Here is a 142,645-nt window from a genome sequence, read left to right as displayed (position 1 = left end):
TATCGTCTGAGATTCCCAAAGATTGGAAAGCTGCTGCGGTCATCCCCCTCTTCAAAGGAGGTGACACTCTAGACCCAAAATGTTGCAGACCTATATCCATCCTGCCCTGCCTTTCTAAAATCTTCGAAAGCCAAGTTAACAAACAGATCACTGACCATTTCGAATCCCACCGTACCTTCTCCGCTGTGCAATTCGGTTTCCGAGCTGGTCACGGGTGCACCTCAGCCACGCTCAAGATCCTAAACGATATCATAACCGCCATTGATAAAAGACAGTACTAGGCAGCCGTCTTCATCGACCTGGCCAAGGCTTTCGACCGTATTCTTATCGGCAGACTCAACAGCCTTGGTTTCTCAAATGACTGCCTCGCCTGGTTCACCAACTACTTCTCTGATAGAGTTCAGTGTGTCAAATCGGAGGTCCTGTTGTCCGGACCTCTGGAAGTCTCCATGGGGGTACCACAGGGTTCAATTCCCAGGCCGACTCTTTTCTCTGTATATATCAACGATGTCGCTCTTGCTGCGGGTGATTCCCTGATCCACCTCTACGCAGACAACACCATTCTCTATACATCTGGCCCTTCTTTGGACACTGTTAACAAACCTCTAAACAAGCTTCAATGCCATACAACACTCCTTCCGTGGCCTCTAACTGCTCTTAAGGTCGACTGATCATGATTTTTCAACGCCGATACCAATTATTGGAGGACCAAAATATGCCGATAACGATTAATCGGCCAATTTTTTTTATATTTATTTTGTATTTTTTATAATAATGACAATTACAACAATACTGAATGAACACTTTTATTTTAACTTAATATAATTCATCAATCAAATCCATTTAGCCTCAAATAAATAATGAAACATGTTCAATTTGGTGTAAATAATGCATAAACAGTGTTGGAGAAGAAAGTAAAAGTGCAATATGTGCCATGTAAAAAACTAACGTTTAAGTTCCTTGTTAAGAACATGAGAACATATGAAAGCTGGTGATTCCTTTTAACACGAGTCTTCAATATTCCCAGTTAAGAAGATTTAGGTTGAGGTTATTATAGGAATTATAGGACTATTTCTCTCTATACCATTTGTATTTCATATACCTTTGACTATTGGATGTTCCTATAGGCACTTTATTATTGCCAGTGTAATAGTATAGCTTCCGTCCCTCTCCTCGCCCCTACCTGGGCTCGATCCAGGAACACATCGACAACAGCCATCCTCGAAGCATCGTTACCCATCGCTCCACAAAAGCCGCAGTCTCAGAGCGAGTGATGTTTGAAACGCTATTAGCACGCACCCCGCTAACTAGCTAGCCATTTCACATCGGTTACATCAGCCTAATTTCGGGAGTTGATAGACTTGAAGTCATAAACATTGCATGAAGCATTGCGAAGAGCTGCTGGCAAACGCACGAAAGTGCTGTTTGAATGAATGCTTACGAGCCTGCTGCTACCTACCACCGCTCAGTCAGACTGCTCTATCAAATATAAAATCATAGACTTAATTATAACAAAATAACACACAGAAATATGAGCCTTAGGTCATTAATATGGTCAAATCCGGAAACTATAATTTCAAAAATAAAAACGTTTATTCTTTCAGTGAAATACAGAACCGTTCCGTATTTTATCTAACGGGTGGCATCCATAAATCTAAATATTCCTGTTACATTGCACAACCTTCAATGTTATGTCATAATTACGTAAAATTCTGGCAAATTAGTTTGCAACGAGCCAGGCGGCCCAAACTGTTGCATATACCCTGACAATGAACGCAAGAGAAGTGGCACAATTTCCCTAGTTTAATATTGCCTGCTAACATGAATCTCTTTTAACTAAATATACAGGTAAAAAAATATATACTTCTGTGTATTGATTTTAAGAAAGGCATTGATGTTTATGGTTAGGTACATTCGTGCAACGATTGTGCTTTTTTCGCAAATGCGCTTTGTTAAATCATCCCCCGTTTGGCAAAGTTGGCTGTCTTCGCTAGGAAGAAATAGTCTTCATATTTCGCAAATAACCAGGCTGTCCAAACTGCTGCATATACCCTGACTCTGTTGCACAGAACGCAAGATTAGTGACACAATTTCCCTAGCTAAAAGAAATTCATGCTAGCAGGCAATATTAACTAAATATGCAGGTTTAAAAATATATACTTGTGTATTGATTTTAAGAAAGGCATTGATGTTTATGGGTAGGTAGACATTGGTGCAACGACAGTGTTTTTTTCGTGAATGTGCTTGTTAAATCACCCGTTTGGTGAAGTAGGCTATGAATCAATGATAAATTAACAGGCACCGCATCAATTATATGCAACGCAGGACAAGCTAGATAAACTAATAATATCACCAACCATGTGTAGTTAACTAGTGATTATGTTAAGATTGACTGTTTTTTTATAAGATACGTTTAATGCTAGCTAGCACCTTACTTTGGCTCCTTGCTGCACTTGCATAACAGGTAGTCAGCCTGCCACGCAGTCTCCTCATGGAGTGCATTGTAATCGGCCATGATTGGTGTCCAAAAATGCCAATTACCGACTGTTATGAAAACTTGAAATCAGCCCTAATTAATCGGCCATTCCGATTAATCTGTCGACCCTAATGTGGACAACTACAAATACCTAGGTGTCTGGCTAGACTTTAAACTCTCCTTCCAGACTCATATTAAACATCTCCAATCCAAAATTAAATCTTGTTCTCAACTGGCCTACCTGGGTTAAATAAAGGTGAATACATCAAACTATAAAATAACACATTGAATTACGTAGTAACCAAAAAAGTTTTAAACAAATCAAAATATATTTCAGATTTTAGAATCTTTAAAGTAGCCACCCTTGATCTTGATGACAGCTTTGCACATTGCTTTTCCAACAGTATTGAAGGAGTTCCCACATATGCTGAGCACTTGTTGCTTTTCCTTCACTCTGCGGTCCAACTCATCCCAAATCATCTCAGTTGGGTCTAGGTCGGGGGATTGTGGAGGCCAGGTCATCTGATGCAGCACTCCATTGTAGTGGTTTCTTTGCAGCAATTTGACCATGAAGGGCTGATTCACACAGTCTCCTCTCAACAGTTGATCTTGAGATGTGTCTGTTACTTGAACTCTGTGAAGCATTTACTTGGGCTGCAATTTCGAGGGCTGGTAACTCTAATGAACTTATCCTCTGCAGCAGAGATAACTCAGGGTCTTCCTTTCCTGTGGTGATCCTCATGAGAGCCAGCTTCATCATAGCGCTTGATGGTTTTTGCAACTGCACTTGAAGAAACTTTTAAAGTTCTTGACATTTTCCTGATTCTCTTAAAGTTATGATGGACTGTCGTTTCTTGCTGCTTATTTGAGCTGTCCTTGCCATAATACGGACTTGGTCTTTTACCAAATAGGGCTATCTTCTGTATACCACCCCTACCTTGTCACAAGTTATTGGCTCAAACACATTAGGAAGGAAAGAAATTCCACAAATTAACTTTTAACAAGGCACACCTGTTAATTGAAATGCATTCCAGGTGACTGCCTCATGAAGCTGGTTTAGAGAATGCCAAGAGTGTGCAAAGCTGTCATCAAGACAAAATAACATAAAGAAAAACTCTTGAATGAGTAGGTGTCCAAACTTTTGACTAGTAGTTTCGACGCCTTGTCGACCTAAACTTGCTAGTCCGGTACCACTTGCCATGCGGTAGCAGAGAGAACCGTCTTTGACTAGGGTGGCTGGAGTGTTTAACAATTTTAAGGGAGTCTTTGACCATTTTTAGGGCCTTCCTCTGACACCACCTGGTATAGAGGTCCTGGATGGTAGGAAGCTTGGCCCTGGGGGAGTAGGTTTTGTCGTGCCCTCTTCACGACTGTCTTGGTGTGCTTGGACCATGTTAGTTTGTTGGTGATGTGGACACCAAGGAACTTGAAGCTCTCAACATGCTCCACTACAGCCCTTGATTTAGTATATGGCCTAGGAGGCTCACTGTCTCTGTGATCTTGTCCAGGATGGGTGTATTTGATATATGCTAGTGGATGAGGTTTCGTTTTTGGTCCTGAATGGTACCAAGAGCGAGATAAGAACATAGTTTAGGAGACCAAAGCTGAACGATAATTTATAGCCAATGCTGTCTGGCTATGTGTGTCTTTGCTATAAAAGATCTCAGTTGCAATGTGTAAGCACTCTCAGAGAATTCATTTATAGACACTGAATTGATCTGAGAGTCACAGGGTTGTGATGGAGCTCATATAATTAAAGATGGACTTTATGATAACTCTGACTTGTGTGTGGGTTTTGCTCTCTCGTGATTTGGTAATACAGGACATTTCCACTACAGGCCCCCGTGTTGAGGATCAGCGAGGCGGATGTATTGTTATCTACCCTTACCATCTGGGGTTGGCCCGTCAGGAAGTACAAGATCCAGTTGCAGAGGGAGGTGTTTAGTCTCAGCTTAGTCTTAGCTTAGTGATGAGCTTTGAGGGCACTATGGTAGCATTTTTGTAAAGCAACTTACATGATGAAAAAGTGGAGTGTTACAGTGAGTTAGCATTAACATTTAAATAACATTTAATTCACATGCAGATTATGTATCACTGTCTGAATAAGCATTGGATCAAAAGAAAACTTTTAAGATCCCTATCTTCCACGTCAAATAGGTAAAGAGTTTTAGATGTACAGGTTTATTGTTGCTCCCTCATGTGACCAAATAGCATGTAAAGTAGTTACTTATGGACAGTCAATTTTTCTGAGAGCACAGCTCTTTAGAGGAGAAAAATACCTATGCAAATGCTGTAACGCCTATAAAATAGGTGTACATACATATAAAGTAATTTTCTTCTTATTTTTAAATTACATAAAAAAATATGTACATTGTAAATTATGGAAATGTGAATTGTGTGCATAATATAAACTGTTGACTCTGCTTATTAGACTATACACGTACCCTTCAAGAAACAAATGGAAATGGGTAATGTTTCCAAGGCTTAGTATATGTAGGGAAAATAATAAGGGTTCAGGAACTAAACCTTGCGTAACACCGAAAGTTGAATTTGGTGTTCTGCAATTGTTCAGTGCTTTGAACCTTACTATTCTCTCTGCCATCCCTTGGAAACAATAACCCATAAAAATGGAATGCCATTTCATTGCTATGCAAATGAACACACAAATCTACTTGTCAATAAAATCTGATGATACTTGTAAGACATACTTTTAGCACAAGCTACAGCTAGTGATTGTGTATTGCACTTTTAGGTTTACAGTTTTATATTTTATTGTCAACATATTTTTTAAAACATAATTGAATTGAAGGCAATGGTGCTTGAAGGCAATGGTGCTTGAACGTCTAATGGCTGCTTTTAGGACATTTTGATTTGCACAGATCAACACTGTATAGTATGTCTTATGATATAATATATTATAAAATGAAAGTGATATTTCAAACTGAAGAGGGTGTTTGTAATGAGTAAGACATACTGGTAGATACCGTTTAAAAAATTGTTTTATTGACAATCAGATGATTTAGCACATGTCAGTGATACGCCTCATGCTCATGAACCTCATGCCTTTGACACCCATGCCCATATCCCTAAAGCTCCTGTACTCTCCGGGCCTCATGTACATCATTCTTCCTCTGAAATGGGGCTGCTCAAACATCAGCCAGTGTCCATCCATGACCTGGGCAGACTGGCAATCGGACATGCGGTACCGATCGTGGATGGAGTCACAATCGTCCATCAGCTCGATGTTCTGACCTCCAAAGTTCTCCGTCTCGTAGATTTTCATTCTGTAGGAGCCTCTGTGCTGTTGGTGGAGAATTTAAAACAATTTGTATTCATACCAAGGTCTGACATTTTAAGAAGCCTACTTTGTAATTTAAAGGAAGAAATGCTCTCTTTTCCTTACCATGGGGATCATACGGCTGGATCTGATGCAGTCACTCTGGCTCGTGCCCATTAGGCGCTGGTTGTCAGGGTACTCTCCTCTTCTGACCAGCATCTGGTGTCCCATGAAGTTGGGGCGCTCATAGACCATGAAGCAGCCGCTCTCAACCCTGCAGGAGTTGCACCTGCTCAGGTGGGAAGATATGTCAGGGCAGTCCTGGCTGGTCTCATAGGAACGACCCTGGAAGTTCTTGTCCTCGTAGAAGACAAGGAATTCCACATGAATACTGTCTGAAGGCACTGTGTAATCGTGTATAAATCATGAAAAACAGATTATACATCTACGCTGTTTACTTAGATGAATGTTCAACAAACAATTGATATTTGTCATGTGTTGCCGACTAGGACAGTTGAGGTCAGACACATTTGTGTGGCATTGTTCAAACCCTTTGCAACATCCCACTTCACTCCTACACTACTTTCACAGAGAGTATTTTTATTTAATTTTTTTATTTACCCTTTTTTACCCAGGTAGGCAAGTTGAGAACAAGTTCTCATTTACAATTGCGACCAGGCCAAGATAAAGCAAAGAAGTTTGACACATACAACAACACAGAGTTACACATAGAGTAAAACAAACATACAGTCAATAATACAGTAGAAAAATAAGTATATATACAATGTGAGCAAGTGAAGTGAGATAAGGGAGGTAAAGGCAAAAAAGGCCATGGTGGCGAAGTAAATACAATATAGCAAGTAAAACACTGGAATGGTTGATTTGCAGTGGAAAAATGTGCAAAGTAGAGATATAAATAATGGGGTGCAAAGGAGCTAAATAAATAAATAAATACAGCAGGGAAAGGGGTAGTTGTTTGGGCTAAATTATAGATGGGCTATGTACAGGTGCAGTAATCTGTGAGCTGTTTTCGCAAGGCACTGTAAGTGTTTCCAGTTTCAGAGATTTTTGTAGTTCGTTCCAGTCATTGGAAGCAGAGAACTGGAAGGAGAGGCGGCCAAAGGAAGAATTGGTTTTGAGGGTGACCAGAGAGATATACCTGCTGGAGCGCGTGCTACAGGTGGGTGCTGCTATGGTGACCAGCGAGCTGAGATAAGGGGGGACATTACCTAGCAGGGTCTTGTTGATGACCTGGAGCCAGTGGGTTTGGCGACGAGTATGAAGCGAGGGCCAGCCAACGAGAGCGTACAGGTCGCAGTAGTGGGTTGTATATGTGGCTTTGGCGACAAAACGGATGGCACTGTGATAGACTGCATCCAATTTATTGAGTAGGGTATTGGAGGCTATTTTGTAAATTACCTCGCCGAAGTCGAGGATTGGTAGAATGGTCAGTTTTACAAGGGTATGTTTGGCAGCATGCGTGAAGGATGCTTTGTTGCGAAATAGGAAGCCAATTCTAGATTTAACTTTGGATTGGAGATGTTTGATGTGAGTCTGGAAGGAGAGTTTACAGTCTATCCAGACACCTAGGTATTTGAAGTTGGAGTAGTGATGTTGGACAGGGGGGCAGGTGCAGGCAACGATCGGTTGAAGAGCATACATTTAGTTTTACTTGTATTCAATAGCAATTGGAGGTCACGGAAAGAGAGTTGTATGGCATTGAAGCTCGCCTGGAGGGTTGTCAACACAGTGTCCAAAGAAGGGCCAGAAGTATACAGAATGGTGTCGACTGCGTAGAGGTGGATCAGAGACCCACCAGCAGCAAGAGCGACATCCTTGATGTATACAAAGAGAGTCGGTCCAAGAATTGAACCCTGTGGCACCCCCATAGAGACTGCCAGAGGCCCGGAAAACAGACCCTCCGATTTGACACACTGAACTCTATCAGAGAAGTAGTTGGTGAACCAGGCAAGGCAATCATTTGAGAAACCAAGGCTATCGAGTCTGCCGATGAGGATATGGTGATTGACAGAGTCGAAAGCCCTGGCCAGGTCAATGAATACGGCTGCACAAATCAAATTTATTTATATAGCCCTTCGTACATCAGCTGATATTGCAAGTTCAAATCGCCGAGCTGACAAGGTACAAATCTGTCGTTCTACCCCTGAACACAAATCTGTCGTTCTACCCATTGTTCCTAGGCTGTCATTGAAAATAAGAATTTGTTCTTAACTGACTTGCCTAGTCAAATAAAGGTTAAAAAACAATATATATATATATATATATCTCAAAGTGCTGTACAGAAACCTAGCCTAAAACCCCAAACAGCAAGCAATGCAGGTGTAGAAGCACGGTGGCTAGGAAAAACTCCCTAGAAAGGCCAAAACCTAGGAAGAAACCTAGAGAAGAACCAGGCTATGAGGGGTGGCCAGTCCTCTTCTGGCTGTGCCGGGTGGAGATTATAACAGAACATGGACAAGATGTTCAAATGTTCATAAATGACCAGCAGGGTCAAATAATAATAATCACAGTAGTTGTCGAGGGTGCAGCAAGTCAGTTGGCTTTTCATAGCCGATCATTAAGAGAATCTTTACCACTCCTGTTGTCTCTAAAGAGTTGAAAACAGCAGGTCTGGGACAGGTAGCACGTCCGGTGAATAGGTCAGGATTCCATAGCCGCAGGCAGAACAGTTGAAACTGGAGCAGCAGCATGGCCAGGTGGACTGGGGACAGCAAGGAGTCATCATGCCAGGTAGTCCTGAGGCATGGTCCTAGGGCTCAGGTCCTCTGAGATAGAGAAAGAAAGAGACAAAGAGAGAATTAGAGAGAGCATACTTAAATTCACACAGGACACCAGATAAGACAGGAGAAGTACTCCAGATATAACAAACTGACCCTAGCCCCCCGACACATAAACTACTGCAGCATAAATACTGGAGGCTGAGACAGGAGGGGTCAGGAGACGCTGTGGCCCCATCCGATGATAGCCCCGGACAGGGCCAAACAGGAAGGATATAACCCCACCCACTTTGCCAAAGCACAGCCCCCACACCACTTGAGGGATATCTTCAACCAGAGACAAGGTCGAGTATAGCCCACAAAGATCTCCGCCACGGCACAACCCAAGGGGGGGCGCCAACCCAGACAGGAAGATCACATCAGTGACTCAACCCACTCAAGTGACGCACCCCTCCTAGGGACGGCATGAAAGAGCACCAGTACAGTAAGCCCCTGTAATAGGGTTAGAGGCAGAGAATCCCGATGGAAAGAGGGGAACCGGCCAGGCAGAGACAGCAAGGGCGGTTTCTTGCTCCAGAGCCTTTCCGTTCACCTTCACACTCCTGGGCCAGACTACACTCAATCATATGACCCACTGAAGAGATGAGTCTTCAGTAAAGACTTAAAGGTTGAGACCGAGTCTGCGTCTCTCACATGGGTAGGCAGACCATTCCATAAAAATGGAGCTCTATAGGAGAAAGCCCTACCTCCAGCTGTTTGCTTTGAAATTCTAGGGACAATTAGGAGGCCTGCGTCTTGTGACCGTAGCGTACGTGTAGGTATGTACGGCAGGACCAAATCAGAGAGATAGGTAGGAGCAAGCCCATGTAATGCTTTGTAGGTTAGTAGTAAAGCCCTTGCCTTAACAGGAAGCCAGTGTAGGGAGGCTAGCACTGGAGTAATATGATCAAATATTTTGGTTCTAGTCAGGATTCCAGCGGCCGTATTTAGCACTAACTGGTTTATTTAGTGCTTTATCCGGGTAGCTGGAAAGTAGAGCATTGCAGTAGTCTAACTTAGAAGTAACAAAAGCATGGATTAATTTTTATGCATCATTTTTGGACAGAAAGTTTCAGATTTTTGCAATGTTACGTAGATGGAAAAAAGCTGTCCTTGAAACAGTCTTGATATGTTCGTCAAAAGAGAGATCAGGGTCCAGAGTAACGCCGAGGTCCTTCACAGTTTTATTTGAGACGACTGTACAACCATTAAGATGAATTGTCAGAAGATCTCTTTGTTTATGCACAGTATTGTTTCTTATCGATGGTGGTTAAGATATCGTTTAGGACCTTGAGCGTGGCTGAGGTGCACCCATGACCAGCTCTGAAACCAGATTGCATAGCGGAGAAGGTATGGTGGGATTCGAAATGGTCGGTAATCTGTTTTTTGACTTGGCTTTTGAAGACCTTAGAAAGGCAGGGTAGGATAGATATAGGTCTGTAGCAGTTTGAGTCAAGCGTGTGTCCCCCTTTGAACAGGGGGATAACCGCAGCTGCTTTCCAATCTTTGGGAATCTTAGACGACACGAAAGAGAGGTTAAACAGGCTAGTAATAGGGGTGGAAACAATTTCGGCAGATAATTTTAGAAAGAAAGGGTCCAGATTGTCTAGCCCGGCTGATTTGTAGGGGTCCAGATTTTGCAGCTCTTTCAGAACATCAGCTGACTGGATTTGGGAGAAGGAGAAATGGGGAAGGCTTGGGCGAGTTGCTGTGCTGGGGTAGGGGTAGCTAAGTGGAAAGCATGGCCAGCTGTAGAAAAATGCTTATTGGTATAATTGCAGTGGACATTAGATTCATAATATGTACTTTTATTAAGTACATAATGTACCTACACTGCAGTTAAAGCATAATAGTTTTGGAGGCCAAACCGTTTCGGACCCTAGAGACAATTTTGTCAGAAGACCGATTTCGGGATGTCTGATGGTGTGACAAACCCCACTCTAACTCTCTCAACTTTCACTGCAGAGGAAGTGCGACATCAGTGGATGTGGTGGATTTGAGACACATCCGATGTAAGAACAGATCTCTAGCTTAAACGGACAGATTTGTATCGGGATTGTTTTATTATGATAATTAGATTTCCTCTGGGGCGCGAATATCATCCTTAGGGGGTTATACAGCATGATCATTACCAAGGTGCACCTTGTGCTGGGGACAATACAACGTCACTCTAAAATGTGCAGTTTTGGCACACAACACAACGCCACAGATGTCTCCATTTTTTAGGGAGCATGCAATTGGCATCCTAACTGCAGGAATGTCCACCAGAACTGTTGCCAGAGAATTGAATGTTAATTTCTCTACCATAAGCCGTATGGTAGAGAATTTGGCAGTACGTCCGATCGGTCTCACAACAGCAGACCACGTGTAATCAAGCCAGCCCAGGACCTCCACATCTAGCTTCTTCACCTGTGAGATCGTCTGAGACCAGCCACCTGGACAGCTGATGAAACTGTGGAATTGCTCAACTGAAGAGTTTCTGCACAAATTGTGAGAAACCATCACAGGGAAGCTCATCTGTGCGCTTGACATCCTACCAAGGGTCTTGACCTGACTACAGCTCAGCATCGTAACCTACTTCAGTGGGCAAATGCTCACCTTCGATGGCCACTGGCACGCTGGAGAAGTGTGCTCTTCACGGATGAATCCCGCATTCAACAGTACCGGGCAGATGGCAGACAATGTGAATAATGCCATGTGGGCAAGTGGTTTGCTGATGTCAACGTTGTGAACAGAGTGCCCCATGGTGGTGGTGAGGTTATGGTATGGGCAGGCATAAGCTATGAACAATGAAAACAATTGTATTTTATCGATGGCAATTTGAATGCACAGAGATACCGAGATGAGGTCCTGAGGCCCATTGTTGTGCCATTCATTTGCCGCCATCTCCTCATGTTTCAGCATGACACTGCAAGAACCTATGTTGTAAGTATCTGTACACAATTCCTGGAAGCTGAAAATGGCCCAGTTCTTCCCTGGCCTGCATACCCTCCAGACATGTCACCCATTGAGCATGTTTGGGATGCTCTGGATCAACATGTACCACAGCGTGTTCCAGTTCCTGACAATATCCAGCAACTTCGCACAGCCATTGAGGAGGGGTTGGACAACATTCCACAGGCCACAAACAACAGCCTGATCAACTATATGAGAAGGAGATGTATTGCGCTGCATGAGGCAAATGGTGGTCACACCAGATACTGATTGTTTTTTTTTAATCCACGCACCTACTTTTTTTTAAAGGTATCTGTGATGTGACCAACAGATGCATATCTGTATTCCCAGTCATGTGAAATCTATAGATTAGGGCCTAATTTATCTATTTCAATTGACTGATTTTATTATATGAACTGTAACTCAGTAAAATCTTTGAAGTTGTATTTGTATTTTTGCGTTTGTATTTTTGTATTTTTGTCCAGTGTTTAATAATCTTTAGGAGAGCCAATCCTTTTGCCAGCTATCTTTTTGAGAAAATAAAGTGTTACCTCTTAAACAAAATCTCCTTCTCTGAGCAATTTTATTAGTATAAAATAATAGTATTTTTCCATTTTTGGGAGCATACAATATAGCTCAGTATTTTAATTATTTATTTCATACCTTCTTTTTTGCTCATTCATATCAAGGGTGACAATAATTTTAGACCTGAATGTATGACAATGTGTTTTACATATACAGTGGGGCAAAAAAGTATTTAGTCAGCCACCAATTGTGCAAGTTCTCCCACTTAAAAAGATGAGAGAGGCCTGTAATTTTCATCATAGGTACACTTCAACTATGACAGACAAAATTAAGAAAGAAAAAATCCAGAAAATCACATTGTAGGATTTTTAATCAGTTTATTTGCAAATTATGGTGGAAAATAAGTATTTGGTCACCTACAAACAAGCAAGATTTCTGGTTTGCACAGACCTGTAACTTCTTCTTTAAGAGGCTCCTCTGTCCTCCACTCGTTACCTCTATTAATGGCACCTGTTTGAACTTGTTATCAGTATAAAAGACACCTGTCCACAACCTCAAACAGTCACACTACAAACTCCACTATGGCCAAGACCAAAGAGCTGTCAAAGGACAACAGAAACAAAATTGTAGACCTGCACCAGGCTGGGAAGACTGAATCTGCAATAGGTAAGCAGCTTGGTTTGAAGAAATCAACTGTGGGAGCAATTATTAGGAAATGGAAGACATACAAGACCACTGATAATCTCCCTCGATCTGGGGCTCCACGCAAGATCTCCCCGTGGGGTCAAAATTATCACAAGAACGGTGAGCAAAAATCCCAGAACCACACGGGGGGACCTAGTAAATGACCTGCAGAGAGCTGGGACCAAAGTAACAAAGCCTACCATCAGTAACACACTACGCCGCCAGGGACTCAAATCCTGCAGTGCCAGACGTGTCCCCCTGCTTCAGCCAGTACATGTCCAGGCCCATCTGAAGTTTGCTAGAGAGCATTTGGATGATCCAGAAGAAGATTGGGAGAATGTCATATGGTCAGATGAAACCAAAATGGAACCTTTTGGTAAAAACTCAACTCGTCGTGTTTGGAGGACAAAGAATGCTGAGTTGCATCCAAAGAACACCATACCGACTGTGAAGCATGGGGGTGGAAACATCATGCTTTGGGGCTTTTTTCTGCAAAGGGACCAGGACGACTGATCCGTGTAAAGGAAATAATGAATGGGGCCATGTATCATGAGATTTTGAGTGAAAACCTCATTCCATCAGCAAGGGCATTGAATATGAAACGTGGCTGGGTCTTTCAGCATGACAATGATCCCAAACACACCGCCCGGGCAATGAAGGAGTGGCTTCGTAAGAAGCATTTCAAGATCCTGGAGTGGCCTAGCCAGTCTCCAGATCTCAACCCCATAGAGAATCTTTGGAGGGAGTTGAAAGTCCGTGTTGCCCAGCAACAGCCCCAAAACATCACTGCTCTAGAGGAGATCTGCATGGAGGAATGGGCCAAAATACCAGCAATAGTGTGTGAAAACCTTGTGAAGACTTACAGAAAACATTTGACCTCTGTCATTGCCAACAAAGGGTATATAACAAAGTATTGAGATAAACTTTTGTTATTGACCAAATACTTATTTTCCACCATAATTTGCAAATAAATTCATTAAAAATCCTACAATGTGATTTTCTGGATTTTGTTTTCTCATTTTTTCTGTCATAGTTGAAGTGTACCTATGATGAAAATTACTGGCCTCTCTTGTCTTTTTAAGTGGGAGAACTTGCACAATTGATGGCTGACTAAATACTTTTTTGCCCCACTGTACATGCAGGATGTTCAGAAGCTTCTGTTTTACTCTTTATGTGTAGAACACAATATGGCCACAACATGCATCTGTGACAGAAAAGCATACAGAGACAGAAATTAACCATTTAAAGTCTACATCGAGCAGTAGGCCCATATGCTGTGTTGCTGTGTCAGGACTTTACACAATGAGAGGCCACAGATTCTTTTGGTTTTGGTCAGGTATAAAGGTAACTGTTAAAACAGACAGGAATTCAGTGCAGTCACAGTGCAGTCCTGACGAACAAACATCATCATGATGGGCAAGGTAGGCAAATTAAAATATTTTGCCCTCAGTTTATTTTATCTACATTGCATACCTTATGTGATATACTATTTGACATCTACAACAATTTCATAATGTCAGAAAGAGTTTCAGGTAAAATGTAGTTCAATGCAGATGTAGTTCATTATCATAGCTCAGTTGTGCATTATCAATTGTAGCTCCTCTGCTCTTTATGACAGTATTACTGACAAAATGTTTGTCATTCAAAGTTGTTGACTATTTGGGGCGGCAGGTAGCCTAGTGGTTAGAGCTTTGGGCCAGTAACCGAAAGGTCGGTGGATTGAATCTCTGAGCTGACGAGGTACAAATATGTTGTTCTGCCCCTGAACAAGGCAGTTAACCCACTGTTCCTAGGCAGTCATTGTAAATAAGAATTTGTTCTTAACTGACTTGCCTAGTTAAATTTAAAAACTTTTTTTTAAACATTTAAATCCCCAGATCATATTTTACGAGGACAAGAACTTCCAGGGTGGTTCCTATGAGACCAGCTCCGATTGCCCTGAGCTGACCTCCTACCTGAACAGGTGCCACTCCTGCAGGGTGGAGAGCGGCAACTTCATGGTGTACGATCGCCCCAACTTCATGGGAAACCAGTACTTCATGAGAAGGGGAGAGTACTCCGACTACATGAGCATGATGGGAATGAGTGAGTGCATCAGGTCCTGCCGCATGATCCCTGTGGTAGGTTGATCATTTATATATCTAGTCTTTGAAAATAATGCTTTAATGGTAGTGTTCTCCTACATCATGAGTTTGTTGATTATTTCACTAATCAATTAAGTAACCCTATACTATACTTTCCTCCGGACAGCACTGTGGAAACTTTAGGATGAGGATCTACGAGAGGGAGAACTTCGGAGGTCAGATGCACGAGATGATGGACGACTGTGACTCCATCCAGGAGCGTTACCGCATGTCCGACTGCCAGTCCTGCAACGTGATGGACGGCCACTGGCTGATGTACGAGCAGCCCAACTTCAGAGGCAGGCAGATGTACATGAGGCCTGGAGAGTACAGGAGCTTCAGGGATATGGGCATGGGAATGGGAGGCATGAGTGGTGGCATGAGGTTCATGAGCATGAGACGTATCATGGACAACATGTCTATGTAAATGCTCCAATGTTGTATGAAAAATGTATTTTTGATTAGTCTCTGTGGGACAATTCATGGAAGCGAAAACAATAAAACTCTGAGTTTCAGTGATTTGTTATGAGTGACAGTATATTTATTTTAATTTAAATGCCACCGCACAATGTTTAAACATCAGAGTAATCTACTACAAAATACTACAAAATATATTGTTATACCTAAAAAACTATATAATACATAAAAATAATAAGAAAATAGAATGAAAAAGGAGCATTTTTGTGATATTTTTTTTAAAGGCATACATTTTTCTTATTCAATTACTTATTCAAGTATCTGCAATATGGTTGCTTTTACAGCAAAAATGTCGGTAAATTGTGTTCACATCGACAGAGTTACACCTACAGTAAAACAATTGTTTCTTAATTGTTTTACATAAATTCAACAAATTCATATTTAAAACTAGCTCGATTCATCACCATTCGATAGTTGCTTATGTTGCTTTTACCAAAATAGTTGGATGGTCAAGTACTATAGGAAGGCACAAAGACTATCTTAACATAAACAAGTAGGCTCTATTCAGAAAGCAGGGCTGTCAAAGTTCATGTGCTAATGAATGCAAATAATTAGAAGTTTAAAATATCTTAAAAAGTTTAACACAGTTAATCATGTTTCCTTATTTTGATCGTCACGTATCCCCACCACTCAAATACATGGATTAGACAGCTCTGAGAAACTATGTAACGGAACATTGTACTACTGAAACTGCAGTCGTTTCATATACATGACATGTTCTTAGATGAAAAATAAAAAATATGTACTGTTTTACTGAAATAACCAACAACAATTAAATCGTGGCATGATGGCCGTTCTAGAAGTGATGATGTGTTGATTCTAGAAGGGATGATGACATCAGAACTGTTGAGCAAGTACACTACACAATCTTGTTATTTTTAGTCATATCCATTTGCATGTTCTTTTTAATGTCAGTTAAAAGAACAAGTGGTTAGACTAGCAGGGGTGGAATTTGGAAGGGGACACACGGGAGTGGGAGTTCCGAAAAGTGGGTGATGTGAAGCTGTCAAACAATCTCACTGTAAAATATAAGCCTTTTCAACTTTAAAAGATTTGTTTCCAGATTTACATAAAATGTTGGGTTGTATGAACTTGTATATTATAATGTTACAAATCTTTTGTTACCTTTTTTTCCAACTCAACTTGATTTACTGATTTGATAACTTTTGACAACCTCTTAAGAAAGCAGAGTGTTTTATAAACTCAGCAAAAAAAGAAACGTCCTCTCACTGTTTAGCAAACTTAACATGTGTAAATATTTGTATGAACATAACAAGATTCAACAACTGAGACATAAACTGAACAAGTTCCACAGACATGTCACTAACAGAAATGGAAAAATGTGTCCTTGAACAAATGGGGGTCAAAATCAAAAGTAACAGTCAGTATCTGGTGTGGCCACCAGCTGCATTAATTACTGCAGTGCATCTCCTCCTCATGGACTGCACCAGATTTGCCAGTTCTTGCTGTGAGATGTTACCCCACTCTTCCACCAAGGCACCTGCAAGTTCCCGGGCATTTCTGGGGGGAATGGTCCTAGCCCGCACCCTCCGATCCAACAGGTCCCAGACGTGCTCAATGGGATTGAGATCCGGGCGCTTCGCTGGCCATGGCAAAACACTGACATTCCTGTCTTGCAGGAAATCATGCACAGAATGAGCAGTATGGCTCGTGGTGGCATTGTCATAATGGAGGGTCTTGTCAGGATGAGCCTACAGGAGGGTACCACGTGAGGGAGGAGAATGTCTTCCCTGTAACGCACAGCGTTGAGATTACCTCCAATGACACAAGCTCAATCCGATGATACTGTGACACACCGCCCCAGACAATGACGGACCCGCTCCAGAGTACAGGCGTTGGTGTAACGCTCATTCCTTCAATGATAAACGCGAATCCTACCATTACCCCTGGTGAGACAAAACCGTGACTCGTCAATGAAGAGCACGTTGTTGCCGGTGATGTCTGGTGAGGACTTACTTACAACAGGCTTACAAGCCCTCAGTCCAGCCTCTCTCTAGCCTATTGCGGACAGTCTGAGCACTGATGGAGGGATTGTGCGTTCCTGGTGTAACTCGGGCAGTTGTTGTTGCCATCCTGTACCTGTCCCGCAGGTGTGATGTTCGGATGTACAGATCCTGTGCAAATCAAATCAAATGTATTTATAAAGCCCTTCTTACATCAGCTGATATCTCAAAGTGCTGTCCAGAAACATAGCCTGAAACCCCAAACAGCAAGCAATGCAGGTGTAGAAGCACGGTGGCTAGGAAAAACTAACTAAAAAGGCCAGAACCTAGGAAGAAACCAAGAGAGGAACCAGGCTATGAGGAGTGGCCAGTCCTCTTCTGGCTGTGCCGAGTGGAGATTATAACAGAGTGGAGATTAACTTCAGTCAGGAAGGGGAGGCTTGCAAGCTGAAGAACACCATCCCAACCGTGAAACACGGGGGTGGCAGCATCATGTTGTGGGGGTGCTTTTCTGCAGGAGGGACTTGTCCACTTCACAAAATAGATGGCATCATGAGGATGGAAATTTATGTGGATATATTGAAGCAACATCTCAAGACATCAGTCAGGAAGTTAAATCTTGGTCGCAAATGGGTCTTCCAAATGGACAATGACCCCAAGCATACTTCCAAAGTTGTGGCAAAATGGCTTAAGGACAACAAAGTGAAGGTGCTGGAGTGGCCATCACAAACCCTGACCTCAATCCCATAGAACAATTGGGGGCAGAACTGAAAAAGCGTGTGCGAGCAAGGAGACCTACAAACTTGACTCAGTTACACCTCTGTCAGGAGGAATGGGCCAAAATGTCACGTTCTGACCTTAGTTCTTTTGTTATGTCTTTGTTTTAGTATGGTCAGGGCGTGAGTTGGGTGGGTAGTCAATGTACTTTTTTCTATGTTGGGGTTTTGTGTTTGGCCTGGTATGGTTCTCAATCAGAGGCAGGTGTCGTTCGTTGTCTCTGATTAAGAATCATACCTAGGTAGCCTTTTCCCACCTGTGTTTTGTGGGTGATTATTTTCTGTTCTGTGTTTTGCTTCACCGTTCAGGACTGTTCGTTTTGTCGTTTTATTGTTTTTGTTCAGTGTTCAGTATTCTTATTAAAACAATATGGACACTTACCACGCTGCGCATTGGTCCTCCTCTTCTTACACCCACAATGAGCGTTACACAAAATTCACTCAACTTATTGTGGGAAACTTGTGGAAGGCTACCCAAAATGTTTGACCCAAGTTAAACAATTTAAAGGCAATGCTACCAAATATGAATTCAGTGTATGTAAACTTCTGACCCACTGGGAATGTGATGAAAGAAAGCTGAAATAAATCTCTCTTCTACTATTCTGACATTTCACATTCTTAAAATAAAGTGGTGATCATAACTGACCTAAGACAGGGAATGTTTACTAGAAATAAATGTTAGGAATTGTGAAAAACTGAGTTTAAATGTATTTGGCTAAGGTGTATGCAAACGTCTGACTTCAACTGTATGTACACACAGTACCAGTCAAAAGTTTGGACACACCAACTCATTAAAGGGTTTCTCATCGGGTCATCTGATGCAGCACTCATCTGATGCAGCACTCTTCTTCTTGGTAAAATATCCCTTACACAGCCTGGAGGCGTGTTGGGTCATTGTCCTGTTGAAAAACAAATAATAGTCCCACTAAGCACAAACCAGATGGGATGGCGTATCGTTGCAGAGTGCTGTGGTAGCCATGCTGGTTAAGTGTGCCTTGAATTCTAAATAACTCAACGACAGTGTCACCAGCATAGCAGCCCCACACCATCACACCTCCGCCATGTTTCACGGTGGGAACCACAAATACGGAAACAATCCATTCACCTACTCTACATCTCTCACAAAGACACGGCGGTTGGAACCAAGAAAAATCTAATTTGGATTTCCAGATTCTCTCCAGAGATTTTCAATCGGGTTCAAATCCGGGCTCTGGATGGGCCACTCAATGACATTCAGAGACTCGTCCCGAAGCCCCTCCTTTGTTGTCTTGTATATACAGTGTACATATACACTACCAGTTAAAAGTTTGAGAACAACCAACTCATTCAAGGGTTTTTCTTTAATTTGACTATTTTCTACATTGTAAAAGAATAGTGAAGACATAAAAAGTATGAAATAACACATATTGAATCATGTATGTAAATAACCAAAATAATGTTCAACAAATAAAACTATATTTTACATTTGAGATTCGTCAAATAGCCACCCTTTGCCTTGATGACAGCTTTGCACACTCTTGGCATTCTCTCAACCAGTTTCACCTGGAATGCTTTTCCAACAGTCTTGAAGGAGTTCCCACATATGCTGAGCAATTGCTGGCTGATTTTTCTTCACTCTGCGATCCGACTCATCCCATCCAATCTCAATTTGGTTGAGGTCAGGGGATTGTGGAGGCCAGGTCATCTGATGCAACACGCCATCACTCTGCTTCTTGGTAAAATAGCCCTTACACTGTCTGGAGGTGTGTTGAGTCATTGTCTTGTTGAAAAACAAATGATAGTCCCACTAAACCCAAACCAGATGGGATGGTGTATTGCTGCAGAAGGCTGTGGTAGCCATGCTGGTTAAGTGTGCCTTGAATTCTAAATAAATCACAGACAGTGTAACCAGCAAAGCACCCCCACACCATAACACCTCCTCCTCCATGCTTTACTGAGGGAAATATACATGCAGAGATCATCCGCTCACAAAGACACAGCGGTTGGAACCAAAAATCTCCAATTTGGACAGCACACCAAAGGACAAATTTCCACCGGTCCAAATTTCCATAAGTCCATTGCTCATGTTTATTGGCCCAAGCAAGTCTCTTCTTATTATTGGTGTCCTTTAGTAATGGTTTCTTTGCAGCAATTCGACCATGAAAGCCTTATTGACACAGTCTCCTCTGAACAGTTTATGTTGAGTTGTGTCTGTTACTTGAACAGACACATGATCTGTGAAGCATTTATTTGGGCTGCAATTTCTGAGGCTGGTAACTCTAATGAACTTATCCTCTGCAGCAGAGGTAACTCTGGGTCTTCCATTCCTGTGGCGGTCCTCATGAGAGCCAGTTTCATCATAGCGCTTGATGGATTTTGCGACTGCACATGAAGAAACTTTCAAAATTCTTAAAATGTTCAGCATTGACTGAACTTCATGTCTTAAAGTAATGATGCTGTCGTTTCTCTTTGCTTATTTGAGCTGTTCTTCGCATAATATGGACTTGGTATTTTACCAAATAGGGCTATCTTCTGTAAAACTTCAAACCCAGTTAGAAGGAAATCAATTCCACAAATGAACTTTTAACAAGGCACACCTGTTGAAATGGATTCCAGGTGACTGCCTCATGAAGCTAGTTGAGAGAATGCCAAGAGTGTGCAAAGCTGTCATCAAGGCAAAGGGTGGCTATTTGAAGAATCACAAATATAAAATATATTTTGATTTGTTTAACACTTTTTTGGTTACTACATGATTCCTTGTGTTATTTCATAGTTTTGATGTCTTCACTATTATTCTACAATCTAGAAAATAGTCAAAATAAAGAAAAACCCTTGAATGAGTAGGTGTTCTAAAACTTTTGACCGAGTGTATATATACATTAATCTATGTGATTGTAAAATACTTTCTTAACTATTAAGATAATATATTTTCTTTGCATTTATTGAATGTACCAAATGACTTAAAGCTATTCACAGTCAACAACCAACCCACGAAACCAAAATTCAAGCTGTTTGGAAAGATTTATGGATTATGTCACGGCTATAGCATAAAAACAAACTCAAGCAAAATAACACTTTTATTGAACATGTTTCACTAAAATACCTAGTGTGTTCTGAAATATGTACAACAGACCATTGTATACTATTTCTAAAAGCTCAGTTGTATTTACTTCTCAATGCAAACCCCCATTCTAAAGTCTTCATGGGATCCAGTCACATGGAAATGTAGGGAAAGCACTTCAGCACTCTATAGGCCTCTATACAGTGTTGCTGGGTCAGGGGTTTACACAATGGGGCCACAGATTCTTTGGGTTTGGTCAGGTATAAAAGTAAGGGTTAACACAGACAGGGCATCAGTTTAGCAACAGCACAGCTCAAAGAAACAATCGCAACCATGATGGGCAAGGTAGGCACAGCGTTTTAGCCTACAGTTTTAAGTTTATTGCTTGAATAATGGCTGGTTTAGTCAATTACAATCGCAATATCTTTCCATTTTTACCAATGATTTATTTTTGCATTTTCAGATCATCTTCTACGAGGACAAGAACTTCCAGGGTCGTTCCTATGAGACCAGCCAGGACTGCCCTGACATGTCCTCCCACCTGAGCAGGTGCCACTCCTGCAGGGTTGAGAGTGGCTGCTTCATGGTCTACGACCGCCCCAACTTCATGGGAAACCAGTACTTCATGAGGAGGGGAGAGTACTCAGACTACCAGCGTATGATGGGAATGAACGACTGCATCAGGTCCAGCCGCATGATCCCCATGGTAGGTTGAAAATATTTAATCTTTAAAATCGAATAATCTTGCTCCTGAAAATATAACTCTCATATAACACAAGTTTACATATGATTTATCTGATCAATGAAACCTGTTCTTTCCCACTAACAGCACCGTGGAAACTTCAGGATGAGGATCTACGAGAGGGAGAACTTCGGAGGTCAGATGCACGAGATGATGGACGACTGTGACTCCATCCAGGAGCGTTACCGCATGTCAGACTGCCAGTCCTGCAACGTGATGGACGGCCACTGGCTGATGTACGAGCAGCCCAACTTCAGAGGCAGGCAGATGTACATGAGGCCTGGAGAGTACAGGAGCTTCAGGGATATGGGCATGGGAATGGGAGGCATGAGTGGTGGCATGAAGTTCATGAGCATGAGGCGTATCATGGACAACATGACCATGTAATTTCCTCAATTGTTGTATGAAAATTGTTGATTAAACGTTTACACTGCTAAATTGACTTATTTTTGTGATTATCTTACTGAGAGCACTCCATGTTTAAGCATTTCACTATTTCAATCCCTGCATCTTTAATATTTCAAAGCATGCAATAGATGTACTGTATGCTCGATGTACGATAATATCCAGTGATATCTCAGATCTAAATACATATGTATTACTGTGCACTTGTATTGGAAGAATGCGAATACAAGTGTACATTGTTAAGCTAATTATTTTCACAACTCATTTATTTACTGTTGTAGGTTATCATAATCAGCCATATAGGCAACAATCCACGATATATTTGTATCTATAGATGTAAGAAGTGAAGAATAATAAGATGGCGCGGACACAAATGGTCAACGTCTTACTTGCTCCAAATTGACTTTGCTATTTTGTGACTTTTTTTGCTTATCCGTATTTTTTGTACAGATAGCTCACACCATTATAATTTTGAACTACAACTCGACCTTGACTTCGACCTCGATTTCGGCTCCTACGTCAACTCAGCTGTTCCCTTGTTTACACCGGACTATACTCCATTGTTCGGGCTATTTCAGCGCTGCAAGATGAGATGAAGGAGGAGGGCTGGAGTCCTTGTTAGACTCAGAAGCAGAGAAAATCGTCCGGCACTCCTCTCCATGTTAGACAAATGTCCAGTCACTTGAGGACAAGATGCTCCATTTGATAGTTACCTTCTAACGGGACGTGAAAAGCAATAATATTATATGCTTTTCAGAAACTTGACTGATGGGCGATAAGGACATAAAACTCCATGCTTCATCGCGACCGGACAGCAGACTAAGGCTAAACCAAAGGGGAAGGGTGTGCCTCTTTGTAAACAATAACTGGTGCGCTGCTTTATGTGTGAGGTAAGTCTAGAGCTTTTGCTCACCTGAACTAGAATACCTCATGGTAAGTTGCAGACCTTTTTATCTACATAGTTTTCATCTGTAATCATCACTGCTATCTGTCATGTAAAAATCTTCCCATCGTGAAATAGTTCCAATCATTCCGAATGTGTTCTGATTTGAACATCACGTTGTAAATTTCTCACAGCACATGCCTGTCTTTGTGTGGATGGAGTAGCTCGTGCAGGTGCCTCTCTCTCACACCCTCCGTTGACCTTAAAAAACTGTTCTGTGGGCACGTGCATTTGCTAGATCTGTCAATCCGGACTCGTGTGTCAAAGTGCTGAGGGTTTGATGTGTGGAGATTCTTTACGATTGCAAAGCTCTACTTTTTTAATTGACAATGCATATATATGTTCAAGACGGCTATCTCAAAACAATACCTGGGAACATCTGCTGATGGAGACTATCTACTAGTTAAGTATCTTTCTTATTCACAACTAATCACAAGCTAACATTACTTCTCCTTCGCTAGCTAGCCAATTTAATCTGTATCAAGGAAATTCAGTGTTACAGCGTAACACAATCACATCAAGCAGTTGAAATGACAGCAAACTATGTGCATTTTCATTTGTTTTACTTTAGTTTCAATTGCCAATTCTTTTTAATATATCCATTATAATAATGATCCTGATAAATGAATTTGCCTGGTTAAGAGAAACTGTCAGTCTCGGCATGTTCATATACATGGCACGATGGAGATGACAAACAAAAAAAACTGCAACATGTTGCATAGGTCAGGTAGGCTTATATTAACCCCCGCCGTACCAAGCCAAATGCTAGGCTAGTAGCATGGAGAATAAATATTGTCTAGATGCCTTTTTTTCCAGGGGAGAAGAAGTTTGCAAATTGACTGGCTAGGCTGTGGGACAGTGGAAGCACATTGATAAATCTAATGGAACTGTTAACAGGCATTACCTGCGGAATGAAGGGATTGGGGTGCTTTAACTCCCTGCTATCAACCAATCAGCATCCAGGATACAAAACAACCTATTTTATAACTGTGCATATTGCTGTTATTATAAATAAAGATGAACGAGTGTTTGCCTTTGTTATATCTGATGTACTATGTTTTCTCATTCCATAAGGTTGAGGAGTTCCCAGTGTTAACTCTACAATAACATGAAAATGCAGGACTCTGTAATGCATCCTATCGAAGTTAGACAGGCATGGTCTGTCCTGGACATTGATCTCATATGCCCTTTTTGAGAAGAGAACTGTGGCTGGTAACCAGTATGCACTAACCATGACTGACCTCTTCAGCAAATGGGCGATTGCTGAACTCTTGGAGGGCCAATCGTGAGCAGAGATCGCTTCAATAGTCACCAACAAACTTCTTGATTTTGGGCTTGTGGACAACATCATCACTGACCGGGAAGTGGAGTTTGCAAATTATATACATAGTCCTCGTACACCTGATTCATATTTAGTCATTTATTTGCAAAGGTATTTAAATCTTTATAAACTCAAAACCCAAACAGGATGTTCAGACAAACAGCAAGGTCCTTCTTCCTTTGGGTGTGTGTCCACTTAATGTTATATGTGACACATTGAAGACTAATTTGCATAAGTCATTGGAAATGGCTGGTGCATGACGTCTCATGAGATATGCATGCATTTAATATTTTCGACAGGTCTTCAATGGTGCGTAAAAGTAGATCAGAGTGTATGATTCAAAGGGCTCCCACCAAAGCATCTGGTCACAGGGTCTAGACTTGCTGAGGTGCATCAACCCTCGCAATACTTCAATTCCAAAACACATGGGAAATTGTGGTTGTGGTAAATGAACCCTTTACACTTGTGGGAATTGGCCTATATGAATAGACCTAAATGTGAATGTTTCTTACAGAAGAAATATGAAAAGCATACATTACCGTTCAAAAGTTTGGGGTCATTTAGAAATGTCCTTGTTTTTGAAAGAAGAGCACATTTTTGGCCATTAAAATGACATCAAATTGATCAGAAATACAGTGTTGACATTGTTAATGCTGTAAATGACTATTGCAGCTGGAAACAGCTGATTTTTAATGGAATATCTACATAGGCGTACATAGGCCCATTATCAGCAACCATCACTCCTGTGTTCCAAAGGCACGTTGTGTTAGCTAATCCAAGTTCCTCATTTGAACCTTTTTATGCGTACCAACACATGGGTGTGATCATTCTACAGTGGTCCCTGTAGCGTACGATCAAACTGGTGTGATTAGAACGCTTATTTATAACACTTATTTAGAACGGCCAGTTTCGTATGATTCAACTATCAGCATTTGAGCTGACCACACTGTTTTTTCAGAAACATTTTGCACAAACACAGTCCTTACAAAGTCCAGAATGTGAGCAGTTTATTTTTGGATGCAATGTTCAGACATTCACAGAAAAATGTAGGCTACATTTGTCCTAGCGCTAACTGAGGAAAGATTGAGATAACACAAGCATCATATTTTTATAACTCTTGGCTGACATAAACTACAATATGAATTAGCTAATAGCAATTACTACTTATAATTAATCACATTTTATTTTACCTTGATTGAACTAGGCAAGTCAGTTAAGAATAAAATCTGATTTACAATGACTGCCTAGGAACAATGGGTTAACTCAAACAAATCAAATTTATTTATAAAGCCCTTCTTACATGCAACTTTTCAGGGAAGTTAGGAACAAATATACACAGGCAGTTAGGAAAGGTAAGGCTAGCTTTTTCAAACAGAAATATGCTTCCTGTAGTACTAACTCATGAAGAATAAGAGCACCTCCTCCCAGCTGCCCACTGCTCTGAGGCTAGCAAACAGTGTCACCACTGATAAATCCACTATAATTGAGAATTTCAATAAGCATTTCTCTATGGCTGGCCATGCTTTCCACCTGGCTACCCCAACCCCGGTCAACTGCCAAGGCACCCTCCACAGCAGCCTGCCAAAGCCCACACCATTTCTCCTTTACCCAAATCCAGATAACTGATGTTCTGAAAGAGCTGCAAAATCTGGACCCCTACAAATCAGCCGGGCTAGACAAACTCTCTCTTTCTAAAATTATCTGCCGAAATTGTTGCAACCCCTATTACTAGCCTGTTCAACCTCTCTTTCGTAACGTCTGAGATTCCCAAAGATTGGAAAGCTGCCGCAGTCATCCCCCTCTTCAAAGGGGGTGACACTCTAGACCCAAACTGCTACAGACCTATATCTATCCTACCCTGTCTTTCTAAGGTCTTCAAAAGCCAAGTTAACAAACAGATTACCGACCATTTCGAATCCCACCGTACCTCCTCCGGTATGCAATCTGGTTTCAGAGCTGGTCATGGGTGCACCTCAGCCACGCTCAAGGTCCTAAACGACATCATAACCACCATCGATAAGAGACATCACTGTGCAGCCGTATTCATCGACCTTGCCAAGGCATTCGACTTTGTCAATCACCTTATTCTTATCAGCAGACTCAACAGCCTTGGTTTCTCAAATGATTGCCTCACCTGGTTTACCAACTACTTCTCTGATAGAGTTCAGTGTATCAAATCAGAGGGCCTGTTGTACGGACCTCTGGCAGTCTCCATGGGGGTGCCACAGTTCTCAGGCCGACAATATTCTCTGTGTATATCAATGATGTCGCTCTTGCTGTGGGTGATTCTTTGATCCACCTCTACGCAGATGACACCATTCTGTATACATCTCGCCCTTCTTTGGACACTGTGTTAACAAACCAAACAAGCTTCAATGTCATACAACACTCCTTCCGTGGCCTCCAACTGCTCTTAAATGCTAGTAAAACTAAAATGCATGCTCTTCAACCGATCGCTGCCAGCACCCACTCGCCCGACTAGCATCACTACTCTGGATAGTTCTGACTTAGAATATGTCGACAACTATAAATACCTAGGTGTCTGGCTAGACTGTAAACTCTCCTTCCAGACTCACATTAAGCATCTCCAATCCAAGTTTAAATCTAGAATCGGTTTCCGATTTCACAACAAAGCCTCCTTCACTCATGCTGCCAAACATACCCTCGTAAAAAAATGACTATCCTACCGATCCTCGACTTCGGCGATGTCATTTACAAAATAGCCTCCAACACTCTACTCAGCAAATTGGATGTAGTCTATCACAGTGCCATCCATCACCAAAGCCCCATATACTACCCACAACTGCAACCTGTATGCTCTCGTTGGCTTGTCCTCCCTACATATTTGTTGCCAAACCCACTGGCTCCAGGTCATCTATAAGTTTTTGCGAGGTAAAGCTCCACCTTATCTCAGCTCACTGGTCACCATAGCAACACCCACCAGTAGCACGCGCTCCAACAGGTATATTTCACTGGTCATCCCCAAAGCCAACACCTCTTTGGTTGCCTATCCTTCCAGTTCTCTGCTGCCAATGACTGGAACAAATTGCAAATATCCCTGAAGATGGAGACTTATATATCCCTCACTAACTTTAAGCGTCAGCTTTCAGAGCAGCTTACCGATCACTGCAGCTGTACACAGCCCATCCAACCAACTACCTACCTCATCCCCATAATTGTTTTTGTTTTTCTGCTCTTTTGCACACCAGTATTTCTGCACATCCTCATCTGCACATATATCACTCCAGTGTAAATTGCTAAATTGTAATTACTTCGCCATTATTGGCCTATTTATTGCCTTACCTTCTTACTTCATTTGCACACACTGTATACAGATTTTTCTATTGTGTTATTAACTGTACGTTTGTTTATCCCATGTGTAACTCTGTGTTGTTGTTATTGTTGCACTGCTTTGCTTTATCTTGGCCAGGTCGCATTTGTAAATGAGAACATGTTCTCAACTGGCCTACCTGGTTAAATAAAGGTGAAATATATATCTTTTTTTTAAATGGCCACATAGTTCACCGCCAACTAAAAGGTGAGATGATTACTGAACAAGGTATTTTTGGACGTACAGTTAACATACAAATCACAAACAGTTCCATTATGTAATTACAGTGACAATATCTCACCCACCTACCCACTGCCTCATCATCCTCTCCCTTCCATCGTACTCAACCCTCCCTCATAGGTAAAGTAATGACCGACCAAAAGTACAGAGAGAACCTCATGAGAGAGCTGCTGGAGGAGCACCACACCCCTCGGCGCCCATCCCCTGGGGGTTGTCCTGCTGCGGACAATCCCCTACGCTTTACTGTACGGCATTTTCCCTGCCAAGTCCCTCAAACTGCTGCTCAAGGTAGTCACACATGGAGGCACTGCAAAGTCGTATGAGATCTTCAGTTTCTTGGCAATTTCTCGCATGGAATAGACTGACAAGTTTCAGAAGAAAGGTCTTTGTTTCTGGCCATTTTGAGCCTGTAATTGAACCGACAAATGCTGATGCTCCAGGTACTCAACTAGTCTAAAGAAGGCCAATTTAATTGCTTCTTTAATCAGAACAACAGTTTTCAGCTGTGCTAACATAATTGCAAAAGGGCTTTCTAATGATCAATTAGCCTTTTAAAATGATCAACTTGGATTGGCCAACACAATGTGCCATTGGAACACAGGAGTGATGGTTGCTGATAATGGGCCTCTGTACACCTATGTAGATATTCCATTAAAAAATCAGCCGTTTCCAGCTACAATCGTCATTTACAATATTAACAATGTCAACACTGTATCTCTGATCAATTTGCTGTTATTTTAATGGACAAAAAAATGATTTTGTTTCAAAAACAAGGACATATCTAAGTGACCCCAAACTTTTGATAGGTAGTGCATGCATAACCATGGTGGCAATTAAAAGGGAACAGTTTGGAGATTATGTATTACAGATGGCAGAACATGAGGTTCACGGTCTTGTGATGAGGACACAGGATCTCAGCATTGTGGCTTCTTCATCAATACCATGCCCCGTCTCTGGCCAAGTATGTGTTGATGAAGATGAAGTATGTAATTGGAGTCCACCTCATAGCTGATGCATAATATTTGCAATTGGAAATAAAACTCATATTACAAAGGTTTATATATAATTTCTCTTTCTCGCCAACAGCACATAGGAAACTTCAGGATGAGGATGTACTAGAGGGAAAACTTTGGAGGTCAGATGCACGAAATGATGGAATACTGTGAATCCATCCAGGAGCGTTACCTCATATTCAACTGCCAGTCCTGCAACGTGATTGACGGCCACTGGCTGATGTACGAGCAGCCCCACTATAGAGGCAGGCAGATGTACATGAGGCCCGGAGAGCACAGGAGCTTCAGAGATATAGGCATGGGAATGGGAAGCATGAGCTTCATGAGCATGAGGCATATCATGGACAGCATGTCTATGTAATTTCCTCAAATGTTAGACAAAAATTGATGATGAAATTAATTTTAAATTGTTAACAATGCTCGTCTTTTTTTCTCTTTCTTTTATTCAGGGCACTTCAGCTTTAAGCATTTCACTCCCTACATTTAACATTTAAATGGTTCTGTATTGATATGATTGTGTACAATAGATGCATGCTGGATGTAAATGATATCCAATGATATCTCAGATCTTTAATTTAGAAAAGATTACTCGTTCCTGCAATGTTATTTTGCACAATTAAGTATTTTCAAATAAATGTACTTTACAAAGTAAGATAAGAGTCATCTAAAACAATACTTATATGGTGAAATGAAGGCTAGCAAAAAGTAATTTGCATTTGTGAACAAATATGACATTTTCACAACTCATTTACTTGATTGCACAATCGGAGAGCCCAGCCAACAGCAAGTTGCAGTAACCCAGACGGGAGATGACCTTGTCGTGACTTGACTTTAACATTATCTGAAGACTGTTATTTATCTAATTAACTACCTGTATATTTGCTACCCGATTAAATTAGTCATCTAACAATTAACTCATTAGGATCTAGGGCAGCAAGAGATTGGTTCTTTAAAGAGTAACCATCTTACCTATCACATCAAATAAACAGTCAACTTATTAATCATAACCTTGTATCATATCACCATTCTGAACAGTCGTAACCTCCTTGTGTCACAACTGCTCCTGCTACGCCCTCTGTTTTTCATCCGGTATCATCTTGACCTGCAGTTACTCCCCCTGAACACTCTCTCCCTCTCCCTCTCCCTCTCTGTGTGATTGTGTGGTTGGAGACAGGTGTGCTCGAGTCAGAGCAGATCCCTATCAGCTGCAACTCATTCCATAATCAAGACCTCTACAAATACTCAGTCCTGCTCTGCCAGATTGTAATCTCTGCTCAGTCAGTTCATGATTCTAGCCATTTATGACTATTCAATCTCCTGTTACTCGCTTGTGCCTGTTTATCCTCTCATTACAGTTTACTGCTCTCTCTGGCTCCAGTTCTACATCTCACCACCCAACTACCTTGCTCTGGATTTTACTCACCACCACTACCTTGGATTCTGTTCACCCTGTTCTACTCAGCTAACTCCAACTTCAGTCTCCACATCTGTTTTTCCTGCAACTCATCTGAGCTCCCCGGATCTGCACTCCATATCTCCCTGTGTAACAAATATTTTGGTTCATTCATCTCTGTTTCCTCATCTGAGTCTGCTCTTGGGTTCCCGAGTCGCTCCGCTTAACACCTTGCATCTGCAAAAACGCCAAGCCTTACTTATGATTCAGATCTACACAAATATGTTGAATAATTTTACTAGCTAATTAAATGGAAACACAGGATAAACACACACATACAAGCTTTGTACTGATTGACTGGAAACGCAATACGCTGAAAACAGGTCCTTAGCGCACTGGTTCTGGTCCTGGGGACCCAAAGTGGTGCACATTTTTGATTTTGCCCTAGCACTACACAGCTGATTCAAATGATCAACTGATCAAAAGGATTTGATTTTAATCAGGTGTGTAGTGCTAAGGCAAAAATAAATGTGCACCCCTGTGGGTCCCCAGGATTGAGAACCACTGCCCTAGCGGAATGACGTGAATACTTGTTGATGGAGAGAAGGACAGAGACACTTAACATTGCCTCATTCAGAAACTACTCTCACCTACAATAACCATATACTTTACACACGAAACTCCACCCGCTTTGAGCAAGAAATCATGAATGTATTTACCTGAAATGCCTTGGTTCGCCTGGGATCTCTTAGTGAACGGGACAGCCTTGGAAAGGCAGCACGCTTGTAAGGATCTGATTGCCCGAAATGGTTCCAACAACTCTTCTACTGTTGTCCTTCTTCATAGTTGTCTGGTATCCTGTGACTTGTTGTGTAGGCCTGAACTCCAGCCACTTTAATAATTGATGTAAAAAATGTATCACTAGCCACTTGAAACAATGCCACTTAATATAATGTTTACATACCCTACATTACTCATCACATATGTATATACTGTACTCGATACCATCTACTGCATCTTGCCTATGCCGTTCTGTACTGTCACTCATTCGTATATCTTTATGTACATCTTCTTTATCCCTTTACACTTTTGTGTATAAGGTAGTAGTTGTGGAATTGTTAGGTTAGATTACTCGTTGGTTATTACTGCATTGTCGGAACTAGAAGCACAAGCATTTCGCTACACTCGCATTAACATCTACTAACCATGTGTATGTGACAAATAAAATTGGATTTGATTTGATTTGAACAGAACTACAGAGTTGATTTTCCCTCCATTCGCTCTTGAAGATGCTTCTTTGAAGATGGGCTAGCCAGCAGTATCGATGGTTCCCCAATGGGTTGAGAGTAGCGTAATATGGTTTGAGCAGAGTAACAGGATGGTCCTTCTTCGAAAGCGAATTTAAGATACTTTACTTAGGACAGCTAATCAGACGTACCAGTGATTGTCCAGGAAGTGAGTTTATCGTCTCCACCTCGTATTGAGATTCAAAGGTCAAATGTGTAGTTGCCGCTTCACGCTTTTTATGGTTCAATGTGTTAATTTCTTAACCCATCATTTATACCTTTTGCTTGAAAGGGGTGGGCCCGGCCGGCTGGCACACCTCCTGACCGGTGATTACTCACTGTGCAAAGTTATGGAAAACCTCTCAAATCACATACCTCAACAAAAACACTACATTTTTCATATTACACGCACAACCCATAGTGTAGAAACTTCAGCTATGTAGTGTGTGTACTTTGCACGTTACAGTATTTCCTTTGCAGATGCTGGGAGTTAAGAAGCAGGTGCATGTGGTGAGTGTAATAATATAATGAACATGTAACGATACAAGACAAGAGTAGCATCTAGACAAAACACAGTCAATACTGCCTGGGGAGTGACAGATATAGGGGAGGTAATTAGCGAAGTGATGGAGTCCAGGTGAGTCTCATAATGGTTGTCAGAGCCAGTGATTAGTAAACCGGCAATGTTGAGTGCCATGGAGCGGGAGTAGATGTGACAATACATTTAATGACATCACAAAATAAAACAAAATTAGTGTTCTATAGATCACCTCTGACCATTTACGACATTCTAAATATTATTCCAATATTCCATTTTGAATGTGAAATTTAGAGTGATATGTGGCTTTAGCAATGGATACAGAGGAAGAGAAAGTGAAAGGATGATTGGTCCTCCGGAAGAGTTTCAGCTGGAAAAAGGTATGGTGAGACAAAGTTCATTCCTTTGGTGAATTTTGAGAGCACAGGTCTGGATCTTCTCCCTTGATTTACAACAGGATGTGAGTGTCAAACCCCACTAGTTCTATCCTACCCCCCTATATGGGTGAAAGGGGGTCTGATTGAAGTTAGTCATTGCAAACCTGATCTGACCTATTTGGATTCTCTTGGTCAGTCCTGACAGCCTGGATTAGGATTTGTGACCTGGGTCATACTCTACAGATGTTGTAGAACATAAGCCTGCAGGAGTGAGTCACTGCTTTGATGTCTGCAGAGAACAGGGTGTTGTCCAGTGTCACGGCAAGGTTATTTTCACTCTGGTAGGGTGACACCATGGTAAACCATGGAGAGGTCTTTGGGTGGGAAGGCCTTCCCTGAGAGAAAGAGGAGCGCCATCTTGTCAAGGTTGAGCTTGAGGTATCTTGTCAAGATCAAGCTGAGATATCTGCCACGCACGCAGAGATGCGTGTCGCCATCTGGGTGTCAGAAGGTGGGGTAGGAGAAAAATAGTTGTCATCCGCATAGCAATGATAGGCGAGACCATGTGAGGATATGACAGAGTCGAGTCACTTGGTGTATAGAGAGAAGAGGAGAGCACCTAGAACCAAGCCCTGGGGGACATCAGTAGTGAGAGTATGTGGTGCAAACACAGATTCTCTCCATGTCACCTGGTAGGAGCGGCCTGCCAAGTAGGATGCGATCCAAGAAAGTGCAGAACCTGAGACACCCAGCCCTGAGAGGGTGGAGAGGAGTATCTGATTGTTCCCAGTGTCGAAGGCATTGGATAGATCTAGGAGGATGAGAACAGAGGAGAGAGAGTCAGCTTTGGCAGTGAGGAGACCCTCCGTAACACAGAAAAGAGCCGTCTCATTTGAGTAACCTGCCTTAAAGCCTGACTCGTTAGGGTCAATAAGATCGTTATTAGAGAGATAACCAGAGAATTGATCAGAGACAACATGCTCAAGTGCTTAGGAAAGAAAAGGGATACAGGTCTGTAGTTTAAGTCAGAGGGGACGCAACCAGTGGACAGGGATGAGTTTAGTGAGGAATGGGAGAAGGTCTCCAGAAATGGTCTGGAGAAGGGGAGGGGGTTGAGCGGCAGGTTGCTGGGCAGCCAGACCTCATTAGTCACAGGATTTAATCTGGCGGGGAGAAAGAGGTCAAGGCATAGGGTAGTTATGTGTGAGTGGGACCAGTGGACTCAATAGGCTGAGTGAATGAGGAGCGGATATCAACCTTCTTTTCAGTGGTTGACAAAGTTGTCTGCAGAGAGAAAGGAGGGGGGTGGAGAAGAGAGTCTCCTAGGTTTAGAGGCAGAAGCTTGAAATTTAGAGTGATATGTGGCTTTAGCAATGGATACAGAGGAAGAGAAAGTGAAAGGATGATTGGTCCTCCGGAAGTTTAGTTTTCCTCAATTTTTGCTCAGCTGCCAGCAGCCCTGTTCTGTAAGCTCGCAATGAGTCACTCAGCCACGGAGAAGGGCAGAGCCAGCCGAGTGGAAAGGGGAGAGTGCGAGTCATAGGATGCAGAAAGGGAGGAGTAGGATCGAAGAGGCAAAATCAGGAGAAAGGAGGGAGGAGGATTTAGCCGAAGGGAGAGATGATAGGATAGAAGAGTAGTGGGAGAGAGAGAGTGAAGATTGTGACAGTGCATGACCATCTGGGTAGGGGCTGAGTGGCTAGGGTTGGAGGAAAGGGAGACAGAAAAGGAAACAAAGAAGTGATCAAAGACCTGGAAGGGTGGTTGCACTGAGATTAGTAGGCAAACAGCGTCTAGTAAAGATTACGTCAAGGGCATTGCCTGCTGTCACGAATATTACCGAAGGTGGCTCCCCTTCTTGTTCGGGTGGCGCTCGGCGGTTGTCGTCACCGGTCTACTAGCTGCCACCGATCCTTTGTTCTGTGTTCGTTTGGTTTTGTCTAATTGGTTTCACCTGATCATTGTTTGGTTGTTAGGGTGGGGTTATTTAAGTTCGTTTAGCCCGCTTCTGTTTGTGCGGGCTTGTTCTTCTGTGTTTGTGAGAGTGGTTAGTGTTTTGTTGGGTTTTCTCGCTGTCCTAGTATTTCACATAAGGCTACTATTTTGTTTTATAGTTACACCTGTGTTGGGTATACTATTTTGTTCCTGTGATTTTTTGGACATTAAAGCGTGTTTTTTCCCGCATCCTCTGCTCTCTGTGCCTGACTCCACACCCATTCACTCATTGAACGTTACACCTGCCTTGTGAGTTGGAGGGGATTGGGAAAGAGTGAGGTCAAAAGAGGCAAGGAGGGGTAATAGAGAGTTGGATAGAAATTAAGCGAAGGCTGAGGTCACAAGGTTAAAGTCGCCCAGTACGAGAAGCAGTGAACCGTCGTCAGGAAATTATCTTCTCAAGGTGTCAAGCTCATTGAGAAACTCTCCAAGGGCATGTGGTTATTTCAGACACATCCAATGCAAAAAAAACAGATATCTGTAGCTTAAACTGACAGGCTTGTATTGGGATTTCTTTATTGAGGTAATTAGATTTCGACATTAGGGGGTGTAAACCCTTTACAGACTCTTACCTAAGTGTTACCTAAATTACCTAAATTTTTTGGTGTTACTTCAAGTGATGCCAGAAAGGTATGGTATCATTTCAGCCAGTAGCACACACGAGTCAAAACATATCCCTGAAAATAGGGAACATCATCATCCATTACTTGAATTTGTGGGTGATGCAATATGTATATGTTAACAATTACAAAATTGTAAAATATGTTACAAATATGTAAGTGCTTAAGATCCCATTCAATCTCCTTAAAAGAGGAATTAAAAAATGTAAAGATTATTTATTTATTTGAAGTATATTTTTTAAATACACAATGCTATTTAAAGTTGTAACCATTTCTCTAGTATCATGGTTATGAACCACAAAGGTTAGTTAAGTAACTACTCACAATTGATTATGTATTCACTGGTTAGGAATGTCTGACTACGTTAAGTCAGCACTCTGAACAAAAGATGAGTAATAATACATAGTTTAACCTAAAGATTTTCACTCTTTAATCCATATGTGTGATTTCCTCTACTATAACATTGAATCATTATACCAGCATTTAAAAAATACATCTTTCAAACATTTTCAAAAAAGTATTGCACGATGTATGGAGAACCTGCCATTTCAAGGCTGTTACTAACTGTTGTAAACTCTCAAACGGTTTTGTTACTTTGTTTGAGAAACAGTCGATTTAGAAATAGCCTTTCTAAAGACTGAGGGATCCAGTCCCTGAAAATGTGGACGTAAACTCAGTAGCCTCAGCAGGCCTCTAGAGCATGATGCTGATTCAGCGGTTTGAACAATGGAGCTGGGGATTCTTTAGGTTTGGTCAGGTATAAAAGACAGGGTTAAACCAGGTAGGAAGTCAGTTCAGGAGCAGCAAACAGCAGCACAGTGAGCAAATATGTCCAACACCAGCATGAACATGGGCAGGGTAAGCACTGGCAAGATTTCTTAGAATAATTCTTACTTTAATTTTCATAGATTGTTATACAAAAGGGCTCTTGTGCTCTAGCACCCCAAACTACAACATGATCATTTTACTTATCCCAATAACCTGGTTACCAGTGGGACTAAATAGCGCTGCAAATTCCTCTAAAATGTTTGTTTCATACAATTGTTTAATTCATAGAAGTGATTCCCTTTTATTTTCAGGCCACCTTCTATGAGGACAGGAACTTCCAGGGCCGCTCTTATGAGTGCAGCTCCGACTGCCCTGACATGTCCTCCTACATGAGCAGGTGCCAATCCTGCAGGGTTCAGAGCGGCTGCTTCATGGTGTACGAGCGCCCCAACTATATGGGAAACCAGTACTTCATGAGGAGGGGAGAGTACTCAGACTATCAGAGTATGATGGGAATGAGCGATGGTATCAGGTCCTGCCGCATGATCCCCATGGTAGGTTGAAAATATGTAATCTTAAAATAGACTGATCTTGTCATTGAAAATACAATTCTCATATTACAAATGTTTATATGTAATGTATCTGATCAATGAAACCTGTTCTTTCCCACTAACAGCACCGTGGAAACTTCAGGATGAGGATCTACGAGAGGGAGAACTTCGGAGGTCAGATGCACGAGATGATGGACGACTGTGACTCCATCCAGGAGCGTTACCGCATGTCCGACTGCCAGTCCTGCAACGTGATGGACGGCCACTGGCTGATGTACGAGCAGCCCCACTTCAGAGGAAGGATGATGTACATGAGGCCTGGAGAGTACAGGAGCTTCAGGGATATGGGCATGGGAATGGGAGGCATGAGCGGTGGCATGAGGTTCATGAGCATGAGGCGTATCATGGATAACATGACTATGTAATTTTCTCAAAGGTTGAACGGAAATGGTTGATTAAATTTATTTCAACATTTTAAAACTGCTACATTTTCTTATTTTTGTGATTGTTTTACTCCGAGCTCTCCATGTTTAAACATTTCATTATTTCACTCTCCTACATCTTTAACATTTCACATTTCTGTGTAGATATCTGTTAGTTCACAATAGATGTATGCTGATGTAAAATAATATCCAGTGATATTTAAAATCTTTAATTTAGAAAATATTACTTGATCCTGCCATATTATTTTGCAATGCACAATTTTAATGATTTTCAAATAAACTCACTTAATGTAAAAAGATAACAGAGTTATCTAAAATAATAATTATAGGGTTGGAGGAAGGTTAGCAACAATTAATTTGCATTTGTTACAAATCTCATATCTATAAAACCATGGTCAAGGAGTTATTAGACATGCAGCAAACAAGTATAAAAGTTGTACTAGGTAACAATGTGTACCTGAATAATTACCTAAATACATATGTATTAATGTGCACTTGTATTGGAAGAATGTCAAGGAAAGGGACATGGACGCTTACAAGAAAGCCCGCTACTACCTCCAACAAGCCATCAAACATGAAAAAGGTCAATATAGGACTAAGATAGAATACTACTAGACCTGCAAACTGTGGCAGGGTTTGCAGACTATTATGGATTACAAAGGGAAACCGAGCCAAGAGTTGCCCAGTGACGCAAACCTCTCAGACGAGCTGAATGCCTTCTATGCTTGCTTCAAGGCAAACAACACTGAGGCAGGAATGAGAGCCCCTGCTGTCCCTGATGACTGTGTGATCTCTCTCTCTGTGGCCGATGCGAGTAAGACTTTAGAACAGGTTAACACTCGCAAGGCCGCAGGGCCAGACTGAATACCAGGGCGTGTTCTCAGAGCATACGCAGACCAGCTGGCAAGTTTCTTCACAAACATTTTCAACATCTCCATGTCCCAGTCTGTAATCCCAACATCTTTCATTTGCAACCATGAAATGCTTTGAAAGTCTGGTCATGGCACAGATCACACTATCATCCCAGACACCTTTCCCCTCTTGTCCTCTGTGTTCACCCACAAATATTTGAACATGCACAGCTCCATAATATTATTGTTTTTTTTTTAATGAAGAATTTAAAAAACTACGAACTGTTTCTGATTTTCCAATTGTCCTTGTATTAGTTCTTGCTAAGTAAATAACACCATTTCCACATTCTCCTCTATGTATTTTGAATTACATCTGAAAAATCAGGTGTCAAAACCAGCCTTATAATGTTATCTAGCTAGTTTTAGAGTGAAGACATTGGCCGTGTTAGAGGGGATCAAACCCTTAATGTATCATTGGTAAATTGTGACTGACTGACTGATCTACAAATAATAATGAGCAGTCATTTACGATGCAGGGTTCTTTGTAGATCAGTCAGTTGGCAGTCACCTGCACTGTTGGCTATTATGTCAAACAAGCCTAGTGGCCGGGGACTTCAATGCAGGGAAACTTAAATCCGTTTTACCTCATTTCTATCAGCATGTTAAATGTGCAACCAGAGGGGAAAAAAACTCTAGACCACCTTTACTCCACACACAGAGACACATACAAAGCTCTCCCTCGCCTTCCCTTTGGCAAATCTGACCATAATTCTATCCTCCTGATTCCTGCTTAAAAGCAAAAACTAAATGCACTATTGTAAAGTGGCTGCTCCACTGGATGTCATAAGGTGAATGCACCAATTTGTAAGTCGCTCTGGATAAGAGCGTCTGCTAAATGACTTAAATGTAATGTAAAATGTAAAGCAGGAAGCACCAGAAGCAATGGATTACAGGCAACATTCGCACTGAGCTAAAGGGTAGAGCTGCCACTTTCAAGGAGCCGGACAAATCCCGCCATGTCCTCTGACAAACCATCTAATAGGCAAGTGTCAAAATAGGACTAAGATTGAATCGTACTACACCGGCTCCGACGCACGTTGGATGTGGCAGAGCTTGCAAACCATTACAGACTACAAAGGGAAGCACAGCCACGAGCTGCCCAGTGACACGAGCCTATCAGATGAGCTAAATTACTCTATTCTCGCTTCGAGGCAAGCAACACTGAAACATGCATGAGAGGATCAGCTGCTCCAGACAACTGTGTGATCACGCTCTCCATAGCCAATGTGAGTAAGACCTTTAAACAGGTCAACATTCACAAGTCCGAGGAGCCAGACAGATTACCAGGACGTGTACTCTGAGCATGCGCTGACCAACTGGCAAGTATCTTCACTGACATTTTCAACCTCTCCCTGTCTGAGTCTGTAATACCAACATGTTTCAAGCAGACACCATAGTCCCTACGCCCAAGAACACTAAGGTAACCTGCCTAAATGACTACAGACCCGTAGCACTCACGTCTGTAGCCATGAAGTCCTTTGAAAGGTCATGGCTCACATCAACACCATTATTCCAGAAACCCTAGACCCACTCCAATTTGCATACCGCCAAACAGATCTACAGATCTGCCCTTTCCCACCTGGACAAAAGGAACACCTACGTGAGAATGCTGTTAATTGACTACCGCTCAGCGTTCAACACCATAGTGCCCACAAAGCTCATCACTAAGCTAAGGACTCTGGTACTAAACACCTCCCTCTGCAACTGGAGGTAGGCACTCAGAGAACTGGCCGTGTGGTACCAGGACAACAACATCTCCCTCAATGTGATCAAGACAAAGGTGATGATTGTGGACTACAGGAAAAGGAGGACAGAGCACGTCCCCATTCTCATCGATGGGGATGTAGTGGAACAGGTTGAGAGCTTCAAGTTCCTTGGTGTCCACATCACCAACAAACTATCATGGTCCAAAAACACTAAGACAGTCGTGAAGTGGGCACGACAAAGCCTATTCCCCCTCAGGAGACTGAAAAGATTTGGCATGGCTCCTCAGATCCTCAAAAGGTTCTACAGCTGCACCATCTAGAGCAGGTATTCCCAAACTGGGGTACAATGTTGTCGGGGGTACGCTAAATAAAAATGTAATTCACATTTATATAAAAAATATATACATTAGTAAGGTCCATAGAGACACATACCAGCTCTACTGGTAGTACTGCTACTACCAGCAGTACTACACCTGCACCTGTTGATGACACAAGTCCAATGCCAGCACCAGTTATTCTACATTTGTTGTTAGCCAGCTAACATGGACACTGAAAGTTCTGAATCTGATGCAGCCGAACAGCTACTGCTCACTTACCCGAGAAAGCACAGTACAACAGACAGGGACGTTCGACCATCGAAGAGGCACAAATATGATCAAAACTACATTGATTTGGGGTTCAATTATATTGGGAGTAGTGCCTTTCCTCAGCCACAGGTGGGTGTGTATGTGCAATATACACACAGTATGTGCAACAGTGCAAAAGTACTATCTCACAACTCAATGAAACCTTCACTCTTGCACAGACATTTAGAAACAAAACATGCCAATTTGAAAAATAAGCCACAGGAGTTTTTTTGAGCGAGAATTAAGACAACTGTTAGGAAGATTATGATTAAATGACTGAACAAATAGTCGTATGTTAAATGAAACTGTAACTAAGTAAACTTATACTCTGTTTTTATTATATCTGATTAACAATGAATTCATAAGAAGGGATTGTGTGACACGGACAAGGAGTAATTAAAGTTAATGAACACCATTCCAACTAGGAAGAAAGGAATGGTTTGTGGATTAAGTAAACAGATAAGGTAGTTAACCTATGGTTGAACCGACGAAACTGAGCTCTGGGGTGTTTTAGATAAGGCTGTGAGTGCATTCCTAGGTTTTCTGTTAATTAGAACTGTCAGCTAAGTGGTGATCGATAATGGTGAGGAGTCAAAAGTTAATTCAGCTGTGTTGTGTGTCCTGTGTATGTGCTAGCGGGTCAGAATGAACTCAGAATGAACTTTTAAAGTTCCCTTTGTCTCGGTCGGGAGGAGGTGATTCATTCTAGAAGCAATGAAATGACATCATGTTATTGTATATAAACTGTTGCTCATGGTAACGTGGCAGCGCGCTCCGAGAATAAATTCTGTTACCTATTATTGATAAGACTGGTCTCCGTCTATTTTATGCAAACAAGAATCTTACAAATTCTCATAAAATAGATTAAGGGAATTAAATTAATGAAAACACATTGGTATAATTAAATTACAGTAACAACAACAACTTTCGAGTAGTAAGACATGTATAAAAGCAACAGATACCATTAATAAGAAGGGTCTAGAAGCGTCTTATATGGTGAGCAACCGAGTGACTTGAACAAACAAGCCCCATGCTATTGTGGAGGACTTAATTCTCCCTGTTGGTGAGGATATGGCTGGGACAATACTAGGGGAAAAGGCCCAAAAAGGTATATAGACAATGTCTTCATCCGACAACACTGTTTCACGAAATATCAGTGACATGGCAGGACATGTTTTGAAACAATTACTGCTTTGCAAGCCAGTGAATTATATGAGTTACCCAGCAGCATCCACCGAGAGGCTCTTGCTGCCAAGGGAATGCCTGACAGCTTGAAAAACGTTTTCGCCACTACAGTGAAAATGGTTAACTTAGTTAAAGCATGGCCCCTGAACGCTCGTGTTATTTCTGCACTATGCAATGATATGGGCAGCGACCATGTAATGCTTTTACAATGTACAGAAGTGTGCTGGTTATCAAGGGGAAAAGTATTGACAGGTTTTTTTTTTTTCAATTCGAGCTTAAAGACGAGCTTAAAGTTTTCTTTACTGACCATAATTTTCACTTGTCTGACCACTTGCATGATGACGAGTTTCTCACACGACTGGCCTATCTGGGTGATGTTTTTTCTCACCTGAATGATCTGAATCTAGGATTACTGGAACTCTCCACAACTACATTCAATGTGCGGGACAAAATTGAGGCTATGATTAAGAAGTTGGAGCTCTTCTCTGTCTGCATTAACAAGGACAACACACAGGTCTTTCCATCATTGAATGATTTTTTGTGTGCAAAGGAACTCAAGCTTACGGACAATGTCAAATGTGATATAGCGAAGCACCTGAGTGAGTTGGGTGCGCAATTACGCAGATACTTTCCCGAAAAAATATGACACAAACAACTGGATTCATTATCCCTTTCATGCCCTGCCTCCAGTCCACTTACCAATATCTGAACAAGAGAGCCTCGTCGAAATTGTAACAAGCGGTTCTGTGAAAATGTAATTTAATCAGAAGCCACTGCCATATTTCTGGATTGGGCTGAGCTCAGAGTATCCTGGCTTGGCAAATCGAGCTGTTAAGACACTGATGCCCTTTTCAACCACGTATCTATGTGAGAATATATTCTCGGACCTCAGTAGCATGAAAGTAAATACAGGCACAGACTGTGTGTGGAAAATGATTTAAGACTGAGACTCTCTCCAATACAACCCAACATTGCAGAGTTATGTGCATCCTTTCAAGCACACCCTTTTCATTAACCTGTGGTGAGTTATTTACAAATTTCGATTAACAAGTAAGGTTTTTAATGTCAGATGGTTGAATAAAGAGCAAAGTTATTGATTATTATTTTATTATTATTTGTGTCCTGATCCTATAAGAGCTCTTTGTCATTTCCCATGAGCTGGGTTGTGACAAAAACTTACACTCATTCTTATGTTTAATAAATGTATCGTATAGTGTGTGTGTGGCAGGCTTACAATGATGGCAAAAAAACTACATTTGAGAGTGCGCTGACCCTGATGCTAGAGATGGTATGCAGCTGGAGGTTGAATGTTTGAAGGGGTACAGGACTATAAAAAGTTTGGGAACCACTGATCGAGAGCATCCTGACTGGTTGCATCACTGCTTGGTATGACAGCTCTGGATAAGAGAGTCTGCTAAATGACTTAAATGTCAAATGTAAATGTATGACAACTGCTCGACCTCCGACCGCAAGGCACTACAGAGGGTAGGGCGTACGGCCCAGTACATCACTGGGGCCAGGCTTCCTGCCATCCAGGACCTCTATACCAGGCGGTGTCAGAGGAAGGCCCTAAAAATTGTCAAAGACTCCAGCCACCCTAGTCATAGACTGTTCTCTATGCTACCGCACGGCAAGTGGTACCGGAGTGCCAAGTCTAGGTCCAAAAGGCTTCTTAACAACTTCTACCCAAAGCCATAAGTCTCCTGAACAGCTAATCAAAGGGCTACCCAGACTATTTGCATTGATCTCTCCCCCTTTTACACTGCTGTTACTCCCAGTTTATTATCTATGCATAGTCACTTTAACTCTACCTACATATACATATTACCTCAATTACTTCGACTAACCTGTGCCCCCACACATTGACTCTGTACCGGTACCCCCTGTACATAGCCTCGCTTTTGTCATTTTACTGCTGATGTTTAATTATTTGTTAGTTTTATTTTCTATTTTTTACATATCTATGTTTTACTTAACTCAATTTTTTCTTAAAACTGCATGTAAGGTGTATTCGGCGCAGGTGACAAATAACATTTGATTTGATTTGAGGTGCATCTTGTTTCCATTGATCGTCCTTGAGATGTTTCTACAACTTGATTGGAGTCCACCTGTGGTAAATTCAATTGATTGGACATGATTTGGAAAGGCACACACCTGTCTATATAAGGAATTGTCCGTAGAGCTCCGAGACAGGATTGTGTCAAAGCACAGATCTGGGGAAGGGTATCGAAAAATGTCTGCAGCATTGAAGGTCCCCAAGAACACAGTGGCCTCCATCATTCTAAAATGGAATAAGTTTGGAACCACCAAGACTCTTCCTAGAGCTGGCTGCCCAGCCAAACTAAGCAATCAGGGGAGAAGGGCCTTGGTCAGGGAGGTGACCAAGAACCCGATGATCACTCTGCCAGAGTTCCAGAGTTCCTCTGTGGAGATGGGAGAACCTTCCAGAATAACAACCATCCCTGCAGCACTCCACTATTCAGGCCTTTGTGGTAGAGTGGCGAGAAGGAAGCCACTCCTCAGTAAAATGCGCAAGACAGCCCGCTTGGAGTTGGCCAAAAAGGCACCTAAGGACTCTCAGACCATGAGAAACAAGATTCTCTAGTCTGATGAAATGTATATATAAATTTACATACAAAAAACTGTTTTTGCTTTGTCATTATGGGGTATTGTGTGTAGACTGATGAGGGTAAAAACTATTCAATCCATTTTAGAATAAGGCTGTAACGTAACAAAATGTGGAACAAGTCAAGGGGTCTAAAAACTTTCCGAATACACTGTATGTTTGCAATGGGTGTCACTGCCACAGTCTATTGTTTCTATTAAAGGTTTTGTGGGACCTGTTCCACAATGAAAAAAGGCTTTTCAAGTCTTCTAGGGACCAAGTCACGTGGAAACATGACTATGGTACTTCAGCACTCTATAGGCCTCTATACTATGTTGCTGGGTCAGGGGTTTACACAATGGGGCACACAGATTCTTTGGATTTGGTCAGGTATAAAAGTAAGGGTTAACACAGACAGGACATCAGTTTAGCAACAGCACAGCAACTCAGTGAACAACAATGACCACCACCGGCATGAACATGGGAAGAGTAAGCATTATTAGAAAATTATTTCGAATACATTAATCTCTATATTATCTTCTTTACATTCAAAACTAAAAGCTTCTTATATTTGTTGCATTTATTGAAATATATATTGAGAAATAATAAATAAATACCTTGTGTTTTCAGGCCACCTTCTACGAGGACAGGAACTTCCAGGGCCGCTCTTATGAGTGCGGCTCCGACTGCCCTGACATGTCCTCCTACATGAGCAGGTGCCAATCCTGCAGGGTTCAGAGCGGCTGCTTCATGGTGTACGAGCGCCCCAACTATATGGGAAACCAGTACTTCATGAGGAGGGGAGAGTACTCAGACTACCAGAGTATGATGGGAATGAGCGATGGTATCAGGTCCTGTCGCATGATCCCCATGGTAAGCCGTATGATATTCAGGCTGCTGTGACAGTCCCACTAGAAGTAGTTGTGTGATGTCCATAATCACACATATCATATTGGCCATGTGAGCTTATCAACAGTCTGGTGGAATCAGTCATTATTTCAAATATTTTTATCTACCAAATAACAGCACCGTGGAAACTTCAGGATGAGGATCTACGAGAGGGAGAACTTCGGAGGTCAGATGCACGAGATGATGGACGACTGTGACTCCATCCAGGAGCGTTACCGCATGTCCGACTGCCAGTCCTGCAACGTGATGGACGGCCACTGGCTGATGTACGAGCAGCCCCACTTCAGAGGAAGGATGATGTACATGAGGCCTGGAGAGTACAGGAGCTTCAGGGATATGGGCATGGGAATGGGAGGCATGAGCGGTGGCATGAAGTTCATGAGCATGAGGCGTATCACTGATATGTGCTAGATATTTTGTGTTAACCAAATAAAAGTGATTGGTAATCCGTAGCAATTGAGTGTGCTGCATCATCTCAATAATTTGGTGTTTTGTAATTATATCTAGATATGGCATACCCACTGACGTTAAAGGCACATTCATCATCATCATCATTCAGACATATCTATTTCAAATATTAGTTTTCCTGGCATTGTTACTCGAAAGATTTGAATAACATTTACAGTTGAAGTCAGAAGTTTACATACACATTAGCAAAATACATTTAAACTCCTGTTTTTCACAATTCCTGACATTTATTCCTAGTAAAAAATTCCCTGTCTTAGGTCAGTTAGGATCACCACTTTATTTTAAGAATGTGAAATGTCACAATAATAGTAGAGAGAATGATTTATTTCAGCTTTTTTTCCGTTCATCACATTCCCAGTGGGTCAGAAGTTTACATACACTCAATTAGTATTTGGTAGCATTGCCTTTAAATTGTTTAACTTGGGTCAAACATTTCGGGTAGCCTTCCACAAGCTTCCCAAAATACATTGGGGGAATTTTGTCCCATTCCTCCTGACAGAGCTGGTGTAACTGAGTCAGGTTTGTAGGCCTCCTTGCATCGCACACTCAGTTCTGCCCACAAATGTTCTATAGGATTGAGGTCAGGGCTTTGTGATGGCCACTCCAATACCTTGACTTTGTTGTCCTTAATCGATTTTGCCATAACTTTGGAAGTATGCTTGTGGTCATTGTCCATTTTGAAGACCCATTTGCGACCAAGCTTTAACTTCCTGACTGATGTCTTGAGATGTTGCTTCAATATATCCACATAATTTTTATTCCACATGACGCCATCTACTTTGTGAAGTGCACCAGACCCTTCTGCAGCAAAGCACCCCCACAACATGATGCTGTCACCCCATGCTTCATGTTTGGGATGGTGTTCTTCGACTTGCAAGCCTCCCCTTTCTCCTCCAAACATAACGATGGTCATTATGCCCAAACAGTTCTATTTTTGTTTCATCAGACCAGAGGACATTTCTCCAAAAAGTACAATCTTTGTCCCCATGTACAGTTGCAAACCGTAGTCTGGCTTTCTTATGGCGGTTTTGGAGCAGTGGCTACTTCCTTACTGAGCTGCCTTTCAGGTTGTCGATATCGAGCTCTTTTTACTCTGGATATAGATACTTTTGTACCTGTATCCTCCAGCATCCTCCAGCAAGGTCCTTTGCTGTTGTTCTGGGATTGATTTGCACTTTTCACACCAAAGTACATTAATCTCTAGGAGACAGAACGCGTTTACTTCCTGAGCGGTATGACAGCTGCGAGGTCCCATGGTTTTTATATTTCCGTACTATTGTTTGTACAGGTGAATGTGGTACCTTCCGGCATTTGGAAATTGCACCCAAGGATGAACCAGACTGGTGGAGGTCTTGGCTGATTTCTTTTGATTTTCACATGTCAAGCAAAGAGGCACTAAGTTTGAAGGTTGGCCTTGAAATACATCCACAGGTACACCTCCAATTGACTGAAATTATCAGAAGCTTCTAAAGCCATCAAATCATTTCTGGAATTTTCCAAGCTGTTTAAAGGCACAGTCAACTCAGTGTATGTAAACTTCTGACCCACTGGAATTGTGATACAGTGAATTATAAGTGAAATAATTTGTCTGTAAACAACTGTTGGAAAAATTACTTGTGTCATGCACAAAGTAGATGTCCTAACCGACTTGCCAAAACTATAGTTTGTTAACAAGAAATTTGTGGAGTATGTTGAAAAACAAGTTTTAATGACTCCAACCTAAGTGTATGTAAACTTACAGTTGAAGTCAGAACTTGTACCCTATACCCTAATGCCAACTAAATGCTGTTATTTATGGGTATTTCAATTAGGTGATAAAGAAGGATTTTGATGTTAACTGTTACACATGCCACTTGGAGCGTAGCAACACCCTGCTACACTCAACTCCCCGTGGAGTGAAAGAGGTATGTGACTGCAGGTGCGGGTAAGGTTGACAGAGGGAGAATATATTACCATTAACAGGGAATTTATTTCTTCCTATACACAGTCATTTGGGGAAAGATGCTGGACGGAACCAAAGCAAAGAAAGTTAAAGAGCCCCCTCTCCTACCTACCCACAATTTACCTAACTACCGCGAACTGGTGCACTAACCAAAATACAGGGGATGGTCCACCCAGGTCTTACCTAGTGTGCATAGACATAGTACATACTACTAGTATATGTATACCCGCAGGCCTCTTGCCTAAGCACTCCCAAGGTGCCTTCCCCTTCCCCCCTGGGAACAAATGAAACATAATAATACAAACTTAAAGTGAACAATTTCACTAATCAAAGACAGTCCTATGGCATACACAAACATCAGCAGGACCAGCTACAAAATACTTAATAAATATTCATACAAACCAACAACAAAACATACCGAGAATCTCTCTCTCACTCTCTCTCTCTCGACAACCAACACAGGTCATACCAAGAAGCTCTCTCTCTCTCTCGACAACCAACACAGGACATACAGTGCCTTGCGAAAGTATTCGGCCCCCTTGAACTTTGCGACCTTTTGCCACATTTCAGGCTTCAAACATAAAGATATAAAACTGTATTTTTTGTGAAGAATCAACAACAAGTGGGACACAATCATGAAGTGGAACGACATTTATTGGATATTTCAAACTTTTTTAACAAATCAAAAACTGAAAAATTGGGCGTGCAAAATTATTCAGCCCCCTTAAGTTAATACTGTGTAGCGCCACCTTTTGCTGCGATTACAGCTGTAAGTCGCTTGGGGTATGTCTCTATCAGTTTTGCACATCGAGAGACTGACATTTTTTCCCATTCCTCCTTGCAAAACAGCTCGAGCTCAGTGAGGTTGGATGGAGAGCATTTGTGAACAGCAGTTTTCAGTTCTTTCCACAGATTCTCGATTGGATTCAGGTCTGGACTTTGACTTGGCCATTCTAACACCTGGATATGTTTATTTTTGAACAATTCCATTGTAAATTATGCTTTATGTTTTGGATCATTGTCTTGTTGGAAGACAAATCTCCGTCCCAGTCTCAGGTCTTTTACAGACTCCATCAGGTTTTCTTCCAGAATGGTCCTGTATTTGGCTCCATCCATCTTCCCATCAATTTTAACCATCTTCCCTGTCCCTGCTGAAGAAAAGCAGGCCCAAACCATGATGCTGCCACCACCATGTTTGACAGTGGGGATGGTGTGTTCAGGGTGATGAGCTGTGTTGCTTTTACGCCAAACATAACGTTTTGCATTGTTGCCAAAAAGTTCAATTTTGGTTTCATCTGACCAGAGCACCTTCTTCCACATGTTTGGTGTGTCTCCCAGGTGGCTTGTGGCAAACTTTAAACGACACTTTTTATGGATATCTTTAAGAAATGGCTTTCTTCTTGCCACTCTTCCATAAAGGCCAGATTTGTGCAATATACGACTGATTGTTGTCCTATGGACAGAGTCTCCCACCTCAGCTGTAGATCTCTGCAGTTCATCCAGAGTGATCATGGGCCTCTTGGCTGCATCTCTGATCAGTCTTCTCCTTGTATGAGCTGAAAGTTTAGAGGGACGGCCAGGTCTTGGTAGATTTGCAGTGGTCTGATACTCCTTCCATTTCAATATTATCGCTTGCACAGTGCTCCTTGGGATGTTTACAGCTTGGGAAATCTTTTTGTATCCAAATCTGGCTTTAAACTTCTTCACAACAGTATCTCGGACCTGCCTGGTGTGTTCCTTGTTCTTCGTGATGCTCTCTGCGCTTTTAACGGACCTCTGAGACTATCACAGTGCAGGTGCATTTATACGTAGACTTGATTACACACAGGTGGATTGTATTTATCATCATTAGTCATTTAGGTCAACATTGGATCATTCAGAGATCCTCACTGAACTTCTGGAGAGAGTTTGCTGCACTGAAAGTAAAGGGGCTGAATAATTTTGCACGCCCAATTTTTCAGTTTTTGATTTGTTAAATAAGTTTGAAATATCCAATAAATGTCGTTCCACTTCATGATTGTGTCCCACTTGTTGTTGATTCTTCACAAAAAAATACAGTTTTATATCTTTATGTTTGAAGCCTGAAATGTGGCAACAGGTCGCAAAGTTCAAGGGGGCCGAATACTTTCGCAAGGCACTGTAAAATACATTTTGATTTGTTTAACACTTTTTTGGTTACTCCATGATTTCATATGTGTTATTTCATAGTTTTAATGTCTTCACTATTATTCTACATGTCACAACTTCTACCGAAGTCGTTGCTTCGGGCGGTGCTTGGCGGTCGACGTCACCGGTCCTTTAATTTTCCATTGGTTTTGTCTTGTCTTCCCACACACCTGTTTTCAATCCCATTCATTACCTGTTGTGTATTAAACCCTCTGTTTCCCCTCATGTCTTTGTCAGAGATTGTTTATTGTCAGTGTTGTGTTTATTGTATAGGTGCGCGACAGGTCCTCGTACCCATGTTTGTTTATATTCTATTCTTATTAGTGTTATGGAGCATGTTAGGTGGACATTCATTAAAAGACTCCATTTTACACTCCGTTTGACTCTCCTGCGCCTGACTTCCCTGCCACCTATACACATGACTCTGACACTACAATGTAGAAAATAGTAAAACTTTTGACTGGTACTGTATATACTGTGCACTGGCCAGGGACGCAGCCATGGGTGGGCCTGGGAGGGCATAGGCTCACCCACTTGGGAGCCATGTTCAACCAACCAATTCCCCACAAAAGGGCTTTATTACTGACAGAAATACTCCTCAGCCACCCCCACCAAATTCTCAAACTACGTTGGAGGTGGCTTTTCATTGCATCTCTGGCAACAGCTCTGTTGGACATTCCTGCAGTCAGCATCGCAATTGCATGCTCCTCAAAACACGAGACATCTGTGGCATTGTATTGAGTGACAACACTGCACATTTTAGAGTGGCCTTTTATTGTCCCCAGCACAAGATGAACCTGTGTAATGCTCATGCTGTTTAATCAGTGTCTTGATATGCAACACCTGTCAGGTGAATGGATTGTCTTGGCAAAGGAGAAATGCTAACCAACAGGGATGTGTAACGATCTTCGTCTTCATCGGATGAGGAGTCGGAAGGATCGGACCAAAACGCAGCTTGGTAAGTGTCCATGATTATTTATTAAAACCGAACACTAAAATACCAAATAAAGTGAACATAAGAAATTAAAATCGAAACAGTCCTGAAAGGTGAAAACACAAAACAGGAAACAACTACCCACAAACACCAGGTGGGAAAAGGCTACCTAAGTATGGTTCTCAATCAGAGACAACGATAGACAGCCTCCTCTGATTGGGAACCATACCAGACCAAACACATAGAAAAGAAAACAACAGAATGCCCACCCCAACTCACGCCCTGACCAAACCAAAATAGAGACATAAAAAAGGAACTAAGGTCAGGGCGTGACAGGATGTAAACAAATTTGTGCGCAAAATTTGAGAGAAATGCGTTTCTTGTGCATATGGAACATTTCTGGGATATTTTATTTTAACTCATGAAACATGGGACCAAAACTTAATGTTGGGTTTATATTTTTGTTCAGTAATACTTCCAGGGACACTTTAATCTAAATGACCTTCAACATTGCTTTTAAGGCAGAAAATTCTAATTTTTCCCCCCGTTTGACTGAACATAATAACCCTTTCCCGTCTGTGGTGACAAAGAGTTGGAGCAACCATAGCAAAGCATGCAGCTGACTCATGTGTTTAATACAATGGAACCAGAGATTCTTTGGATGTCACATCAGGTATAAAACAAGCTGCAGACTAGCACAGCTGTAGCATTGCTCAAAATAACCGTAAACATGCATGGAAAGGTGAGTTCACCAGTTATTTTCAGTTTAGAGGTCAAATTATCTGAAGCTGTATATACAGTAAGTTTATTAGCAATATGTACAGTATTTACAGTAATAACACTATACAAAGTGTAATAATGCAGTACAGTGTGCCATTGTATTGTAACCAACAAAAAAGGGAAAGTTCTGAACACATTCTGGTCACGTATTGTTCTGGCTAATTGCAAGAGTATTTGTTGCAGATCATCTTCTTCGAGGACAAGAACTTCCAGGGTCGTTCCTATGAGACCAGTCAGGACTGCCCTGACATGTCCTCCCACCTGAGCAGGTGCCACTCCTGCAGGGTTGAGAGTGGCTTCTTCATGGTCTACGATCGCCCCAACTTCATGGGAAACCAGTACTTCATGAGGAGGGGTGAATACCCTGACTACCAGCATATGATGGGAATGAACGACTGCATCAGGTCCAGCCGTAACGTCCCCATGGTATGAACCACTACGACACATCTCTCACAACAGTTTGTTTTTAATAAACTAATCCCATGTTCAAAATGTATGTTAACAGCACAGAGGAAACTACAAGATGAGGATCTACGAGAAGGAGAACTTCGGAGGTCAGATGCACGAGATGATGGACGACTGTGACTCCATCCAGGAGCGTTACCATATGTCTGACTGCCAGTCCTGCAATGTGATGGACGGCCACTGGCTGATGTACGAGCAGCCCCATTACAAAGGCAGACAGATGTACATGAGGCCTGGAGAGCACATGAATCTCAGGGAGATGCAGGGACACAATGGAATGAAGTTCAGTTCCATCAGAAGGATCACCGACTCCTGTTAAATTCACAGCACCACTTGTTCAATGAAACAGTTGATTTTTAAATAAAAATGTGTTTTTCTTATTTAATATCAAGTATTTTGTCTTGTTCTGCAAAAAATCTAATGTTACCCAATACAACACATTTTCACCAGTCCAGTCCTGCTCTGTCATGATTCAAATATTTAAGTGTAATTTTCCATGAGTTGTTGAAACTCCATTGATCCTATTCTCTTTTTACTTTTGAATAAAAGCACCAAATTAGGCAGGCTACACCAAAGTATCACTCTACTACTGGAGCCCAATTTAGTAGAACTAGAGTCCCATGATTAGATTAAAAGAACAAAGAGTAGGTGAAAGTGTTGGAAGTGGTAATATAACTATCAATGCATAGCTTTTACCTAATTTTATTTTATTTATTTCACCTTTATTTAACCAGGTAGGCCAGTTGAGAATAAGTTCTCATTTACAACTGCGATCTGGCCAAGATAAAGCAAAGCAGTGCGACACAAACAACAGAGTTACACATGGAATAAACAAATGTACAGTCAATAACACAATAGAAAAGTCTATATACAGTGAAATCTAATGAATGTAGCTAAATGTTATTTTATATCTTTTTTTTAAATGTTTGTTGTGTTTTTGGTTGCATTTCCTTCCTTATTCCTATTTAAAAAGGTGAAATGACCAAGTACAGTGTCAGACCCAAAACATGACCCTGTAGGGACAGAACATGACGTGATGTCTGACCCAAACATGACCCTGTAGGGACAGAACACGACGCAGTGTCTGGCCCAAAACATGACATTGTAGGGACAGACCATAACGCAGTGTCTGACCCAAAACATGACCCTGTAGGGACAGAACATTATTTATGTATTTATTTAACCTTTATTTAACCAGGTAGGCTAGTTGAGAACATGTTCTCATTTACAACGGCAACCTGGCCAAGATAAAGCAAAGCAGTGCAACACAAACAACAACACAGAGTTACACATGGAGTAAACAAAAGTACAGTAATTAACACAATAAATAAAAATTAAAATGTCTATATACAGTGTGTGCAAATGGTGTGAGGAGGTAAGGCAATAAATAGGCCATAGTAGCGAAGTAATTACAATTTAGCAAATTAACACTGGAGTGATAGATGTGCAAATTATGATGTGCAATAGAGCAAAAAAGTAAATAAAAACAATATGGGGATGAGGTTTGTAGATTGGATGGGCAATTTACAGATGGGCTGTGTACAGCTGCAGCGATCGGTAAGCTGCTCAGATAGCTGATGTTTAAAGTTAGTGATGGAGATATGAGTCTCCAACTTCAGCGATTTTTGCAATTTGTTCCAGTCATTGGCAGCAGAGAACTGGAAGGAATGGCGGCCAAATGTGGTGTTGGCTTTGGGGATGAACTGTGAGATATACCTTCTGGACCGCGTGCTATGGATGGGTGTTGTTATCGTGTCCAGTGAGCTGAGATAAGGCGGAGCTTTACCAAGGAAAGACTCATAGATGACCTGGAGCCAGTGGGTCTGGTGACGAATATGTAGCGAGGGCCAGCCGAATAGAGCATGCAGGTCGCAGTGGTGGGTGGTATATGGGGCTTTGGTGACAAAAACGGATGGCACTGTGATCGACTGCATCCAGTTTGCTGAGTAGTGTTGGAGGCTATTTTGTAATTGACATTGCCGAAGTCGAGGAACCGTAGGATAGTCAGTTTTATGAGGGTATGTTTGGCAGCATGAGTGAAGGAGGCTTTGTTGCGAAATAGGAAGCTGATTCTAGATTTAATTTTGGATTGGAGATGTTTAATTTGAGTCTGGAAGGAGAGTTTACAGTCTAGCCAGACACCTAGGTATTTGTAGTTGTCCACATATTCTAAGTCAGAACCGTCCAGAGTAGTGGGCGGGTGCAGGCAGCGATCGGTTGAAAAGCATGCATTTAGTTTTACTAGCATTTAAGAGCAGTTGGAGGCCACGGAAGGAGTGTTCTATGACATTGAAGCTCCTTTCGAGGTTTGTTAACACAGTGTCCAAAGAAGGGCCAGATGTATGCAGAATGGTGTCGTCTGTGTAGAGGTGGATCAGGGAATCACCTGCAACAAGAGCGACATCGTTGATATACAGTTGAAGTCGGAAGTTCTACATACACCTTAGCCAAATACATTTAAACTCAGTTTTTCACAATTCCTGACATTTAATCAAAGTAAAAAGCCCCTGTTTTAGGCCAGATAGGATCACCACTTTATTTTAAGAATGTGAAATGTCAGATTAATAATAGAGAGAATGATTTATTTCAGCTTTTCTTTCGTTCATCACATTCCCAGTGGGTCAGAAGTTTACATACAGGTACACTCAATTAGTATTTGGTAGCATTGCCTTTAAATTGTTTAACTTGGATCAAATGTTTTGGGTAGCCTTCCACAAGCTTCCCACAATAAGTTGGGTGAATTTTGGCCCTTTCCTCCTGACAGAGCTGGTGTAACTGAGTCAGGTTTGTAGGCCTCCTTGTGCATACACGCTTTTCAGTTCTGCCCACAAATGTTCTATAGGATTGAGGTCAGGGCTTTGTGATGGCCACTCCAATACCTTGACTTTGTTGTCCTTAAGCCATTTTGCTACAACTTTGGAAGTATGCTTGGGGTCATTGTCCATTAGGAAGACCCATTTGCAACCAAGATTTAACTTCCTGACTGATGTCTTAAATAAATACATTTGTTTTGCTGAAGGCTTTTTATATTTAAAACTCATCTGATTGCATGAACCTGGATTTTTCTAACACTTCACACCTTTTTGTGGGTGTAATTTGTCCTGTTTTCCTGTATCTAACGCACACAGCTGCATGTTTGCGAAACCATTGTGAGACAGTAATTTTCTAAGATACATTGCTGTCACGCCCTGACCTTAGTTATCTTTGTTTTCCTTGTTATTTTGGTTAGGTCAGGGTGTGACGTGTTTTTGACCTGTCTAGGGTTTTTGTATGTTTATGGGTTTTCCAGTCTAGGTGTTTTTATGTCTATGGTTGCCTAGATTGGTTCTCAATCAGAGGCAGCTGTTTATCGTTGTCTCTGATTGGGGACCATATTTAGGTAACCATATGCTTTGGATAGTTTGTGGGTTATTGTCTATGGCTAGTTGCATGTCAGCACTCGTTATATATAGCTTCACGTTCGTTTTGTATAGTTTGTTTAAGTGTTCTTCGTTTTCATTAAAGAAGAATGTATTCATATCACGCTGCTCGTTCATCTCCTCTATACGACGAACGTGACAAGTGCCTTCAGAAAGTATTCAGACCCCTTTACTTTTTTCCACACTTTGTTATGTTACAGCCTTATTCTAAAATTGATTAAATTGTTTTTTCCCCTCATCAATCTACACACAATACCCCATATTGACAATATTTTGTGCATATAAAATGTATGTAAGTATTCAGACCCTTTACTCAGTACTTTGTTGAAGCACGTTCGGCAGCGATTACAGTCTTCTTGGGTATGATGCTACAAGCTTGGCACATCTGTATTTGGAGATTTTCTCTCATTCTTCTCTGCAGATCCTCTCAAGCTCTGTCAGGTTGGATGGGGAGTGTTGCTGCACAGCCATTTTCAGGTCCCTCCAGAGGTGTTCGATCGGGTTCAAGTGGTGGTTGTCCTATTGGAAGGTGAACCTTGAAACAAGCCATCGCTGGAGGATAATGCAACCCAAATGGCATGACTGTGAATTGGGAAAGGACCAAATCCAGTGCATAATGCAACCCAAATGGCATGACTGTGAATTGGGAACGGACCAAATCCAGTGCATAATGCAACCCAAATGGCATGACTGTGAATTGGGAACGGACCAAATCCAGTGCATAATGCAACCCAAATGGCATGACTGTGAATCGGAACAGACCAAATCCAGTGCATAATGCAACCCAAATGGCATGACTGTGAATCGGAACAGACCAAATCCAGTGCATAATGCAACCCAAATTACATGACTGTGAATTGGGAACGGACCAAATCCAGTGCATAATGCAACCCAAATGGCATGACTGTGAATTGGGAACGGACCGAATCCAGTGCATAATGCAACCCAAATGGCATGACTGTGAATTGGGAACGGACCGAATCCAGTGCATAATGCAACCCAAATGGCATGACTGTGAATTGGGAACGGACCGAATCCAGTGCATAATGCAACCCAAATGGCATGACTGTGAATTGGGAACGGACCGAATCCAGTGCATAATGCAACCCAAATGGCATGACTGTGAATTGGGAACGGACCGAATCCAGTGCATAATGCAACCCAAATGGCATGACTGTGAATTGGGAACGGACCGAATCCAGTGCATAATGCAACCCAAATGGCATGACTGTGAATTTGGAACGGACCGAATCCAGTGCATAATGCAACCCAAATGGCATGACGGTGAATTGGGAACGGACCAAATCCAGTGCATAATGCAACCCAAATGGCATGACTGTGAATCGGAACAGACCAAATCCAGTGCATAATGCAACCCAAATGGCATGACTGTGAATTGGGAACGGACCAAATCCAGTGCATAATGCAACCCAAATGGCATGACTGTGAATTGGGAACGGACCAAATCCAGTGCATAATGCAACCCAAATGGCATGACTGTGAATTGGGAACGGACCAAATCCAGTGCATAATGCAACCCAAATGGCATGACTGTGAATTGGGAACGGACCAAATCCAGTGCATAATGCAACCCAAATGGCATGACTGTGAATTGGGAACGGACCAAATCCAGTGCAAAATGCAACCCAAATGGCATGACTGTGAATCGGAACAGACCAAATCCAGTGCATAATGCAACCCAAATGGCATGACGGTGAATTGGGAACGGACCAAATCCAGTGCATAATGCAACCCAAATGGCATGACTGTGAATTGGGAACGGACCAAATCCAGTGCATAATGCAACCCAAATGGCATGACTGTGAATTGGGAACGGACCAAATCCAGTGCATAATGCAACCCAACTGGCATGACTGTGAATTGGGAACGGACCAAATCCAGTGCATAATGCAACCCAAATGGCATGACTGTGAATTGGGAACGGACCAAATCCAGTGCATAATGCAACCCAAATGGCATGACTGTGAATTGGGAACGGACCAAATCCAGTGCATAATGCAACCCAAATGGCATGACTGTGAATTGGGACCGGACCAAATCCAGTGCATAATGCAACCCAAATGGCATGACTGTGAATTGGGAACGGACCAGATCCAGTGCATAATGCAACCCAAATGGCATGACGGTGAATTGGGAACGGACCAAATCCAGTGCATAATGCAACCCAAATGGCATGACTGTGAATTGGGAACGGACCAAATCCAGTGCATAATGCAACCCAAATGGCATGACTGTGAATCGGAACAGACCAAATCCAGTGCATAATGCAACCCAAATGGCATGACGGTGAATTGGGAACGGACCAAATCCAATGCATAATGCAACCCAAATGGCATGACTGTGAATTGGGAACGGACCAAATCCAGTGCATAATGCAACCCAAATGGCATGACTGTGAATTGGGAACGGACCAAATCCAGTGCATAATGCAACCCAAATGGCATGACTGTGAATTGGGAACGGACCAAATCCAGTGCATAATGCAACCCAAATGGCATGACTGTGAATTGGGAACGGACCAAATCCAGTGCATAATGCAACCCAAATGGCATGACTGTGAATTGGGAACGGACCAAATCCAGTGCATAATGCAACCCAAATGGCATGACTGTGAATTGGGAACGGACCAAATCCAGTGCATAATGCAACCCAAATGGCATGACTGTGAATTGGGAACGGACCAAATCCAGTGCATAATGCAACCCAAATGGCATGACTGTGAATTGGGAACGGACCAAATCCAGTGCATAATGCAACCCAAATGGCATGACTGTGAATTGGGAACGGACCAAATCCAGTGCATAATGCAACCCAAATGGCATGACTGTGAATTGGGAACGGACCAAATCCAGTGCATAATGCAACCCAAATGGCATGACTGTGAATTGGGAACGGACCAAATCCAGTGCATAATGCAACCCAAATGGCATGACTGTGAATTGGGAACGGACCAAATCCAGTGCATAATGCAACCCAAATGGCATGACTGTGAATTGGGAACGGACCAAATCCAGTGCATAATGCAACCCAAATGGCATGACTGTGAATTGGGAACGGACCAAATCCAGTGCATAATGCAACCCAAATGGCATGACTGTGAATTGGGAACGGACCAAATCCAGTGCATAATGCAACCCAAATGGCATGACTGTGAATTGGGAACGGACCAAATCCAGTGCATAATGCAACCCAAATGGCATGACTGTGAATTGGAACGACCAAGTCCGGACCAAATCCAGTGCATAATGCAACCCAAATGGCATGACTGTGTGGCATGACTGTGGACGGACCAAATCCAGTGCATAATGCAACCCAAATGGCATGACTGTGAATTGGGAACGGACCAAATCCAGTGCATAATGCAACCCAAATGGCATGACTGTGAATTGGGAACGGACCAAATCCAGTGCATAATGCAACCCAAATGGCATGACTGTGAATTGGGAACGGACCAAATCCAGTGCATAATGCAACCCAAATGGCATGACTGTGAATTGGGAACGGACCAAATCCAGTGCATAATGCAACCCAAATGGCATGACTGTGAATTGGGAACGGACCAAATCCAGTGCATAATGCAACCCAAATGGCATGACTGTGAATTGGGAACGGACCAAATCCAGTGCATAATGCAACCCAAATGGCATGACTGTGAATTGGGAACGGACCAAATCCAGTGCATAATGCAACCCAAATGGCATGATCCAGTGCATAATGCAACCCATTGGGAACGGACCAAATCCAGTGCATAATGCAACCCAAATGGCATGAATGTGAATTGGGAACAGACCAAATCCAGTGCATAATGCAACCCAAATGGCATGACTGTGAATCGGAACGGACCAAATCCAGTGCATAATGCAACCCAAATGGCATGACGGTGAATTGGGAACGGACCAAATCCAGTGCATAATGCAACCCAAATGGCATGACTGTGAATTGGGAACGGACCAAATCCAGTGCATAATGCAACCCAAATGGCATGACTGTGACCAAATCCAGTGCATAATGCAACCCAAATGGAACGGACCAAATCCAGTGCATAATGCAACCCAAATGGCATGACTGTGAATTGGGAACGGACCAAATCCAGTGCATAATGCAACCCAAATGGCATGACTGTGAATTGGGAACGGACCAAATCCAGTGCATAATGCAACCCAAATGGCATGACTGTGAATTGGGAACGGACCAAATCCAGTGCATAATGCAACCCAAATGGCATGACTGTGAATTGGGAACGGACCAAATCCAGTGCATAATGCAACCCAAATGGCATGACTGTGAATTGGGAACGGACCAAATCCAGTGCATAATGCAACCCAAATGGCATGACTGTGAATTGGGAACGGACCAAATCCAGTGCATAATGCAACCCAAATGGCATGACTGTGAATTCAGGAACGGACCAAATCCAGTGCATAATGCAACCCAAATGGCATGACTGTGAATTGGGAACGGACCAAATCCAGTGCATAATGCAACCCAAATGGCATGACTGTGAATTGGGAACGGACCAAATCCAGTGCATAATGCAACCCAAATGGCATGACTGTGAATTGGGAACGGACCAAATCCAGTGCATAATGCAACCCAAATGGCATGACTGTGAATTGGGAACGGACCAAATCCAGTGCATAATGCAACCCAAATGGCATGACTGTGAATTGGGAACGGACCAAATCCAGTGCATAATGCAACCCAAATGGCATGACGGTGAATTGGGAACGGACCAAATCCAGTGCATAATGCAACCCAAATGGCATGACTGTGAATTGGGAACGGACCAAATCCAGTGCATAATGCAACCCAAATGGCATGACTGTGAATCGGAACAGACCAAATCCAGTGCATAATGCAACCCAAATGGCATGACTGTGAATTGGGAACGGACCAAATCCAGTGCATAATGCAACCCAAATGGCATGACTGTGAATTGGGAACGGACCAAATCCAGTGCATAATGCAACCCAAATGGCATGACTGTGAATTGGGAACGGACCAAATCCAGTGCATAATGCAACCCAAATGGCATGACTGTGAATTGGGAACGGACCAAATCCAGTGCATAATGCAACCCAAATGGCATGACTGTGAATTGGGAACGGACCAAATCCAGTGCATAATGCAACCCAAATGGCATGACGGTGAATTGGGAACGGACCAAATCCAATGCATAATGCAACCCAAATGGCATGACTGTGAATTGGGAACGGACCAAATCCAGTGCATAATGCAACCCAAATGGCATGACTGTGAATCGGAACCGGACCAAATCCAGTGCATAATGCAACCCAAATGGCATGACGGTGAATTGGGAACGGACCAAATCCAGTGCATAATGCAACCCAAATGGCATGACTGTGAATTGGGAACGGACCAAATCCAGTGCATAATGCAACCCAAATGGCATGACTGTGAATTGGGAACGGACCAAATCCAGTGCATAATGCAACCCAAATGGCATGACTGTGAATTGGGAACGGACCAAATCCAGTGCATAATGCAACCCAAATGGCATGACTGTGAATCGGAACGGACCAAATCCAGTGCATAATGCAACCCAAATGGCATGACTGTGAATTGGGAACGGACCAAATCCAGTGCATAATGCAACCCAAATGGCATGACTGTGAATTGGGAACGGACCAAATCCAGTGCATAATGCAACCCAAATGGCATGACTGTGAATCGGAACGGACCAAATCCAGTGCATAATGCAACCCAAATGGCATGACTGTGAATCGGAACGGACCAAATCCAGTGCATAATGCAACCCAAATTACATGACTGTGAATTGGGAACGGACCAAATCCAGTGCATAATGCAACCCAAATGGCATGAATGTGAATTGGGAACAGACCAAATCCAGTGCATAATTCAACCCAAATGGCATGACGGTGAATTGGGAACGGACCAAATCCAATGCATAATGCAACCCAAATGGCATGACTGTGAATTGGGAACGGACCAAATCCAGTGCATAATGCAACCCAAATGGCATGACTGAATGACCAAATCCAACCCAAATGGCATGACGGTGAATTGGGAACGGACCAAATCCAGTGCATAATGCAACCCAAATGGCATGACGGTGAATTGGGAACGGACCAAATCCAGTGCATAATGCAACCCAAATGGCATGACTGTGAATGGGAACGGACCAAATCCAGTGCATAATGCAACCCAAATGGCATGACTGTGAATTGGGAACGGACCAAATCCAGTGCATAATGCAACCCAAATGGCATGACTGTGAATTGGGAACGGACCAAATCCAGTGCATAATGCAACCCAAATGGCATGACTGTGAATTGGGAACGGACCAAATCCAGTGCATAATGCAACCCAAATGGCATGACTGTGAATTGGGAACGGACCAAATCCAGTGCATAATGCAACCCAAATGGCATGACTGTGAATTGGGAACGGACCAAATCCAGTGCATAATGCAACCCAAATGGCATGACTGTGAATTGGGAACGGACCAAATCCAGTGCATAATGCAACCCAAATGGCATGACTGTGAATTGGGAACGGACCAAATCCAGTGCATAATGCAACCCAAATGGCATGACTGTGAATTGGGAACGGACCAAATCCAGTGCATAATGCAACCCAAATGGCATGACTGTGAATTGGGAACGGACCAAATCCAGTGCATAATGCAACCCAAATGGCATGACTGTGAATTGGGAACGGACCAAATCCAGTGCATAATGCAACCCAAATGGCATGACTGTGAATTGGGAACGGACCAAATCCAGTGCATAATGCAACCCAAATGGCATGACTGTGAATTGGGAACGGACCAAATCCAGTGCATAATGCAACCCAAATGGCATGACTGTGAATTGGGAACGGACCAAATCCAGTGCATAATGCAACCCAAATGGCATGACTGTGAATTGGGAACGGACCAAATCCAGTGCATAATGCAACCCAAATGGCATGACTGTGAATTGGGAACGGACCAAATCCAGTGCATAATGCAACCCAAATGGCATGACTGTGAATTGGGAACGGACCAAATCCAGTGCATAATGCAACCCAAATGGCATGACTGTGAATTGGGAACGGACCAAATCCAGTGCATAATGCAACCCAAATGGCATGACTGTGAATTGGGAACGGACCAAATCCAGTGCATAATGCAACCCAAATGGCATGACTGTGAATTGGGAACGGACCAAATCCAGTGCATAATGCAACCCAAATGGCATGACTGTGAATTGGGAACGGACCAAATCCAGTGCATAATGCAACCCAAATGGCATGACTGTGAATTGGGAACGGACCAAATCCAGTGCATAATGCAACCCAAATGGCATGACTGTGAATTGGGAACGGACCAAATCCAGTGCATAATGCAACCCAAATGGCATGACTGTGAATTGGGAACGGACCAAATCCAGTGCATAATGCAACCAAATGGCAAATGGCATGACTGTGAATTGGGAACGGACCAAATCCAGTGCATAATGCAACCCAAATGGCATGACTGTGAATTGGGAACGGACCAAATCCAGTGCATAATGCAACCCAAATGGCATGACCAAACAGTGCATTATGCAACCCAAATGGCATGACTGGAACAGACCAAATCCAGTGCATAATGCAACCCAAATGGCATGACTGTGAATTGGGTGCGGACCAAATCCAGTGCATAATGCAACCCAAATGGCATGACTGTGAATTGGGAACGGACCAAATCCAGTGCATAATGCAACCCAAATGGCATGACTGTGAATTGGGAACGGACCAAATCCAGTGCATAATGCAACCCAAATGGCATGACTGTGAATTGGGAACGGACCAAATCCAGTGCATAATGCAACCCAAATGGCATGACTGTGAATTGGGAACGGACCAAATCCAGTGCATAATGCAACCCAAATGGCATGACTGTGAATCGGAACAGACCAAATCCAGTGCATAATGCAACCCAAATGGCATGACTGTGAATTGGGAACGGACCAAATCCAGTGCATAATGCAACCCAAATGGCATGACTGTGAATTGGGAACGGACCAAATCCAGTGCATAATGCAACCCAAATGGCATGACTGTGAATCGGAACAGACCAAATCCAGTGCATAATGCAACCCAAATGGCATGACTGTGAATTGGGAACGGACCAAATCCAGTGCATAATGCAACCCAAATGGCATGACTGTGTATTGGGAACGGACCAAATCCAGTGCATAATGCAACCCAAATGGCATGACTGTGAATCGGAACAGACCAAATCCAGTGCATAATGCAACCCAAATGGCATGACTGTGAATCGGAACAGACCAAATCCAGTGCATAATGCAAACCAAATGGCATGACTGTGAATTGGGAACGGACCAAATCCAGTGCATAATGCAACCCAAATGGCATGACTGTGAATTGGGAACGGACCAAATCCAGTGCATAATGCAACCCAAGCGGCATGACTGTTCCTAGGTCTGTTAATATTGTCGGAACAGGCCAAGGCCTATTAATACGAGCATGGCATTATTAGGTGCTAGACAGTTACCAACTATTGAGTTATTTGAGGTAAGTAGAAGAATGTCTCCATTGGTACTGAATTATTTCCAAATAAATACCAGGTAAATATCAGTGGAAACATACACTCTTAGAAAAAAAGGTCCTACCAAGAACCTAAAATGGTTCTTCAGCTATCCCCATAGGAAAAGCCTTTGAAGAACTCTTTTTGGTTCCATGTAAAACTATTTTGGTTCTAGGTAGAACCCTTATGGGTTCCATGTAGAACCCTTTCCACAGAAAAACATGGGTTCTACCTGGAACCAAAAACTGAGCTTTTATGGGAACAGCCAAACACTTTTGGAAACCTTTTTTCCTTAGAGGGTATTAACCACTATACAAACCTTACTACAATGTTTTGGATTCCAGTTATACAATTTGTCAATTGATACATTTTATGCAGCAGTTTTGTTGGAGGATAGAAAATATCAACAACCATTTTATAACATTAGGATAAAAAAGAAATTCATCCACATGTATTAACACTGGGCAAGACCAGTTAATATGAATTTTAAAAATCAGTAATGTGTTATCTTTTTCTAATAGACTAATGTTTGAGTCATTATGCTACTATTTTTTGGTGCTTTTTTAAATATAAAGATTTAAATCGTAATAACCATGAACAAATGTCCGTTGGATTTGTTGATATCTCTGAAAAGCCTCGATATGAAGAATTCGCCTTCAAACTGTTATTCAACAGAAACAATAAAGAGATGGGCTTTCCTCACAAATGCAAACAGCCGCAAATAACGACCCTTTAAAGGCCACTTTGAATTGAACTGTACAGGGTGGGCCTCTGTGTCATATTGCTCTGTCAGGGGTTTGAACAATGGAGCCACATATTCTTTGGCTGTCGGCTCAAGTATAAAAGCGATAGGGGAACATACAGAAAATTGTACAATCCTGAGACCAATACAGTAACCGCAACCATGTCTATGGGAAAGGTGTGGGGAGCTTTGACAGAATTGGACTTTTAAGCTTTTTCTAATTTGTTTATAACAATCAATCAATTGTACTGTACTGTTAGAACTACAATTTGTTTTTGTAAATTATGGTTTTGTTGTGTGTATTTAGATCATCTTCTACGAGGACAGGAACTTCCAGGGTCGTTCCTATGAGACCTCCAGCGACTGCCCTGAGCTGACCTCCTACCTGAGCAGGTGCAACTCCTGCAGGGTTGAAAGCGGCTGCTTCATGGTCTATGATCATTCCAACTTCCAGGGAAACCAGTACTTTGTGAGAAGGGGAGAGTATGGTGACCACCAGCGTATGGGCATGAACGATTGCATCAGGTCTTGCCGTAACATCCCCATGGTAAATTGAAAGGAATCTGTTCATTGACTCCCATAGGCCATACAGACAGTTCCAGCAAAAGCAATGTGAACGTATATTTCGCACAATTTGGTAAAACACCTTTCCCATATCCGTTTACAGCACAGAGGAAACTTTAGGATGAGGATGTACGAGAAGGAGAACTTCGGAGGTCAGATGCACGAGCTGAGCGATGACTGTGAGTCCATGACCGATCGTTTCCGCATGAACGACATGCAGTCCTGCAATGTGATGGACGGCCACTGGCTGATGTACGAGCAGCCCAACTACAGAGGCAGGCAGATGTACATGAGGCCTGGAGAGTACAGGAACATGAGAGAGTTGAGCATGCACATGGGCTCCAACCCCATGAGGGTCAACAGCATGAGGCGTATCATGGATTCTTGTTATTAAACGCACCAATGTCTAAAATTTGAGTATCAATAAAATCACTTACCTTTTAAATTGAAGTCTCATTTTCATTTGAGTCCTTGGTTCGAGGTAAAGGTGCAATCAGAACATAATTCTGCATTTTCATATGGTTAATTTTCCCAGTGCAACGGGAGCAATACACCAGGACATGTCCTCCCCAGGTGATGAGGTTGTTACGATGCATACCATTTCAAAACTTGATGTGGAGTTTAATGGAATTAAAATCTGTTAAAACCACCACTAAGCTTAATGTTGAATGAAATGTTAGTAAGTACGGTCTATTCTAGTAGTAAGTCAACAATTTGTAGAAAATACTTTGTATTAGCATCAGTATACAGCTCATGCTTCAGCTGCATCAGCTCTTATTATTCATACTGTAAAGGAAAAACAGGAATTGTGGATATTTGTTGGGCATTCCTCTTTGGAATGTTTAAACAGCTAAGAAACAGTACATGTTTTATTTTTATTAAAGTGGCAACTTACTGTAATACACCTCCAAGGCTGTACAATGTATGCTCCACAAATACAGCCATCCACAAGTCACAGCAAACCCAGGAGAGGGCAGCATCTCCACAGTATAATAGCAGAGTTCTGGATTATGTGTACAGATGAAGGCCCAAGAAAAGTGATTCAGTCAAATAACTGTATCTCAATCCTGTACAGTGGGAGGTTTATTAGTTTAACCATTAGATACAATCCTTATATATATGTCAGACTCATCCAAAGACTCGCAGGCCCACATTATGATTTCGATAATTATGATTTTGATAATATTTTGTATTTACATTTTATACTAATATATTATTTTATATTATAAATGTATATCATGTTAATTTATACAAATACAATGTATATATCATAATGTATATCTATATATTCATAATGTAGATGTGTATACATTTCTATTAATTAAACAGTGTTGACGAATACTAAATAACACTAAATATACTAATTAGATTTAATGAATAACAAACAGATTCTTTATATATACTATGTCATGAAGCATTTGAATATTGTTCATTAGGAAGCTCATATAGCAACCTGTACAGAAACATGTTTCCTAAAAATACCAATAAACTTGGTTATCTAGCTAGAATAAGGCTGTCAACTCTCAGAAGATTTGACATTAACAAATAACCTGGGGTATTTGGCCTAGGATCTGCAGCTGTAGTCGTCACTATGTTTCCTTACCTTGAAAACAAAAGCCTCAATTGGTTTGTTTATGTTTTATTTTATAATTGTTTTATTTCACCTTTATTTAACCAGGTAGGCTAGTTGAGAACAAGTTCTCATTTGCAACTGCGACCTGGCCAAGATAAAGCATAGCAGTGTGAACAGACAACACAGTATGGGGATGAGGTAGGTGGGCTATTTACCGATAGACTATGTACAGCTGCAGCGATCGGTTAGCTGCTCAGATAGCAGATGTTTGAAGTTGGTGAGGGAGATATAGGCAGATGTAGTTATATACATTAATGTTTGATTAACAAAAAGAATGGAACTGCAATCTCTCAAATTGTACTGTATGTTTAACCTTAAAGTAGGTTCATACCAAGTTGTGATTGTCTATCAACTAGCAGAGGTGATAAATACAGAGAGGAAGAGCAAGGTGTTGTGGAAGCAGTTTGCTATTTGAATACATTACTGGTGAGCATGTTGGTACACAGTACCTTTTAATAGTTTGGCCTGTTCCAATTCACAGTCATGCCATTCAGGTAGCATTAGGCACAACCGGGAAGCAGCCATTCATTACAGTCAAAATGAGTCCCACTGTAAATATTCAAGGTCACTCTCCTGTTGGCCACTGGGTGGTATATTGTAAAACTCAATACAGTCAATCACATGACCTGAGTTGTTGTCCACACCAGCAGCCACTCACTTGGCTGTGGGTCAACTGAGACCACAGGTGGCACGAGCACAAGTTTGGCTGGACGTATTCCAAAACCTGACCACTGAAACAGTACTGAAACCACCAGGCAAGGGGAGTCACATCCCACATTTTCTTACTATCCATCATACTTTTATTATAGTTTGCTGTGTGTTTGAAATGTTCATGAATTATATTTATAAGTAGGGTAGCGATGCAGAAAGTAGTATATGTCAAACAATAATGGTCATATTTGTGCGCATCCGATCATATTTAATATTCACCACAGTGAAGGTGATTCATAACAATCAATGAATGTATATGTATGAGAGCTTACTTTTAAAGATCAAATAAATGCTTGATAAATACATTTTGAATTTTGGTATTCTGTCATCAGTTCTGGGTAGAATATTCTGTAATCTTTTCTTTTAGTTATCAGATTTTGGTATTCCACTGATAAACATGTGTAGAGTACATGATAAGTTAATTAGCACCATTGAAGCCTTTGTGTACGTAACAAAAAGGCAATTCACCCTGCTGACAAAGAAAAACAACGATCTTTTGTAATTTGGCAGCCTTGCTGTATTTTCAAAAAGGCTGACATCTAAAGTCAATTGATTAACATAACAATGTCTGTATTCCTATAGGATATAAAAGGACCATGGCTCGCTTAGTCAGTGTTGCAGTGTGATCCCATTTACCTAACACAATGGGAAAGGTAAGGCATGTTGTTTCGCTGCACATCTTTTGTCCTGTCACACCTTCTTGCTCATTGTTTGTCTGACAGAACAAAGAACAATGAACACCTGGCTGCGAGATAGACACTCAGTTGTTCGATCCTTTGCATGGCACAAAACTCAATGTTCATTCCATTGTATGCATGTTTACTTCCATTCGTATTTTTAGATAATCTTCTACGAGGACAAGAACTTCCAGGGTCGCTCCTATGAGTGCAACACCGACTGTGCCGACCTGCACACCCATTTCAGCCACTGTAACTCCATCCAAGTGGAGAGTGGTAGCTGGATGGTCTATGAGCGGCCAAACTACATGGGCTACCAGTACTTCCTGAGAAGAGGCGAGTATCCCGACTACCAGCGCTGGATGGGCTTTAATGATTGCGTGAAATCCTGCCGGGTGATCCCTCAAGTGAGCCTATATTCCTCTTTCCTGGTATAGAAGTTAACCTATCATTGATGTAGGTAGTAATACACATGGCAAATAAACATGAAACTTTAAACTTAATAGTAAAGTGGCTGAATGAACGTACCCATCTTCTCCTCCTTGTTCTCAGAATCAGGGAGCTCACAAGATGAGAATCTACGAGCGCACTGACTTTGGCGGTCAGATGCTGGAGTTTGCCGATGACTGCCCCTCCCTCTACGATCAATTCCATTACAATGATATCAACTCTTGCAATGTTATGGAGGGGTATTGGCTTTTCTATGAGCATCCCAACTACAGAGGCAGGCAGTATCTCCTGAGGCCTGGCGAGTACAGGAGATACAGTGACTGGGGAGCCATCAATTCCAAGATTGGCTCCATCAGACGTGTTGTTGCTCACCCAAACTGAGAGGCAATACATTGTCAACATGAAACTGAGCCTAACATTGAAATTAATAAAAGTTAGGTCCACCCGCCATCTTATTGTCTTCTCTAGTGTTCACTCAATAAGTATGAAAACATACTGTACTCTTTACACCTTGCAAAGTTTCAGCAAATTTGTTGAATTGAGACATCTAATAGTTATGTTTCATACTGTAGAGAGAAAACAACTGGTCATAGTCATCATCCAATTATTTTAAAATGTTTTTCAAGCCATTATCTGAAGACGTAAGAATGCTTACTTCACACACCAAAAATACTTTACTACTAAAGTAAAACCATAAAATCACAACACTCACCAGCATCTCACAATACCTCACTGTGAGTGACAGAGAGAATACCTACTCATTCAATGAAAATCAAGCACAATTCTGCACAGCATAACAGTTAAAACAATTAACTAAACTGAAGTACTGTAGTTTCTGTTTACTGTATAAAAAATGTAGATACCACACTTTATTTTTTAGAATGTTGCTCTTCAAATCTGGTTCTTCATCATCATGAACCACACATAAAACTAGAAGTGAATAGTACCCAGTCGGTCACACACACATAAAACTAGAAGTGTTCTGAGCACATTTCCCTTATTTGTCTTCAACCTCTATGCCCATTTTGAAATTAAAAATAAATACACCTTAATCTCACATTTGTTTTTTTTGCCAATCAGTATCTTATTATCCTAAACAGACTTGAAAACGTGTTTGGCATTTGAGGATATGTTCTCAACTGGTTTACTGTATAGTTTACTAATTACATTTACATTACATTTAAGTCATTTAGCAGACGCTCTTATCCAGAGCGACTTACAAATTGGTGCGTTCACCTTAAGACATCCAGTGGAACAGCCACTTTACAATAGTGCATCTAAATCTTTTAAGGGGGGGGGGTGAGAAGGATTACTTTATCCTATCCTAGGTATTCCTGAAAGAGGTGGGGTTTCAGGTGTCTAACTAATCAAACGGATATGTATTTGTGCAGATAGATAACAAATCAAAGTTGAATTTGGTGTTCTTCAAGGTTCAGTGCTTGGACCCCTGATATTTTCTTTGGCTGAAATAATAACAGAACCTCAGGCCATTCTCATATGGAATATCAATCCCGGGTTCATAACTACAGGCTCCAGATTACGATTATTTCCATTGCAATTTCAAACAGTCCACTAGGCGAAACATGTGCGCATATTACGATCTATTAGGTTCTTTGCTTGCTAGGGTGTTGTGGATGGAGTTAGAAGAAGAGCTTAAACTGTGAGCTACGTCTTCAAGGATCACAGGTTAAGTCCCAGTGCTAGGCACTCATTTTTATCCCAGTTATTTTCTGTTTTAACCCTATCCCAAACCTTACCTTAACCATTCCTAATTAATACCTTCATTTAACCATAGAGTTGAGTTTCGGTTTCACTTTTGCGGAGTCTGACTGACAGCTTACATACATCAAAATGTTCCGTATTTAATATGGGCCCACAGTGCTTTAGTAATTGAGTTGCATAATGTTAATTTGACCTCAAAGCATGATTTACAAAAAAGTTTGAGTTTAGCACATGGACCTGTGGTTTCCAAATTGATTTGGACCTTTATGTACGCTATCCCTTGGTAACATATTCCATAAATATGTTATGCTATTTGTTTGATATGAAGACCATCTACATCTACAGTTGTGGGCCTCCTGTTGAGACATTATATAGACATTACCCACTGGCAACGGGGTTACGAACCCCATCTTGGTCATTCCCCTCTCTCTTACTCACTGTATCTGTCTCCTCCTCTACATTCCCTTTCCATAACACGAGGCTTTAACATATTCAAAATGTATTTATATATATTTAAATATATAATTATATGTAATGTAGTTAATTAAATAATGTTCCAGTTGTTCCAATAAAATGTATATTAAGGTAAAGGGATTTATGTTCATGTTAATTATTAGTTTATAGATCAGATAAATAGCTAAACAGTTGTAACCAAATGTTTGAAATGACGTGATTGTTATCTTGGTGCTTGCAAAATAGGGAGGTTATATATGATTGTAATGTTATTGATTACTACTGAAATGAATACTAGTGCAGCCATGTAAGCTCAGGCAACCAGTTAAAATGACAAACACGTCATTTCAACCCTTCTATTATAACTATTTCTTACTGATTTGAAAAACGATCTATGAACTACAGTCAATAACTAATAAACTTTACAAAAGCATTCAGGTATGACCTGAAACTTGGAGGCAGCTTGCACAATTTAAAAGGTTTGCTTGAAGATGTTGTACCATGTGTACCCTACTAGATACTTATACTGTACATGTACATGCCCATGTAATCATTGTGGGAATATTTACAAAGCTTCAGTGATATTTTAAATATTGTGTCCAATTTATTTTGCCTTAAGATGAATACTGGTATCAAAATCAGAAAGACAATTAAGTTATGAAAGATCTTCAATTATTTTATTACCATGAACAATTAAAGACATTTAATTGCACATATCATTGATACGCTTCATGCTCATGAATCTCATGGATCCCTGGCTCATGCCCATGCTCATCTCCCTGAAGTTCTTGTACTCTCCAGGCCTCATGTACATCATCCTTCCTCTGAAGTGGGGCTGCTCGTACATCAGCCAGTGGCCATCCATCACGTTGCAGGACTGGCAGTCGGACATGCGGTAACGCTCCTGGATGGAGTCACAGTCGTCCATCATCTCGTGCATCTGACCTCCGAAGTTCTCCCTCTCGTAGATCCTCATCTTGAAGGATCCTCTGTGCTGAAATGCAATAAAAAGAACAACATTATTTTAGGACACTTATGTACTTTGAATGTTGTATATCTTCAAATAGGAAATTACACTATAATGTATCATCTATGAGATAAGGTGTCTTACCATGGGGATCATTCTGCAGGACCTGATGTTGTCGAACATCATGCCCATGCTCATCATGCGCTGCATGTCAGGGTACTCTCCCCTCCTCATGAAGAACTGCTGGCCCATGAAGTTGTTGCGCTCATACACCATGAAGCAGCCGCTCTCAACCCTGCAGGACTGGCAGCGGGACATGTAGGGGGACATGTCAGGGCAGTCGCTCATGCACTCATAGTTGCGGCCCTGGAAGTTCCTCTCCTCGTAGAAGATAATCTATAGGAAAAGAGAGACATACTGTATAACAATTCCTGAAAAGGCAAAAAATCATCAAGCCTATAGGCTAATGCATTTTTAGACTCTGGGTAATGTTGAATTACTGAATTCCCATAAGAACTGATTCTTATAACAGATAAATAATGTTACTGTACTATTATATTTACTGAATATAGGATGTACATTTCACTTTTGTAAAACTGTAGCCTACATGTAGCTACTGTGAGTCGGATCAGATTACCTTGCCCATGTTGGTGGTTGGTGGTTGACAGTGGATCAGCTTGTGCTTCTACCATCATTGTGCAGTCATTTTATACAAAAACCAGGGGGCCATGATGTGTTGTTATTCAAATTGTCCAAAGCTGATGATTGAGCAGTATGACACTTTCGCTGATCAGGGCCTATGAAGTGTAACAATGGTTTTCATCCATACATTTCTGGCAGTGATGACCTGTGTTGTCTGTTTCATTATAAGCATCACTTTTGTGTACGCTTATCAGTAAGAATGTTCTTTGCATACAGTATGGTCCAGTAATCGAGGATGTACAGTAGAGAACTGAGATGAGGTCGATTTTCAGAACACATCTCTGTTGAACACACAGAGACCAATATTACAGTTATAGTGAAAGAAGAAGTGCGTTTATGATGTCCTTAATCTAGTAGAGCATACATACTGGTCTTGTTTGAACAGCACTTTTATTGTGATTTTATGTACTTGAAATAATAATATTTTAATATACAACTATAGAATCTTATTCAAAGCTGTTCTCTCCCTTAGTAAAGGAAAAGGTTGTTTAACCTGCCTGTAAATTGCATTTGTCATTCATCATTTGAGTTTATCCACTGGATAGTGTACAGATAAATAAATTGAAGAATGTTAGTTTAATGAAATTAAGATGTGAATTGGTTTTGATGGGTGATTGATTTATAATGACAACAGTTACACCTTCCAGTCACAAGTGCATGTATTTCCTTCAGTCCAAAAATGGAATTGGGTCTGAAAGGGGCTGGCGTTTATGTGAGGCTTGCATGTGAATATATGATTGTTCACTAACCAGGTTTCCATCCAGCCTTTTTATGCCAGTAAAGTACATGTTGGATAAAAAACTGTCACGACAGGCCTGATGTAAACAGCACATTTTCTGGTAAACTTTGCAAATGTCGACAAAACAAACTAAGCTAGACCAGGTGGGATATTTTTGTGTTGGTAAAATGAATGATGCAAGAAATAGCGGTGGAAACGCCTTCGTGCGGAAATATTGATATAATAACCATCGTATTGAAGTAAACTTGGTGTCACACAGTGACATGTTGTGTGGTCCTCCTGCTATGATTCAGCAAAGCATGCAGTTTATTAGGCTACAGATGAAATAAGTGATGACGAACTTCACAGGGTGGTGAAAGTGCACAGTGATGAGCTTGATACTTCTTTCCAATAAATATCAAGGTTCTTATTCTGGTGCCATTTGACAAACACAAATTATCTCGCTCTCATCATGTAGGCTATACCCTCACTGTATCTGCCAGCTGTTGGCTAAAGTGCACATGCCAAGACTACAGTGTGCACATTCGCTATACAACACAACATTTCTTCTGACAAAATCATCAGTAGAGTTGAAAATGCGATGAAAACCAGTGGATACTGCTGAGGTGAGGACGGCTCATAAAAATGTCTGGAACGGAGTGAATGGAATGGCATCAAACACATGGAAACCATGTTGATACCATTTCACTTATACCGCACCAGCCATTACCACGAGCCCGTCCTCTCCAATTAAGGTGTCACTAACCTCCTGTGATGGAAACCCATTTAACTCGTATTTTTTATTCAGCTCATAGGAATTTAACCACAAATTAATTTTTATGTGCACTACGTCATCATGCACAGACTTACAACAGTCAATTTGATGAAAACATGTGTACATAATGTTGCTACTACCGTCTCTTATGACCAAAAAGAGCTTCTGGACATCAGAACAGCGATTACTCACCTCGAACTGGACGAAGATGTTTTCTTTAATGAGTCCGATGTGAAGGATATACTGCATTGTCAAGACAAGGCCTAAATCCCCCATAATCAACGTGAAGAAAAGATGGATGAAAGGGGGAGGGCAGGGTGACTTGCCAGACGAGTAGGTAAACCACCACTTCTCAACGTGCAATCACGTGCAATCATTTGAAAATAAACTGGACGATCTACAATTAAGACTATCCTACCAACGGGACATTAAAAGCTATAATATCTTATGTTTCACTGAGACATGGCTGAACGAAGACACGGATAATATAGAGCTGGCTGGCATCTCTGTGCATCGGCAGGACAGAGCAACAGCGTCTGGTAAGACGAGGGGCCGGAGTGTGTGTCTGTTTGTCAATAACTGCTGGAGCGCGATGTCTAATATTAAAGAAGTCTCGAGGTATTGCTCGCCTGAGGTAGAATACCTCACGATAAGCTGTAGACCACACAATCTACGGAGAGAGTTCTCATCTATATTATTCATAGTCGTCTATTTACCACCACAAACCAATGCTTGCACAAAGAAAACACTCAATGAGTTGTATAAGGCCATAAGCAAACAAGAAAATGCTCATCCAGAAGCGGCCTTTAATGCAGGGAAACTTAAATCCATTTTACCTCATTTCTACCAGCATGTCACATCTGCAACCAGAGGAAAAACCTCTAGACCACCTTTACTCCACACACAGAGACGCATACAAAGCTCTCTCTCGCCCTCCATTTGGCAAATCAGACCATAATTATATCCTCCTGATTCCTGCTTACAAGCAAAAACTAAAGCATTTGGTACCAGTGACTCGCTCAATACGGAAGTGGTCAGATGACGCGGATACTACGCTACAGGACTGTTTTGCTAGCACCGACTGGAATATGTTCCGAGATTCATCCAATGGCATTGAGGAGTATTCCACCTCAGTCACCGGCTTAATCAATAAGTGCATCGACAACGTCGTCCCCACAGTGACCGTACGTACATTTCCCAACCAGAAGCCATGGATTACAGACAACATCCGCACCGATTTCAAGGAGCGGGACACTTATCCTGACGCTTATAAGAAATCCTGCTATGCCCTCAGATAAACCATCAAACTGTCATGTATTGTCATGTTATGTCTTGTTCCTGTTCCTTCTCTTCACTTCGTTTCCCCCTGCTGGTCGTATTAGGTTACCTTCTCTTCCTTTCCTTCCCCCAGCTGTTCCTCATCTCCTCTAACTACCTCGTTTACCCTCTCCCACCTGTTCCCTTTTTCCCTCTGATTAGGTCTCTATTTCTCTCTCTGTTTCTGCTTCTGTCTTTGTCAGATTCTCGTTTGCTTCACCCTTGTCCTGTCCTGTCGTAATCTGCCTCTTCATCAGATGCTACGTGTGATCAGGTAACTCTGTCCTCTACAACCCGCGCCTACCCGGAGAGACCAGCAGTCTGTCGCCGCTAACCCTGCTATTCTCCTCTGCTGCTAGAAGGGGACTCTCCTGTTAAGATCAGAGGACTTTATGAATTATTTGTCGCCCTCTCTGCGGGTTGTCTATGTTGTCAATCGATACATCTGAAGAGGATCTATGTCTTCCCTGTGTTTTGACATTAAAAGACTCTGTTTCTGTTAAAGCGCTTTTGGGTCCTCACTCACCTGCATAACAGAAGAATCTGACCAAGAATGGACCCAGCGACGTCGGATCCTCTCCACTCAGCCGTCGAGATCCAGGGAGCGATGCTAGGCAGACACGAGCAGGAATTGTTTGCTGCTCGACATGCCGTTGAGACCCTGGCCGCCCAAGCCTCCGACCTCTCGAAACAGATTCACCATCTCCGCCTCGATCCACCGGCCACTTCCAGGGCTTCCGAATCTCCGGAGCCCAGAATTAATAACCCGCCGTGTTACTCTGGGGAGCCCACTGAATGCCGCTCGTTCCTCACCCAGTGTGATATTGTGTTTTCTCTCCAGCCCAACACTTACTCCAGGGGCACAGCTCGTATCGCCTACGTCATATCTCTCCTTACTGGACGGGCTCGTGAGTGGGGCACGGCAATCTGGGAGGCGAGGGCTGAGTGTACTAACCAGTATCAGGACTTTAAGGAGGAGATGATATGGGTTTTTGATCGTTCTGTTTTTGGGGAAGAAGCTTCCAGGGTCCTGTCTTCCCTATGTCAAGGTAATCGATCCATAACAGATTACTCTATTGAGTTTCGCACTCTTGCTGCCTCCAGTGACTGGAACGAGCCGGCTTTGCTCGCTCGTTTTCTGGAGGGTCTCCGCGCGGAGGTAAAGGATGAGATTCTCTCCCGGGAGGTTCCTCCCAGCGTGGATTCCTTGATTGAACTCGCTATTCGCATAGAACGACGGGTTGATCTTCGTCACCAAGCTCGTGGAAGGGAGCTCGCGTTATCCGTTGCCCCCCTCTCCGCATCACTACCATCTTCCTCCACTAGCTCGGGTGCTGAGCCTATGCAGCTGGGGGGTATCCGCATCTCGACTAAGGAGAGGGAACGGAGAATCTCCAACCGCCTCTGTCTCTATTGCGGTTCCGCTGGTCATTTTGTCACTTCATGTCCAGTAAAAGGCCAGAGCTCATCAGTAAGCGGAGGGCTACTGGTGAGCGCTACTACTCAGGTCTCTCCTTCAAGATCCTGTACTACCTTGTCGGTCCATCTACGCTGGACCGGTTCGGCAGCTTCCTGCAGTGCCTTGATAGACTCTGGGGCGGAGGGCTGTTTTATGGACGAAGCATGGGCTCGGGAACATGACATTCCTCTCAGACGGTTAGGGAAGTCCACGACCTTGTTCGCTTTGGATGGTAGCCCTCTCCCCAGGATTCAGCGTGAAACGCTACCTTTAAACCTCTTGCTTCTACTTGGGACGCTTGCGTCCCAACTAGAGCTCTGGAAATGCAAATGCGCTACGCTAAATGCTAATAGTATTAGTTAAAACTCAAAAGTTCATTAAAATACACATGCAGGGTATCGAATTAAAGCTACACTCGTTGTGAATCCAGGCAACAAGTCAGATTTTTTAAATGCTTTTCGGCGACAGCATGAGAAGCTATTATCTGATAGCATGCACCAATACACTACAACACAAAAGCACAGCAGGGGACGTAAACAAAATAATTAGCATTTTGGCGTTACACAAACCGCACAATAAAATAGAAAACAGTCATTACCTTTCACCATCTTCTTTGTTGGCACTCCTAGATGTCCCATAAACACTATTGGGTCTTTATTTCGATTAAATCGGGCCATATAAAGCCAAGATATCGTTATATGTAGACTGTGTGATAAACGAAAAAAACAGCGATTTCACAACGTAACGTAATTTTTTTAAATTCAAAAAGTAGACGATAAACTTTCACAAAACACTTCGAAATACGTTTGTAATGCTACTTTAGGTATTAGTAAACGTTAATAAGCGATAAAAATCATCCGTAGGCGATGTAAAAATCATTAGCTGTCGTCTTGGAAAAAATTTCACGAGAGAGCTCTTCCAGAATGATCTGGGCGGAGACTGGAGGTAAGTGGTGCCCCTGTTTCGGTTCAACCAAGAATCAAAGATGATTCAATTCACAAGACTCTAGACAACATGGGGATGCTGTGGGAGTTGAATGCTCGGTCTTATCTAATTCGGCTCACTGTGAACAATTGCTGGAAGTGGCGCAAGGATATTTATTTCCATTTTCTGTGATCAGGTTTTCCTGCGCTTTCCGATGTAACGCACGTTATGTTATAGCCACAGTCGTGATTTAACCAGTTTTAAAAACGTCCGAGGGTTTCCTATCCACACATTCTAACCATATGAACGTACTATATTCCTGGCATGAGTAGCAGGGTGCTGAAATGTTGCGCGATTTTTAACAAAATGTTCAAAAAAGTAGAGGGTAGGAGCAACTGGTTAACCCTCACTGTCTCTGGTAATCATAGCGAGACCATTTCTTTTTTAATTTTTCGTTCACCTTTTACACCTGTTGTTTTGGGCCATCCCTGGCTAGTGTGTCATAATCCTTCTATTAATTGGTCTAGTAATTCTATCCTCTCCTGGAACGTCTCTTGTCATGTGAAGTGTTTAATGTCTGCTATCCCTCCTGTTTCCTCTGTCTCTTCTTCAAAGGAGGAGCCTGGTGATTTGACGGGGGTGCCGGAGGAATATCACGATCTGCGCACGGTGTTCAGTCGGTCCAGGGCCACCTCTCTTCCTCCGCACCGGTCGTATGATTGTAGTATTGATCTCCTTCCGGGAACCACTCCCCCCCGGGGTAGACTATACTCTCTGTCGGCTCCCGAACGTAAGGCTCTCGAAGATTATTTGTCTGTAGCTCTCGACGCCGGTACCATAGTTCCCTCCTCCTCTCCCGCCGGAGCGGGGTTCTTTTTTGTTAAGAAGAAGGACGGGTCCCTGCGCCCCTGCATAGATTATCGAGGGCTGAATGACATAACAGTTAAGAATCGTTATCCGCTTCCCCTTATGTCTTCAGCCTTCGAGATCCTGCAGGGAGCCAGGTTTTTCACTAAGTTGGACCTTCGTAACGCTTACCATCTCGTGCGCATCAGGGAGGGGGACGAGTGGAAAACGGCGTTTAACACTCCGTTAGGGCACTTTGAATACCGGGTTCTGCCGTTCGGCCTCGCTAACGCTCCAGCTGTCTTTCAGGCATTAGTGAATGATGTCCTGAGAGACATGCTGAACATCTTTGTTTTCGTTTACCTTGACGATATCCTGATTTTTTCACCGTCACTCCAGATTCATGTTCAGCACGTTCGACGTGTCCTCCAGCGCCTTTTAGAGAATTGTCTTTATGTGAAGGCTGAGAAGTGCTCTTTTCATGCCTCCTCCGTCACATTTCTCGGTTCTGTTATTTCCGCTGAAGGCATTAAGATGGATCCCGCTAAGGTCCAAGCTGTCATCGATTGGCCCGTCCCTAAGTCACGCGTCGAGCTGCAGCGCTTTCTCGGCTTCGTGAATTTCTATCGTCGTTTCATCCGTAATTTCGGTCAGGTGGCAGCTCCTCTCACAGCCCTTACTTCTGTCAAGACGTGCTTTAAGTGGTCCGTTTCTGCCCAGGGAGCTTTTGATCTCCTCAAGAAGCGTTTTACATCCGCACCTATCCTTGTTACACCTGACGTCTCTAGACAGTTCATTGTCGAGGTCGACGCGTCAGAGGTGGGCGTGGGAGCCATTCTTTCCCAGCGCTCCCTCTCTGACGACAAGGTCCACCCTTGCGCGTATTTTTCTCATCGCCTGTCGCCGTCGGAACGTAACTATGATGTGGGAAACCGCGAACTGCTCGCCATCCGCTTAGCCCTAGGCGAATGGCGACAGTGGTTGGAGGGGGCGACCGTTCCTTTTGTCGTTTGGACTGACCATAGGAACCTTGAGTACATCCGTTCTGCCAAATGACTTAATGCGCGTCAGGCTCGTTGGGCGCTGTTTTTCGCTCGTTTCGAGTTCGTAATTTCTTATCGTCCGGGCTCTAAGTACCCCAAGCCTGATGCGTTATCCCGTCTCTTCAGTTCTTCAGTAGCCTCTACTGACCCCGGGGGGATTCTCCCTGAGGGGCGTGTTGTCGGGTTGACTGTCTGGGGAATTGAGAGGCAGGTAAAGCAAGCACTCACTCACACTCCGTCGCCGCGCGCTTGTCCTAAGAACCTTCTTTTCGTTCCCGTTCCTACTCGTCTGGCCATTCTTCAGTGGGCTCACTCTGCCAAGTTAGCCGGCCACCCCGGCGTTCGGGGTACGCTTACTTCCATTCGCCAGCGTTTTTGGTGGCCCACTCAGGAGCGTGACACGCGTCGTTTCGTGGCTGCTTGTTCGGACTGCGCGCAGACTAAGTCCGGTAACTCCCCTCCTGCCGGCCGTCTCAGACCGCTTTCCATTCCCTCTCGACCGTGGTCTCACATCGCCTTAGATTTTATTACCGGACTGCCTTCGTCAGCGGGGAAGACTGTTATTCTAACGGTAGTCGATAGGTTCTCTAAGGCGGCTCATTTTATTCCCCTCGCTAAGCTTCCTTCTGCTAAAGAGACGGCACAAATCATCATTGAGAATGTTTTCAGAATTCATGGCCTTCCGTCAGACGTCGTTTCGGACAGGGGTCCGCAATTCACGTCTCAATTTTGGAGGGAGTTTTGCCGTTTGATTGGGGCTTCCGTCAGTCTCTCTTCCGGCTTTCACCCCCAGTCTAACGGTCAAGCAGAACGGGCCAATCAGACTATTGGTCGCATCTTACGCAGTCTTTCTTTTCGAAACCCTGCGTCTTGGGCAGAACAGCTCCCCTGGGCAGAATATGCTCACAACTCGCTTCCTTCGTCTGCGACCGGGCTATCTCCTTTTCAGAGTAGCCTCGGGTACCAGCCTCCTCTGTTCTCGTCTCAGCTCGCCGAGTCCAGCGTCCCCTCCGCTCAGGCTTTTGTCCAACGTTGTGAGCGCACCTGGAAGAGGGTCAGGTCTGCACTTTGCCGTTATAGGGCACAGACTGTGAGAGCCGCTAATAAGCGTAGGACTAAGAGTCCTAGATATTGTCGCGGTCAGAGAGTATGGCTTTCCACTCAAAACCTTCCCCTTAAGACAGCTTCTCGCAAGTTGACCCCGCGGTTCATTGGTCCGTTCTGTATTTCTCAGGTCATTAATCCTGTCGCAGTGCGACTTCTTCTTCCGCAACGAAGATCTTCGTCGCGTCCACCCGGTCTTCCATGTCTCCTGTGTTAAGCCCTTTCTTCGCGCCCCCATTCGTCCTCGGGGCCGTGGTCATCAGTACCTAGTGGATTGGGAGGGGTACGGTCCTGAGGAAAGGAGTTGGGTTCCATCTCGGGACGTGCTGGACCGTTCGCTGATCGATGATTTCCTCCGTTGCCGCCAGGTTTCCTCCTCGAGTGCGCCAGGAGGCGCTCGTTGAGTGGGGGGGTACTGTCATGTATTGCATAACACAAACAGGCAAAGCGTCAATACAGAACTAAAATTGAATGCTACTACACCGGCTCTGACGCTCGTTGGATGTGGCAGGGCTTGAAAAATATTTCAAACTACAAAGGGAAACCCAGACGCAAGCTGCCCAGTGACGCGAGCCTACCAGACGAGCTAAATGCCTTTTATGCTCACTTAAAGGCAAGCAACACTGAAGCATGCATGAGAGCATCAGTTGTTCTGGACGACTGTGTGATTCTGCTGTCCTTAGCTGATGTGAGCAATATCTTTAAACAGATTAACATTCACAAAACTGCAGGGCCAGACAGATTACCAGGTCGTGTACTCAAAGCATGTGCGGAAAAACTGGCAAATGTCTTCACTGATATTTTCAACCTCTCCCTGACCGAGTCTGTAATACCTAAATGTTTCAAACAGACATCATAGTCCTTGTGCCCAAGAAAGCGAAGGTAACCTGCCTAAATGATTACCACCCTGTTGCACTCACGTCGCTAGCCATGAAATGCTTTGAAAGGCTGGTCATGGCTCACATCAACACAATCATGCCGGAAACCCTAGACCCATTCCAATTTGCATACCGCCCCAACAGATCCACAGAGGACGCAATCTCAATCGTACTCCACACCTTCCAAATATTGAGTTCCACACCACCCTCACAGGGATGCTGGCCCATGTTGACTCCAATGCTTCCCACATTTGTGTCAAGTTGGTTGGATGTTCTTTGGGTGGTGGACCATTCTTCATTAAAATAAATGTGAAACTGTTGAACCTGAAAAACCAAGCAGAGTTGCAGTTCTTACCAGAAACCGATACGCCTGGCACCTACTACCATACCCTGTTCAAAGGCACCTAAATCTTTTGTCTTGCCAATTTACCCTGTGAATGGTACACACACAATCCATGTCTCAATCCATGTCTACACTGATTGTGACGTCAATAAGGGATCATAGCTTTTACCTGGACCACCTGATTAGTCTATGTCATGGAAAGAGCAGATGTTCTTGAAGTTTTGTATAGTCCGTGTATATACTATTCACACACTTTGTTTGTTTTGCAAATTTGAAATATTTTCCTGAATTCCTAATCCACCCCACTCACATGTTTACTACCGAAACAGTGGCAAAACGTCGCAATAAAGGGAGAACCGTGCACAGGATGATCATTTAGATTTTCAAAACCTTTAAATTTAATATAGAGAAATATCATCTATATTGTTCTCTGTAAAATGTTCAGTGTTGACTGTATGAATCTGAAACTTGTTGATTGATTGTATTACTTATGCAACTTATCAATTATGTTGTTAGATGATTAAATTATCACTTTACCTATCTTTATTTGGGAAAATTGCATGTGTTTCTGTGTCATGTCAGTCATAGAGATAAATGAAGGACTCTAGATAGATAGTCTTAGTATAAACATTACCATAGAGGGCTTCCACTGTTTAAAAGTAATCAACTGGGTGAGAATTCCTATGGGTTGGGAGTGATTAAATATTTACATTTTAGCAATTTAGCATACACTCTTATCCATAGCAATTTACAGAAGCAGTTAGGGTAAAGTGCCTTGCTCAAGGGCACATCGGCCGATTTTTCACCTAATCAGCTTGGGGATTTGAACCAGCGACATTTCAGTTTCTGGCCCAACTCTCTTAACCGCTAGGCTACCAGCCAATGACCAAAGATTGTCTTCTTCAAATTGGGTTGCCTATTGTTTGTGAACCAAAGAAAATGGTCATATCTAGCCAAGACCAAGATTTATACACGGACATTGGTCCCTATGAGCAAGACCCGGTGAGTTGAGACCATGACAATTTAAAGACTGAATTTATGTAGTCGTGAGTGTTCTAGATCAAGAGTCCATGGGCCCGGTCCTCAATTGTAAGAAACTCAAGTAGAATAAACTCAGGTACAGTACAGTATTGTATAGTAGAGCACAGCACAGTAGAGTTCAGTAGAGTAGGGTACAGTGCAGTATAGTAGAGCACAGTACAGTAGAGTACACAAAAGTAAAGTACAATAGAGTAGAGTAGGGTGCAGTATAATAGAGTACAGTAGAGCACAGTACAGTAGAGTACAATAGTTTATTGGTTTATTCATTTGTTAGGATCCCCATTAGCTACTGCACATGCAGCACTCTTTCTGGGGTCCACATAGAACATACAAATACATGACAAAAGTACTGAACTATAATAGACATGAACAACATAACATTACATTAAATAAATACAAAATAGAATAAGAGTTATATATAGGAAAGACACCAAGAGACAATAAAAATAATATTTACATACTATGAATATATATACAGTGGGGCAAAAAAGTATTTAGTCAGCCACCAATTGTGCAAGTTCTCCCACTTAAAAAGATGAGAGAGGCCTGTAATTTTTGTCATAGGTACACTTCAACTATGATAGACAAAATGAGAAAAAAAAATCCAGAAAATCACATTGTAGGATTTTTAATGAATTTATTTGCTAACTATGGTGGAAAATAAGTATTTGGTCACCTACAAACAAGCAAGATTTCTGGCTCTCACAGACCTGTAACTTCTTCTTTAAGAGGCTCCTCTGTCCTCCACTCGTTACCTGTATTAATGGCATCTGTTTGAACTTGTTATCAGTATAAAAGACACCTGTCCACAACCTCCAACAGTCACACTCCAAACTCCACTATGGCCAAGACCAAAGAGCTGTCAAAGGACACCAGAAACAAAATTGTAGACCTGCACCAGACTGGGAAGACTGAATCTGCAATAGGTAAGCAGCTTGGTTTGAAGAAATCAACTGTGGGAGCAATTATTAGGAAATGGAAGACATACAAGACCACTGATAATCTCCCTTGATCTGGGGCTCCACACAAGATCTCACCCCGTGGGGTCAAAATGATCACAAGAACGGTGAGCAAAAATTTGCACCACTTCTGGAGAATCACCTATATACAGTATGTGGCTATGCACATGTATATTTGTATTTAATGCAATAATTCATTCAATACTGATTACTAAAGTTATATAATACTGATTTCTAATAATAATGATGGTTTTTATGTTTTGTCATAAATAACTGTGTCACAAAGTCTTTTGCAAGACATCAGATCTTTACTGTTGTTTAAGATTATTTTCTATATTTTCACAGAAGTGTGGGCTTATTTGTATGTGAAATGCATTATTCATTTTATACTGTACTGGAAGTCTGTATTTCAATTTATATTAACTTACATGAAGAGGCCATTATAAATGTTTCTAAATATGTTTGAATGCTTTACAAATTATTATATATGCTTAGGAATTGTACTACTTGTAATGAATAATGAAATATTGATTCCTTAATATTTTCTTAATGCTGTGGTGTTCAACTTTAGATTCAATATGTTCTGAGTTATGCTTATTTCTTCTTAGTGGTGTTTCATTCTAAACATGATGTTGTCCTGCCTGCCTCCTTAGATAGCCACTTATGGTAGCTAAGGCCATTTGATTTTAGTACCCAAAAGTCTAGTATTCTGAAAACACTCTAATTGGTCAAGTCGTTAGAGAGAATTAAGTGGTATTTGATCATTGTTTGCACAAGTAATAACCTGACTTTGATTGAATAATTATTGAATATGGTAGTGTCATTTTATACTAACTTATGAGAAACCACAAAAACACAGTGAACATTTAATGAATATTAGTTATTTAAATCATTATTATTTAAACAAGTCAAAGATCATTCATACACAAAGGGGTTAAAAATTGAACCATTTTAATAACTAAGCATGTATTTACAGCAAGTGCTTGAGCAGGATGGCTAAAAGTCAGTGACGCGTCTAAAGGAGCCTACAATGGCGCAGGTGGCGCACCATTCACGGTATCTCCTGTACTCTCCTGTTCTCAGGAAGTACTGTCGACCCCGGTAGTTGGGATACTCGTAGAAGATCCAGAAGCCGTTCATGATATTACAGGAGTAGACGTGGCGGTGGTGGAAACGATCAGACACACAGGGACAGTCATCCATGAACTCCATCATGTGACCGCTGAAGTCGGCCTTCTCGTAGATTCGCATCCTATATGAACCCCGGTACTGTGGAACAACAAGAAGGACAATCAAAATGGCAACCAGTGGATACCGAACAGGATACCGAGATATGAAAAAACATTTCCTAGATAATTCCAGGAAGCACATAAATCTAAAGCATAAACAGAGATAATTTGAGAGTGATAAATGATGTTCTTATCCTTGCTCCAACTCTTGTTTTAAAAGTAATCTTCAGGTTCCTTTCGTTGCTTCAGTAAAGCTTTCACATATCCGGTCAGAACTTACCATTGGAATCATACGGCATGATCGGATACAGCTACTGAAGCCCATCCACCGCTGATAATCAGGATATTCTCCCCTTCTCATGTAATACTGGTGGCCCATGTAGTTGGGGCGCTCATAGATCATAAAACAGCCACTCTCCACCCTGATGGAGTTACAGCGGCTGAAGTAGGAGTGCAGGTCTGTGCAGTCATTGCTGCACTCATAACTACGACCTTGGAAGTTCCTGTCCTCGTAAAAAGTAATCTGCAAATCAAGAAAATCCAATGATAAGTTTCACTTTGGGCTGCCATGGGGGGTGGGAAAATATACTGAACACATTATAGAGCAGAGAAGAGAGTAAAACTGTCAGAGTTTACAGTTCATTAGCACAGGGAAAAAGCCCTACCTTGCCCATGGTCTCCGTTGGAGAGATTCCACATGTTTTCAGAGCTTTTTATACTACCTCTTGACAAACAAAGTATTGTTATTCAAATGCTCACATAGTTATAACTCAGGGTACTGGCACATGTGTACCTTTTTGTTGTAGCACAACATTGGGTGAGAAATATGGATTTGTATTTGGGGAAAAAAGGATAAATAATTACTGGTTTGGTGCTTTGACATGCATAGACAAAAGAAAAGACTAGTATGGTATCCACACATCCAATGGACAATAGGTACAGAACAATATGGAACAGCCCTTTAGCATTAAATATGTTGCCCAGAGAGGTAGCCATTCACTCTCTCTTCTCATCTGCATTTGCAACCCATTTTATGCAAATGAGTACATTTAGAAAGATGGCATCCTGCGGGCAACACACAGACTATTTACAGTACATCATGTGTGAATATTCAATGTGTCATGGGCTAGTTACTGTACATTAATCACAACCCCAAAATGATTAGGAACAGAATATTACTATAACTACATTATTACCAAACACTTCCACCACTTTTACCATCACTCGTACACTAGTACACCTCTCCTCCCTGTAGTTAAAATAATTCAAAAGTGAGTTTTAACCCATTTTTTCCACATTCTAGCAATTGTTTTCATACCATAACATAACTTACCATATCCACTGCCAAGGACAGTCCAAAACCTCTTTCTTACTGGCCCTGCTTAGCTGCGCTCTTCCCATGACCATCCTTGACTAATTGCAGCTTGCTTTTATGCAGTAAACAAGCCATTTGTTTGTGTCATTCCTTTATCCCCAGAAATACCAATCACCTCTGTGTTTCAATTTAAGCATAAAAGTAAACAATGACACTGTGCTGGAAAGCAAAATGTAATTTCATGAACATTACATAGGTCTCTAGTCAACGGTAGTTGGCTATGCTGTAGGCTTATGTCAATAACAGCCAAGTAATGAAGCCGGGAAGCAAAGGTTGATATAATGTAGTTTGTTTTTTATGACAGGCGATGTATAAGACAACTTATTATTTTGGCAGGCTGATGGGAAAACTAACTGAAAAGCCACATTTGTTTAAGAAACACCTTAATCACAAAGTACTTGTGATCAAAATGTCAAAACACATTTAATAGTCAAAAACATTGCATCGTCCATAAATGCTCATTGTTGTTCCATAGAAGGCCTGAAGGTTCTACCGTGAAACTGGTGAATGTTAGAGCCTTGTACTTCACAACTTTATATAAGAACTGTCTTGTAATGTGAATGGGGATGTGAAATAGGGTATAATAAATGCCTGGCTTTAGTGTAAACCCAGTGGCCAAAGCTGGTTGAAATGCAGCCATTGGACTAGTTGTACTGTCATTTCAACCTGTTTTGCCCACTACGAAGGGTCCAGTTGTACCTCACAACCCCCAGAGACTAGAAGAGTGTCTAGTTATTGGCCATGCTTTGTTGTTGTCTATAGTTAGTTCATGTGCCCATGCAGAGCTGCTGTATCATTCAGAGACTGGGTTCATGCACTGAACAACAAAGTAGTAACTTTTCCATCTCACTTCATGAAGCATCCCAGGACATGAGTGGTGCCTGTTGAACATAGATGATCATGTGACCTGTAAATGTCTTATCCATGACTTGACTCTTGGAACTTTTACATGAACATTGTGAATGTTATCTGTTATCAGAATCTGTCTTGTCTTAACCCACATCGTATTGCTTTATTACTTGGCTGTTAAACACAAGACGACTTTATGTTGAGAGGGGTAAAGTAAAGTGTGTCAAGTTGTGACACGATGTGATACCACTACGAAGACTGTGGTAAGTGGAGCAGAGAGTCAGTTAGGTTTATTGGCACGTTAAGGAATTCTCAAGACGTTTAACACACACTGACCAAGACAAAATGCAGCTTAACAAATATTGCCCTTAGAAATATTGAAATAATTGTATTTGACAAATATTGTTGGTTATAGTACATAGCTCATTAAACTCAGCATCTAACCAGAGAATGCTCCAGTGTCCTTATTGTTTTCCTTTCCTTGGTTTCCTACATTTTGTTAAATATTTGTATCTTTCTATTATTTGATAGGTGTGTTCTTGTAAACAAGCTGCATTCATATATAATGAAATATGACCTATAAATAAGATCAAAGGAATAAGTAAGACCAAAACAACCTTGTAAAAATCTGATTCTTCTCGTTTAACTGTAGCAGGTACAGAGAAAGAAAAGGAAGTGATTAACAGGCATTTGAATTATGGTTTGTACAATTAGTAAACATATTTGCATGATGTTCATCAATACATTTTTATGATCCGTAATGATAATTGTATATGATTTAGGCACAGTTAAAGTTTCAATATCACTGCAACTATATGAATGTAGGATTTACAGGGGCACTCATCATTATTGATGGGATGCCTCAAATTCACTACGTTCCCCAGTCAGCACTATTGTATACAGTTAGGATCATGGTATGGATAAATTCAGGCACAATACATGTACAGCTGGCTAATCCCTTATGGGGCACCAAACAGGGAGAGAGCGGATTCATGCTTTGTCTGATTACAGGCCAAAACACACTAGGCCAAAGTAAGAGCGATAGCTGTAACGAAATGTATTTTCTCACGTATAATGTGGGGTTTGGTGATTAATCTCAATTTTTTTGACATGAAAAAAATATGTTCTAGTAATGATTAGGTGTTTTGATATGTAACAAGGAACATTCATGGCTGTGGTGCTGTGCTGATTTGTGTAGCGTTTAGATATCTACAGCCTACTGTAGAACAAGATAAATCATCTATCTCAAATGCTGTATCAAGAAGTGTATTTGGACTGCATGAAGAGGTTTATTGAAATCAACAAACTTTGCATGAATTATCAGTGAGGGTTTCTAGCAATGGGGTTGAGTTCTGAGAAGATACCAATAACCTTCTCAAAGAGAAGTGGAAGACATAAAACAGAGTTTTTTTTGATTATGAATCAAAGTTTATTGTGGTCAAGATTGACAGTTGATAGTTCAAATTGGAGCTCTCGTTCAGTTGAAGTCGGTGATCCTTCTGAGGGAGCCGATCTTGGGGCTCAAACCTCCCCAGTCGTTGAACCTCCTGTACTCGCCGGGCCTCACATAGTACTGCCTGCCCTTGTAGTTGGGCTGGTCGTACATCAGCCAGTGGCCATCCATCACGTTGCAGGAGTTGATGTCGGACATACGGAAGCGGTCCTGGACGTTGGGGCAGTCGTCACTCAGCTCATTCATCTGGCCGCCCATGTCAGGACGATCGTACATTCTCATTCTGTACTGGCCACTGTGCTGTAACAGGATCAAACAGGTGTTACATAGTTATTAGACAGTAACTGCATAGTTACTGCATAGTTATTACATGGTAACTGTGTGCTCAAATGCAGTGTCATTTGTATATTTCTTACATTGACTTAAATATAATGGTGATTTCAGAGATAAACGTTGCTACAGGCTTTAGTTGGCATTTAGATGTATGTTACATTCAACAAATGTGTGACTGATTAATCTGATGGCAGCTTCATGTTATATGTCGGTAGCTTATTTATGCACAACCACTCTTTCATAATTAATCAATAAAATACATGTAATACAATTACAGAGTTCAAATGTATCTGGTTATGACTTTGGCCCTGCTATAAAACTAAATATATGCATATATTTGCATAATTCATTGATAAACAGTTACTTTCCTTCAACCCACCATACAACGCGTTGGCCCTAGATGTATTACATGTATTACTTGTATTTGTATTTGTGTTACTTGTATTTGTTTTACTTGTATTTGTGTTACTTGTATCTGTTTTACTTGTATTTGTGTTACTTGTATTTGTTTTACTTGTATTTGCATTACTTTTATTTCGAACCTCACTCACCATGGGGATCATACGGCAGGACCTGATGCAGTCATTGATGCCAATCATTTGCTGGTTATCTGAGTACTCTCCCCTCCTCACAAAGTACTGGTTTCCCATGTAGTTGGGGCGCTCGTAGACCATGAAGCATCCGCTCTCAACTTTGATGGAGTTGCAGCGGTTGAAGTAGGAGTGCAGGTCAGCACAGTCGCTGCTGCACTCATGAGAGTGACCCTGGAAGTTCCTGTCTTCGTAAAAGATGATCTGCAACCAACCACATCACAGAACATCATTATCCCTAAGATCTACAGGACTACTGTTGCTGAACTGCATGAGATCTGTCTGCTAAACTAGTAGCATTATTTTATGTATTTGTAGAAACTGTGCATGTAACATTTAATAAATACTATAAAATATTACTGTGAAACTGTTCCGTTTTAGTGCATACAAATCTGGAAAGTTGTAAAACCATGGCCTTCTTCCTTACCTTTCCCATAGTCATGTTGGCGGTGGATGGGGGTGACGGCTCAATGCTCAATGTCCCTCAATCCAGCACTGTCTTTTATTTTTAAAAATCACACACACAGGGCAGCTGTGTGATTGCACAGCACAAAGTATTGTCATTCAAATATATCACTCAGTCATAGTCAATGGTGGAGGTGGGTGAAAAAAATCTGTTTCTGTATAGATGGCCGGGCGTAACCAGTTATTGTTCTCTCCCCCATGTTCATCACAATTCTCAGAAAACACTACTGTATACCAGACTGATACAGTACACTGCACAGCATCAGCAAAACCTATCAACACCATATTCATTATACAGTGGTAGCCAGCTAGACGTTAGAGTGCCCATACACGGCCATGAAATGAAAAATAGTAGTATTTCTTTGAACTTTTTAAGAATCCACTTAGCCTAGTTTATTCATATAATTCAATCTTTGTAAAATAATACATGGTAATTATCAATTTACAGTAGCATATGTGTTGTATACTGCATCTAATCAGAGCGATGAACATGGCCCACATAAGACATAGATCTACCTTTACCAACATGGTCTTACCTGTCCTCGATATTGAGAAGCCAAGCATGGACACCTTTGCTTTATAATTCACTGTTTCATGAAGTCACGGTTACAACGCATAGGGGCTGCAAATGAAAATAAGCTAGGTAGCTAAAATTCGGTGAAACAATTGTTTTGCATGGTCCCTGACAAATATATCAGGAAGATAAATAGCCAATCAATAGAGCGATCAGAATATGCATCTCTATAATGAACCAATGTCTGGCCGATATTTGAATTGTGTGATATGCCATCTGGTAATTGTGGTGGGATTATTGAATAGTTAATTACTAGAATATCAGAGTTCCATGTTTCCATTTGTTTATTGTAGCACTGAGTCATTGGTCAAGAACAGAGCCAGAGACTTGCTACCATTTGCAGACTGAATGTGATCAAATTATATAGTCAGAGATCATCATTGATAAGTATTGGTCCATCATATACAAAGGTCAATATGACATCAAAAATGAAGAACCTGATCAGCTGAACATGCCATAACAATACAGGTATTTTAAAATGGTGAAGTGTGTATTGCATTGGTCCTCTTTGTTTTTGTCTGAAGATATTCCAATTTAAAAGTATAATTTTTGCCCATAGGCTTTGTAATCAGTTGTCTCTCCTTGGAACTTCTTATATCCCATCATGTCGTTGTGGTTTGTTCGACATCTTCTCCGATTTAATTTTCACCTTCTCTCTACTTTTATGTTTGTGTTTTATACCAATAACAGGAAATTAGATTCTCCATTAACGTGCAGTGAGGGTGGGGTATACAATCTCTTGACTTGAGTCCAATTGTCCCACCATGAGTCCTAGCTATCCACAGAGATGCCAGCCACAACGTCCAATTCATTGATAGGATGGTATGTTTAGTAGTCCATGATTCGTCGAATAGAACCCACTCTGGCACTCCTGCCGCCCCATTCGCTGAATCTCCTGTAATACCCAGGCTTTATAAGGTACATCCTCCCCCTGTAGTTTGGGTGCTCGTAGAACAGCCAGTTTCCTCCTTTCACATTGCAAGAGAAAATGTCATTGATGTTGAAACGATCCATGACGCTGGGACAGTCATCCACCAGATCCATTATCTGCCCACCATACTCTAGTCTCTCAAAGAGACGCATGTTGTAGGATCCAGGCACCTGATATTGATTTGAGAAGGTGAAAAAAAACATTAGAATTGTGCCATCTTAGAACTTCTATCTTTATCTTGATAATCAGAGGAGCATTACAAATCATTATGGTTACACACCCCCAGCCCTACACACACACACCTGCACCAACTTGTTACAAATGTAATAAGTGACATTTAATCACAAGATTAAAACCCTTCAAGAATTTAGCAATGATCTCTCAGGAGCATGTTTATGCAGAATTCCACACTTTATCATTTGCATAATTTATGCCCCAAATTAGAATGCTCCAAGTTTACCTTTTGAGAGTGAAATATATATAGATTCCACTATATATACATCTGAACATAATTTTATAGCGAATGTACTATTTGTACTATGGGAAAGTGAAATAAACATAGAATACAAGTAAACGTTTTGCTTTTATTTCAGGAAAAGGTTAACTGGAGCAATATATTCATGAACTTTTGATAAACTGTCCATGAATACACATTTATTAACTTAATTTTTGTAATGGCAGTCATACAAACAGAGAGCTCACCGAGGAGATGATGTGGCATGAGTTGATGTTGTCATTTGTGCCCATCCAACGATTGTAGTCAGGATACTCTCCTCGACACAGGTAGTACTGTTGGCCAGTGTAGTTGGGCTTCTCATAGATCATGAAGCATCCACATGTCACCTTGATGGAGTTACACCGGCTGAGAAGGCCGAGCATGTCTGTGCAGTCACCATTGCATTCAAAGTGACGGCCACCATAGTCCTTGTCTTCGTAGAAGATGATCTAGGCATAAAGATTACATCATGTCGTTAATATTCATAAAGACAGAACATTGAAGATTGATCAAGGATTAATACAAAGATTAATTGATCAAGGATAAGCTTAATCCTTTCAATTCTAATCAATGGTGGTACAAGAATACCAGAACACAAAAACACTCACATGAATTCAATGGGAATGCCTGAAATTGATATTGCCATGAACACCCTTTTTACTATTCTACTCTATGATCCCTCATAGCTGTTTCGAAGGTTTACCTTCCCCATGATAGCTGGGCTTGTTGTGCCTTGTCGGTGTGGTCTGCCCAGCCCTTTGAAGACTCCACCTGTCACATATATAGTGAACATGAATTGCAGACTCTGCATGTGCCATTCATATTGTAATACCCAGTGGTCTTTTGCACATAGTGCCATTGTGTCGTCCTGAAGAGGTCAAAGGGGAGGAGAAAAGGTTGGGTACACCTTTTTTCCCAAATGGACAGGTTATGGTAGCATTTGGCTATGACCAAGAGATCATGTAGCTTTATTTTGTATGTACTCAAACATGGCAATGCATGACAAGGTATTGGTAATCATAGCTCCTGCAGTGTTTCTTTCTTTGAGATTTCGTGCCAGCCATTAGTTATACTTATTTGAAGTTATTCACTCTTTATGAAATATACATTTCTCTATTAAATATATTATGTTATTCAATGCATTTCTGTGAATATTTCATGAATTACACATTTTGTAATCACAACCATTACAATAAGTAAACCCAGGGTATGGACACCTCTTTGTCAAAATGTTTAAATGATAGACTAGAGAGGTTAATCCTATAGTGAAAATCCCATACTGTCACGTTCTGACCTTTATTTCCTTTGTTTTGTATTTATTTAGTATGGTCAGGGCGTGAGTCGGGGTGGGCAGTCTATGTTTGTTTTTCTATGATTTTGGGATTTGTATGTTTCGGCCTAGTATGGTTCTCAATCAGAGGCAGGTGTCATTAGTTGTCTCTGATTGAGAATCATACTTAGGTAGCCTGGGTTGCACTGTTTGTTTGTGGGTGATTGTCTATGCTAGTTGCTTGTGTCAGCACAGGTCTCATTGATAGCTTCACGGTCGTTATTGGTTTATTGTTTTTGTATTCAGTGTTCAGTACTTTCTTTAATTAAATATTCACCATGAAAACACACCACGCCGCATTTTGGTCCTCCGTTCCTTCTCGCCTCTCCTCTTCAGATGAAGAGGAGGAAGACCGTGATACATACATCTTACCATTATATAACGAGACAATAATACAATAAGTGGGATTCACACAAGGAAAGATTTGTCTGTTTGGTCTTTTTCACCTTTTTGTATGTTTCTGCTTTTCTTCCAATTGAAATGTGATGTGCTTTCCAATGTCTCCACTATACATAACTATACTTTCATGAATGGGTTGAACTGAACTATTTGGGATGGGTGGAATCTATCACACATATTTTTTTCAGTATATAGTACATGACAGTATAGGTTTTTTTCAGATTATAGTATATGACAGTATAGATTTTTTTCAGTATATAGTATTTGACAGTATATATTTTTTCAGTATATAGTATATGACAGTATAGGTTTTTTTCAGGATATAGTATTTAACAGTATAGATTTTTTCACTATATAGTATATGACAGCATAGTTTTTTTCAGGATATAGTATATGACAGTATAGATTTCTTTCAATATATAGTATTTGACAGTATCGATTTTTTCAGTAAATAGTATATGACAGTATAGGTTTTTTCAGTCTATAGTATATGACAGTATAGGTTTTTTCAGTATATATTATATGACCGTATAGGTTTTTTCAGTATATAGTATATGACAGTATAGGTTTTTTCAGTATATAGTATATGACAGTATAGGTTTTTTCAGTATATATTATATGACAGTATAGGTTTTTTCAGTATATAGTATATGACAGTATAGGTTTTTTCAGTATAGGTAATCTAATAAACAAATGTATTTGTATGTATGTTATTATCTGTACTTGGTATTATTTTGCCACCCTCAGTATAGAAATAGGACTACAGTGGGAGATCCTATTTTAAATGCAGTTACAAAAATCCCAAATTGTCTGTACATGTAGCTTGGCACTTAAAATATATTATTTAATGTTGTATTTTCTTAAATTAAATGTAATTATGAAATATTTTATACATTAAATATTAAATATGAAGACTAAAGATTGATGTTGAAATTGAAATACAAGTGATGTATGTTTACAAATGCATGTCTCAAAATATAAACTTGATGTGAGTCACATTCGTATGTTATTTGAAAAGTATTTGATTTATTGTTTCAGTTATATAGGATAGTATGTTTCCAATCAAATCCTTCATCCTATGCTTACTATCTATACATACCTCTGATTTCTTTGTTCGATTCAGTTATTTGTAAGAAATTGTTCTTATATGTACTATTCTCCAACATAATATGTTCTCCAATAGCATGACAACACAACTCGCTACTAGGTAGTATGTAATCAGACATATGAGCATACAAAATTGACTAACTATGATAGTTTATGCATAGACAAGATAGTTCTGGCCCTTCAAATATTTAGCTCTATAGGCTTCACATATCTGCACCCTTGGCCTCCAGTGGAAGCAGGGAGGTCCTGACGTCTATGAGGCCTAGTAGAGATAGCCACATAGTAGCTTGTTACGTTAGAAAGGGCTTTATGAATGCATTTATCTGTGGATGTGTAACTCTGCACAGCAACCACAAATGCACAATATCGAGTATAGTATGTTAACTCCATTAAGGAGGATACACTTTTCAGTTGAATGGCCTTTGTGTTTTTAAGACATCTCAGAGTATCATTTTCTCATAAATCACTGGCCTTTAGACCGCTTTGAGCACTGAAACTGGTTTGTTTGGTTAACACTGAACAGTAATGAGGGTAGAGCATGAATGATCCAGTACAGTATAATAGAGATCACGCTTTGACTCCTGTCTGATCAATACTGCAATAGCTTTATTGATCCCTCTAAGCAGAGCGAGGATGTCGGGTGTCGTGGTGCCACCCCTGCTGCTAACATCCACACTGGAGAGCAGGCCTGCAATGCTCAGAGAGCAAGAACAAAACTGAAAACACTTGAGCACTGACACCATTTTATTCAGTGTGTGAAACAAGGCATAAAGTAGACATTTTACAAGGACCCTTCCTTCTTTAGAGGTCCATAATGCGCCTGATTGAGCCGATCTTGGAGCTCATGCCTCCCCAGTCGTTGTATCTACGGTACTGGCCGGGCCTCAGGTAGTAGTGGCGTCCTCTATAGTTGGCCTGATCGTACATCAGCCAGTGGCCGTCCATCACGTTGCAGGAGTTGAAGTCGGACATACGGAAACGGTCCATACAGTTGGGGCAGTCGTCATCCAGCTCCATCATCTGGCCTCCCATGTCAGAGCGGTCGTACAGCCTCATCTTGAAGTTACCACGGTGCTGGAGGGGACAGAAAAGAAGACAGGGTTATATTCCATGATCATCTGTGTTCTAAATATAACTTTTCTTTATTGTTATTTAACACGCCAATACAAAAATGACTATTTAGATGCTCACAGAAAGGCTAGCAATCTAACTGATTTAAGGAATTGAAGATTGATTATGTAAATGTTTGATGATTAACCACTAAGGATAACATGATACACCCCCCATAGATGGTTTGGTGATATACTATGATCAAAACCTAGATTATGTGTAAGTACTCTCAAATACACAGTGATACAGTAAGTACATCATATGTGTTTGAGAAATAATGGTATGGGACAGTTCCCTTACCATGGGGATCATGCGGCAGGACTTGACACACTCGTTCATTCCCATCATGCGCATGTAGTCGGAGTACTCTCCCTTCCTCAGGAAATGCTGGTGTCCCATGAAGTTGGGGCGCTCGTAGATCATGAACATACCGCTCACCACCCTGATGGATTGGCAGCGGTTGAACATGGAATGAAGATCAGCGCAGTCACTCATGCACTCATGGTGACGGCCGCCGAAGTTCTTGTCCTCGTAGAAGATGATCTGATGGAAGAACAAGGATCATTTTTGAAGTAGCATTAATCAGGAAATCAATGGAAAATCAACAAAGTAAAGATGTGATATAGGCAGCCTACAGATATACTGTATGATGAAATTAGTCTAAATAACAACATATGTGTTTGATTAAATATACAATGTGTTTGTATGTGTGCTTGCATATGTAGTTTCTGTAAATGTAAAATGGCCTAAAATACAAACCTTTCCCATCATATTTGCGTTTGGTTGGTGAGCTGCTCGTTCTGCTTGCTGTGCTGGTGGCCAATGAGGTGGTTTATCTTTATATACATTCCCCTAGGGGGAAAGATAACATTGCATGTGTTGTTATTCAAATCAGTCATGCCAGCATGTCAGCACAAACACAACATACAGGAGTTTTGCTACTCTTGTACAACCGTGGTGATGGCTGTGTTCATATCCTAGCGTCCAGAAAAAGCTGCACACATCATTGACAGGCAGGCACTGGAAAGATCAATGAGTTGATGCCAGTCAGAGAAAGTATCACAATTGCTAAACCAGACCCAGGTTAACAAGCAATTTAATCAAATTAAGTAATTTGCCGTCATATTTCATTTGATATTGTGTACTCAAATCATCACATATGTGTGCATTTCAATCACTTGAGGTTGATGGACTAAGTGTTGATATGTATTGTAGCTATACGTTGTTGGACTAAGTGTTGATATGTATTGTAGCTATACGTTGATGGACTAAGTGTTGATATGTATTGTAGCTATACGTTGTTGGACTAAGTGTTGATATGTATTGTAGCTATACGTTGATGGACTAAGTGTTGATATGTATTGTAGCTATACGTTGATGGACTAAGTGTTGATATGTATTGTAGCGTTGATGGACTAAGTGTTGATATGGACTAAGTGTTGATATGTTGATATGTAGCTATACGTTGATGGACTAAGTGTTGATATGTATTGTAGCTATACGTTGATGGACTAAGTGTTGATATGTATTGTAGCTATACGTTGATGGACTAAGTGTTGATATGTATTGTAGCGTTGATGGACGTTGATGGACGTTGTTGGACTAAGTGTTGATATGTATTGTAGCTATACGTTGATGGACTAAGTGTTGATATGTATTGTAGCTATACGTTGATGGACTAAGTGTTGATATGTATTGTAGCTATACGTTGATGGACTAAGTGTTGATATGTATTGTAGCTATACGTTGATGGACTAAGTGTTGATATGTATTGTAGCTATACGTTGATGGACTAAGTGTTGATATGTAAGCTATGTTGATGGACTAAGTGTTGATATGTATTGTAGCTATACGTTGATGGACTAAGTGTTGATATGTATTGTAGCTATACGTTGATGGACTAAGTGTTGATATGTATTGTGTTGATGTATTGTACTAACGTTGATGGACTAAGTGTTGATATGTATTGTAGCTATACGTTGATGGACTAAGTGTTGATATGTATTGTAGCTATACGTTGATGGACTAAGTGTTGATATGTATTGTAGCTATACGTTGATGGACTAAGTGTTGATATGTATTGTAGCTATACGTTGATGGACTAAGTGTTGATATGTATTGTAGCTATACGTTGATGGACTAAGTGTTGATATGTATTGTAGCTATACGTTGATGGACTAAGTGTTGATATGTATTGTAGCTATACGTTGATGGACTAAGTGTTGATATGTATTGTAGCTATACGTTGATGGACTAAGTGTTGATATGTATTGTAGCTATACGTTGATGGACTAAGTGTTGATATGTATTGTAGCTATACGTTGATGGACTAAGTGTTGATATGTATTGTAGCTATACGTTGTTGGTATAGTCAAAATACTTCATCATGATCTTATAAAACAATTTGATCTGTGATTGTGCATGTTTAGCTGGGTGGTATGTTGATTGATAGATCTGATAGCCATTTACTGTATATGATGAGTATACCGTTCTCTTTACAGGAAGATACCAAACACGTGTTGCTATGATATGTGTTACATATTCATAGGGGGATCCTTTCAAAACAATAAAAACTCACACATGAAATTCCATGCTTTTGTGTGTGGCCCGTTTTTCCGATTGGGAGCTTTGCCAACATGGTATGTTTTCAACAGTGTAATCCTGTTTTGCACTATTTATGGCATAGAACCCTGGGTGAACACATCTATAGGAGAGGCAGCTAATAGCACCCAGACCCCGCCCGCCCGCCATCCATCCATCCACCCTTCTCTCTAAAGCTGTGCGGAAGAGTGCTGTGTCACTGTCTTCAGAGGACTATGCAGACTTGATATCAGAATGGGCTGTATTCTATTGTCCATGTCAGATTTGCATATATGCCATTAGCTGTGTTGAAGCCACAGTGCCTCCATCTTGGCACTCCCCTAACGCTGTAAGTACACGATTTGAATATGAACTGGGTCCATATCAAACTGGTTCCCTTACTACTGGCCTATCACCAAACTGCATTTACAGTATGTGTTGCAGTGAATTGGTTTCAACTTCACCCAAACTGTTTAGCTAGCCTATTAAAAAAAATATCACAAGAAACATTCACAATAGATTAATTTATTCAGACTCATTCAGAGTTACCATTGTAATGACCAAATATCTATTTCAAATTCATAAAATATATTGACACAGTCCTGTGTGTTAGAATAGGCATACTCTTCTATTGACAAGCCAGTGCCAACTAGAGACGAGCTGCGTTTAGGGAGGCAGAGAAGGTGTTCTTATCTAAAACTCGGTGATCCTACGGAAGGAGCCAGTGGTGGCACATGTGGCACCCCAGTCACTAAACTTCCTGTACTCTCCAGGCCTCATGAAGTACTGGCGGCCGCGGTAGTTGGGGTGTTCGTAGAGGGTCCAGTAGCCCTCCAGAACGTTACAGGAGTAGACGTCACGGCTGCGGAAGCGTTCCTGGACAGACTCACAGTCCTCGGCGAACTCCATCGTCTGGCCCTGGAAGTTGGGGCGTTCATAGATGCGCATGCGGTATGGGCCTCCGCTAGTCTGCAGGAAGGGAGATAGGAATCAGGGTGTTCAGGACATTCTAGATTCTTGCTGTATTGTGATATTGTGTTGCTCCATGTCATTCAATATAATAACCGTCATGTCCTACCAAGGAGATTCACCCACTCAATCAGGTTCTCATCACAGAACCTAGGAATGTGCTGTTTTTTTGTAAAGAAGAAACCCAAATGTGTTGCATTATCAACCTGCCCTCAGAATGGATTTGAACATTCATAACCATACATCAATCAGAAGGTAACCCCATTCACTCCATAGGTAAAATATTCTACATTCAAAACTTTGTAATCGTTTGATTGATGTCTGAAGTATTACTGAATGGAGTATCAGCCTGGCAGGGTAACACGGCAACACCTCAAAGACAATTAGGTTGCTCACATAGGAGAAGGTACGGCAGGAGCGGATGCTGTCATTGTATCCCATCCAGTGCTGGTACTCTGGGTACTCCCCTCTGGTCAGCACGTACTGATAGCCTGTGTAGTTGGGACGCTCGTACAGCACCCAGCAGCCGCTATCTACCTTGATGGAGTTACAGCGGCTGAAATGGGGGTGCATGTCAGCGCAGTCTGCATCGCACTCATAAGAGCGCCCCTGGAAGTTGCTGTCCTCGTAGAAAGTTATCTGTAGTCGAAATGGGAGGTAGGAGAGCACACAACTTAAGACCGTAGTATACACCTGAACCAATTGTTTATATATTCACTAGATCACTGATAGGGGGCGCTGTGTTGAAGCCACAGTGCCTCCATTTTGGCACTCCACCCTACATTTGTTTTTGCCACATTTATTCCATTAGACACCTTAATGCATACTTTGAAATTATATGTGAGCTAAACATAAAAATAAAAGTATAATTTTTTTAGATTAGTAATGTTTACTGTCCACACAACAACAACAAAAATACTTAAAATACATGTAATTTTGTCCTTGAAACATTTAATTGAAATACTGTGGAATTCCATTCATTCCTATGGAGGACTGCTCTCTTGGTGAGTGCCAATATGGCCAACAGGTGGCTTCAAACCCTCTCATTGGCCAATATATAGAATCAGCAATACAGGGTTTATATACTTCATGGTCCTGAAACCCACAATGGACTCAACCGTCATATGTTGTTAAATGCATGCATATGATTTGTGTCATTTCCTCAAGTCTAATCAACATCACCAATTTCAACACAATGCCAATGTTTCAAAGTCTAGGTAATGACAATAAATGTGTGGCCTTACTGTCCTGTTCAGAGACAGTTAGACCCAGGGGCGCCATGCCGTAAATCCTGAGAATTATGATTTAATGATTCATTATATGTGTGTGTATATATATATATATATATACACACACACACACACGTCTATTTTTATGCATATCTAAGCATACCTCTTAAGCTGTCTGCATCCTCCTGACTGGTGGTTATTTTGTTTAAAGAAACTAAATATTCTTCTCTGCTCAAATCTGGGTAAAATATTGGAAGTAATGTGAGTATTATTCAGTACATTTAGTTATTGGTTGCTTTTCTAAAGTATACCAATCTTGCCAGCAGGCATACCAGCTAAGATAGTTAAACAACCTACCTACTCTACCTTGATTGACAGCCTGAAATGATTTCAGGGGTAGCTAGTTATGAGGTTGTGAGTTTGGGAACCTATCTGGGCAAGCGAAAGCCAACTTCATATAATTGCTATGTGGCTAGTAGTAGCCTATTACAGAGAAAAAACTAACAAATAAAGTGCAGCCCTAATTCTTTTAGCAGGACAAATCTGAGGGTGCACGTGCCCCCTATGGGTATGACGCCTTACTTTGACCTAATATAGTTCTGCTATGATGCATGTTTAGGCTGTGAGTTAAGTTGCAATGGGTTAGCAGAGGGCTGGGAGGAAGTCTACACTGGTTCGGCCCACTATCTTACAGTGCAATATAGAGACAGATAGTGAGTGTCCCCTCCTCCCAAGGTCTTACCTTACTCATCCTGGTAAATCTCCCTGGAGCCCGTCCTCTACAGGAGTGATGATCTGGCTCACCAGGCCCAGGGACCACTATATAAACCTCAATCGACAGATGGGCTGATCCCACTTTATTTGTTATTTTAATGAACAGGGATTTGGTGGCCTGGCTGCACTGCCAAAAGTCTTGATCCTGGGCATACAGTCAAGTTAAAAGCCCTGATTCATCAGTGCTAAAAGTCCTAGCGGGCACATTACAGACCAGATCTGACCCTCACTTTTTTCTATGTCCAATCAGACTGTACACATTTATCCACTGATCCACCAAAACAGGATTAATGTTTACCACACAGAATGTCATCACAAAGGCAAAGCAACCAAGTGTCTGTCTAACCATCTGGTGAGAGAGAGGGTGAGATATGGGTTCATGTAGTCAGGAGTTAAAGTGGGGGAGCGGGGTTCTCAACCTAACCCTCCGGCTCAAACCTAACTTCATTTCCACACACTGGCTCAATCCTAACCTCATCCCTTACCCTAGCTTCAAGGCCACACCACATCTCAACCTTAATTCTAGCCAATGCCATAAACTCAATTCTAACACTAGCATAATGCCTAACACAAGCATAATGACCACACCTCAGTTTAACTCTAACCCTAGCCATAATTACAATCCTAACCCTAATTTAATGTCCACATCCAGGCTACTGTTCCACCATCCCATACTTCCATATTCAAATAGGGCCCGATTCAGAATTAGGAAAATGTACACCTTTCCTAGGCACTTCTTAGTAGATGGTATTCAGACTTACCTTATGCAGGTGCTTAAATGGGCTTTGCAGGCGTGATTCACCTGCACGCACTGAATGCCTTGTTCACGTCATGTCGGAAACTCGGGACATCACAGTTAAAATGAACAATAGTTATTTGCGTAGAGCTTCCCATTGGTTGATTCTGGTACCTCCCAAGTGGGAAACTCGAGATCCAACTCTTCCACCTAGGTTAGCCAGTCAGAAATGTCAGTTTCCGACATGATGTGAATGCAGCATTAATTTTATTAAACTGCTGAAAACCATCCCACCTGCTGGCCAACAGATTGTTCTCGTGGCGATTTCATTCAATAGGGTTTTCAGTAGATTTATCTAAAGTCATCCATTTAAATGTTATTTTGTGTACCTTTAATTAGAATTCTCTTGACAGACTCACTGGAATATCTAAATATTAGGAATCAATTAAAGAAAGCCATGTAAATATTAGTCTCCTTTTCATCACCAACTGGTAGATTAAAAAATATTCTGATCTTGCATAGTATTTAGGGTAGGAAAGTATTTATGAATAATAATAAAAACTGGTTTGGTTTGGAGAGCCTTCACGCACTAAATGTATAGTGGTTTGATTCATCCTGAAAGTTTCAATTGTTCAAGCCATTAAATATTGAAATGTGAGAAAAGTGTACAATAGGTGTTGAACAGTAGTCTGTATAGTCTAAAAATCTACCCTAATGATCCTCACTAAACATGGAACTGTGATGACAATGGTCCAGTCGTCGTGAACCGTGCTCCAGGCACAAGGTTTAAACTGCTACTTATGATCTGCGTTCCATAAGGCTACATGTCCCGAATTATTGCACAACTTGTAATACGTTAGCCTAATATGATCCACTATTCCTAGCAATCCACAGGAACACCCACATAAACATGACAGAAGAAGGAAAGGTAAACCAAGGATGTAATGGAATGATGCAAAATGTAAGGAAAACAACACTAAGGTGACAGTTATAAATGTATGTGGGTATTACTGACGGTGGCTACCAGATAGTGGCTAATAATGTTTATATCGTGTAATATTTTACACGATATAAAATGTAAAAGAAATACAGTGTAAAGTCCGGGCATATAATTAAAACATTCTGCAAATCATAAATCAACTCGGTAAATTTGGCGCTATACTGTCATTTGATTGAGTCTCCAAATGTCATCCCTGCAAATTATAAGGCCATATGACTGGTTTCACATTTGTCTCCAGCGATCACAAAGTCAAATATAGTAGATCTAAAACAATTGTTATTTACATTTACAATCCTCTTATCCAAACGGTTTACTAATTTACCTAGCTTTTATCAATAGCTCTCATCAAAGTGTAAATTACCGTGCATGGATAATTATGTTATCAGAAAAAAACAGATGTTGTTCCACTTGGAACCGACAGATTGCTCAGGTGTAAAGGAATTGGAATTAGGAGGGAATTAAGTCAAAGTCAGAATACGGTGTATACAGTGGGGCAAAAAAGTATTTAGTCAGCCACCAATTGTGCAAGTTCTCCCACTTAAAAAGATGAGAGAGGCCTGTAATTTCATCATAGGTACATTCAACTATGACAGACAAAATGAGAAGAAAAAAAATCCAGAAAATCACATTGTAGGATTTTTTATGAATTTATTTGCAAATTATGGTGGAAAATAAGTATTTGGTCACCTACAAACAAGCAAGATTTCTGGCTCTCACAGACCTGTAACTTCTTCTTTAAGAGGCTCTTCTGTTCTCCACTCGTTACCTGTATTAATGGCACCTGTTTGAACTTGTTATCAGTATAAAAGACACCTGTCCACAACCTCAAACAGTCACACTCCAAACTCCACTATGGCCAAGACCAAAGAGCTGTCAAAGGACACCAGAAACAAAATTGTAGACCTGCACCAGGCTGGGAAGACTGAATCTGCAATAGGTAAGCAGCTTGGTTTGAAGAAATCAACTGTGGGAGCAATTATTAGGAAATGGAAGACATACAAGACCACTGATAATCTCCCTCGATCTGGGGCTCCACGCAAGATCTCACCCCGTGGGGTCAAAATGATCACAAGAACGGTGAGCAAAAATCTCAGAACCACACGGGGGGACCTAGTGAATGACCTGCAGAGAGCTGGGACCAAAGTAACAAAGCCTACCATCAGCAAGGGCATTGAAGATGAAACGTGGCTGGGTCTTTCAGCATGACAATGATCCCAAACACACCGCCCTGGCAACGAAGGAGTGGCTTTGTAAGAAGCATTTCAAGGTCCTGGAGTGGCCTAGCCAGTCTTCAGATCTCAACCCCATAGAAAATCTTTGGGGGGAGTTGAAAGTCCGTGTTGCCCAGCAACAGCCCCAAAACATCACTGCTCTAGAGAAGATCTGCATGGAGGAATGGGCCAAAATACCAGCAACAGTGTGTGAAAACCTTGTGAAGACTTACAGAAAACATTTGACCTCTGTCATTGCCAAGAAAGTATATAACAAAGTATTGAGATAAACTTTTTTTTATTGACCAAATACTTATTTTCCGCCATCATTTGCAAATAAATTCATAAAAAATCCTACAATGTGATTTTCTGGATTTTTTTCTTTCTTATTTTGTCTGTCATAGTTGAAGTGTACCTATGATGAAAATTACAGGCCTCTCATCTTTTTAAGTAGGAGAACTTGCACAATTGGTGGCTGACTAAATACTTTTTTGCCCCACTGTATGTTGACACAACTTCCTCTATTTGATCTCCACCCCAAACGAATAGCGGGTGATTGGCATGCTATTCTCAAGGTCAGAATATGCATAGAGAAAAAATATATAATAAAAAATTACGCTGCATTTAGGAGCGCTTAACTCGGGTCAGAATTCCCCCATAATTAGCACTTAAACACTACATGCCTGATTGTCACATAAACTGATATACATATGTACTTTTTAATTTAACCTTTATTTAACTAGGCAACTTTGTTACAGACAGTGAATGGTTTATTGTACAGTAACGTGTGTACAGTAATGTCTATGATGCAGTCAAACATTTGTATTGCTTATAGATGGACATGGTCTGACCTACAACCAAATATAGACAAAACCCCTAGTGATATGATAACACACTGGAGGATTGATACTTACTATTGGCCAGGGTTCCTTGAATGTGAAGGCCCAGTAGTAGCAGGCTCATAACATGGACATCACAAATTTCACCCAGTGTAATAACACAGGAATAACCCTGTAATAACCATGTAATAACCATGTAATAACCATATAATAATGGTGTAGTAACACAGATGAGTAAAGGACTTTCCTTAATCCTGTAGAGATTATTGTGGTACTTCATAATGCTCTGCTTGTTCTTTCAATGACTCACCACTGTCCTGTGTAGGGGACAGAAAACATGGACAGTAAAGAGGAGTTCTAGTTCAAAACACAAGAAAGCAGTAGAGTCCATTCCAGCAGTATTTTTCAACTTTATAACAAGGTTGGGATGTTTGTTGAAATAATGATCAAATTCACAACTGCTTTAAATGTCAAGTCTACACTCCCCTACATATTTATTTGGAAAGTGAAGCTAAAACTTTTAATTTGTCTCTATACTCCAGCATTTTGGATTTGAGATCAAATATTTCATATGAAGCGACAGTAGTTTCATACTGTTTTACTGTTTAGAAATGAAAGCACTTTATGTATCTAGTCCCCACATTTGAAGGTGTCATAATTATTTGGACAAATTCACTTATAGTGTATTACATTCAGTCAAAGGTTTAGTATTTGGTCCCATATTCCAAGCACGCAATGACTACATCAAGCTTGTGACTACAAACTTGTTGGATGCATTTGCAGTTTGTTTTGGTTGTGTTTCGGATTTTGTTGTGCTCAATAGAAACTAATGGTAAATTATGTATTGTGTCGTTTGAGTCACTTTTATTATAATTAAGCAATAAGGCACGAGGGGGTGTAGTATATGGCCAATATACTGCGTCTAAGGGCTGTTTTTAGGCACAATGCAACAAACCCCCGGGGTGCCTTATTGCTCTTATAAACTGGTTACCAATGTAATTAGAGGAGTAAAAATAAAGGTTTTGTCATATCCGTGGTATTTGGTCCGTTATAAACTGGGTGGGTAGAGCCCTGAATACTGATTGGCTGACAGACGTGGTATATCAGACCGTATACCATGGGTATGACAAAACATTTATTTTTACTGCTCTGATTATGTTGCTAACCAGTTTATAATAGCAATAAGGCACCTCGGGGGGTTTTGGTATATGGCCAATATACCATGGCTAAGGGCTGTGTCCAGGCACTCTGCAATGCGTCATGCCTAAGTACAGCCCTTAGCCGTGGTGTATTGGCAATATACCACACCCCCTCGTGCCTTTATTGCTTAAATATACCAGGGCTGTCAGCCAATGAGCATTTAGGGCTCAAACCACTCCGTTTATAAATAACAATATAATATGTTTCTGAACACTTCAACATTAACGTGGATGCTACCATGATTACGAATAATCATGAATGAATCATGAATAATGATGAGTGAGAAAGTTACAGATGCATAAATATCATACCCCAAGAACAAACTTCCCTGTTATTGGTAATGGTGAGAGGTTAGCATGATTTATTGGATTTTCCATGTAGTCTATATTAAAGGCCACTGCATTTAATATAACAGGCTTTTCAAATTCAATATTGGTGCACAATTTCTACTTAAAATATCAAAGGGAGATAAAAGGTACTCTCGTGGAACGACCCTGCTCAGAATATGGGACCAAAAAATGACACTTTTTCCTGAATGTAATACACTATAAGTTCATTTGTCCAAATACTTATGACACCTTCAAATGTGGGGACTAGATACATAAAGTGCATTCATTTCTAAACAGTAAAACAGATATGTATGAAGAACCAACTAAAAAAAATGTAGCTTCACTGTCCAAATACATAGGGGAGTGTATGTCTATGATTGCCACTCACACAGAGAAAGGAGTTAGATGTGGATGAGGAGGACTGCACCAAGGCCCTCCGTCCATCAGGGGCAGCACCTCGTTTACCCTGCACAGACAGCCACCGCTTCAAATTCTGGGCTGAAGGAAAATAATCAGAGAGAAAGTTGAGTCAATACTGGTCAGGGTGCTTACATAACTTGTTCTATAAACTACCGTAAACACAAGTGAGGAAAGGCAAGTCACATGTGAGCAAGGTAGAGGGAGACTGGCATAGTTGATGCGTTTAACGAATGGTAGTGTAGGATGAACACACATGCACACATCTCTCATACACACTCACTGACATACTGTGCTTTCTGGAGTGGTCCACGGCCTTGAATGAGCCCAGCATGGCAAACGGGTGATAGGACAAGGTGAAGGGATGAACAATGGCGCTCTGTCGAGACAGTCATCAGATACATTTTTCTATTTTAAGACCTTCTAATTAATGTCTTATAATGTTGTGGTACATTTAGGCCTAATGAATATGTATACAGAGCAACACAACATTATACCACAGCAAATGATCATTATAGACCAGATAACACTGAGGCTGAAGGCCTACTTACTTACTATACACTGAGGCGTTTTTAATGTTTTATACACTCAGTGTGTTATATATATGATACCCCATAATACCTTCTTCCCACACAGACAGGTCTAGGCTGTAGGATTAGGCTATACTAACACTGGGGTTATAGAAATGTGCAGTATTCTAAACTCAGTCTACCTTGGAGTGCTGGTGGGGATAAGCGGCAGACGGTTTGGTGGTGTAGAGGGCAAGAATGTCTTTTACAGGCAAGCTATTCTGGAGCAGAGAGGACAACAGAACGGAGGTTAGAGCAGAGGGGAAATATAGTTTGTAACACAATTCGCAATAATCATAAAAGGACCACATGGTCAACCCAGGGAAAGATCATGAACTAGGCAATGCTGCCCAGTTTGAAATATACTGTTGCAGCTGATTTAGAGATTAAACGGGAACTTAAGCTCAACAAATGTGTAACATTGTACGAATTGCAAGCGTAACATACTGGATCATACGAAATAGATGACAGAGTACACAATTGTGTACTTGAGACCCGTTTTGGCTGGTGAGCACTACTTTCAAAACGACCGGTGGAAATCATACAAAACCTTTATAACGTATCTTCAGTCAAAGTTTAGCAACAGAGGAGCATGGCTTTGGAGACTGGTGATTCATTGTGTAGTAACAAGGGAGGTTAGCTTAAGGGTCATTGACACTTTGGACTGAGCCGTGGTAGTAGACTCCCAACTCTGCCAAACGCTTCTAGATTACAAGGGTTACTAAGGGTCAGTAAGACTGCAGACTGAGCCGTGCTAGACTCACAACCCCTGGCATACTGTATGCCCAAGTACTCAGTCTACTCACCAGGATCATCCCAGCGAAGGAAGAAAGGATCATGGCTTCTCTCTCCAGGTGGTTGGGGTACTGGTCATTATAACCTGGGCTGCCCACTCCACTACAGGGAACAAAGTCAATCAATCCAATTTGATTTAGAACAATCATTTTCATATCATCAGTTGTCATAAAGGGATTTACAGTAACCTGGCTTAGAGCTAAAGCCAATGCAGTAGATAAGTAAGTTAGCAGAAGTCTTCATGTCTCAGATAAGGTTACTCAGGACGACACAATCAAGTGGTATTGTGTTTGGAAGTCAATGTTTCAATGTACTTACACAATTTCTCTGTCCATCACATCATGTCGCTCCTCTTTCTCTAGCCACCAAAGGGCAACACTTATGGCCAAGTCATAATGGGCCTGGATGGAAGTACAGACACATTAAGTACAGGGTTTGAATAAATGTTGAAATAATCATAAAAACATTCAACGGTTTAACTGTATATAACATCCCACATTAACCCCTGGTGGAGGATGGTGCACTCCAGAACGTGTGTTGAGATTCCTACCAGGTCATCCAGCATGCTAGTGGATCCTTTCCCCTTGGGGTCAAAGCCATTCTCTCTCAGTTTCTGACCAATGTAATCTCCCCTGTTCAAAACACAAAACTCTTTCAAGCGCCTGAAGAAATAGAATGGCAATTCATCTAAATGTCCTCTTCCCACACACCATTCCTCTAAATCTATCATTTTATAATCCACAGAAAGCAACTCACAGAAGGGCTTCAATGTCTCTTCTCAGTCGCCTTGTCTCCATTTCTCTGAGATAGCGCTACTCATGCAGAGGGATAACTCCTTGGGGGTCCTGTAGCCTACACAAAACTAGGTTTGCAAATATAACGTCAAAGTACTTGACAATGACCCTAGGAGTTGGCATGGCAGCACAAACGGATCTTGGACCAGGGAAAGAAATTGGAGGAAGGGAAGTTACATTGTAGATAAAGGATGGAGATGGAAAGAAATCAACAGGTGATGATATAGTATGATACTGCATGTCTGTTTTCCACGCTGACCTCAGCTGGGGCTCATATACAAGACATAGTATATGAGACATAAGACATAGTGCAGACTGCAGGGTAGTCTTGAACCTGGCACCTCTCTGGCCCTACACAGGGTCCAGGAAATGTGATACAAGCCATTAAACTCACATCCAGCAGAACACAAATATGTTTTTACTAAACCTTTAATCACTGATGATTATTGTGCAGCCTGAAGTGCTTAAGCAAGGTAAAAGCAAGGTGAATAGAAGTAGGTCTAGACTTTGTCTGACAAAGATTTGGCCTCACAACATTTTCCCACAACTAGTCTCCAAAATGAGATGTTGACCTAAATAGGTCACTGTTGATTTACATAACATTTTATGTAGCATGTGCCTGGTAAAATGGGTGCTTATTCAAATCTGAGTTACATGATCAAATTGGCAATCTAAATCCATATAACATTACAGTTGGTCATATTTTTAATACAGACACACATTCATGTTGTAAAGCAATCTGTACTTACCACACGATGCAGAATTATCAGCAATGGTTACACCCAAAAACTGCAGTACTACTCCAAATGTCAGAGTAGCACAAAATCACAAATGTGTTTCATGTAAATAAACCAACCAAAAGACACACTGCAAACGGTAGCCGCTTCAGGGGACACCTGCTTGTGGAAAGGCTGTGTACAGTAGAGACCGAGGGGAGCAGAAAGACAACCACAGCCTCCTAAGTGAACAGCCTACTCTGAATAATTCACACAGGGCCTCCAGTCAATCACTCACACAATACAGGTCCAGATTATTTTAGAAACATAAGGAGGTGCGTTGGTCGGCACTTAACCATGATATGATCCAGCTAGATGGTGCAGTCAGTCACCTAAGGATGAGTTGAACAACCTTAAGCAATAGCTAGCTGCCCCAAAGGGCATAATTAAAGTTGTTTTGTAACATACTCCGTCGAATCCTATTGCAACAACTTTAAATATACCATTAGAGGCAACTAGCTACTGCATAAGAGTGTTCGACTTACCCTTAGGTGACTGACTGGACCATCCAGATAATGTATGTCTGTATCACATATCTGTTACTGTCACAAAACAAAAAATGTGGTATTTCTTACAGGCTTATTCAATTATTTATTCCTTCATGACTAATAAAGTGGGTGCTATATTAACAAAAAGATTTTCAACCTAAAATGTATTGACATTTTATTTGTAAACTTATATTAAAACAAAAGGGAAAAACAATAAAAGCATTGGCAATACGTGTAAGAATGAAATTAGATGTCACAGAATAAAGTCAATTAACTGAATGCATGTTCTCCAAACTGCCAGGTTTATATGTGTCCTTCTGTTGTAGTCTTTTCTTCTTCTTCTTCGCTTTAAAAATGGGGGAACTCAGGTATTTGGTGTCTGAGAACTTATCTCCACGTCTCATTTTGCTGTTAAAAGAAAGAAACAGTTGAATAATCAAGGGCTGGTATCATAGCCTGATAGAACCAACCTGACCACTAGCAAAACCAACCTGACCACTAGCAAAACCAACCTGACCACTAGCAAAACCAACCTGACCACTAGCAAAACCAACCTGACCACTAGCAAAACCAACCTGACCACTAGCAAAACCAACCTGACCACTAGCAAAACCAACCTGACCACTAGCAAAACCAACCTGACCACTAGCAAAACCAACCTGACCACTAGCAAAACCAACCTGACCACTAGCAAAACCAACCTGACCACTAGCAAAACCAACCTGACCACTAGCAAAAACCAACCTGACCACTAGCAAAACCAACCTGACCACTAGCAAAACCAACCTGACCACTAGCAAAACCAACCTGACCACTAGCAAAACCAACCTGACCACTAGCAAAACCAACCTGACCACTAGCAAAAACCAACCTGACCACTAGCAAAAACCAACCTGACCACTAGCAAAAACCAACCCGACCACTAGCAAAACCAACCCGACCACTAGCAAAACCAACCTGACCACTAGCAAAACCAACCTGATCACTGTGCAAGCTACTGATAACATACTACTAAAGGTAAGCTTTAGTTTCATTTCCAGAGCATTCCTCACCAGTTAATGGTTGGCAACTTGTAGCTAATGGCAGCTCCCCGTCGCCTGGCCCGTCCTGTGTCTTCATCATCTGTCCAGTTGGTGTTGGTTAGTGGCTTCAGGGCTCTTTCTGCTACTGTTGGTAAAACATAAAACAACCATTAGAATACCTACATCTCACACAAATAAAAATACAGTCAACAATAAAATCCTTCGTACCTGGAGATCTTTCAGCCATAACCTCAGCCGACTCTTTATATACAGCAACCTTGTGAGCAGAGGAAGCAACCCTTTTAGGGCTTGAGGCTGGAGTGTCAAATCCAGTCTCATTTGAACAGCTGACATCCACAGAGGACTCCCACGGAGGCCTATCGTCCATGAGCAGCTCCCTCAGGCTCTGACGTACTCCCTCACCACTGTCAGGCAATTCTGTGTTGGTCTCAACAGTTGATAATGACACATTAGATGTCCTGCTGTTTGTGTCACCATCATCCTGGGACAAGGAGTCAGGAACAATGTGGTTCTTCCTGTTTCTGGTGGAATCGCTAAAACTATTGGGTATGACAAAAGTGGCTCTACATCTCGGTTTAGGGCCATGGTTGGACCGGGGCTTGAAGCTGCTGACTTTGAAGTCTGGACTCAGGACGTCAAGTGAAGACAAACGTTCATGAGTTTCACAGCTCTCCTCAGTGGTGGCAGAGTTTGTGAAGACGTGCAAAACTTTGGGATCCACCACAGGCTGTACTTCTGCATTTTGTGCTACAGTGCGTACACCTATACTACTCTGGCTATCCAGAGTCTTACTAGACAAAATATTACCTGCACCCCCAGGCGCCAATCCTTTAGTGATGCTACTTTTAGTCTTTTTTTCCCTTTCTTTCACAGGGGCAAGACAGTAACCCTTCTGTGAATCAGTCTTCATCCTTGATTTTGCTGTCTCCACTCTCCTGGCTTTCTTGGGCTTTTGCTCTGCAGCAACTGAAATGGAGTCACCGATCTCCCATGGGGGCATTTCTTCCTCAACACATAAGCTTTCTTGGCCCTCTGAATTCCTTGCAGGTTCCTGGGTAGCAAGCCATGGACGTTTAGAGGAGGCAGGAGTTTCTTCAACCCCAGAGTCTGTAGTCTTGCGCCCAGCAGCTAGACAGTGATCTGGGTGAGGTCCAGTCAGATGCTCCTCTATGCTTTCTTCCCTGACCGTTTCTTTCCCTTCTTCTGCAACAGAGTCATACCCTGTAGTCGGAGTGCACGCCAGCTTTTCAGCCCAAGCATCATCTAATATTGTACTGTTCACTGAGGAGCTGTCCCTGTTCACCGAGACCACAAACGTCCCTCTGCCTTTCACTCTGGTGGGTCTCTTACTGCTCCGTGTAGTGGACAGAGGTCTGGAAGCACTGTGTGATTCCCTGTATTCGTGCAGGGTGGTATCCATGTCTACATAGGCTGGGCACCCTTCAGGAGAATGAGACTCCTCTTCAATGAGAGGTTGAGGCAGAAGGAATGGATCCTTTTCTGTTTCAATGTGTAATTCATGGTCCACCATGACAGGCTGTGCTTTAGTCTTCCTGCGTTCTTTGGATTTCTTCTGGCCCTTTCTAGATGTAGGCTCATTAGAAATCACAAAAGTCTTGTGACCTTTAGTTTTAGTGACTTTGTTTTCCGTGGCATCTATGACCAATGGGTTTGCCCCGGCTAGTTTAAATACAGACTTCTGAGCTTCAGGGTCATCGAAAAAGTCATCTTCAAACGGGTCAGGTGAGACACTTCGATGGGATTTGGATTGGAAAGGCACTTCAAAAGTTTTTCTTGGGTCAAACGTTTTTGGAAAATCTTGTGTTGTTTTATGGGATTCTCGGGTAGGTTTTTTGTGTTTGGTGATGCGAGAGGTGACATAAGTCTTTCTGCGGGCAACAAGGGATTCAATCTCACTGGCTGAGTTCTCTATGAAGTCCTCTTCTCGGTGTTCTACATCCACACTCTCCACTGTAGGGTTGTCTGTATGTAGTGGTGTTGCGGAAAACACCTTTTGTATCGCTGTCGGCAGCTCCACGTTTACAGCAGAGCTCTTCACCTCTAGATTCTCAACAACATGTGTTGGCCCACAGTTCTTATTTCCAACCTTCGCTAATAGACAAGGGATTTTTGTCTTTGGCACCTTCAGTTTCTTCGGTCCACCAGCTTTCTTGGGCTTGGTCTCCACTGTAACGATTTCAGCAGCGCTGTCCCCAATAGTTATCTCCATCTCTGTATCATTGATGGTGGTCTTCTCTGCTTCCCCGACAGTGGTCTTTATTGCAAGCGCCAATGTGGTCTCCATTAAGCTGTTTGGATGGTGCACAACTTTATCAGTACCAGAGGGCTGTAGAATATTAGTTGTGGAGACAACAGAAGGCAAGACTGCTGGGATAGGGTCAAGTCCAGTGTCAGAATAAATCTTTGACCACTTTTCCACCTCATCTTTTAGGCTACTGGATTGTCGGGATGTTCTCTTTTTGGTTGATTTCAAAGTATTGTCCACTTGTTGCTCCATCTTATTAATGCTCTCTGTAGGTTAAGAATACATGTGAGTTACTGAAAACCTTCAATAACCAACCTAATGCTGAAAGGTCATGCATTTCAAAATGTGGGGTAGTTCTGAATTCTCCATGCTCCAGCCCCCTTACCTTTACTGGCATTGGACTCTGATGACCTACTTTGGGTCCCAAAAGGATTTGTGGACGTGTTTCCTTTGTCATTTACTACAACCTCTTGGCTCATGCTGGTCTGTTTTGAAGGGGACACCAAATCCCTGGACTGCTCTGCTATGATAAGAGGTATCTGAACCGCTACCCTAGAATGAAAATAAATATGGGGGGAAATGTGTGAACAGAAATAATTAACAATAAGACAGTAACTGTATTGCTGTAACAGCAAACATGAATAGGAGTCTCATTATTACCTCTCCATCTGACCATTTTCCTCTTTTTTATCAGGGGGTGGCTTACTGCGGTCTTCAGATATTTCAGGGGAATCCTTTGACAGAAAGAAAAACAATTTAGCAGGGCTCTACACTGACATTTTTTTTACAAGGAGCATGTGCTCTTAAGTAAAAAGTTTTTTTTAAAGTTTTTTTAAAATTAGGAGCAGGGTGAATGTATTTGAATAATAAGAAATGTGTACTCATAAGAAATAACTAAAAGTTCACAAATAAAAGGTTTCGGGGGCGTTCCATGCTCAATCAAGTACAATGCACCCTCAAATATTTGACTCACTTGTGAGACAAAAACCTTCAGCTGCCCCTTTAAGGGGCGGGAGCCGTTACCGTGGTAATGGTGGGACTCCCATTCAAAATGAGATTCTCCAACGTCCCTTCCCTAACAGTCGAGAAAGTTCAAGCTAGTATGTGAACAAAACGATGTAAATAGCAAAGAAACACAAGAAGAAAGTCACACTTTAATAGACTTTTGGGTAAACTCAACCAACTTTATGCCTGTGCACTTCTAAAAATGAATCCTTCAGCACTACACTCAGTGCGCACAGGGTCCCAGGCACTGTTGCTGCTCCCCAGACCACTGAGGTATATATTACTGTATGAGCAGATACTGTTGCACAAGGTGAGATAAATAACTATGTAGAGTCCTGTGTGATTAGCTACCAGTTATGAAACAAAATGGCAGAAATAGTTTTGAAAATAGCTACGGTAGCAATTTATTTAGCTATAAATCACAACTTGCACATGTGCTCATACCCTACTTTTTCAGTTCGCACACATCTACTTTAGGTGCATATGCGAGTAAAATGGTTGCAATGTATAGAGCCCTGTTTAGCATAGTAGCATAGAGGACATACTGGAAGAGGACTTACATTTTCATCAGAGAAGAGATCCACAGCCCTTTCCAAGTTATCCAAAGTGTTGCGTTGAAGGTCTTTCAAGATTATAATCTGTAAAAGGATATGTTGTTTTTAGTTGTTGCTTTACAGCATGAGATTTCTTTATGTAATGAATAGCGCTATAGAAGTTGAATAAACAATTTCTCATTATTACCTGTCAACAACTACCATGCTTTTATGTCAAACTAACACTGAAGTCTGTGAGAAAATAGATCAATATTGTTACGAAGAGCACCTCTAAATAAGTGACCTGGTAAGGAGCCAAATTTAGATCCCACTATGTCTTATTCAAAGAGATGGACTCAGAGTCCCTCTCTAACCCACCAGTTGGTTGTGCTTGAATCTGCGAATAGCCAGGTCAAAATTCAGAGACTCCACTTGTTTCCGTAGGTGCACAGTTTCCACTTCAAGCTGTCTGCTTCTCTCCCTCTGAGCCACCAAGGCCAGAGCCAGAGCCTTGTTGTTAGTCTTCAGGGAGACCTTGAAGAATGAGGATGTGTCTAGAAAATACATGAAACAGAAATTCGAAATAAACATATGATAATGCAGTATGACTTACCAAGTTACCTGTCATTAACCAACAATAGGCTATTACAAATTAAAAGGTAATCCACCTCTTACATCAATTTAGTGATGGCAGCTGTACGCTACTTACTGAGAATCTTGGTCTTTATCTTCGATGCCACTGTTAGAGAGTTATTTTTAGCAGCCTTCGAGGGCATAGGTTTCTTCCCTGGTAACATAGTTGAGAGGAGGGTCCTTCCCTCAGCTGACATGTTCATCCTGATCCTGGAAGCATAAAAAAGGACAGTTGATCAGTCTTTAGTCGACAATCAATCTACCAGTAAAGAATGTGCATGCGCCTCCAAACTACCAAAATGAATATGCAAAATCACAACTGCACAGTTTCGCTACTAAAAATAGCTATAGCCAACTGTCAGAACTAACGTAATCTAGATAGCTATAGCAATGATACTTATTGACATTTCATCTGTTATCATAATCGTTAACTACAATATACCTAGTTTACGTTAGCTAGCTAACTTGCTAGCCAAAATGAAGAAGTTAACGTTAGACAGTTAGCATAGCTAGATTACGTTAACTTGCTAACGTTACTTACCGGGCGTTATGTCTTCTTATTTAAAGTGGACGAATTTGCTATAGCTATGTAATTGAAACGTTAATATAGCCGGTGAAAACGTTACCAAATTGTATTTACATGCTAGCTAGATTACCGGTGGCTCAGCTTAAACATAAACATTCTAGCAACCAACCGGCGCCGCTGTTTCAAGTAAAAAATAGGCGTGCTCTTTGGACTGCAACGAGCTAATCACAGCTCAGATCGCTCATTCTAAATTCTAGCCCTGTCTGGGTATAGACCAATCATGTCTATAAGTTCTGGATAAACAGACCAATCATGTCTATAAACCCTGGATAAAACAGACCAATCATGTCTATAAACCCTGGATGACTAAGAGGGCGCTGTATTGAAGCCACAGGGCAGCCATCTCCTCAAGTATAAATGTTTTGGAAGCTATATAAATGCAATTATTCATGTCTACATTCGTTTTTACACGTTTATTATATTACAGACACTCTAATGCACACATTTAAATTATATTATGTGAGCTAAACATACAAATCGCTGCAGCTGTACATAGTCCATCTGTAAATAGCCCACCCAATCTACCTACCTCATCCCCATATTGTTCTTATTTACTTTTCTGCTCTTTTGCACACCAGTATCTCTACTTGCACATCATCATCTGCTCATTTATCACTCCTGTGTTAATCTGCTAAATTGTAATTATTTCGCTACTATGGTTTATTTATTTTCTACCTCCTCACGCCATTTGCACACACTGTATATAGACTTTATTTGTTGCTATTGTGTTATTGACTATGCTTGTTAATTCCATGTGTAACTCTGTGTTGTTGTTTGTGTCGCACTGCTTTGCTTTATCTTGGCCAGGTTGCAGTTGTAAATGAAAACTTGTTCTCAACTAGTTTATACGGTTAAATAAAGGTGGGGGGGAAAAATAATAATAATCCTTACACTTTCAAAAATACTAGTCGAGTAAGACATGGGAGAGAGGACGAATTTTGGCAAAGAGATTTATTAAATCAATAGCGGATTTAGGTACGGGCGAAAGAAACATTTAGCGATTTTCTAACAAATGTAATGCAAAACTACTCATTTTTCCATGGTGCAGAGAGAAAAGTTTTGAAGCTTATTTCCTGCAATTCTACCAATTTTGCAATGGTGTGGAAAAATATTTTCGCAGTTTTAAACACCCACAAAAACTTAAAGACAATGCCTATAGCTTATCCATGATGTTGCGAAACAATTTAAGTCAATACGTAATCGTCCAGGTACGCCTTCGCGCTTCAGCAAACAAAGGAAATAATGAGAAGGAAATAATTAGTCGAAGTAAGACATATTTGGGGTTGAAATGGGAAATACGAAGTGGTAACTTTGGATATTTTCCATGCCAATTCCATCTGTTTCCCCTGTGATATGACGTGCTAATACTTTGTAATCTATGTTTCGTTTCAGGGCAGGGCTTTTATCTGAATGTTATCATCCACCCGCATGGCATTGTTTATGATTCAGAAACACCTGCAAAGTTATTCCTTTTCGCGAGTAATGAAAAGCCACCCGCGAAAGAAAATTCCAGACTTCTTTATCTATTTTGTGCTGTTGTTACATTTGTGTTAGTGTTTCGTTTCGTGTCCAATGCGCTCAGGGTGTTGTTTACATACAGTATCATTTGCGCCAGCATCATGAGCAAAGTCATTGTAGCATATCATTTCACTTTCCCTAGCCATGGCATGAGCACAGGCTGACTTGGCATTGCTGTAGCGCAGCTTGTTAGAAGCCTACCAACCGTTGCACCGTGTCCATTACAAAGTCAAATCTAGTCTGAACCGTTAAATAGTTAGGCTATCCATATAACCAGAGGTTATTTCATATTTCTATGGCGGATTCGCGGCAATTTATGAAACGTGCCAAAACTTTGGACGTAACAATATATGGCAAGGATATTGGTTTTCCCTATCCATCTGTGGCAAAGTTTCCCCTAAATACTTATGTCAAATCCAGCTCCAGAACTAACCATAGCCTAGCCAGCTGGCTAATCTTTTGGATACAGTATAGCAACAATATATAACATTAGCCATTAACTAGCTACAATTGAAGTCGGAAGTTTACATACACTTAGGTTGGAGTCATTAAAACTCGTTTTTCAATCACTCCACAAATTTCTTATTAACAAACTAGTTTTGGCAAGTCAGTTAGGACATCTACTTTGTCCATGAATCAAGTAATTTTTCCAACAATTGTTGACAGACAAATTATTTCACTTATAATTCACTGTATCACAATTCCAGTGGACCAGAAGTTTAGTGCCTTTAAACAGCTTGGAAAATTCCAGAAAATTATGTCATGGCTTTAGAAGCTTCTAATAGGCTAATTGACATCATTTGAGTCCAATTGAGGTGTACCTGTGGATGTATTTCAAGGCCTACCTTCAAACACAGTGCCTCAGTCAATTTCCAAATGCCTGGAGGTACCACGTTCAACTGTACAAAACAATAGTACGCAAGTATAAACACCATGGGACCACGCAGCCGTCATACCGCTCAGGAAGGAGACACGCTCTGACTCCTAGAGATGAATGTACTTTGGTGCGAAAAGTGCAAATCGATCCCAGTACAACAGCAAAGGACCTTGTGAAGATGCTGGAAGAAACAGGTTCGAAAGTATCTATATCGACATATATCGCTCAGCAAGGAAGAAGCCACTGCTCTAAAACCGCTATAAAAAAGCCAGACTACGGTTTGCAACTGCATATGGGGACAAAGATCGTACTTTTTGGAGAAATGTCCTCTGGTCTGATTTAAAAAAAAAATAGAACTGTTTGGCCATAATGACCATTGTCAGGATCTGGAGCAACGAACCGCCCTTGCTGTCTCTGCCTGGCCGGTTCCCCTCTTTCCACTGGGATTCTCTGCCTTTAACCCTATTACAGGGGCTGAGCCACTGGCTTACTAGGGCTCTTTCATACCGTCCCTAGGAGGGGTGCGTCTCAGGATGGTAAGTTGGTGGTTGAAGATATCCCTCTAGTGGTGTGGGGGCTGTGCTTTGGCAAAGTGGGTGGGGTTATATCCTTCCTGTTTGGCCCTGTCCGGGGGTGTCATCGGATGGGGGCCACAGTGTCTCCTGACCCCTCCTGTCTCAACCTCCAGTATTTATGCTACAGTAGTTTGTGTTGGGGGGCTAGGGTCAGTTTGTTATATCTGGAGTACTTCTCCTGTCCTATCTGGTGTCCTGTGTGAATTTAAGTATGCTCTCTCTAATTCTCTCTTTCTTTCTCTGTCTCTCTCGGCGGACCTGAGCCCTAGGACCATGCCTCAGGACTACCGGGCATGATGACTCCTTGCTGTCCCCAGTCCACCTGGACATGCTGCTGCTCCAGTTTCAACTGTTCTGCCTGTGATTATTATTATTTGACCATGCTGGTCATTTATGAACATTTGAACATCTTGGCCATGTTCTGTTATAATCTCCACCCGGCACAGCCAGAAGAAGACTGGCCACCCCACATAGCCTGGTTCCTCTCTAGGTTTCTTCCTAGGTTTTGGCCTTTCTAGGGAGTTTTTCCTAGCCACTGTGCTTCTACACCTGTATTGCTTGCTGTTTGGGGTTTTAGGCTGGGTTTCTGTACAGCACTTTGAGATATCAGCTGATGTACGAAGGGCTATATAAATCAATTTGATTTGATTTGATTTTGGAAGGGCGCTCTATAGGCTGGGTCACCCACCATACCACCCCCATCAACCTACAAGTGTCGGGGAACCACAGCGAGACGATCCAATTCCTGCTAATTGAGTTATTATTTATTAGATTTCATTTCATTTGATTTATGTTTGGAGGAGAACACCATCCCAACCGTGAAGCACGGGTGGCAGAATCATGTTGTGGGGGTGCTTTGCTGCAGAAGGGACTGGTGCACTTCACAAAATAGATGGCATCACGAGGGAGGAAAATTATGTGGATATATTGAAGCAACATCTCAAGACATCAATCAGGAAGTTAAAGCTTGGTTGCAAATGGGTCTTGCAAATGGACAATGACCCCAAGCATACTTTCAAAGTTGTGCAAGTTCTCCCACTTAAAAAGATGAGAGGCCTGTAATTTTCATCATAGGTACACTTCAACTATGACAGACAAAATGAGAAAAAAAATCCAGAGAATCACATTGTAGGATTTTTTATTAATTAATTTGCAAATTATGGTGGAAAATAAGTATTTGGTCACCAACAAACAAGCAAGATTTCTGGCTCTCACAGACCTGTAACTTATTCTTTAAGAGGCTCCTCTGTCCTCCACTCGTTACCTGTGTTAATGGCACCTGTTTGAACTTGTTATCAGTATAAAAGACACCTGTCCACAACCTCAAACAGTCACACTCCAAACTCCACTATGGCCAAGACCAAAGAGCTGTCAAAGGACACCAGAAACAAAATTGTAGACCTGCACCAGGCTGGGAAGACTGAATCTGCAATAGGTAAGCAGCTTGGTTTGAAGAAATCAACTGTGGGAGCAATTATTAGGAAATGGAAGACATACAAGACCACTGATAATCTCCCTCGATCTGGGGCTCCACGCAAGATCTCACCCCGTGGGGTCAAAATGATCACAAGAACGGTGAGCAAAAATCCCAGAACCACACGGGGGGACCTAGTGAATGACCTGCAGAGAGCTGGGACCAAAGTAACAAAGCCTACCATCAGCAAGGGCATTGAAGATGAAACGTGGCTGGGTCTTTCAGCATGACAATGATCCCAAACACACCGCCCGGGCAACGAAGGAGTGGCTTCGTAAGAAGCATTTCAAGGTCCTGGAGTGGCCTAGCCAGTCTCCAGATCTCAACCCCATAGAGAATCTTTGGAGGGAGTTGAAAGTCTGTGTTGCCCTGCAACAGTCCCAAAACATCACTGCTCTAGAGGAGATCTGCATGGAGGAATGGGCCAAAATACCAGCAACAGTGTGTGAAAACCTTGTGAAGACTTACAGAAAATGTTTGACCTCTGTCATTGCCAACAAAGGGTATATAACAAAGTATTGAGATAAACTTTTGTTATTGACCAAATACTTATTTTCCACGATAATTTGCAAATAAATTCATTAAAAATCCTACAATGTGATTTTCTGGATTTTCTTTTCTCATTTTGTCTGTCATAGTTGAAGTGTACCTATGATGAAAATTACAGGCCTCTCTCATCTTTTTAAGTGGGAGAACTTGCACAATTGGTGGCTGACTAAATACTTTTTTGCCCCACTGTATGTGTGGCGCCATGTTTGTTGACATTATACAATGCATTCTGGGTGTCACGTAATCTGTCAGACCAAAGATGTTATAATGAGGTGAAGGAATGGTTCACTCATCTTTCGGGTAAACTTCCGGAAGTGAATGAAGGGAAGTGGATGATCGTGGACGACACACCCACTTCAATATGTATATTATACATAGGCAAAACTCATCCTGTCTCGTCTTACAGCAATATCCTCACCTTTCACCCCTGAAGCAGGTGTCCCACAGGGGGCAGTTCTAAGCCCACTACTTTTTCTACTCTACATATCAGATATTTACTACCCTCCACCCACCATAGGTTAAGTCTCACAGTTTGCTACTGGTCCAGCTCCAAATGTCCTCAACTTGCTGCAAAAAAACTCCAGAAGTCTATTGAACTGATCAAGACATGGTCTAACATGTGGCGAGTAAAATTGAACCCACAAAAGACCCAATGTGTCCTCTTCACAAGATGCATCAGCAAAAATACCAGGAAACCCATAGATCTCAAACTCTATGGTGAAACAATAAAAGTAGAAAAAGAAGCAAAATTCCTTGGAGTCACCTTCCAGAAGAACATGCGCTGGACAACCCATATAGCGAACATAGAAAGAGAGGGACGAAAAAGATAAACCACCTAAAAACGCTGTGCGGAAGAAAATATGGAGCCTCACCTCAGACAGTGCTGAAAGTCTACATCAGCTACATCCGACCCCTCTTTGAATACGCCCTGCCAGCCTGGATAACAGCTTCACCTCAGACAGTGCTGAAAGTCTACACCAGCTACATCCGATCCCTCTTTGAATACGCCCTGCCAGCCTGGATAACAGCTTCACCTCAGACAGTGCTGAAAGTCTACATCAGCTACATCCGACCCCTCTTTGAATACGCCCTGCCAGCCTGGATAACAGCTTCACCTCAGACAGTGCTGAAAGTCTACACCAGCTACATCCGACCCCTCTTTGAATACGCCCTGCCAGCCTGGATAACAGCTTCACCTCAGACAGTGCTGAAAGTCTACATCAGCTACATCCGACCCCTCTTTGAATACACCCTGATCCCTCTTTGAATACGCCCTGCCAGCCTGGATAACAGCTTCACCTCAGACAGTGCTGAAAGTCTACACCAGCTACATCCGACCCCTCTTTGAATACGCCCTGCCAGCCTGGATAACAGCTTCACCTCAGACAGTGCTGAAAGTCTACATCAGCTACATCCAACCCCTCTTTGAATACTCCCTGCCAGCCTGGATAACAGCTTCACCTCAGACAGTGCTGAAAGTCTACACCAGCTACATCCGATCCCTCTTTGAATACGCCCTGCCAGCCTGGATAACAGCTTCACCTCAGACAGTGCTGAAAGTCTACACCAGCTACATCCGATCCCTCTTTGAATACGCCCTGCCAGCCTGGATAACAGCTTCACCTCAGACAGTGCTGAAAGTCTACATCAGCTACATCCGATCCCTCTTTGAATACGCCCTGCCAGCCTGGATAACAGCTTCACCTCAGACAGTGCTGAAAGTCTACATCAGCTACATCCGATCCCTCTTTGAATACGCCCTGCCAGCCTGGATAACAGCTTCACCTCAGACAGTGCTGAAAGTCTACATCAGCTACATCCGATCCCTCTTTGAATACGCCCTGCCAGCCTGGATAACAGCTTCACCACAGCAGATGAATCGGCTACAGATAGTCCAAAACATGGCAATAAAAATGGCTTACAGACTACCAAGATACATCAGCAATCACTACGTTAACAGCATATCTGGACTGACATCAATCAACAATAGACAGTCAATCATTGGCCAGAAGTTCATCAACAGAGCCACTCACAACCCATCACTGAAGGAAGCCGTGGGACAGGCCAAATGCACCACAGATACACCCATGTCCATAATGCTGAAACTGATGTAGAAGAGAGGAAAGGGAAAAGGAAAGAAAAGTGTGTGTGGGGGGGAATAGAAGAAAATAAATCATTTAAATAATTAAAAAATACAAATACAAAATAAATACAAAAATTGTGTGTGTATGAAAGTGTGTAGATATATGTGACGGCAATCCTTAGCGCCCCCACCCCTCTCCCCCCGCACAGTTGTGAGCTATAATTTTAATTGATTTTTTTTATTTTAAATTCCACAAACTCGGGAAAAGAAAAATGTGAAACTAATCTACGCCTATTCTGATAAAAACCTTAGGGCATCTAGCCTCGGGGGATGCCTTGCTTGACCACACCCTCCTTCCTTGCTCCTGGCCTGCACGGCCTCTTCCACCAATCCATTTGTTTCTTATGGACAGAAACGAGCAGAAGCTCTGAGCTGTCCGATCAGGTCTATTGTTTACTGAGTGGAGTCTCCTCTTATTATCTTTGGTTCATGCGACAATAACAAGCATGGCGGCGCCCGGAAACTATCCATCGTCGGATTACTTTCGATTTCTAGAGAGTGTCAGTTATTTCGATCAATGATGAGCTTTCCCGTGATGTGATTAATTATAGATAGTAAATTCATATTGTAGTTTCTGCCAGCCGAGAGTTATAAAAATATGACGCTTGTGTTATGTCAATCTTTCCTCTGTTAGTGCTAGGACAAATGTAGCCTACATTTTTCCGGTTTGGATGATTGTATTATGCTGTAGCTACTTCTGTGAATGTCTGAACATTGCATCCAAAAAATAAACTGCTCACATTCTGGACTTTGTAAGGACTGTGTTTGTGCAAAATGTTTCTGAAAAAAGTGTGGCCAGCTCAAATACTGATTGTTGCGTCATACCGAAACTGGAGGTTCTAAATAAGCGTTCAGAACGTGTGATGATGACCTAGTGCAAATACAAATAATTGTGGTTAAATTCCTATCGCATTTTAAACTCTTGATGTTTTTGTCACATTTTTGTTGCATTATATATCGAATATACCCTCTGGTATTGACATGTGCTCTCTAGCCATCACCTTGTAGTAGATGGCTAGAGTAGCCTACAGGTAGTATGCCTACAGGCTTCATGAGTTGGTGCGTTCATGAATTCACTTTGGAGTGCCGGAGTGCGCTCTTGATGTTCGCAAATTCAGAGCGCCATAGCAGAGCGGATTAGGTTGTTTTCATTTTATCTATAGCGTTGGTTGGTGACTAACTGCGTCTTGCAACAATTGAATTACGTTTGTTTTGCTACGTTTACCAACAACTTCGGTCATATTCAACTGAGTATTGCGCATTCGTTAATTCATCAGTTATTAAATTATTCTGGCACACTCAAACAAGAGTGCTCTGAAATCGGAGTAGATAGCCAGAGTGAATTTACGAACACAACCTATGTAAGGGATACTCAACCAAGCCTTGGTCCAAGGGCTGTAAATTCTACGGAAAATAATGAATGACGTGGTAGGTGTTTGACCTTCCACCGAGTTGCATTTTCCAGAGAACGCATAGAGCCCCAAGTTGAGTATCCCTTGGCTATAATTGAACACGTTTTCCACTAGAAAGGTGTTCATTTGCCGGTAGAAATGTGTTCAACATACACTGAAGTAGCTAACAAGTGTGCTAGGTAGCTACAGTAGTTACCGTGGTAACCAAACAAACAGACTCGCCGTTTGCCTTATTCTGGAAAGTCAGTGGTCGAAGCGAGTTCGTTGCAATTGTGTTTTTTAAATAATAATAAGTGTTTTTATTTCCGGCAACATTCGCGTGACAATAGCGCACGCAAGAGTTGAACTTTCGTTGAGAGCTTGATAGTTTTTCACTGACAGAACCGCACAAAATCCTAAAATCGATCAACCTGACAAGCATTATATGTTCAGTACGAGGCTGCCACAATAATTGGATGAAGAGGCAGTTTTTACATTGTTTTGAACACCAACCACCACTACGTCGATCCCAATGTACCCGTGGAGCCCAATACACCGAGGTAAAGTTTCAGGTTGGATATTCGACTGTAGTTTTCCTTACGTTCACCAACAGCAGTTAGGGACCGTCAACATAGTGACAAATCAGTGACCTACTGACCTACAAAATAGTGACAAATTTTCCCAATTTCAATAGCTATTTAACCATTACCATTAAATTAGTTCTAGCTAACCCAATTGCATAGACACACATTGCACACATTTATTTTTTGTCGATCTGCATCTCGCACTATTTTCAATTATTTGTTTACATTTTTGAATTTCAATAGCTCATTGGTCATGACCTACTGGACTCAAACAAGGTCCAGAATGTCCACTGACTAACCTTCTATATTGCACATATTTTGTTTGTCGATTTTCATCTCACACGTTTCTAAATTAATTTTTCAAAATGTAAAATTTCAATAGCTCCTTGGTCATGTGACCTAATGACTTCAAACAAGGTTCAGTATGTCCACTGACGACCCTTCTATATTGCACACCCTTCAGTTAGTCCATTTTCATCTCAAGATTTTACATGAATTTTTCCAAATTTAAATAGCTCCTTGGTCATGTGACCCACTGACTTCAAACATGGTGCAGAATGTACCCTTCTGTATTGCACACTTGTTTGTGTACTGTACAATAATGCGGTTTAATGTACATTTTTCAGTTTTAAATATCAATAGCTTCTTGGTCAATTTCACACCTAAGAAGCTTGCAGTGGATATACACCCATATTGCATAACCTCGTATGTCTATATTGTTGTACATTAATATTAGTTTGATAATTAGGGGGGTCAGTCCAGTATTGTTTACCCTTTTCTTTAATATTTATCTATACAAATTGGTAGTTAAGTACTTATTTTCCAAGTTTTTTTATTTTTCCACAGTATTTAACAGCTAACAACAATAGGAGAGAGACAGATAATATCTCCTTTCATCATTAATATCAACTATAAAGGAAAAGAGCAAAGTACGAGAGTCATGCTATTAATTGTCCAAAGCAGGGATGGAGAGTGAGCTAGTGAGGTAGGCTGGTCAATACATATACTGAACATGTAACCACAGTAATGGTGGCCAGTAAAACAATGAATACAAATTGAATATTGACAAATTAAACAGAAATTGTAGACCTTTAATCTTTCCAACATGTCAACAGACACTTAACTTCAAATAAGTATGAAACATTTCACTGTGTTAACTTTCTCTTTATCCCTGGTTGATGTACATGTCAGAGCCTCTTCAGTATGGATGGGGTATAGAATACATTTTCAACAACAAAGACTACACTTCCAGTTTGTGTTCTTTACTCTGTTGAACTCTTTTGTCTTCATTCCTAGTTACAGCACGTGGATCCTCAGTTGGCATGCAAAACAAAGTGTAACACGTTATAAATAATATCAAATATCAATGTAGTATGACGAATGATGAATTAGCCATCCATTGTGTTATATCATAAACTGTTCTTACATGCCGTCACTGTTGTCAAAAGATTAACCCAGTCAGTCTTTGGGCCATATCCAGGTTCTTTATCAGTGGCACACATGAAGCAGTTGTTGGCTTTGTTGAACTCTGAAATCATAGGCATGAACTGAATATATGGCTGTCCGACACAACTACATAAAAATAAAGAATTTACATTTATTTTGAATTTAAAGTCATTACATACCAGAAAGTTTTTGAATATCCTCAGCCATTTCTTTTTGCAGTTGCTCCATATGTTTTTGAAGGTTCCATATGAATTTGGGAGGGGATGTTGGGGAAGTTCTGTGCAACTTCCTTGGCCATCTACACCAAAAAATAAAATAGAGTTTTTGACCTAATTGTCACATAACAGCTAACCATTCATTATTGAAAATATAACTATCAAACCTGCATTACAAAGACCCCACAGCTGAAGGTGTCCTGCTGCATGGTGTGAGTTATTTCCCATCCTTTCCAATTTATGGGGCGGCAGGGTAGCCTAGTGGTTAGTGTTGGACTAGTAACCGGAAGGTTGCAAGTTCAAACACCCGAGCTGAACAGGCAGTTAACCCACTGTTCCTAGGCCGTCATTGAAAATAAGAATTTGTTCTTAACTGACTTGCCTAGTAAAATAAATAGATAAACATGTCCACCCAGTCATCTATTCCATGGCAGGATCTTCTCATTTTGAAATATTCTCTTTTTTATGTAAACATAATGGAATTCTGATTAGTTATAGGCAAATTAATACACAAGCCAAATTTGTATGCTGTTTTCCTTATCACTATAATGTAGTAGTAATTTAGTAGTAGAGGTAATTTCCTTTATGCCCCATTCTACACACACAGCCTAATTATAGGCACTGAACCATTTACAGGACAATAATAAAAGTAGCATATAGGATCCAACCCTATCTCAGAGTGAATAAATGTAGAGCGTTTGCAGACTTTAAGAAAAAAATAGTAAGTAACAGTTTCATCAGTACGTGCTTAAAGAAAGTCATATTACAAAGATCACAGATGACAGTGCCCACCAAATCTATGACAATAGAGAATGAATTGTAAACACCAAAGTGTGTTAGTCAAAATAATATCTGAAAATGTCAGTTGTTGAACATAATACTTCTATTTACAATAGCAATTTATGATATATGCAGTTGAGGAATATAACATGTACCAACACTACATGTAGGACAGACATAAGACATTCCCACATACAGTATTTGATTATTTGGATTTCACCTTTATTCAACCAGGTAAGCCAGTTGAGAACAAGTTCTCATTTACAACTGCGACCTGGCCAAGATAAAGCAAAGCAGTGTGACACAAACAACAACACAGAGTTACACATGGAATAAACAAATGTACAGTCAATAACACAATAGAAATGTCTATATACAGTGTGTGCAAATGAAGTAAGATTAGGGAGGTAAGGCAATAAATAGGCCGTAGTGGAGAAATAATTACAATTTCGCAAATAAACACTGGAGTGATAGATGTGCAAGTAGAGATACTGGGGTGCAAAGGAGCAATAAAAATAAAAATAAATAATATGGGGATGAGGTAGTTGGTTGGGCTATTTACAGATGGGCTATGTACAGGTGCAATGATCTGTAAGCTGCTCTGATAGCTGATGCGTAAAGATAGTGAGGGAGATATGAGTCTCCAGCTTCAGTGATTTTTGCAATTTGATCCAGTCATTGGCAGCAGAGAACTGGAAGGAAAGGCAGCCAAAGGAGGAATTGGCTTTGGGGGTGACCAGTGAAATATACCTGTCTGGGTGTTGAGGACGTGGGTTCTACTAGAGATACAGTGGGGCAAAAAAGTATTTAGTCAGCCACCAATTGTGCAAGTTCTTCCACTTAAAAAGATGAGAGGCCTGTAATTTTTTTAATTAATTTATTTGAAAATTATGGTGGAAAATAAGTATTTAGTCAATAACAAAAGTTTATCTCAATACTTTGTTATATACCCTTTGTTGGTAATGACAGAGGTCAAACGTTTTCTGTAAGTCTTCACAAGGTTTTCACACACCGTTGCTGGTATTTTGGCCCATTCCTCCATGCAGATCTCCTCTAGAGCAGTGATGTTTTGGGGCTGTTGCTGGGCAACACGGACTTTCAACTCCCTCCAAAGATTTTCTATGGGGTTGAGATCTGGAGACTGGCTAGGCCACTCCAGGACCTTGAAATGCTTCTTACGAAGCCACTCCTTCGTTGTCCGGGCGGTGTGTTTGGGATCATTGTCATGCTGAAAGACCCAGCCACGTTTCATCTTCAATGCCCTTGCTGATGGAATGAGGTTTTCACTCAAAATCTGACGATACATTCTTTGTCCTCCAAACACGACGAGTTGAGTTTTTACCAAAAAGTTATATTTTGGTTTCATCTGACCATATGACATTCTCCCAATCTTCTTCTGGATCATCCAAATGCTCTCTAGCAAACTTCAGGATTTGCAGGATTTGAGTCCCTGGCGGCGTAGTGTATTACTGATGGTAGGCTTTGTTACTTTGGTCCCAGCTCTCTGCAGGTCATTCACTAGGTCCCCCCGTGTGGTTCTGGGATTTTTGCTCACCGTTCTTGTGATCATTTTGACCCCACGGGGTGAGATCTTGCGTGGAGCCCCAGATCGAGGGAGATTATCAGTGGTCTTGTATGTCTTCCATTTCCTAATAATTGCTCCCACAGTTGATTTCTTCAAACCAAGCTGCTTACCTATTGCAGATTCAGTCTTCCCAGCCTGGTGCAGGTCTACAATTTTGTTTCTGGTGTAATTTGACAGCTCTTTGGTCTTGGCCATAGTGGAGTTTGGAGTGTGACTGTTTGAGGTTGTGGACAGGTGTCTTTTATACTGATAACAAGTTCAAACAGGTGCCATTAATACAGGTAACGAGTGGAGGACAGAGGAGCCTCTTAAAGAAGGTCTGTGAGAGCCAGAAATCTTGCTTGTTTGTAGGTGACCAATACTTATTTTCCACCATAATTTGCAAATAAATAAATAAATAATTCTACAGTGTGATTTTCTGGATTTTTTTTCTCATTTTGTCTGTCATAGTTGAATGTACCTATGATGACAATTACAGGCCTCTCATCTTTTTAAGTGGGAGAACTTGCACAATTGGTGGCTGACTAAATACTTTTTTGCCCCACTGTAGCTTGAAGCTGACAATTGACTTGTGTTGGTGATAAAAACCTAAAAGCTAGCATTCTATAGACAAGATGTGGTGTGTGTGACTCGAGATAGAGAGAGCCTGGAAGAGTTAAGAACAATGCCTCATTGTCTCATCTTCCTGGCATCTGTGAAACTAAGTAAAATACCATCCTGTGTAGATAACCAAGGTGACTTATGGGAAGGTTAGAAGTGACTGACTAAGCAATATTGGTTTCAGCTATATAAAAACTGTGCATCGTCTGTAAAGGCTAGACTCTCAGCCTAGCAGTCAGTTAAGAGTGGTGGGCTGACGGTCTCATTATTGCAATAATTAATCAATATTAAAAAAAGATGATTGTTTGAAGAAATTACCAAGACCAAGTCTCTCTCAGTACTGAATTTCCACGACAGGTGAACCAAGAGCTATATCTGTTCCTGGTTCCACATTTTTTGAATGGGGCATGCTTATTTAAGATGGTGAGGAAAGCACTTTTAAAGAATAACCAGGCATCCTCTACTGACGGAATGAGGTCAATATCTTTCCAGGATACCCGGGCCAGGCCGATTAGAAAGGCCTGCTTACTGAAGTGTTTTAGGCAGCGTTTGACTATGATGAGGGGTTGTCGTTTGAACGCAGACCCATTACGGATGCAGGCAATGAGGCAGTGATCGCTGAGATCTTAGTTGAAGACAGCAGAGGTGTATTTAGAGGACAGGTTGGTCAGGATGATTTCTATGAGGGTGCCCACATTTACGGATTTGGGGTTGTACCTGGTAGGTTCCATGATCATTTTGGTGAGATTGAGGGCATCTAGCTTAGATTGTAGGACAGCCGGGATGTTAAGCATATCCCAGTTTAGGTCACCTAACAGTACAAACTCTGAAGATAAATGGGGGGCAATTAATTCACATATGGTGTCCAGGGCGCAGCTGGGGGCTGAGGGGGATCTGTAACAAGTGGCAACAGTGAGAGACTTATTTCTGGAAAGGTGGATTTTTAAAAGTAGAAGCTCTGTTTGGGCTCAGACCTGGATAGCATGACAGAACTCTGCAGTAGATTGCAACTCCATCCTCTTTGGCAGTTCTGTCTTGGGGGAAAATGTATACACATACATAAGGCATTTTTCAGCTATGATTTTACCACTCCAGAATGGATATGACAATGGGGCCAGCACAGGATGTAATACACGCTTACAACAATCTACTAGAACCCCTGTGGGCCAAGTCAAGAGCTACCCTTCCTCTTTCAGTCAGCTCTGCGCATGTCTGAAAGTGACAGACCCAGAGTTTTTCACAGTATGTCATATAAAATTATTACACTTATGAATGTATGTAAAATGCTAATATGTATTAGATCCAGTGGAATGGAATAACCAAGACCTGAATTTGAATGCACCGTGTTCCGATTCCTCCTATTCTTTCTGTCCAGCAGGGTCAACCAAAAACACTTGGCCTGATGGTTCATGCAGATACTGGGGAAGCAATATAGAAATGTATTGATCCCTTAAATGATTTTACTATTAAATGACCTATATCACAACCCTCATACCTCTTCACAAAAATGTACCTAAATCAATTTTGGGAAAAATATTTTACACACAAAAGACGTAGGAATTTATTTTCCCAGTTAGAAATAGTAGGCCATGCATCAAATAATTATTTTCATCAGAAAAAAACAATCTCAAATGCTCTATTGCATTTTGTAAGTTGTCTGCAGGTGGCTTGTTGTGAATGCACGCAAATATCAAGTCATTATCAGGTTATGGAAACTGTGTTCTAATACTCAACATAGAAGGATTTGTCTTAATGTCCAGTATATGAAAGTGATTCTATGAAAATGATTCTTTCACCTTATCAAGCTCACTCTGACCGATAAATCACTGCCTTTCACTGTGATTAAAAAGAGCATATGAAACATTGTTTTTCACGAGGCCTACCTGTGCACCTTCCTTTAAGCACCTCTGTTTAAACACCTCTCCTGTCCTTGATCCATTCCACATACAGCCATTTGCGGATCTTTTCAGTGTCCATGTAAAATATAGTTATTGCGAGGCTGGAATATTTGTTAACTTCAAAAAAACATTTTTTAACACCCATGTGAAACAAAGGACTGCAAAGCTTACAGATTTAAGTCTAATAGCATGATTTGAAAGTAGACAAACATCAGAGTGAGCGATATGAAGGTATAATCAGTGGACATTCTGAACCTGGTTTGAGGTCAGTAGTCACATGACCAAGGAGCATTTTAAATTTTGATAAATTCATGTAAAATCTTGTGAGATGAAAATGGACAAACTAAAGGGTGTGCAATGTGTAGGCCTACTGAGTGGACATTCTGAACCTTGTTTGAAGTCACTAGGTCACATGACCAAGAAGCTATTGAAATTTTACATTTTGATAAATTCATGTAAAATCATGTGAGATGAAAATGGAAAAAACTAAAGTGTGTGCAATATAGAAGGGTAGTAAATGTAAATGTAGTCAGTGGACATTCTGGACCTTGTTTGAGTCAAGTAGGTCACATGACCAATGAGCTATTGAAATGTAAAAAAGTTTGTTTACACTCCCTAACTAATTCAACTAGGAATAAAAAAAATGCTGCTCACATTTCCACATATTTATTAGCTTTGGAAAGCGAATTAATGTCCAAATCGGGAAAATAAGCGCAATTTTTCCAACATAATGACACTTATTTGGAGTCTGTGGCTCAAGTTGTTTGAAAGCGCGAATATCTGTCAAATATCCAACTTGAAACTGTCTTTACCTCGGTGACCAATACAAGTCTTTGTGGCGCTTGCTCAAAGCGTTGAACCTAAAGAAACCACCAAAACGTCCATTTCTGTGTGCTCCTACCACTTCTTTGACAAGAAGCCTACAGTGAAGCGTCCTTACCTAGAAAAATGGCTTGGCTACGATGCTCCACTCGTGAAGAAGCGTCGGGCGTTGGTCAGGTAGTCGTCAGTGTAAGCCAAACGCTTGAGCTGTTTGCCTGCTCTCCTTGTGTCTCCCTCTTGCTCTTATCTATCCTCAGTCTCATAATCGCACAATTTATTTCCTCTACAGCTCATTTAAAAATTCCCATGTTATTTATACTTAATATTATTAGGAGCATTCATACAGTATGGTGTTTTATTGTACGGTTTTGTCAATTGACTTGTTTAACAAGACATACTGATTTCTTAACAGGTGACACAACAGACTCAAGTGTTTACCAAATTGAAAATGGGGATTGGCCAGCACAGAAGGAATGGATATGCCTTCAGAGAAGGATGCCCAAACCCAATGGGAAGACCCATCTCTAAGTGATCACAACTACAGCTCAGGTGATCATGTAAAGCCCACTACCTGTGAGGCAGGGACAGTGCCCAGCAGCACCTCTCTACAAAACCCTGCTGAGAAACTAAGCACCCTGTTGACTGCATACAGGCTTGTTTCTTGCTGCCTTTTCTACCCTGGCAGAACATCTTCTATCCCTCCTACAAAGGAAGCTTTCAGTTAGACCTGACAGACTAACTCCTGATGACATTGATGAAGCTGAAGCTCAACTTGCTGCAGCAGTACCTAGCAGAAAGGTTTGGTGTTTCCCAGAGTATTGTCAGTCAAGTGATTAGTTATTGGATTGACATGATGTAAGAGAATCGGAAGTAGTACATTCCATGGTTGCCAAGGGAGACCCCATCCATGCTACAATGTGACAATGTTTTAAGGACCACTGCCCAGGAACAACCTGCATTATTGACTGCTCAGAAACTGCTTTACAGAAGTGCAAGAGTCTGGATTCAAGGGGGGAGTCATTCAGCCATGACTATGCCCAGAACACTATCAAGTACCTGATGGTCATTGCACATTGTGGTCTAGTGATGTTCATCTCCTCAGCATATGGAGGTAGATGTAGTGACAAATATATAACATAGGATTCTGGGTTTCTGGAGTACTTCTGTCCAGGTGATGAGGTCATGGCTGACCGGAGCTTCACAATCTGATCTGCTACAATAGAGGAAGGTCGAATTTACAATTCCAGCCTTCACAAAAAGAGGCACACAGCTGTCAGAGGACACCAACTTGTACAAGACGGATAGCTAACGTGAGGGTTCATGTGGAACGCGTAATTCAAAGGCTCAAGTCGTTTAGAATCATCTCACAAACAGTGCCAATCAACCTCTCATCTGACAAAATACTTTGAATCTGTGCTGACCTGTGTAACCTGCACTGACCTGTGTGGTGATATCATTCATGAAGATGCTGAATGAACTGATCAGTCAAATGCCATTCACAGGGTTGATTTCCCAATATGAATTAAAGTTGTCAAAAGTTACATTAATTACATTTCAATTCATTCTATAACAACTTTACTTAGTTATTTGTTTTATATACTCATTAATATTCATAAAAAACAAACCCATAAAAACAATTTCCACAATACTGTGACTGTTGATGCATTAAGTCAGGCTTTTTAATTGAAAAACAATGTGTTAATAGTAACTGCAAACAGGAGAGACATCTGACTACAGATGTCTATAGAGCTGCATATATTTGTCACTCAGTGACAATCTGCTGCCTGATGCATAACAATAAATGGCAGCATGTATTGAGTAGAATGCCTTCAACCTCAGGACAGCCTCTGCACAGACCTGTGCATCATAGGGAACAGGGATGACAACTTGCCGGGACAGTCCAGATGAGCACCTTACTTTCTCTCAGTCTTGTGCAAAACATACCAATTTGCACCTGCATGTAGTAGCCACGTGGCCTATGTGGTTGCAGTTAGGGTGTGCCCTCCACCACTTCACATCACAGGCTTTCCCATTGAAGACATCATCCAGAGAATCACAGCCCTTCCTAGGGCCCTATGAAATCCGTTAGATTTTTTTCAAAATTACATTATTTATTTTCCGAAATTACATTTTTTCCGTAAAAATTTGTCTGAATTCTGTGTTTTACGATTTATGCAAATTTTATCAGAAAGCGTGTTGTCACGACTTCCGCCGAGGTTGGCTCTCCTACCCGTTCGGGCGGTGCTCGGCGGTCGTCGTCACCGTCCTACTAGCCACTACCGATCCCTTTTCGTTTATCTGTTGGTTTTGTCTGATTGGTTGCACCTGTGTGTTGTTTAGTTAATTAGTGTCTGTATATATTGTAGGTTGTCCCACCCTTGTTTTGTGCGGGATTGTTTATGTTGTCATTATTTTCGTCTATCGGTGTTTTTGTGTTTCTTATTCTCCGGTTACTCTGTTATCCTGTGTTGGATAATTTCACCCTGTGTGTGTTTGGGTTCACCGTGTTTGTTTTTGTTCAACGGAGAATAAACTTTATATCGCTATCTGCTCTCTGCGCCTGATTCCACCCACCTTGATTAGACGTGACACGTGTCTAATAATATGAATATGAATGAATAAAACGTAGAGTCTTGTATTTGCTGAAACTCCTCTCACAGTCGACTGAGCTGAGTGGGAAGTGTATGTAGGACACTGCCACTTCTGCAACTCTTGGGAATCTCACACTCAGGCCCCTCCAGTAATCAGCAAGTTCCAAAGCAGGTGAGGGCTCCCTGGACCCATTTTTTTCTGATGATGGGCTTGCTACACACATCAGTTGTGTGTGTAGCCTTGTGAATGTAATTTATATGTTTACATGAATGATTAGAATATTCCACCCTGAAACCATATAATTGAATGAAATTGATTAGAATCATCAATTATTATTAATGATGTGTCTATTCTTAGTCAGTAAAATTATAATAAATGTGTGTAGTTTTAGTCAGTATTAGGGTAAATCAATATATGTACAATATGTCTCTTTAGTATCTTAAACACAGACTGTCTGAGCAAAATCCGGTGCCGACCTTGCTAGGGGCCTCTGAGAGATTTGAGGGAGGACAGGGAGTACTTCTCACGGTCCCTAATCTTTGTCATCTGGGTATTGATAAAGTATGTGCGTAGGATACCTACTGTTTGTGTGTATGTAGGTGCGTATGATATCTACTGTTTGTGTGGAAGTATGTGCGCCGCTATAAAATTGATGTCTTTGTATAGTGGACTTTAGAACGTTCTCGTGAATAAACTGTACTGACCTTTTGCATAAGCTGAGTCTTTGACAAATTATTATTAAACCCATGGTCTTACAAACCTTGGGGATTGGTCAAAGCTATTGATTGTTATTATCATTGGGATTGAAAATTCTCGTGACAAGCTTTCGATATACTTTTCCATGGCTGGAACCTGCCTAGGATCGAACACCCTAGCCAGCCTGTACACCTCCCTGGCTGGATGTGTGTCCCAGTGCTTTGACAACTTTGAAGGCCAAGTGGAATGCATCATGGAGACGGTCAAACACCTCTCTCCAATCCCCATCTTTCTCAATAGCTCATCTGTCTTGGCACCACACCCACATGTTTTTGCTGTTCCATTCACTAGGTAAGAGCCCAAATCCTCCATGACATTGTATGCAGACACTTCTGTGGGATGGTGGGTTCTTTCCAGGAGTGACAGAGCTGTCATCACCCATCTTCTCTTTCTGGCAGGCTTCTTGAGGAAGACAGATGTCATCCATGTCACAAGTGATCCAACTTAAGAGACGTATTTGTAATTCTGCCAGGTCTCACTCACCAGATTGATGACATGGCAGAGACAGGTTACATGTACACTGTTGGGCATCACTCCTTTCAGAACCTCCTTGTATGCCTTCAGGCAGTAGGAGGCATTATCTGTGACCACTGCTCAGGCATCATTCAGGTTCAGATCGTTGCTGTGGAGGGAGGCTAGTATAGCTTGGGAAAACGTGCAGTAGTTGCATCTGTCCATGAAAATGACATCCACCAGAAAGTATTGGTTTTCAACACCTGCAATGAAAGATAAGGAATAACTTGAATGATGTTTTAACCAAAATAAGTGTTATTTAAATTAAGTGTAAACACAATGTAGATACAGCTATAGTTAGTTAGATGGAGAGGCAGACAGCTGCTGACATTATACATCGCTATATTTCACCACGATAGCTTGTCGTTTGGAATATCACAATTTGCATGCGGACAATTCACATTGCAGGATGTAAATGAAGCCTATTGCAACGGTATATTATTAATTAATAGGCTGTTAAGTTAACTCACCAATGACGATGTTTAGAACGCTGCAATCCCTTGGATCTGTTGTCTCGTCAACAACCACCGCAAACTTCTTCCCACGGATCTTCTGTAGAACGGCAGTCATATGTTGGTCGAACACATCCGGCAGTTGAGTTTGACAGAGGCTGCACTCATTTTCGGGCAACACTCCTCCCTGTCTGCAATGCTTCACTAGAAACAGCTGTAGCTTTCTTATCTTTTCTAAGGGGATGTCAGACACCGTGCACACAGCCACAAGTCTTGAATCTGCTGATGTTTGCACTAGTAATGGTCGTTTCAAGAGGCCTGCTCTGGCTAAGACTGTGCTTTTCCTTGTTCTTCACATGGACTTTGACTTTAAGTTCTCATCACATGTATTTTTACAGGTCCAATCAATAGTATGTTGACAGAATTTGCAAAACAGCTTATCGCCTGACTCAATAGTACAATGGGTATTGCTCTGCTCTGAATTTAGGGGTTAGGGGCGATATTTTTTTTACGGCTTGCCCGTCTTCGACATGTTTCTCAAAGTGACAGCAAAGTTGTGAGGTGACGTAAGGGTCCCACGCACGACGACCCCCCCATCCCAATCGAAAACGGAATTATTTTCCTAGGCATAATCGTCTGTAATTTTATAATTATGAAATAATTTAGGTTACTACAACAATTAAGCCTACTTTTGATTTTTTTTAATCAATTTCAGCCAATTTATGGAAAATTCTGCAATATTCCACATTTTACAGTTGATTCCATTTTTATTACCAAATTCCGCAATTCTGTTCGTTTTCCACATCGCGGAAATCATAGGGCCCTAGAAGCCTTCCCCATGACAGGACACTTGATCTCCAACAGCTCCTTGGAGTTCAGCACTCTGTCAGGGCTTGCTGATAGCCATGGCTCTTCAACACTGACAAAAGTAACTCTGTGGTCCACAAAGTATCCACAGTCTTCCAGCCACTGGGAGGCCATCAGCTCATTATCTTCAAATACATTAAAATGGTACAGCCACAAATAAATATTCATTTCAGTCGAATTTTACCTGGGATGCTACTGGCTGTGATGTTACTGTTGGTTCAGCATTAACACACTTATAGAGCAGACTCCCCACAAGCAGATTCAGGTGTCTCAGGCTCCTATTCAATTCCTCCTATGAGTGGAATGTAGGAGTGGGACGCAGGGTACACTTTTCTGCATATTGGTCACTGGCCACTGGCGCAGCGGTCTAAGGCACTGCATCTCAGTGCAAGGGGAGTCACTACAGTCCCTGGTTCGATTCTAGGCTGTATCACATCCGGCCGTGATTGGGAGTCCCATAGAGCGGAGCACAATTGGCACAGCTTTGTCCGGGGTAGGCCGTCATTGTAAATAAGAATGTGTTCTTAATAACTGACTTGCCTAGTTGAAAAAAGGTTAAATAAAAAATAAAAATGTTAAGCCTGACTGTTTTATCATTCTGTGTCTAGATATGGCAGTATTGCGAACTTTCATCTATAAAAGGAACAAAGAAAATAGACTATAAACATCAATTACATGACCAAGTAATGCGAAGATTGATCATATCATCTAAGAACTCTATCATAAAGTTAGCCTATGGATTGTAGTACCTGTCACCACAACACATGTAGGCGGCTTGTAAACTTATGTTAAGTAATGTTAGACATAGAAATGCAAGTGACTTTGCTTACGAAAATCATCCCGCCAGCTCTACTTCTTCTAGGGTGGGGTTTATCGGCGGTTGGCATCCAACGTTATGGTGCATTACCGACACCTACTGTACTGGAGTGTGAGCCAGAGACAGGGAGAAACTAAATTCTACCTGCCAGCCCCGTTGCTCTTAAAAAATATATATATATATTTGAGACTATATCTAATGACTTTCTACTCAATATACTATTTTAACTCATTCCTGTATCACCCCCTTCTAGATCTCATCCTCCATCTTTCCCTCCAATGTCCACACTGTAGCAATACATGCTCCACTGTCTGTTTCCTGGCAATACTCACATTTTCCTGTTGGATGCTTTCCTATCACATGTAAAGTCTTATTCAACTGGCTGTGTCCCACTATTAATCTTGTAAATATAGCCTCTCTTCTGTCTCTTCCTGCCGTTCTCCCCTCCCCAACTTTCCTCTGTACTTGAAATACATTTTTATTTTATTTATTTATTTCACCTTTATTTAACCAGGTAAGCAAGTTGAGAACAAGTTCTCATTTACAATTGCGACCTGGCCAAGATAAAGCAAAGCAGTTCGACACATACAGCGACACAGAGTTACACATGGAGTAAAACAAACATACAGTCAATAATACAGTAAAAAAAAACAAGTCTATATACAATGTGAGCAAATTAGGTGAGAAGGGAGGTAAAGGCAAAAAAGGCCATGGTGGCAAAGTAAATACAATATAGCAAGTAAAACACTGGAATGGTAGTTTTGCAATGCCTGCCCTTAGTATCTCTATTCCACTGCTCTTGCCATTTCTCCACCATCACTTTTTGCTTCTGCCTTGCTCATTGAAACTACCATATCAACATCCCCACTACTTAGTGCTTGTTTAGCCAGTATATCAACTGCACTCCCACATAAGCTGGGACCCATGTAAATATTAGCTGTATATCCATTTGTTTACTCCTGCCATGATATAAAAGGACTGGAGACTCCTTAACACTGCACATGAATCAGAGCAAAGAACTACTCTTTCTGGCTTAACTTCCTCCACCCACAGCAAGGCCAACAGCATGGCCACCATCTCTGCCGTATATACAGCCAGATGATCTGACTTTCACCCCACATTCCTACACTACATATGCTGACCCAGTATGTCCTGTCCTTGGATCTGTTGAACCATCTGTGTATATGGCCACAACATCTTGATACACAGCATCAAGACTTCTCTTAAACAAATCAGATGGATCAACACCCTCCCTATCTTTCTGTAGTCTCTCCAATACTCCTAGATCTACTACTGGAGGTGGGAGTAGCCATGGTGGATTTACAGGAATAGCTACCGTTGGGCTAAACTCCCTTCCATACATTCTCATCACCTTCGCCTGGGTATTACCCACCCAAACCTAGTTCTGTCTTCGCTCATGTTCCCAGCATGCCTGTAAAATCCCTCAGCCGTCTCTACTGATCCGTTGTAGGATACAAGTACCCAAGTAGAGTGGTAAATTGATTGATGCTTGATTGGCTGCCTTCAAAAATACTAATCCATTTTCCTCCTCCTGGTGAAGCCATTTGTGTTTTCCCAAATGTGAACCATGTTTTGTTTTTGTTTATTTGTTCAGATGTGTTAGCCACCGCTCTGAGGTAATTCACTAACGTTGACGGAAGTTGTAAAACGGAAACAAACACAATCGCGTTCGAATGGAACTGTGTCAAGTGGGCGGGGCTACACAAGGTGATAGCTATGTTTCGCTAACCAGAAACAGAATCGGTATTGTTGAATTCGATGCTCATAATAGCAAGCTAGTTCGGATGGTTTGGTTAAAAATACATTTAAAAAATTAACGTTTGGTTAGCTAAAAATATAGCATGTATGTTTGTTTGGTTACCACGACAACTACTGTAGCGATCTGGTAAACGTGTTATTCTTCCAGCAAATGAACACATTTCTAGTGGCAAATGTGTTCAATTGTAGCCTTGGTATAAAAAGGATAATCAACTAGGGGCTCTATGTGTTTTCTGGAAAATAATGCAACTCTGTGGAAAATCAGATCAACTCCTCTAGCGCGGTGTGGAGCACACCTTCCACATAGTTATTTAAAGCATAGCCCCTCTTTGATTATTCCTTGCTTGTCAAATGGCAGCCTAGCCTCGATCAACCAGAATAAGACCCTCGATATTTATGGGAAAAGAACATCAAGCTCATCACCTTGCACTTTCACCACCCTGTGAAGTTCATCATAGTTTAATCTCTAGCCTAATAAACTGCACGATTTCCCGAAAAGTCGTAGTAGTGCGAGGATAACGTAGTCGCTTAAACTCCACGTTTATTTCAATATGATGGTTATTATATAAATATTTGCCCATTAAAGCGTTTCCACCTTCATTTATGCCATACTTGATGTTATCAATAACAAAACGATCACACCTTGTCTAGCAAAACTTGTTTTATCAACAAATGTGTTGTTTCCATCAGGCCTGTAATTACATTTTTTATCCAACATGTACTTTACTCGCATAAAAAGGTTGGATGGAAACCCTGTTAGAAACCAATATGATTATCTTCACAGACTGGCGGAGGTACAAGTTGATGAGCAATCACACTGTCAGCAGCATCTCTAGTTGCCAACTAGAGCCGACTGCTAGCTGGTTTCATGTCTCAGGCCCTCTGCCTGTGTGGTGAGAGGGCGGAGTTAGCAGTTTGAGAGTGAACAAACCACTGTTCATAATTCCACTCGAACGCGAAGAGGCAGGCGCGATTAGAACTCAGTCAGGTCAATCATATAAACGTTCTGAGCTTTGATCAATGCTGGGAGCAATATTCAGATATTGACCCGTAATTGATTGTCTTTATTGTGTACTACATATACACTATATATAGAAATGTATATGGACACCCCTTCAAATTGGTGGATTTGGCTATTTCAGCCACACCCTTTTGCTGATAGGTCTATAAAATCGAGAAAACCGCCATGCTATCTCCATAGACAAACATTGCCAGTAGAATGGCCTTACTGAAGTGCTCAGTGACTTTCAACGTAGCACCTTGATAGGATGCCACATTTCCAACAAGTCAGTTTGTCAAATTTCTTCCCTGCTAGAGCTGCATGTTCAACTGTAAGTGCTGTTATTGTGAAGTGGGAACATTTAGGAGAAACAACAGCTCAGCTGTGAAGTGGTAGGCCACACAAGCTTATAGAACAGGACTGCCTAGTGATGAAGCACACAGCACATAAAAGTTGTCTGTCTTCGGTTGCAACACTCACAACCAAGTTCCAAATGGCCTCTGGAAGCAACGTCAGTACAAGAACTGTTTGTCGGGAACTCCATGAAATGGGTTTCCATGGCCGAGCAGCTGCACACAAGCCTAAGATCACCATGCACAATGCCAAGTGTCGGCTGGAGTGGTGTAAAGCACCCCACTATTGGACTCTGGAGCAGTGG

At 41.5% G+C, this 142,645-nt stretch overlaps 13 protein-coding genes and 1 long non-coding RNA gene across 18 annotated transcripts; 5 read left to right on the top strand and 9 right to left on the bottom strand.

The window, feature by feature from the left end:
* Positions 1-5,495: 5,495 nt before the first annotated feature.
* Positions 5,496-11,098, bottom strand: LOC115116362 (gamma-crystallin M3-like). Its single transcript, XM_029644849.1, has 3 exons — positions 11,068-11,098; positions 5,880-6,157; positions 5,496-5,777 (listed from the first exon to the last, which is right to left on the bottom strand). The coding sequence occupies exons 1-3, from the start codon at positions 11,096-11,098 to the stop codon at positions 5,496-5,498; spliced, it is 591 nt and encodes a 196-aa protein (XP_029500709.1).
* Positions 11,099-14,016: 2,918 nt separating this feature from the next.
* LOC115115682 (gamma-crystallin M3-like) lies at positions 14,017-15,315 on the top strand. The gene is made up of 3 exons (XM_029644173.1): positions 14,017-14,094; positions 14,551-14,793; positions 14,924-15,315. The coding sequence occupies exons 1-3, from the start codon at positions 14,083-14,085 to the stop codon at positions 15,221-15,223; spliced, it is 555 nt and encodes a 184-aa protein (XP_029500033.1). The 5' UTR covers positions 14,017-14,082; the 3' UTR covers positions 15,224-15,315.
* Positions 15,316-21,308: 5,993 nt separating this feature from the next.
* Positions 21,309-22,237, top strand: LOC115110593 (gamma-crystallin M3-like). Its single transcript, XM_029636397.1, has 3 exons — positions 21,309-21,398; positions 21,517-21,759; positions 21,883-22,237. Exons 1-3 carry the CDS (start codon positions 21,387-21,389, stop codon positions 22,180-22,182), a joined length of 555 nt encoding a protein of 184 aa, XP_029492257.1. The 5' UTR covers positions 21,309-21,386; the 3' UTR covers positions 22,183-22,237.
* A 13,790-nt stretch (positions 22,238-36,027) lies between these two features.
* LOC115110585 (beta/gamma crystallin domain-containing protein 1-like) lies at positions 36,028-45,372 on the top strand. The gene is made up of 6 exons (XM_065005683.1): positions 36,028-36,115; positions 36,337-36,579; positions 36,702-36,997; positions 44,511-44,541; positions 44,683-44,925; positions 45,079-45,372. The coding sequence occupies exons 1-6, from the start codon at positions 36,086-36,088 to the stop codon at positions 45,370-45,372; spliced, it is 1,137 nt and encodes a 378-aa protein (XP_064861755.1). The 5' UTR covers positions 36,028-36,085.
* Positions 45,373-51,178: 5,806 nt separating this feature from the next.
* Positions 51,179-65,413, top strand: LOC115110607 (beta/gamma crystallin domain-containing protein 1-like). Its single transcript, XM_029636419.2, has 7 exons — positions 51,179-51,213; positions 51,435-51,677; positions 51,757-52,030; positions 53,358-53,421; positions 64,476-64,632; positions 64,763-65,002; positions 65,123-65,413. The coding sequence occupies exons 1-7, from the start codon at positions 51,202-51,204 to the stop codon at positions 65,411-65,413; spliced, it is 1,281 nt and encodes a 426-aa protein (XP_029492279.2). The 5' UTR covers positions 51,179-51,201.
* Positions 65,414-67,313: 1,900 nt separating this feature from the next.
* crygmxl1 (crystallin, gamma MX, like 1) lies at positions 67,314-68,940 on the top strand. 2 transcript variants are annotated; one of them, XM_065013375.1, is made up of 4 exons: positions 67,314-67,407; positions 67,946-68,016; positions 68,205-68,447; positions 68,593-68,940. In XM_065013375.1, the coding sequence occupies exons 2-4, from the start codon at positions 68,008-68,010 to the stop codon at positions 68,869-68,871; spliced, it is 531 nt and encodes a 176-aa protein (XP_064869447.1). In that variant the 5' UTR covers positions 67,314-67,407; positions 67,946-68,007; the 3' UTR covers positions 68,872-68,940. The 2 variants fall into 2 exon arrangements, with proteins under 2 accessions (XP_064869447.1, XP_064869449.1); XM_065013377.1 differs by having other exon boundaries at positions 67,390-67,413; positions 67,947-68,016.
* Positions 68,941-71,320: 2,380 nt separating this feature from the next.
* LOC115115655 (beta/gamma crystallin domain-containing protein 2-like) lies at positions 71,321-85,659 on the bottom strand. The gene is made up of 7 exons (XM_029644142.2): positions 85,636-85,659; positions 85,251-85,493; positions 84,739-85,010; positions 83,133-83,136; positions 72,270-72,317; positions 71,777-72,028; positions 71,321-71,659 (listed from the first exon to the last, which is right to left on the bottom strand). The coding sequence occupies exons 1-7, from the start codon at positions 85,642-85,644 to the stop codon at positions 71,369-71,371; spliced, it is 1,119 nt and encodes a 372-aa protein (XP_029500002.2). The 5' UTR covers positions 85,645-85,659; the 3' UTR covers positions 71,321-71,368.
* A 2,804-nt stretch (positions 85,660-88,463) lies between these two features.
* Positions 88,464-90,102, bottom strand: LOC115110575 (gamma-crystallin B-like). The gene is made up of 3 exons (XM_029636348.2): positions 89,998-90,102; positions 89,532-89,774; positions 88,464-88,947 (listed from the first exon to the last, which is right to left on the bottom strand). The coding sequence occupies exons 1-3, from the start codon at positions 90,010-90,012 to the stop codon at positions 88,672-88,674; spliced, it is 534 nt and encodes a 177-aa protein (XP_029492208.1). The 5' UTR covers positions 90,013-90,102; the 3' UTR covers positions 88,464-88,671.
* A 773-nt stretch (positions 90,103-90,875) lies between these two features.
* LOC115110581 (gamma-crystallin M2-like) lies at positions 90,876-92,794 on the bottom strand. 2 transcript variants are annotated; one of them, XM_029636362.2, is made up of 3 exons: positions 92,740-92,794; positions 92,243-92,485; positions 90,876-91,710 (listed from the first exon to the last, which is right to left on the bottom strand). In XM_029636362.2, exons 1-3 carry the CDS (start codon positions 92,746-92,748, stop codon positions 91,438-91,440), a joined length of 525 nt encoding a protein of 174 aa, XP_029492222.1. In that variant the 5' UTR covers positions 92,749-92,794; the 3' UTR covers positions 90,876-91,437. The 2 variants fall into 2 exon arrangements, with proteins under 2 accessions (XP_029492222.1, XP_064869439.1); XM_065013367.1 differs by having other exon boundaries at positions 92,645-92,783.
* A 2,809-nt stretch (positions 92,795-95,603) lies between these two features.
* On the bottom strand, positions 95,604-96,842 carry crygm7 (crystallin, gamma M7). The gene is made up of 3 exons (XM_029644123.2): positions 96,742-96,842; positions 96,283-96,525; positions 95,604-95,946 (listed from the first exon to the last, which is right to left on the bottom strand). Exons 1-3 carry the CDS (start codon positions 96,751-96,753, stop codon positions 95,674-95,676), a joined length of 528 nt encoding a protein of 175 aa, XP_029499983.1. The 5' UTR covers positions 96,754-96,842; the 3' UTR covers positions 95,604-95,673.
* A 2,229-nt stretch (positions 96,843-99,071) lies between these two features.
* LOC115115622 (gamma-crystallin M2-like) lies at positions 99,072-101,608 on the bottom strand. The gene is made up of 3 exons (XM_029644115.2): positions 101,503-101,608; positions 99,928-100,170; positions 99,072-99,531 (listed from the first exon to the last, which is right to left on the bottom strand). The coding sequence occupies exons 1-3, from the start codon at positions 101,509-101,511 to the stop codon at positions 99,256-99,258; spliced, it is 528 nt and encodes a 175-aa protein (XP_029499975.1). The 5' UTR covers positions 101,512-101,608; the 3' UTR covers positions 99,072-99,255.
* Positions 101,609-105,194: 3,586 nt separating this feature from the next.
* LOC115110564 (uncharacterized protein C2orf80) lies at positions 105,195-110,261 on the bottom strand. The gene is made up of 9 exons (XM_029636329.2): positions 110,174-110,261; positions 109,387-109,482; positions 109,181-109,262; positions 108,949-109,031; positions 108,642-108,732; positions 107,979-108,056; positions 107,558-107,645; positions 107,238-107,347; positions 105,195-105,637 (listed from the first exon to the last, which is right to left on the bottom strand). Exons 2-9 carry the CDS (start codon positions 109,425-109,427, stop codon positions 105,584-105,586), a joined length of 627 nt encoding a protein of 208 aa, XP_029492189.1. The 5' UTR covers positions 109,428-109,482; positions 110,174-110,261; the 3' UTR covers positions 105,195-105,583.
* On the bottom strand, positions 109,836-124,312 carry sgo2 (shugoshin 2). Of its 3 annotated transcripts, none has more exons than XM_065013345.1 (10): positions 124,138-124,312; positions 116,245-116,378; positions 115,914-116,089; positions 115,563-115,640; positions 114,971-115,072; positions 114,658-114,731; positions 114,383-114,549; positions 111,939-114,263; positions 111,741-111,855; positions 109,836-111,096 (listed from the first exon to the last, which is right to left on the bottom strand). In XM_065013345.1, the coding sequence occupies exons 2-10, from the start codon at positions 116,369-116,371 to the stop codon at positions 110,955-110,957; spliced, it is 3,306 nt and encodes a 1,101-aa protein (XP_064869417.1). In that variant the 5' UTR covers positions 116,372-116,378; positions 124,138-124,312; the 3' UTR covers positions 109,836-110,954. The 3 variants fall into 3 exon arrangements, with proteins under 3 accessions (XP_064869417.1, XP_064869414.1, XP_029492168.2); XM_065013342.1 differs by lacking the exon at positions 124,138-124,312 and adding an exon at positions 116,710-118,674; XM_029636308.2 differs by lacking the exons at positions 114,971-115,072; positions 124,138-124,312 and adding an exon at positions 116,710-118,670.
* A 2,623-nt stretch (positions 124,313-126,935) lies between these two features.
* LOC115110543 (uncharacterized) lies at positions 126,936-127,818 on the bottom strand. Its single transcript, XR_010460322.1, has 4 exons — positions 127,694-127,818; positions 127,491-127,609; positions 127,292-127,393; positions 126,936-127,177 (listed from the first exon to the last, which is right to left on the bottom strand). It is a non-coding gene; the product is annotated as an uncharacterized LOC115110543 (long non-coding RNA).
* Between the last annotated feature and the right edge of the window lie 14,827 nt (positions 127,819-142,645).

The sequence above is a fragment of the Oncorhynchus nerka genome, linkage group LG3 (assembly GCF_034236695.1).
Source record: "Oncorhynchus nerka isolate Pitt River linkage group LG3, Oner_Uvic_2.0, whole genome shotgun sequence".
In the NCBI taxonomy this organism is placed as follows: Eukaryota; Metazoa; Chordata; class Actinopteri; order Salmoniformes; family Salmonidae; genus Oncorhynchus; species Oncorhynchus nerka.
The sequence above is the reverse complement of the archived record's forward strand: the minus strand, read 5'-3'. Positions and strand labels throughout refer to the sequence as shown.

What these genes read in the sequence shown, in the direction of transcription:
- LOC115116362 (XM_029644849.1), bottom strand. Translation starts at nt 11,098, where the DNA reads ATGCTGAGCTGTAGTCAGGTCAAGACCCTTG. An exon ending in TAGTCAGGTCAAGACCCTTG is followed by an intron (nt 6,158 to 11,067) that starts GTAGGATGTCAA and finishes ACGATTACACAG; the next exon opens with TGCCTTCAGACAGTATTCAT. An exon ending in CCAGCCGTATGATCCCCATG is followed by an intron (nt 5,778 to 5,879) that starts GTAAGGAAAAGA and finishes CTCCACCAACAG; the next exon opens with CACAGAGGCTCCTACAGAAT.
- LOC115115682 (XM_029644173.1), top strand. An exon ending in CCTGCCGCATGATCCCTGTG is followed by an intron (nt 14,794 to 14,923) that starts GTAGGTTGATCA and finishes TCCTCCGGACAG; the next exon opens with CACTGTGGAAACTTTAGGAT.
- LOC115110593 (XM_029636397.1), top strand. An exon ending in CCAGCCGCATGATCCCCATG is followed by an intron (nt 21,760 to 21,882) that starts GTAGGTTGAAAA and finishes TCCCACTAACAG; the next exon opens with CACCGTGGAAACTTCAGGAT.
- LOC115110585 (XM_065005683.1), top strand. Translation starts at nt 36,086, where the DNA reads ATGTCCAACACCAGCATGAACATGGGCAGG. An exon ending in CCAGCATGAACATGGGCAGG is followed by an intron (nt 36,116 to 36,336) that starts GTAAGCACTGGC and finishes TTTTATTTTCAG; the next exon opens with GCCACCTTCTATGAGGACAG. An exon ending in CCTGCCGCATGATCCCCATG is followed by an intron (nt 36,580 to 36,701) that starts GTAGGTTGAAAA and finishes TCCCACTAACAG; the next exon opens with CACCGTGGAAACTTCAGGAT.
- LOC115110607 (XM_029636419.2), top strand. An exon ending in CCAGCCGTAACGTCCCCATG is followed by an intron (nt 51,678 to 51,756) that starts GTATGAACCACT and finishes GTATGTTAACAG; the next exon opens with CACAGAGGAAACTACAAGAT. An exon ending in CTTGCCGTAACATCCCCATG is followed by an intron (nt 65,003 to 65,122) that starts GTAAATTGAAAG and finishes ATCCGTTTACAG; the next exon opens with CACAGAGGAAACTTTAGGAT.
- crygmxl1 (XM_065013375.1), top strand. An exon ending in CCTGCCGGGTGATCCCTCAA is followed by an intron (nt 68,448 to 68,592) that starts GTGAGCCTATAT and finishes CCTTGTTCTCAG; the next exon opens with AATCAGGGAGCTCACAAGAT.
- LOC115115655 (XM_029644142.2), bottom strand. An exon ending in CATGCCGTATGATTCCAATG is followed by an intron (nt 85,011 to 85,250) that starts GTAAGTTCTGAC and finishes GTTGTTCCACAG; the next exon opens with TACCGGGGTTCATATAGGAT. An exon ending in CAACCACCAACATGGGCAAG is followed by an intron (nt 72,029 to 72,269) that starts GTAATCTGATCC and finishes CTTTTCCTATAG; the next exon opens with ATTATCTTCTACGAGGAGAG.
- LOC115110575 (XM_029636348.2), bottom strand. An exon ending in CCTGCCGTATGATCCCCATG is followed by an intron (nt 88,948 to 89,531) that starts GTGAGTGAGGTT and finishes ATCCTGTTACAG; the next exon opens with CACAGTGGCCAGTACAGAAT.
- LOC115110581 (XM_029636362.2), bottom strand. An exon ending in CATGCCACATCATCTCCTCG is followed by an intron (nt 91,711 to 92,242) that starts GTGAGCTCTCTG and finishes AATCAATATCAG; the next exon opens with GTGCCTGGATCCTACAACAT.
- crygm7 (XM_029644123.2), bottom strand. An exon ending in CCTGCCGCATGATCCCCATG is followed by an intron (nt 95,947 to 96,282) that starts GTAAGGGAACTG and finishes TGTCCCCTCCAG; the next exon opens with CACCGTGGTAACTTCAAGAT.
- LOC115115622 (XM_029644115.2), bottom strand. An exon ending in CCTGCCGTACCTTCTCCTAT is followed by an intron (nt 99,532 to 99,927) that starts GTGAGCAACCTA and finishes CCCTTCCTGCAG; the next exon opens with ACTAGCGGAGGCCCATACCG.
- LOC115110564 (XM_029636329.2), bottom strand. Translation starts at nt 109,427, where the DNA reads ATGGAGACAAGGCGACTGAGAAGAGACATTGAAGCCCTTCT. An exon ending in AGAGACATTGAAGCCCTTCT is followed by an intron (nt 109,263 to 109,386) that starts GTGAGTTGCTTT and finishes TGTTTTGAACAG; the next exon opens with GGGAGATTACATTGGTCAGA. An exon ending in GTGATGGACAGAGAAATTGT is followed by an intron (nt 108,733 to 108,948) that starts GTAAGTACATTG and finishes TGTTCCCTGTAG; the next exon opens with TGGAGTGGGCAGCCCAGGTT.
- sgo2 (XM_065013345.1), bottom strand. Translation starts at nt 116,371, where the DNA reads ATGAACATGTCAGCTGAGGGAAGGACCCTCCTCTCAACTATGTTACCA. An exon ending in GATAAAGACCAAGATTCTCA is followed by an intron (nt 116,090 to 116,244) that starts GTAAGTAGCGTA and finishes TGTATTTTCTAG; the next exon opens with ACACATCCTCATTCTTCAAG. An exon ending in AGAGTCCAATGCCAGTAAAG is followed by an intron (nt 114,264 to 114,382) that starts GTAAGGGGGCTG and finishes CTTAACCTACAG; the next exon opens with AGAGCATTAATAAGATGGAG.